Source organism: Crocodylus siamensis, chromosome 14, assembly GCF_052110815.1.
Source record: "Crocodylus siamensis isolate JL-2025a chromosome 14, ASM5211081v1, whole genome shotgun sequence".
Classification (NCBI taxonomy): Eukaryota; Metazoa; Chordata; order Crocodylia; family Crocodylidae; genus Crocodylus; species Crocodylus siamensis.
The window spans coordinates 6,519,809-6,641,704 of NC_143408.1; the positions used below are offsets into that span (position 1 = coordinate 6,519,809).

At 53.9% G+C, this 121,896-nt stretch overlaps 1 protein-coding gene across 9 annotated transcripts; it reads left to right on the forward strand.

The window, feature by feature from the left end:
• Positions 1-17,887: 17,887 nt before the first annotated feature.
• On the forward strand, positions 17,888-121,403 carry LINGO3 (leucine rich repeat and Ig domain containing 3). 9 transcript variants are annotated; one of them, XR_016439120.1, is made up of 5 exons: positions 17,900-18,044; positions 43,372-43,475; positions 98,982-103,027; positions 112,466-112,600; positions 117,878-121,403. XR_016439120.1 is itself a non-coding variant. In XM_090026998.1 (3 exons), the coding sequence occupies exon 3, from the start codon at positions 99,016-99,018 to the stop codon at positions 100,831-100,833; it is 1,818 nt and encodes a 605-aa protein (XP_089883124.1). In that variant the 5' UTR covers positions 17,900-18,044; positions 43,372-43,475; positions 98,982-99,015; the 3' UTR covers positions 100,834-106,689. The 9 variants fall into 9 exon arrangements, 6 of the variants coding, with proteins under 6 accessions (XP_089883128.1, XP_089883124.1, XP_089883125.1 ...); XR_016439119.1 differs by lacking the exon at positions 112,466-112,600; XR_016439118.1 differs by lacking the exons at positions 112,466-112,600; positions 117,878-121,403 and adding an exon at positions 103,746-106,689.
• The last annotated feature ends 493 nt before the right edge of the window (positions 121,404-121,896 follow it).

The following is a 121,896-nucleotide window of genomic DNA, read 5'->3' on the forward strand; positions in this document are numbered from 1 at the left end:
AGTATCTGGTTGGCTTGATCCCTCTGCTCTAGAGGGCGGGGAGCATGCTGTCATCTCAGCTTTGGGGCTGGCTTATGCGCTTATTTGGCCACCGTTGAATACCCCTGAAGCACCTTGCATGACCACGGTGAGGTAGGTAGGACAGTGCTATTATCCCCTTTCTACCACGACAGAACGAAATTGAGATTGAAAGATCCTCAGTGACTTACCCAAGGTCATACAGAAAGTCGGTGGCAGAGCGGGGAACTGAATCTGGGTGTCTAAAGTCCCAAGCTAGGCCACGAATGGCTGGAGCAGCCCCCTCCACCTGTCCTTGGGGCATCCGCAGTATCCTCCACCCCTGGATTTCCCCCGCCAGATTGCACACCTGTCTTTCCAAAATGTTTTGGACTGCCGGGGCTCCGAGTCCCTTGGATTTACCGTTTCAGACTGGCAGGCGCTTGCTTCCACGCGAGGCAGATAGCACGAGGAGCGACATTGGGGCTTAGCTGTGAACCTTGCAAGCTTCACTGATACTCTTTTCTTCCTGCCAGCTGAGGAGTGAGGCTTTGTTTAATAAAACAAAGGACAGGAAATACAAACCGCGAGCTTGGAGAGTCGCCAGGGGAGAGGGAAACAGCAGGCGAGCAGGACGACTGCTCCAGCTAATTTGGTAGGTGCCGATTTCTTTTCAGGCAAGCTGGGCAGAAGGCATTTGTCTGAGAGCCGCGTGCAGCAGGTGTGGGTTTCTGTCTACGCCTGCTCCCTCCCCGCAACTCTGTTTTCCATTTGCCCCACAGCGAGTGGCATGGAGGTGGTGCCACTAACCACCTCCATTGCAAGGACTGAGCATTGCAAGGACTGGGCCAAGCAAGACACCCCCCAGTTGGATGGGTCTGCAGAGCCCAAATCTGGCCCCAGACTCCCACTCGCGCTGAGTCGGATGACGGGGCCGCTACCCTTTGTACTGAGCTTCCCTACGAGAAATGGAAGGGAACAAGAATGGACTCGCTTCCCTGTGAGAGAGCGCAGCAGCGATGTCCTGGCACCCCGAAACACCTCACAGGAAAGCTCCAGGTGACACGCAACCAAGGCTGGGGCAGAGCCCAGCACCTGTTTAACTGCACCACGGCTCACCCGGCTAGGGCAGGCAGGGAGGGCTCCCACGTGCAGCTGAAAGCATGGGTGAGGGTGGAGCGTAGGTAGGCAGATGCAATTATCTGACATGCTGCTCCCCCGGCTCTTATGTAAAATGATCTCTGATGCTCGCCAGCAGTCAAGAGCCTGGCTTTAAGTCTCCTTTGGGGGAGAGGTGGGGGAGGAGGAATGATCCATCTGACCTTTTACATGTTCCACCCCAGTACTAAAGCATTTTAGGGTCTTAAGAATTTTTTTTTCTCTAGAAGGGACCTCTCCTGCAATCACATTCATAACCTCACCAAGCTCCATCCTAACTACTATTTTGTACCCTCTGTCCTTCAATCCCCACCTGTACAATGGCAGTTGCTAAGTGAGCAACCCAAGGCCCCCCAGGAAGTTGGTGTCAGAGCAAGGCACCTTCATCCTAGTGTACAAACCAAGCGGCTGCTCTTCCTCTGCACAGTGCCATGCTGGGGGGGGGTTGCTCTGGAGGCAGTCTCCTGTAACACCCAGGCTTTCTCTGAAAGCCCCACCCTGCTTGGCTTGCAGGATCCCAGGATGGAGAAGAGGCCTGACCACAAAGGAAATGCAACAGGGGACACTATTATGGGGGCGGGGGGGTGGCAGAAGTGATGCCTGGCCATGAAGCAGCAGCTCTCCAGCAAACCCTGCTCCCTTGGGCCCTGACACGGGTGAAGCCGGACAATGGCGTTGCAGCTGCAGGCAGGGAATGTGTTGCTGTTGGACAGAAATAGCCGTGGCAGAGTCAGCAGCATCCACCACGGAAACTGTGGCTGATCTCCGCAAAGCTCTCAATGCTCCAGTCCTAGCACAAACGCGTGGGGCGGCTGGGCTCAAACTCGAGCCCCTGGTGGCGTTGCAGGCCAGCAGCCTGTTGTAAAAAATTGCGGTCTGTTTTTTGGAGGCCGCTAAAATGATAGATACACATACATTTAGCAGCACAAAAGGTGTATTTGCAAATAGGGTCAGAGCAGAGTCAAAGACTCAGATTACTCTGAATTCCCCAAGGAATTTTTGCAGGCTGTATTTATCTTTTTCCTCCTGGGCACGTGTGCAGAAACAGGAACTCTTACAGCTTATTTCCGTTTCATACAAACATGCATGTGGTTACATCACTACATTCATTGCATGTAAATTATAATTAACTACTTAAGTATGCAGGGCGGAGAGGTAAATATGCATCAGCTAATTGAGCATGCTCAGAAAGTTCTATAGGTCACCAAGAGTTTAAACCCCCCCCCTTCAAGGACACAGTTAGTTGAATTCCAGCTTCTGTAATCTGCATGAGAAAGGCTAGGAGAAGCTGGGGGAGAGTCTGTGATTTAGTATAAGAAGAGCTGTGGCAAGGCGGGCAAGGAGAAAAGTCCTTGGCAGTGTTTCTTCCTTATCAGGCGCTGGGGGAGAGTCTGTGATTTAGTATAAGAAGAGCTATGGCAAGGCTGGGCAAGGAGAAAAGTCCTTGGTAGTGTTTCTTTCTTATCAGGCGCAAGATGCAAGCTGTGCATTTCTAACAATACTTCATTTCTAACAATATTCCATTTCTAACAAGCCGACGGCGTAAATCAGCTAGATTTCCAGGAGGCTGCAAAGCCTCAGACCCAAGAGCTGATGATCTAGAGCAGCGTTTTTAAAGTGGGAAAAACAGCAGCTGGTTCAGCAGCATGGCCCTGCCAGTGTGCAGGGCATGGGCTGCTGGGCTGGAGGCTATGGAGCAGCCTTGGGTTTGGATGTGATGGGTGCTCTGGCTGGGAAATGCAAACGGAGGCTGGAGGCACTCAGCACCATTGCTCCCTAGGGGCATGGATGTCAAGGCTGCTGGCTGTGGGATGCAGAGGAGGCCTTGTTCGCTTCGGGAGTTGTGATGAACGAGGGTGCCCTCAGCCCCGGAAGTCAGGCCCTTATCTCGGGTGGGTGCAGCAAGGCAAGCTCCCCCCGACCCTGCTCCATCCTGACTGCATCAGAGCTGGGCAGCCTGGAGTCAGAGGGGAGCTGAGGCTCCAGGGCCAGTTCAGCCCAATCTGCTGAGCCTGCCAGCGAGATCTAAGGGTGATTGGACTGAGACCTGCTGAGTTTCGCAGAGATCATCAGGAGGTAGCTTCCAAAGGCAAAGGGCAACATGCCCATGGTTGGAGGGTGACCGGGAGTCAGGTCAGCTCTGGTTCACCAGCTAAACCAGTGGCCTGATTTCTCAGCGATATGAGCACTACTCGGTCCTATGGGGAAGTCCAGCCAACCCTGCACGCTTGGAGCAAAAGCTTGCTCCGTGTTTTTGCTCGAGCAAACCAACTGCAGTGGGTAATGCTGTACAAAAAGCCCAACAAACCTGGCTTCAGCTTTCGATTGTCCCTGCAATTGCTTGGAGGCACAATTTGCTTTCCCTTCATTGCTTGTTTTAAAAACCTTCAATACCCACTTGAGGTCACGGCCTGCTTCCATCAGCGCCTGGTGGAAGAGATGCTGTTCAGTGACCAAATAGTTATTGAGAGCAAGCAGAATTGTTGACAAGGCAGGTTATTAGTGTTTGCAAAGCCACACAGCTCTTTGTGGGCAAACAAGGACGAGCGGTTTTCCTCGTGGCATTTACCGTCAGCCGGATCAAAACCACAGGCAGAAAGGGGTGGTGAGATGGGTGAAGGGGCAGGGAGGCGACAGCTTTTGAAGGGGAAGGAGAACTCCTTGGGGAGCACGGACTCTGCCGTGAGCAAGCCCACTATGCACGGCTCTCCTCTGGTAACAGCAAGAGGCTTTTCTCGAGGGAGGATCTGTGTCCCCCCCAAATCTCCAAACATTTTATGAAGGAGGGTCACAAGGTCCTGGTGCCGCTGTGAAGTGGCCATCCTCGGAGACCCGGAGTGGAGAAGGCTTGTCCCAAGCATTCAGGATCATGCTGACTTTTTTTGTTCGAGGCCACTCCGGTTGGGGCAGCGGTACTGGGATGCGGTCCACCCCCTGCCCAGGCTCACTCCTGGACTCACTCAGGCAGACACCTGAACCTGCCACCGCTTTCAAACTGCCTTCAGTCTCGTTGTGGGCGGGCGCCCAAGGCGAAGTGTGTTTTTTAAGGAGGAATTTGAATGAGGAGAGTGGGAGACTATTCAGAGCATCGGGAGCAGCGTGGAAAAGACGTCATCGAGAGGGCTGTGGGGGAGCGAGGCGGAGGGAACGCTCTGTCCTGGGCGCGAGTGTGCAAGCCCTCCGGGGACCCCGGGAAGGAGCAGCCTCACCGTCCCCCAGGGGCTCCAGGCTGGCAGGGCCGCGGCTCTGTAGAAACTACGAGCCGAAGGTCAAGCGTGAAAAATTGCCCGCTCGAGGAGCTGCTGTGCTGGTGGGGGCCTGGGGCAGAAACTCTGCTGTGTGTGGCCATGGAGCAGGGTTTTCTTGGGAGCTGCCTTTGACCATGGGGCTGGTGAGGACAGTTTGCGTGTGAAGCTCCGCGCTGGGAAGGGACGGCCCTAGCATTTCCAGAGCCCGCTGTGGCGCGCTAGTGATGTGCAAAGAGCCGATCCGTGCTGGCAGCCTGCGAGAGGGAGCAGTGCTGGAAAGGTCGCTGCAATCTTGTTCACCAGCTGGAGCTGGGGGAGCTGGAGCCCAGGCAGGTATTGATGTGGAGGGGGATGTGCAATGGCTCACGCACACCCTCGCGTGCCACATCACTGCCCAATACTTGTCACCCCTGGATAAGCCAACCTCACGGGGCGTCACTAGGCTACCTGAGCCCAGCATCAAAGGAAGCCCCTGGGTAAGGAGGGCAGACACGCAAGGGCTGAACCCCAGCTGGCCAGTGCTGGGGAAGATGGTAAGGATGCGCAGAGGTAAGAGGGCAGGGTTTGGTGCTTGGAAGCACTGTTCCTGATGAGCTGTGAGAAGGAGCCCCGGTTGCAGGGAGGCAGATGGGAAGATGCACGCACTTGCATGGGATCAAGTTGATTTGCTCGGGAACCGGTAGCACAGTAAATGCTGAGCTCCAGGGGCCATTTTAAGAGAGCATTTTCCAAGCAGCTCGACACATTCTTGAGCTGGAAGAACTTCTCTAGTGCTCTGCCATAAAGGTGCCCAGCCCTGAATGCAGGGTCTCAGACATGACCTCATCTAAACCAGAGAAAAAGAAGAACTGTTGAATCCATAATCCGGGACGTGATGCCTCTGTGAGTGCAGCCAGAAATTTGGCAGGCCTCGTTAGCTGCCATCTTGCCTTGCCGGCTTGTTGCTAATTTGCAGCTCAAGGTCATCTTCAGCATGGTTGACTCCCAGGTATCCTGCTACCTGTATAGCAAGTAGAGCAAAAATCATAATTGCAACCATTGCCCCTCTGCATTTTTGGATTCTTTTTGGCTCTCAGCCTGGAGATAAAGGCTGAATACTTCCTGCCTACATCTCCCCTCCCTGGGTCCTATTGTACCCTGCTGTGCCCTAACTACAGCTTACATTGCCTCTTGTTTTAACAGCACCTGCAAACTGAAATAACTTCAGTCCTGAAGAGGTGCATTGAGACTAAGCTTAATGCAGACTCCTGTATCTGCTCCAGCACATACCTCCCCGCCACTTAACACACTTGAATTCAGATGTGGCCTTCTGAGACAAATGCTTTCCAGACTGAAATCCAGAAGCAGTTTTGCCATTTCCTCTCTCCTGCTGCGCTGGATGAGACCGAAGTGGCCTTCCTCTAGAGCAGCCAGCTCCACGTGCTTCCAGGCGAGGGCTTATAACCCACTTGGGGTCACAGCACTTATAGGTTGGGGTCGTGAGCCCCACAGAAATTCATGCACTGCAGATGGCTGTGGGCCAGAAGCGGAGCTGCGAGTGGTCCTAAGAAGTGGGGGTCACAGCCCAAAAAAGACGGGGAAACTGCTGCTTCAGGGAAGCCTTGGAAGTCCTTCTCTTCTTCAGTGTTTGCCAGAGGGCATCATTGGAAGTTGTCACACATGTCAGGCTGAGTATTAGGGCAGTCCTGACACTTGTGGGACCACAGAGGAAGCCAGCCATGCACCTCCTGTGATGGTCTGGGTAAAAGCATTTCTGTTACCTGAGAACGGAGGTCAGGCATTCACGGAGCACATGAAGGGGAGGGTGATCATTGGAGACCAAGTGTTTCTGCCAAGGATGTTGCTGCCTGAGATGAGTCTGGGTTTGTACCAGCTGCAGCCAAGTCTGCTAAACTGCCCCTGGACAATCATGCCTTGGCTTATATGGGTCTGGGTCGGGAGGGAGGGGGCGGTCATTGACTTCATTAGGGTTGCGTAGGATGGGGAAAATCAGGGCAGATTCAGATCCGGAGAGTCAGCGGTTGGCACGCCTGGTGTGAGCTAATAACGTGACAGCATGTGCAGCACCAGTATGTGCTGCAGCCCGAGCCCAGCCTGGCATGCCGGGTGCTCCCCCCTGGAGCACAGATGGTAGGAGAGGCGGCTGCCTGGTGGTGGGTACCCGCTGAGAAGCACTCGCAGCTCCAGGATCTCATCCAGAATAAACCCACAAGTTCTGTGCCACTCTCCAGTGCCAGGCACTAAAGGGCCTCATCCAGCCAAAAAAAACCCCCAAAACAACCAGGTCCTTGCTGGTCCCCATTAAAAGGTAGCGTCTCTCTCGGGCACCTCTGTTCTCATCTCCTCTTTCCCTAACACTTTAGTAAACCAGTGCTCCTGGATGGACTAACTGTTCGATCAGTGCAGCTGTGTGTGTGGACACTCTTCGTTCAGTTTAAACCTGGGCTCCTTTGGTCTGGTTTGCACCGATCCATGTAGACAGGCTACTCAAACTACTCAACACACACCAACATGTGTGTGCCCACGCAGGCGTTTGAACCCGTCTGGCTAAACGGTTTCTCCACCTAAGTGAAGTTAATGCTTTGCATCTCTTGGGTGCAGACGACCTCTTCCTGGTCTCCAGATCTGCAGGAGGAGAGCAGCATCCCTATAGCCCAGACAAGTCTACTTCCCGTCTCTGGTTATCACACCAGACAACAAAGCTAACCTATTTAACGACTTCTTTGCCTCCATTTTCCTGAGTGGGGACCAGATCAGCCCCCACACCAGGCCCCCCTCAGGTCCCAGGGGAGGTGCACCCAGGCCAAGGGTCAGTGAGGACCTAGTTAGGGAACTTCTGGAGGGACTGGATGTATTCGAATCAGCAGGTCTGGACGATCTCCACCCCCGAGTGCTGAGGGAATTAGCTGCTGTCATACCCTTGCACGGCTGTACGAGCACTCGTGGTGCTCTGGTGTGGTGCCAGAGGACTGGAAGAGGCCAATGTGGTTCCCATCTTCAAAAAGGGGAGGAAGGAGGACCTGGGGAACCATAGGCCCGTGAGTCTTACCTTGATCCTGGGGAAGCTTTTTGAGAAAATTATCCTGGCACATATCCATGAGGGGCCAGCAGGGGAGAGTATGCTCAGGGGCAGCCAACACGGGTTCATCAGTGGCAGGTCCTGTCAGACCAACCTGGTGCCTTCTACAACCAGGTCACCAAATCCGTAGACGCAGGGGTAGCAGTGGACATAGTTTTTCTGGACTTTCAGAAGGCTTCGACACTGTCTCTCACCCCGTTCTCATTAAGAAACTGGGGGACTGTGGCGTCGACACCCACACAGACGTGTCGCCAACTGGCTGGAGGGCTGCACCCAGACAGCGGTGCTGGATGGGTCATTTTTGACCTGGAGGGACATGGGCAGTGGGGTCCCCCAGGGCTCGGTCCTCGGGCCCGCGCTGTTCAACATCTTCATCGGTGACTTGGACGAGGGGGTACAAAGCACCTGTTCAAATTCACTGATGACACTAAGATATGGGGGGATGTGGGTACGCTAGAAGGGAGGAATAGGCTGCAATCGGACCTAGACAGGTTACAGGGGTGGGCGGATGAGAATAGGATGGGATTCAACACCGACAAGTGCAAGGTGCTGCACCTGGGGAGGAAGAACCAGCACCATACCTACAGGCTGGGGAGCTCCCTTCTCATCAGGGCAGAGGCAGAAAAGGATCTTGGAGTCATCGTTGATACCAAGATGAACATGGGCCGGCAGTGTGGGGACGCGGTCAGGAAGGCCGACCGCACCTTGTCCTGCATCCACAGATGCATCTCGAGCAGGTCCAGGGAGGTGATCCTCCCCCTCTGTGCGGCACCGGTCAGGCCGCAGCTGGAGTACTGCGTCCAGTTCAGGGCGCCGCACTTCAGGAGGGACGTGGACAACATGGAGAGGGTCCAGCGGAGGCCACTTGTATGATCAGGGGGCAGCAGGGCAGGCCCTACGAGGAGAGGCGACGGGACCTGAACCTGTTCAGCCTCCACAAGAGAAGGCTGAGGGGGATCTAGTGGCCTGTTACAAACTAGTCAGGGGGGATCAGCAGGCACTGGGGAGTCCCTGTTCCCCCGAGCACCGCCAGGAGTGACCAGGAATAACGGTCACAAGCTGGCAGAGGGTAGATTCAGACTAGATATCAGGAGGCGCGACTTCACGGTCAGGGCAGCTAGGGTCTGGGACCAGCTTCCAAGAGAAGTGGTGCAGGCTCCTACCCTGGGGGTCTTTAAGAGGAGGCTGGATGAACACCTTGGTGGGGTCATTTGACCCCGGTACTCTTTCCTGCCATGGTGAGGGGTCGGACTCGATGATCTGCTCAGATCCCTTCCAACCCAACCAACTATGAAACTATGGAGAGGTTGCCAGCGTGGGACTCTACCCGAGCCCAGCGCTACCAGGATCCCAATGACAGCGGGAGAGAGGGTCAATAGGGGCTGCGTCTGTCCTGTAGTATTAGTAGTAGCATCTAGTGAAGCAGCTCCAGCTCTGCATTCAGCAGCTCAAGGCTTGCTCTTGTTTGGGAAGGGATGAAAGGGAGAGGAACATGCTGTGGCTGCTTCCATCCTTTTGCGCCTTGAATTTGACAGGCCCTGCCATACCCGCCCACTTCTGTTTCATAAGGACCAGTTCAAAGCATCTCTCGGGCGAGCAGTTAGGACCTCATGGAGGGCAGAAATGAATGCTGAAGGAGGAGAGAGCCATCTCCAGGCTTGCAGCCCTTCTTCTCATGTCTCACATGCAGCTTCTTATGGCTCAGCATGGTTCCCTTCCTTCTCCCCAGTCTTTACCCATCTTTTCCAGCCAAGGCCCTGGACTGCCTGTGGCAGTGAAAGAGGCCTGGCAGGGCTGTGATGAGAAGGGGGGTGGCTGTGACAGGAAGGGAAAACTGCTTTGAGCAGGACATTTCCTGCCTTCTGCCCCCATTCCCCAAGGGAAAATTAGTATTAGAGGGCACTTCTGTGGTCCTTCTGCATAGGAGAAACCCCTGCAAATGCAGCCATTGCCAGCTTTTCCCAGGGTCTCCCAGACATGCACCTAGTGTGAAAAGTGTGTGAAAAGCGCACTGGCAAAGTTCATGGATGACACCAAGTTATTGGGGAGTGTGGTCACGCTGGAGGACAGGCTGAGGATGCAGGCTGACCTGGACAGGCTTGTTAGGTGGGCAGATCAAACCCTGATAATGTTTAACACTGAAAGATGTAAAGCGCTCCATCGGGGCAGAAATAATCCACAACATACTTACAGGCTTGGCGGTGCTACATTACCCCGTGCCACAACTGCAAGAGACCTGGGGGTCATAATTGACCACAAAATGAACATGAGCCACCAGTGTGATGCTATAGCCTGCAGAGCAAACAATATACCAGCATGCATCAACTAATGCATTGCAGGCATGACTAAGGATGTCGTCCTCCCGCTCTACTCTGCTCTTGGTGAGGCTGTAGCTGGACTACCGCGTCCAGTTCTGGGCGACGCACTTCAAAAAGGATGTGGAGAAGCTTGAAAGAGCCCAAAGGAGGGCCACGCGCATGATTACAGGGCTGGAGAACAGGCCATAAGAGGAGAGGCTGAAGGACATGGGACCGTTCAGCTTGGAGAAGAGAAGACTTAGGGGGGACTTGGTGGCAGCCTACAGTAAAATGGGGAAATACCTGGTTGGATGGTTGTGTTCGAAGAGTAGTCGTCAATCGCTCGTTGTCTAAGTGGGAGGAAATATCAAGTGGAGGTGCTCAGGGGTCTGCCCTAGGTCTGGTCCTGACCCACAGGATGGATGAAGTGCTTACCTAGTAAATGTGCTGCTGACACCAAGCTGGGTGAGGGAGCAGACATGCTGAAAGACTGGAGCATGTGCATGCGATGCATTCACTCCTGTTTCTCTGTCTATCCTTCCAGCTTGCTACCTGCCCCATGAGTGCCCCATGACCCTCTTCTTTTGTGGGACAGGTGAGCTCTTGTTCTGCTTCCCCCACTCCTAGGTAACATTGCTCTTGGCATCAGGGGATTTCTCTGGCTTGGGGCCTCTGTAAGGATGGGCGGCGCACTCAGCGGTTCCCTCGCTCCTTGGATTTATGATGCTCTTGCCCAGGGGCCCTGCTAATCTCATTTCTGGTTTCCCTCATCCTTCCCAGGCAGGGGCGAGCCCCCAGACTGGAAGCAACTCGGAATCGGGCCTCGGGTGTAAATTGGAAGCTGCTGTAGCAGCATCTTCCCCTGCTCTCTCCCAGAAGAAGCCGAGTCGGGTTTTTGACGTGTATATTTATTGAATCGGTAAAAAAAAAGCCCAGTGCCGCAGGGCAGAGCCAAGGCCTGTCACCCAGTGCTGAATCCCCCCTGGAGCGCTGCCAGAGGTGCTCAGTCCTGACCCAGGGTCCGTGCTGTGCTCCTGGCCTCGTTCGATTTGCAACAACTAGCACACCAGACGCAACTGGCTGTGTCTGCGCAGACCCCGGCGAGGGGAGCTCTTGTCTTCATCCCCATATCTAGCCATGGCAGGGGAAAGAGCAGCATTGGGGTCACATTTTCAACTTCTCTCAGCACTGGTGAGGTAGATGGATTCATTGCTATAATGGAAGCTACAATTCTTCTATAACGTGACTCCGGGAACTGGGGCTTTATAAGAAAATACCCAAGAGCATGAGACCTGGCAAGATTGCTGCACTGCCCACAAGTCAGCTGGGCTGAAGCATCCAGGCGCTCACAAGAAGGGCTCTGCTCCTTTCTCCTTGCCATGCTCCCAAATCAGTGAGCCCAGGGACAGCGCGGGAGCGCTGAACATCCAGCTGCCAAGAGCCCTGCCCCTCCAGGGGGTCCTGTGTTATTCCAAGGGGCATCAATCAAGAAGTTACATGAACTACGAAGGGAAGCTTCACTTCCTTCCTAATGGGATTTTTCGTGTCGCGCTCAGCAGAAATCTGCTCCGAACACTTATCGCTTGCCAGATGAGCTGTGAATATTCAGTGGACGGGTCGATTTTTGCTGAGTCTTGTGTGAAAAGGACCTAAGAAGAAAGAGAACTTGTCAGGATGCTCCTGGGCGTAGAATAACCCCCTCTCCCAGGAGACACGCACCCCCAACACATCCCTTTGATTTTCCTATGAAGTCAGGGCTCCTTGAGTTGAGGAAGCAGCCGATAGCCCGGGCTCAAAGCAGGCAGAGCACAGGCTTTTCACCCACACCACCGTCAACACACAGGGATCCTGACCCCCTGCCGCTCCACTGCTGGGGTTCGCCCATGCTCTGGCACTTGAGGATGTGTGGCTGGAGGCCAGGGGTGGCGGGCTGATATAGTCGGCCTTCACTCTCTTCAACTTCCATGATAAAAGGAGGAGATGGGGCAGCCACACTTGCCTTTGCTTTGTGAGAGCCCACAGCACAGCTGACTCTCACTCATGCTTTCTGCCATGTCAGCAAGCTCCAAGGTTGTGTCCCGATCATGGGAAGATGATGCAGGCTCCTCGGTGCAGCTTTGCGGTGAGACCAGCCTTGCTGCTGCATGGCACAAGAGTGCTGGCGTAGCCCTGAACATGTGGATGGGTCCCAGTTTACAGAGGACAAGCAACGGCCCAAGCCCTACGTTAGAGAGAATCATTTATATTGCAAATGGTTTAATGTAGGTCCAAATTGGGGTGCTGCTTGGGTAAGCTCGTGGCTATGCCCTGTGGGTGCTAACGATGGGGTCCTGGATGCAGAGGAAGCGGGAGGAGAGGATACTCAGAGCAGTTAAACCCCAATCACATAGTCAGAGACCTCCCAAACTGCCAGGCCCCCCACCTCCATGGAGGATGTAGACATCTAAATTCAAAGTTGTGCTCCTGTGCCTTCCCACCCACCCTTCTATGTGCATTTTTCCTATTTCTGGAGGGTCTCAGCTGTCATCAGCCTGCTCCTTGTAGCTGGCTATGACTTCTCTTTGGGTCATGTATAGGCAAGCACGGAGGAAGAGAGCAAGGGTGGCCGCAGCCCCTGAGGTCATGGGCAACAGGAGCTGATGGGAGCCTCAAGGACAAGCCATGTCACTCCAGGCTGCATCAGCCTGTCTAGCATGAGCAGCAGGGAACAGGCCCTATTGTGACACATTAAGGAGGTTTCAGGGGAGCAGGGGTGGAGGAGCAGGCTTCCTCCGGCAGCAGGATTGCAATGCGAGTGCCACATGCGTTCAACTTGGCGCGGCATCCCCGTGTGATTACCAGGGAAGCGGGGAGCTGGCAGCAGGAGGGAAGGGGAGAGTGAGATAGTGATCACACTCCCAGCGGGGAGCAGGCAGCCCTCCTTGATGAATGCTTGGAGCACGGCCAGGCCTGGTCATGCTGAGATCCAGCTCCTCACCCCCCCCTTCACTCTTTAGTCTTTAGGGATATTTGAAAATGAGACCAGACCACCCACCATGTGCACGTACACATGCGCGCGGGCGCGCACACACGCACTCTGTAGCTCCCTCTCTGTTGGGACCGAGAGCTGGCGTAGCGTGTTTTTTATCCCAAGCCCTGAAGGCTTGCTCCCCTAGATTTCGCCCTGGCACTATTCCTAGCTAACGTGGTCAGGGCTTGCCATCAGACAGGGCTTGTGAACTCCTGAGAAGGAAGAGAGCCCAGAAGCCAAGATGGGGAAAGCCTCATCGTTGCAGACCGACCAGTCTACCGTCTTTACAGGGCTTTTTAGCCAATTTTTACTGCCTCTTCCCATGCCCAAAGCATCTCACCATCAGGCTTTTCATCATGTCCACCTCAAACTTCCTCCTTTGCCCTTTCTTCCCTCCACGCCTCATTCCTCCACATACCCTGCACATCTCCCATCTGGGCGTAAATGTTTCTAGGCTGTTGCTCTGTGCATCTCCCCGCTCCCCCACACCACAGAGTCATTCTTTGGCTATATTGCACAGATTTTTTTTTAAAGACATTTTTCGCGTTCCAAGCCAAATCATCCCAATTAAATCCAGATCCATGAGGCAGTCCAGAAGCAGAAGTGACCCTGCAAATGGCAAACATCCTCCACCTCCACCTGGGGCTTTGGATATTTCCATTGTCTTTTGGCAGGCATCCCCTGTGCAGGCCCATCAGAGGGAATTAGTCTTTCCTTGTCAACCAGTTGCCCCAGGCCCTGGATGGGTTTTGCTACTGCTCTGCACACAACTTCCAAGTTGCTGGTCATCTGCTGGTAGCGAGGTGCACCGAACACTGCATTTCAGGTGCGATGTCACTAGCTCTATGACTGCCATTACCCCTCCATCTCCTGGCCTGGTGCCTCTAATTACACAGGCCAAAACCGCATTGTCTGTTTTGCTGCCATTTCACGTTGCAAACTCCTATCTACATTAATTGGTTGTCCACTGCCACCCATTTTCCATTGCTAGCTTTCAGGTTGCTCGCTGCATAATTCATAAATATGCTCCATTTTCATAGACTTTTTCATAGATTTCATAGACTTTAGGGCTGGAAGGGACCTCGGGAGATCATCGAGTCCAGCCCCCTGCCCAAAGGGCAGGAAGTCAGCTGGGGTCATAGGATCCCATTTGCTTTCCTCTCGAGCATTTCCATACCGAGTCTTCAGTTTTTATTTTTCACCTCCCTTTTAATCCCTCTCTGGTGGATGCTTTTATATGAATTCTCTGGCTTCCATGGTATTTGCAATTTCAATTTGGTGTGGTTCATTAATATGCTGTTTATCCACATCATTAGGGAAGGTGTTGGCCTCCAGTCCCAGTCTTAGCCATATCCTACAAGACGCTTCCCTTCTGTGCAAAAAAAAAAAAAAAAAAATGTAAAAGGCTGTTTGGCCTTTATTTAAGGTTTGCAGGCAGCTACTAATCCACATGGCAATGCTCATATGCAAGCCAATCTGAGTTAATTGGAGAGTAAGATTTTATGAGACACTGTGTCACATGCTTCACTACAATCCAAATATAAAACATCCACTTTGTTCCCCTCGCCCACTAATTTTGTAATTCTATCTGAAAAAGCAATCAGATTTGTCTAGCAAGATCTAGTCTTTAGAAAGCTGGGCTTTTTGTTCATGGTTCAGTTACCCCTGGCTATTCTGCAGATTGTTTGATCCATTATTCTGTTAAGGCTCAAAGTGAAACCAATCTGCTCCAAAATGGAAGTGGTGCTGGCTGCACCTGAGAGAAGTGGAGGAACTCAGCTGTACATTAAACCACCGATCTCTGCAGCAAGAGCATGCAGAGTTTCAACATCCTGGCTGTTTCATCATGAATGTCAGGGGGAAAGAAGCCGGCCCTCCTAGCAGGGAGAGAAGTGGGAGGCAGCCCCTCCATCGCAGAGACTTGGGGATCAAGCAACGGCATTAGGAAGGCAGCACGACTCATCGGTCAGAGCAAGTGAGCAGGACTAAGGGTCGGTCATAACACAGTCCCAATCGTCCCAAAGGTTTCTTCAGGATCTCGAGCAAATGTGCTTCTGTGCCTCAGTTTCACCTTATATAAAAGAGGGGTAAGTGAGAAGGAACTCACCGCTTTGTGCAGTTTTGGGGGCACCTCCCATGAAAAGTGTTAGAGGAGTGGAAAGCTGAGTGGTTTCTCCCTGCATGCGGTGCCCTTGGAGGAATTAAACAAGGGGGGAAGGTGCCTCCCCACCCCACAGTGGTAATTAGGAGATGGAAACCAGTGGCGGGGTCTGGAGCAATGGCTGTAGCACTGGAGTTCAGAGCTGAGTCACTACAGCACGTGGGATCAACCTTGCACTGCCAGGGTTATTAGATCTGCCTGTCTGGGACTTAAATATGCCTCTCCTCCCCATCACTGAAATCCATATCGACCTGCAGCTTCCAAAGACTGAATTGCTGCCCGCAGGGTCATCGCCTTACACAGCCCGCTGCTTTCCCAAATAATAGGACCCCCTTAAAGCACACCTGAGTGCTCCAAATGTAGCTGGTGATCTGCCAAGCCCATCAGAGCTGAGCTAAACAGCTCTTCCTTAGGAGACCCTCCAGCTCTTGCATGCATCTCCCAGTCCAGCAGGCACAAGAGCCTCTTCCATCAGAGAAAATCAGATCAGCGATTCCCTCCCAGCACAAAAAGTGCCTGTTTTATGGCAAAAGCAACCCCCACCCCTTGATTAATAACAAGAAAGTGAGGCCCATGGAGTAGGAAGGGAGGAGGACACCGCTTAATTGACTCTGTGTTTTGAAACAGGGTCTTTAATGACTAGATTCAAATTAGTCAACATCCTCTTTTCATCTTAGGGAATTAAAATGAAACATGATTCTCTTTAGCAGCCGCCAGCTCGCCTGGCTCTGTCCTGCCAGAGGCCTTTGGAAACCCTGTCTCACATTAGTTCTCTCTCTCTTTTTCTTTCTCTTTTTTAAGTATAGATTTTTAACCCACCAGCCCAACAAATGCATGCACACATCCCACACTCCTGGGAGAGAAAACACAGCTGGCTGGGAAGGGGAGTGAAAAAAGACCCAAAGAGGGGGCTTTGGACTGTTTCTTTGCAATGCAATGATCCCTCTGTATCCCACCGCGCACAAAGGGATGAGCCAAACATGATTGCCCATCGAGGCTGCCTGAGGCTGAGGGGGGAACTGTGAGTGGAAATACAAAGGCGCCAGGCAACAGTACCAGTGGGCATCGCTCCATGTGTCCTGTGGCAACATTTGGCAGCAAAGGTGCAGTGGCACTCACTGCCGTGAGTCAGGACTCGGCATCAGTCTGGGAATCAGACCCTGGTCCTTGGCACTATGTGAACCCGCTCTGGGTCCCTGTGCCCAGGGGCAGATCCAGAACGGGCGCACTTGTGAACTTGCACCCCACTTGGATTTCTGCTCCACGCAAAGTTCAACATCAACTGCCTAGCAGCAGCAGCAGCAGCATTTCTATTCAGGCAGAGGCAGGAGACTCAGCCCCCTTGATGGGCGATCATCATAACAGCCCTCTCTCCTTTCTAACAGTCTTGATATTCCACTAATCAAGCTAGCCTTTCTTTGGCAAGTCCACTGTCTGTGAGCTGCTCCTAGTCACGTAGCTCCTATTTAACAGTGTTGCGGGCTGGAGCTAAAAACCTTAACTCAGGTGTGGAAATAATGTTCAGCAAAGCACGGGATACCCTGCCAAGGTGCTCAAGAAGTCTAGACTCTGAATCCAGAAAAGAGATGGGCGTTTAACTCTACTGACCACCAGACTAATGAAACAGTTTTGGATTATGGTTTGCCTACGCTTGCTGTGTCTTTTATACAAGAGCAAATAAAGTCATATTTGGTTTTCCTTCAGTGTTGAATGGAACAATACAACCCTAAGCCCCTATTAGTGCAGCGTCTTGTTGTTCTGAGGTGCTCGGGGGTGCCCCCAACCAGCCTCCTGCCTGCTGTCGCTCTTGGTGTCCAGGTGCTTGGGTCGGGGGCTCTCCGTTACCTGCCTCCTGGAGCTCGGGTGTGATGCAGAGAGAGCAACTCAAATTCGTGTTTGGTGGGGAAAGCTTGGGTAGATTTGTGGTCTCTTGGGATGGTAGCCCGAATCAGCAAAACTGCCCAAAGGTGCACGACGCATTATGTGCGCGGACACCCCCTAAGTGGCTACGAAAGGGCAGCTCTCACAATGCCGGTTTGTATAGCCAAGATGCCCGCACTCTGTGCCAACTCTTCTCTCTCTCTCTCTGTCGAGATGTCCCTTTTTATTTGTCTCTTTGCCAAATCCAGACACCTCCAGCTTATTCCCTGCCAACTGTAGCTCCTGCTTCCAAGTATGGGCATCTAAAGCTCATTCCTTGCTGAGTCTGGGCTTTTCTAGCTCACTCCCCTATTGAACTTCAGTATCCTCTTACCCAGGCTCAGTACAGCCCCCTTCTTCTTGCCTCTGCTTTAGCAAGTCCTAACTTTTGACTCCCTGCCTCGTTCAGCTGTCGTTGCTTAATTTTATTGTGCATTTTTGCTCATGACATCTTTTATCCGATCATCCAGTGGTCGGCGAAGCCTGTAACCCCTAAAGCCGGGGTGGGCAAAATGCGGCCCAGGGGCCGGATGCGGCCTGCCAGGTCGGTGCCTACGAATTTTAGAAGATTAATATTTACCTGCCCCTGGCTGCCCTCGATGGCGCGCCGAAACCCAGGCAGCGGCCCTCCGCCCAAAATAATCGCCGGCCCCTGCCCAAGGCCCTTTGCAGCGCCCTCGCTTCACCGTGGTAAGCCTCACTTCTTTTTAACGCCTCACTTCTTTTTAACCGGGGAAAACGACCGGTTGCGGCCCAAGGGGCCACGCGCCACAGCAGCCGCACCTCCCGTTTTTCAAAGCCGGCGCCTCAGTTTCCCCGTCCCTCGGCCAGCTCCGCCCGGCCCCCCGAGACGAGAGGACGCCGCGGGGCTCGTGCTCCAGGCCCACGCAGGCCACAGGGCCGCTGTGCCATCGACGCGAATTCGCTAAATGGTCGGGGGGGTTGGCGAAGGGAGGCCTCCACGCCACTGGGGGTCGCCCCCGGCCCCGCTGGGGCCCCCCGGGCACCCGCGCCTCGCAGGGGCGGGCGCGGGACTCGCACAGGCCGGCCGCGCGCTCGCGTGGGCGCTTTAAACCGGGCGGGCGCGGCTGCGGCTGCGTGCGCGCGCGGCGGGCCCCCGCCACGTGGGGCCGGCGGAGCCATGGCGCGGGCGCGGCGGGGGCCCCACGCGGAGGTGAGCGCGGCGCGGCGGGTCCGGCCCCCTCCCCCTCCCCCCGCCGCCGGGCGCTGCCCCCCCCCCCCCCGCCCCGGCCGCTTGCACGGAGGAGCCGGGTGAGTTGTGTGTGCCCGGCGCTATCCCCACTTCTTTTTTCCGCCCTCTCCCCTTCAAAAACGCCGGCCGTGCTGCGGGGGTGAGTTGCGGCTGCTTGCTTAAATGCCCCGGGTGCGGGTGCGGGTGCGGTGCCCAGCGCGGCCGGTTGCACTGTTGCTGCAGCTTCTCGGGTGCATGCTCTTTTTCCAAAAGAAGGCTTTCAAACGGGAAAAAAAACCAGCCTGGTTTAACTCGGGTCTATTTTAAAAGTGAATTCAGTTCAGCCGGGAAGGGGGTGGGGGGGAGGCAGCCGCCCAAATGAGGGCACCTGCGCTGGAAGCCGTCCCAGCCTCGCTCGGCTTCCCTGTGCAACCGTGGGGCACAACTGCTGGACGAGATACGCCCCGAGGGGGGCCGGGGGGAGCGCGGAGGGGATGAAACGGCCACGGGAAAGTGCAGCTGGGTTGCGGAGAAAAATGCAGCGCTGCCGGCCGCGTGAGCGCGGGGTGGCCGTGGACCGCGCCGCGCTCCCACGGGTACCGGGGCTGAAGCTCGGCGGCTGCTGAAAGCACAAGCCCTCATCCCCCGGGTGAGAAACCTCTGTGCCGCGGTCCAGCCGGCAGGTATAGATCCAGGGGCTTGCCGCTAGAGGGAGACGTGGCCACGTGCACGGCCCCAGGCAGTAGCACCCACTGGGGAGAGGGCTCCTAACTCCCGTGGGTAGCACAGACGTGCAGGCGAGCGCTCGAGGGCTTTGTGTGCGTGCACCACGCGACGTTGCGCGGCGGAGGGCTGTGGCTCGAGGATGCCGCAGAGTCCTTTGAAACTTGTGAGCTGAGAAAACGGCCTCGGAGGCTCGTGCGGTGCGCAGCCCCAGCCCCAGCCCGCACGTCGGGCTGGCGGGGGTCTCTGCCCAGGCCTGAAATGGCGAGGGGGGCGACAGGCCTGGGTGGTGAGGCGCGGAGGGAGGAACCGGAGCCCGAGTTCCCTCTCATCCAGGCCTCCTGCAAGGAAAAGGGGATGGTGGAGGGCCTGCTGCAATAGCAGGGGGAGGTTTTCCCTGCCGTGTGGCTGCGGGGCTGGTGCTGAGCGGACTCCAATGCAGCGCAGCCTTCCCCCTGCTGTGGGTTGCTGAGTCTAAGCCAAGCCCTCGAGCAGTCAGCTGTGCCCCAGACTGGCTCTGGGGAGAGGGCTCAGTTGTTAACAGGCCGGGATGGCTCAACTGGGGACAATCCTGCTGCGACTAGCTGACCTCTGGAGGTCCCGTCCAGCCCTGCTTTCCTATGACGCTCGTATAATCGCCCCGCGCAGCCAGGCTCTTTCCCGGGCTACCAGGTCCCCGGGAAGCGAGACAGATCTAACAAGTCCTGGCCCCAGAGGAGGAGCTGGCAGAGTCCAGGTCTCCATCTGGGGGGCAGTACACTGGTGTTAGGTGAACCTGGCTGGGTTTTTTAGGTGCCCCCCGCACAGGGTCTATGCTGAGCACTTGGCCCCTGCTTTGGGGAATGTGCTCCATAGGTTGCCACGCAGGGCTGGGGCCCGTAGGAGGGGAGGAGGAAGCTGAGGGCTCGGGGGGGAAGTGCTAGACGTCCAGTTGGCCCCCACCTGCGATCCTCTTTGCTAGTGAGCATCAGAGCCGGGTGCAAGAGGGGGGCCCTGGGGACACCTGCACAGTAGAGGGGACGTGAAAGAGCCTTTTGAAGGAGTGGCCCGGCGTGGTGTGCCTGGATGACATCGCCCTTGGCTCTTCTCCACTGCTAAGACGCTGACGGTAATCTTCTCCCGTCTGCGCGTGCTGTCAGCTCTGTGGGGCAGGGACTGGCACTGCAGTGCCCGCCACCCTGCAGCTTTGGTCTGTGTGCTGATCTCCTGCGGCTGCTACAGCGGCAAGAAGGACACTGCTGCTACCTGGAAGAGTTTAGTGAGGGACGGGAAAGGGTGGTGCAAAGAGCTTGTTACCGCGGTCTGGATGACCCTACAACGTGCGCGTTGGGGAGTGGGGCGTGTGGGGAAAACTGCTTTGCAGCTGCATCAGCACGACCCTACGACTGGATGCAGCTCCAGGGTTTTGCCGGCTTTGTTTCTGTCGCTCAAGGAGGCGACTCAGGGGAGGCCGCAGAAACCCCTTTCTGCTCCCATACGTCCCTCTCCTCCGTTAGGAAGCACTGCTCTACCGGCACGGCTGTTGCAGGGCCAGAGTCCCTTCCACTTTGTGCATGAACTCGGGTGCCCAAGTCCAACGCTGTTCCACCGTGTGCAAAGACTGGGCAAGCGCCTGGCTGGGGGTCATCTGACCCCAGCGCTCTTTCCCCCCAAGGAAGGGGGTCGCACTTGCTGATCTACTGAGGCCCCTTCTGACCCTAAAAATCTATGAAAATCCCTGCAAAAGTTAATGTGGGTGGGTCTTCCACTTCTTCGTGCTTTTTGTGACTCGATCATCAGGGTTAGATGATGGCGTGTTACAGAAGGAGATGCATTAATGGGTGTTTTGTTAGCACCTTGAACAGGGTGGAATGGATTGGGTATCTAAGAGGACGTAAGTGGAATAGGATCCGATCACAAGTGCTTTATTTCTTTGGAGCTTTCTGTTGGTTTGGGCTGGAGGTCATCTTGCTGCCTTGGTTTGATTCAGCTTTGAGGAGAAGAATGAGGTGCGCTGGCCCTCGGGACAGAGGAAGGGACTGGCCCTGCGCCTGGCAGTGCATATCTGCGGGATCCTTGGCGCTGACGCTCCTGCTGCAGCTGCCAGCCTAGGGAAGGGGTTACGTGCACTGTGTGGTTCAGTGGATGCACAACCCACGTAGGCATTGGCAAGATTCATGGAGTGAAATCACTGGGCTGAATGCTTTGATTAAGAAGTCGCCACAAATAATTCCTCGGGGCTGGAAAGAGTTGATAGGTTTCAGCAGCCTTCTTTTGCAGTCACCGCTGCTTGGCTGTCTTGAAATTCATGAGGATAAGTGTGGGTTTTTATAGGTTAATGGTCCCGGGATGCACAGGCACCCTTGTAGAGGGGGCTAAACAGTGAGGGGTGCCCTTGGCACAGACCCAAGCATGCTTGGGCTTTGTTAATGCGGATGCAGGGAGGGGGGCGTTACAAAAGCTGGCCCTGTGGGGTAGGCTGCTATTACGATCCAGACTCTTAGAGGTGGGAGGAAGGAAACTGAGGCACGAGAGGATATGTCATGTTCACAAGGACCACGACAGAGCTGGGAGTAGAAACCAGGAAAAATCTCAGGCTTTAACCACTAGGCTGCCTGCTTCCCTTTTCCCCCCTCGACCTGCTGCATTCTGGTTTTTCATGATCTCCTTTTACAGAAGGAGAGGAATGGAAATAGCAGACATGGCAATATCCTAGAGACGGTGATGGGATGATTAGAGATGAGAGGCAGAGGCTTGCGGGCGGGGAGGAAGCCCCTGCAGAAGACGGCCTGGAGAGTTCATGTACATGGCCAAGAGTTTATTGGTCTGAGCGTGCTGCCATAGGGGTATGCAGGTGTCACTAATGCACTAGACTGCTCAGTCTAGGCAGGAAAGGAGTGAGAGATGTAGGGGAATGGTGCAGATGAGGCAGATAGTGACCCCTATTTCCCCTGTGCCCTGTAATGCAGGGCTGGCCACCCTCCAGCACGTGTGCCACAAGTGGCATGCGGCAGATCAGGGATGGGGTCGGTGGGACAGTGGCACGTGAGACGGAGCAGAGCAGCAGCTTGGGCAGGGGAGGGGGCCCCGAGTGACACTCGGCGAGGCGGATTTGTGGCACTTGCCGAAAAGGTTGGCCCCCCGCTGCTGTCACGCGTGAAGGTGGCGCTTAGTGAAACGACACGGGAGCAGTTGTCAAACAGATGCTCTTCTTGCAATGGATCATCTAGCTGCAGAATTTGCTGCTGTATCAATTGCCGTCACGGCAGATAACACCGAGATTCAAAAAAGCAGCATCGCTGGAACGTTTATAGGTTAATTGCCCAGGAGAAACTTTCAAAGGCTGGAGGACTTGGCTTCCGGGCATAAGCTGATCTCCAGCGGGGCAGGAAGAAACCTCCTGGCTGATCATGGCTGTCACTACTATGTGTGAGCAACTAGAGTCAGGAACACCGCGGCATAGTGAGTATTGTGAGGAATGGGCATTGCTGTGGACCCTCACTAAACCGTCTTTGCGAAAGGAGTCCCGATTTTTCCAAAACGTGTGGCTTGGTGGCAGTTGTGAAGATGCGCCTTTTCGGGGGAGAGTCTGGCGTTTTCACGTGCTGGAGAGCAGCAGCTAGGCCGGCGGGGGCATCGGCGTGCTCCAGCTGGGAGAGCCCTTCCCGAGTAAACCAGCGGAGCCATTTGTGCCTCGCCCGGCTCCGATTTCAGCTGGGAGAGAAATAAAACAGCAGGAAAGCTGAAACCCAAGAAAAGGTGCGCCCATTTCATACAACTGTCTCCTTTCATTAAAATCAAAGGTGGGGGGAGGCTAAGAAGAGCAAGGCAGAACAGAGAGCAGCCCGGAGGAGGAAAGCTCTCCCCTTCCCCGTGACACCAACTCGCCTTCGAGGCTGAGGTGTCAGCTCTTGTTGTCAGCCACAAATGAGGTCTGCTGGCCTCTCGCTAACCTCTGGTTTGACACACTATTTTCCTTGTGCTTGTGACTTATTGGGCCCATTTTGAGAGTGCGAAGCCCATGCCTCGGCGGAGCCGGGTGGCTGTTAACCTTGCAGCGCTGCGGTCCGAAGGGCGCTGGGATGCAGAGCTCCTGGGTTCCCTTTCCCTAGCTTGCTACGCGGACTTGGGCCAGTTTAATTAACCTCTGTGCCTCAGTTGCCTCGGTGTAAAACGAGGGCGGTGATACCGGATAAAGTAGATGCTGGAACTGCCAAGCAACCGCCTCCTGCCTGTTGTATTCGCGCAGCTCCAGGAGCCCCTGCTCCGAAGGGCTTGCAAAACTGGCACCCGCTCCGGGCCGCGCTTTGCCCTCCGTCGAGCAGGACTTCGTGAACCTAAACTCCCAGCAATTATGAGCTGTAATGGAAAGGGATGTGTGGTGCAAAACCTGCTCTGATGACTAAAATGCAGGCGCGGGAGGGTCAAATCGATACAAGCAATGTAAGAGATGTCTTTTTAAAGGTGGTAAATTAACCACCTGATTAAAGAGCTGCCAGTTTGACAGCCTGGTGATTTGATCTGGTTTAATTTTAATCTAATTGATTTGGTTTCTGTGGTGCCCGTTAAAACCCGAGGGCACAGGGGGAGGCAAGGACCTGCCTCCTGCCGGTGGTGTGGATAGCTGGATTTTAGATCCAAAGAGTCCACAGGCAGCGGGTGCTGGTGCTCCACGGAGGGCCTGTCTCTGTGTCGGTGCACATGTGTTACTAGCACTCATGATTTTATCCCAAATCTCACAGCATCCAATGCCTTCAGTCCCCAGCTACTGGATTTGTTCGATTCAGTGTGAATCTTTGGTTTCATTTCAACATGTTTCTTGTCCTCCTAGTTGTGCAAAGTATGGAAAATGTGGAGTGGATGAGACCTGAACAGCTGAAAGCCCAGGGAACAAAGTAAAGGAATTTTAAAACTTCAGGATTTGAAGTCAGTCCTGCTGCTTGAGGAGGGGAGGAGATGGGCAGAGTCATTTTATTTTTATTGTTTAGGATTACAGTGCTGAATAAGTCAAGGTCAGTGGACCAAATCCTCCGCAGCATCCGATGAAACAAGCTCAAGTTCACAAAAGCTTCTGCATTTTCTCCATATCTCTTATTTTATTTCATCTACATTACCCTTCAGACTAACACAGCTAACTGCTGCTCTTGCCTCCCCCTCTTCCTTCTTCCGTGCATGCTGGTGCAGCCCAGCTGGCTTTTGTCACCGAAGCAGAATTTGTCCTGAAAATCTGGGAGCAAAATGAAGTGAAAGGCATTTGCTGTGTTGCAGCTTCAGGAATTTCTCTCTGTTTGGGCTTTCCCGTGCACCTTACAGCATCAGAAAGCAATACACTACCCACAATTTCTATCCAAGGACATGAGACCTGGGTGCTCAGCGCCTCTCAGGAGATGCTCAGGACCCGAGATAACTGGAGCCCACATCGCACCAAGAGGGGTGATGTTATACCAGGAACAGGGTGGCACTTGTCTAGCAAAGCACTTGCACCAGTCTTGGTTATGGAAGTGCTGAAATTATGATGGGCAGTCTTCAAGCCTTCTCAGAAATATCTGCTTTTACTAGCTATGTAAATCTTGCATCATCTGTTGCTCCAGGGCCTTATAATTAATGTCTGCAATTTCCCCTCCAACTAAAGATACAGGTCTGAATTTGAAGGGTTTAATTATGGAAGCTGATTGCACAGGACAAGGGCATCTGGATGTGTGTTTTAGTGCTTGGTTTTGAAGACTTCAAATGGATCCTGTTGCAATTGATGTCACCTTTTTTTTTTCCCACCCCCAATCTGTTCATTTGCCTGTACATTGCCCCGGTGCTCCCCAGTCGGTGGTTAAGCGGTGCTGGCACATCCTCCAAGACAGTTTAGCTGCTCAGAGAAGTGTACTCATCTTCTATTGAGGGAGGCTTTTGTTTGAACCAGGCAGGCACCAGATAAAATCAAGAGACCCCGGTGATGAGTCTGGAATAATGCAACAAAGCCGATCTGTTTCCCCACTGCCTTTCTCAGTCTGTATTTGTTTTGTTTTGTTTTTAATATCCTGCCCACTGCTAGGATTTGAGTGTTACTGTAATTTTTGCTCACTTAAAACTTGCACTTTTCTCGGTTCCTCCCCTCCCACCCCCAGCAGGGGTAGTGGTTGTGCGTGCAGATATTATAGGCAGCTCGGCCAGCACCTTGTTAGAGCGGTGAGGACACAAATTGCCCGATGACTTTTCATTATAATTCCGTTTTTTCAACTGCTTCTCATTTTTGCCAAATTATAAGCAGTCAGGCTGAAATTTTCCATGCTGGGTGACTGTTCCAGCCGCAGTATTTTTGGAAAGTTTCACAAAAAAATGCCTCGGCTGTTTCCACAGTTGAGATTTGGTGACAAATATGGCTTTTCCTGCATTAAAATATATATTTTAATGCAGGAAAAGCCACATTTGTGAAATATATATAAATATAATAATAATCCAAATGTTTCACTAGGGAAACTGTACTGCTGCCACACTTTGAATTGGAGCCTCAAAGATTGCAGCGGAGTTAATGTGCCTTTTGCCACCCCTATATAAAAAAAAAAAAAAAAAAAAATTCACCCAAATTTGGCTGAGTAATGACTCTCCTCCTCCCAAAAAAAACCTTTGCCCTCTTACCTCGGTCTCGGTTATTCCATCTTTAAATTGGAGGTGACAACCCCATTCAGTGTCTTAAGCATATTGTGAAAATACATTCATTAAAGTTAGTGAAGCATTTGGGTTGCTATGGCAAGAGAAACACCCAGAATTAAACATGACATGGGGCTGCCCACCATAGAGGGAGGGTAGAAATATTAAACAGCTATTGGCTTACTGAATAAGGCAAGGGGAAAAAATAATATGCAATGATGTAACCGAATGCGTGCTGTATCATCATGCATTCACTCTGCGGTGGCTGCACGGATTATCTTAATTCTCAAGTTCCCAATTTTTGAGTGTTTGGCTATGCAATTTTAACACTGTTGTAATGGAGGTTTGTGATGCAATTATATACCGGTATGTGGCGTGTATGTAACCAAATAGTTAAATGACAGTAAATCTGGAAAAGCTAAATCGAAGGAACAACTTTTTTTTTTCTTGTAGGGGCTTAAGTAGCAACCTTCCCATCTTTTATAGGTAAGATGTATGCCCTGGCCTAGTAGCCCAGCAAGGGTTGACTTTGAGTATCTGAAATGAACCCTTTAACCGTAGCAGTCCTGCCCTCCCTCATCAGGGAGGGTCACTGATTCAGACAAACCCAATGGTGGTCTGGAATGAAAGGGCTCAGGAGAGCAGGGGCAAGGGCTGGGGGTGCTACCCAGCCAGGGCAGTGAATGGGGCCCAGAGCCAGTGTGGGGAGCAGTATGGAGCTGCAGGGGAGGGGGTGGAGGTGGGGGGTGGCTCTCCACTGCTGCATGCACTACCCGGGGAGGCATGGGGGAGCCCCCCAGATGTGCACGGCACAGATGTGGGCTGCCCTTTGTGGACTTGGGCCTCTCTGCCTCACTGCCTTTCCCTTAGGGCCCCACACAGGCCACGTGCCCCCTGCCCGTCTGGCAGCAGTGGGGGCAGTGAGTTGTGTCTCCTGCCGTCAGGTGGGCAGGGGGCACACAGCCAGCACGGGGCCCCAGGGGCAAAGGCAGCAGGGCAGAGGGCCCCAAGCCTGCTGCAAGCAGCCTGCATCCTCCCTCAGCCTGCTTGGTTCTGCTTAAAAGCTTCCCCACACTTAAAAATAGAGGTAGCAGCGCTTGAACTAAAGCTCATTCAATGAACTTTAGTTCAAGCACTCCCACCGCCATTTTTTAAGCACTGGGATGCTGATTCCCTGGACAAACCGGCTACAGCTGTCCCACTCCCCACCCCGGCCCTGGGTCTCATTCACCATCCTGGATGGGCAGTGCCCCCAGCCCCTGCCCGGCTCCCTCCCTCACCATGGGGGGCCTTGATCTGTCCCCCTGTCCCCTTCACCTCCACACACTTACCTGGAGGGAGCTGCCCTCCCAGCTGCCCGGCTCTGTTCCTGTAAATCAGTTATCGGATCAGTAGCAGCCGATATGTCTGGTTAATAATTGGCTAACGGTATCAGCAAAGAAAATCTGTATTGGTCCCTACTCCCTATTGCACAGGGACTTGTGAGTTTTAGTGAATGAATCATTGCAAAGCTCTTCAGTCCTGACTTTCATCTACGTATCTCGAAGTGCAGCGTATTGTTGAGAACAAAATGGCAGATGGGCGAGGTGCAAAGACATCGTATGGTGATGAAGGCTTTGGATTGGTAGTGCCAGAGGGATGGTGAAATGCAGAGGCAAGAGAGAAATGCTTGAAACTGGGGCTTGAGAAGAGATCAAGGGAAGCAATAAACTTACAGCAGCTCTGGGAAAAGAGGACAAAACCGGCTCTGGCTGGCTGTGTTAAGAACATTGATTTGACTTCTTGAGTTTTATCGGAGGTTATTTTTAAAGCGTTTTATATACAGTTTACCTTTGTGGACCAAAGAAGTGCTTCATAATTGCAAGTCTACCCAGAATATCGACACAGTCATTGATGCCAGCTGGCTGGGTCTGCACTTACAGCAAAACCCTGCGTGTGTCTGGTATAACATATATCGGTGTGATGTTACCCACTCCTGGCAGTCCAACAGACCGTTGAAGAGACTTACTACTACCTCTGGAGTTGATCACCCCTAGCTAAGCTGGCAGAAGCTCATGTGCTCTTTGGGAGTGGAAGGCCTGGGATTCTGGTCCTGCTTTATTGCGTTTTTGATCTGTTTGGTAATTGCCTGCCTTGGCAGCCTGTGCATTTGTTTGTGTGTGGCAAAGTCCCTGAGAAAATTGTCTTCCATCTCCTGAGCTGCTTAAGGAAACGGGGATCTGACGAAGCCGAACCTCCTGAAGCATTGCATCAGGTCTCCGTTCTTAGCTGTTGGCAATGACTGTTTAATTGTCTCAGCATCCTAAATGCAAGGTTGCTCTGGGTAATGGAGCAGGGGCTGTATGCACCATGCCTAAGTGTGTCAACCCCTGAACGCACAGCCTGTACCGGCTTTGGGGTCCTCATGCGGGATCCAAGGCAGAATGGGAGAATGGAGCTCCAGAGACCTTGAGCTTCATCCATGGAAGCGGTTCGTGTGGTTTACATGCCTGGTGTGCAAAAGTTTACAATACAGTGTCTTGTGCGAGGAGATCAAAGAGCTTTACAGATGCTGGCAAATCCTCAGGCAGATATTATAATACCTCTCGTTTTTAAGGCTGGAGAAATTTAGGTAGACGGCTTGTTTTGTTGCATTTAGGTAAACGCTGGAGCAACTGGGAATCAAACCCAGGAATCCTTGTGCCATATATGCTGCTGCATTTGCTTACCTGGGATTGTGCTGCCTTCAGATAGGATGGCAGCACACATGGGGGTACCTCCACGAGCTTTCAGCTACCTGGTTTTGGTCCAGGTTGCACTGATGTCTCCGTGGCCCCAAGTCACCGCTCTGAATACCCTGCTGCTCCTGCACCCCTAAAAGTTCCCTGCTCCTCGAACCAGAGCTCCCTCCACTGCAGCTAGCTCAGGTACACCCATCCACACAGCCCTTGCACCTCCCGCTGCTGAGCCAACGCGGGTTGTGCCGTTTCCTCTGCCACTGCTTAGCTTTCCAGGCTGAACAGATCGGGGTCAAATTGTCTGTGTCTGCGTTGATGCAAAGTTGGAGCAAATCCATTAACATTAATGTCTCTGCTCCAGATTTGCACTAACGCTGCTGGAAAAGGAGCCTGACCCAAAACCGGGCTGAGAGAGTCATTGCTGTGTACCGGGAAGGGTTGGGGTTTAGCATCACTCCTACCCATGCTACAGATCCCGGCTGGAGAGTGTGGATGGACGACAGGTAGATACACCGTACCTGGACTGCTGTTCGCTTGCTCGTACCGCACCAGACCAGCTAGTGCAAGAGGGCCAGTTCCAGTTCCTCCGAGCTGGCGCTGGTGCTCCTCTAAGACTGGCAGTTTGGAGGTGAGAGATTTCTCTGTTAATCTAGCCGGTACTTTTCCATGCAGCTAAATAACAATAAGCCCCCATTCCCTTGTGCGGCTAGCCTGCTCCTCGCCTCCGCTGGCTCCCTGCTGCCTGCTCAGACGCAGACCGGTACAATTTCCATATCTGAGGCTGTTTCTCAAGTTCAGCCAGGCCGGCCTCCCTAATTAGACATCTCCACCGCACTCCCTGAAAGAGCTCGTTGCAAGAGCTCTGCCGTTTGATTCAAAGAGTCCCTCACTGCGTTCAAAAGGGGCCATTAGTCTGCAGGAGCATCCAGGGGGCAGCCGTCCCCGTTCGTTCTTCCCAGGCCTTTCTCTGCCCAAGTTCTTCCTTTATTATTTTTCGTGCCTCTGAATTTTTCATGACAGTTGCAGTCTGCAGCAAGCGCCTCTCATCTGCCGCGCAGGCCGAGAGCTCCCCAGCTGTGACTTGCCAGCCGAGAGTCTGGCGCCTGTCACTCCGAGCACTCATCAGCAAATGATTTCGGGCAGCCGCCCACCCCCTCCCAGCGCTCCCCTCCTCCTCACCTTCACTCTAGCTGCCCCGCGTCGGAGCCGTGCACGCTGCGCTGATCTCGGCCCTTCCCAGGGAGAGAAGTCTCCCTCGGCTCTCTTCGGGCCGTGGCTGCTGCGTGCTGTGCCCTGCAGACGTGGGGCCCTGGGATGTTTCTAGTATTGTCGGAAAATAAGAGCGCAATCAGTGTACTGCAGGGTAGACGCCACTTTTGTCCTCCGATGAATGGTGTTGGAGCTCTTGAGCTGTGTGCGCGTCACAGGCCTTCTTCAGCTGTTGCATAGGACTGGGCCCTCTCGGCCTGTCCCCTGCTGTCACGTAGCCCCTTTCATGGGGTCTGATGACCATCCTCCTTTGCCTCTTGTGCTCAGAGCCCTGCAGGAGGATTGGCATTCGGTCGCTGCATGGCCGGTCGGTTTTGAGTGCGGTGGAGGGGTGACTGCAGCCCAGGGGACTCGTGGAAGTCATTGCTCCTGGCTGGTGAGACGCCTGCAGATCAAAGTCCTCTTGCTAGGCGCAGCCCGGTGTGGGCGAAGTGGGCCCTGCCGCTCTCCGAGCCGAACCTGGCATGCTACAATCCTAACTAGGAGTGACAGCTTCCACGAGGACGTCCCCCAGAACCAGAGATGCCCTCGCTGGGGATCTGTCTGGTGGGCGGTAGCTCTAGCTCAGGGGTGTTCAGCTCCTGCAGCTGTCACATCCAGGGTGACAGCAGGAGGGTTGACTGATTCGAGCGGGACGCCTGCGTTCTGAGTCTGCTGCCTTTCCCCTCGCTGGAGAAAGTGGCTCGCGCCATGCCTCGCTTCCGGATTTGCATCCCTTGGCGCTTGCCAGTTATACCCCATGTCAGGTAACGCAGTGAAGACACGAGTATGGACTTACTATCTGGCTTGAAACATGCAGGCAGTATCTGAAGCTGCCTGGGTTGGGCTGCTGGGCATCCAGAGAGGCCAGCAGTCGCATTTCTAACCTGTACGTCTTGGGCTCCTCACTCTTGTTGTGCTAATGAGACCAGATTTGGATTTGGCTGCCTACTGCTGTCTCTTCTCATTAAGTAGCAGAGGTAGGTAGCTGCCTTTTCTTAAAGGGATCACTTGCAGGATGAAAATGAAACCTGCTCTCCCCTTTTTTTAGGTTTTGTCCTCCAGCTAATTCTAGATAGGTTTAAAATGAACGAATGACTTCAAGTGCTCTCTTCTTCAAAAAAAATTGATGCCAGTGTCCAGCATTGGTGAACATCTCTAGTCCTGCGTGCCAGACCTTGGGACCACCCTGGCCCATAAAGCTCTTCTTGGCTGCTCTGCATTAACAAACCAGTTTGAGCATGAGCACCCCAGGACAGGCCAGTGTGGAAGGTATAGGCAGTCTCCAAAAGCCGCCTTAACAGGGGCAGCTACCGGGCCTACAACCCACATGGGAACAACAGGTCTGGCTTTTGGGTGCATCTTTGGGATGAAGGATGATGGCCTGCTCGAGGTGATGTTCTTTGGCCTGATAAAGACAACAGACCGAGAGGCAGGCCACGCTAGAAGTGGCTGGATGCCGTAAGGGAAGAGTGCAGCTGGGAGCAAAACCCACAGGTAGGCTCTAGTCATCATGCTATGAGCCCAGGAAGAAGGAGCATTAGCTTCTTGGGTCTCCATCCAGCAAGGAGATGAATAGCCCAGCTTCCAAAACGCTGTCTGTTTTCATCGTGATATTCAAAACCCAACTCACAGCCCCTCCGAGGTAAGGACCCATCGTCCCTGTTGTACGGACGAAGAAAACGGAGACGCTCAATGGATGCGACCTGGGCATTTATGACTGCTTGACCACCCAGCGCGGGCACGGTAGGGACACAACTGGACCCATGCCTTCACCTGTCACCCCCAGCCCTCCTTCAGAGGAAGGCAGTGCAGGGAGGGAGTAAGTGTGATATAGTCATAGTACCAAGGAGACCTAGTCATGGACTTAATCCCCCTCCTCGGGGAAGGCTCCTACAACAGTTTGCCGAGTGAAGTAGCTCCCTTCTGCCTGCCTTCCAGTATTTTTGGTGGATGGGAGTAGAGCCTGTCCCCTGGGGGCTGTGCCTCTTCTTTCAAAAGAGACCTGAAACCAAGGCCTTGAGCACTGGGCCTCTTTTGCAAAAATAAGGATACCATTCTGGTAGCTCGGCCAGACTCCAGGTTGGGTTATTACTAAGGGCTTCAGCTGCCCTGGGTGGAGGATTTGGACTGAATAGCGAGGCGGTGCTGCTCAACGAGGCATCTACGTGTTGCAGCCGTTTCAAACTTTCCCTGCCCCCAATTCCTAGTCAAAGGTCATTGCTTAAAACTTCATTCCACATGATTGCCACCACCCCCACAACCCCTCCTGGGAGTACACACTACTGAGTGCCCTCAGACAGCTGAGCTTCTGCACCGACTGGTAAAAGGCATGGAAATTCAGCCCACAAAACTCAGAGAAATGCTGGGCCAGTGTGCCGCTTTTGCAGCACCGGCAGCTCTCCACTCTGGATCCAAACTCAGCCCTGGGGTCGAGGGCCAATGGCTATGAGCAGTCGCTCCATTAACTCTGTTTTCTGACCCCCTCCCTTGTGCATACGTGTTGATTTGCACTGTATTCGTGCATGTTCTGGATTTCATGCACGCTTTTTTTCTTTTACGAGCAAGTGAGCCCCGCGGTGCTGCCTCTCTCCCCGCTCTGCCGTGCGACAGGCTGGCGTTTCTGCCAGCAGCCGCCATCAAGCTCTGCATGAAAAATTCAGGAGCGGGACGTGAGGACGAGAGCCTCCTGGGTGGCACCAGGCAGAGATGACGTGGAAAGGAGACGGACAGCCGCAAAACCCCACTTTCCGTGCGCGTCGGTTTTTTTTCCCCTCTGGCCTACCTGAACTTAAAAGCTGTATCAAAGTTCGCTAGCAAATTTAGGGGCACTGGTGATGGCTCTTCCCTGAGAAGCACCTGGCGTCTTACCTTTCCCTGCTGGCCTGCATTGCAGTCTCCCTCGCCGATGTACCGTCAGTACTGAAAGGGGACACACAGCACCGTAGGTGGGTTTTGCCTGAAGCAGCTCATGTGTTGGAGGGCAATGAATCAGCTACACGTTAATTTTTTATAGGCAGCTTCATTATGATGGATTTCTTTTCTTTAATAGATGGCCGGGCAGGCTTGATGTCGTCTTGCTTGATCCTTCAAGACCTTCCTCACCCCTGGAAAACGATGGCGTTTTTAACGAGGCAGGCGGAGAGGATTGTACGTAAAGGAGAGACACGCAGTGAAGGAAGAAATAAAATATTAGTCGTAAACACATGCCGTGTGCCTATTGCACAATGCAGTGTTGGGCTTGTGGATGTTAAGCTGTGGGATCGTGGTGTCTGTGTATGTACACAGGCAGCCCCTTGCTGCCACCAAAACACAGCTGTGTCTGGGGCAGCATGCCTTGATTGTTGAAAAGCTACCAATTTGTAGGACAAAAAGTAAAGAAGAATCCCATACTGCAGTAATTTCTGGGTGAGGGCGCTGACCTGGAGGCAAATTGCAGCTCATCGTAACAGAAATGTGGCTGGAACAGAGATGATTGACCCGGTGCTGGGCGGGGATGAAGTCTCCGTAGGATCCTAAATGCCCACAGATGTGCACGGGAAGTGGGGAAAGGGTATTCGCACCGAAAGACGGCAGCACGGCATCTCTGTGTGATGCAGGGGGATGCAGCACATGGTTAACACCAGCCCACGTAGCAAGGGAAGAGGATCACGTTAATATTTAGCATCCGTGAGCCTCTGAGCAAAATCTTCCCCCCACCCCACCTTCTTTCTCCCAGACTTTGTTCTTTTATTGTCTGTCTTTTTCTTTTTTGTCGTTTGGATTTTCAAAGCAAACGCCAAACCAGCACAATGCAAACAGACCTAGCAAATCCCAGCCCGGCTTTGGAGTCCAGCGAGAAGCCCACGCCAAAGCACACGCGATGCCTCTCTGGTCCCGAGAATCCTGTTGACGGCATATCGATAGCTCGGCATTGTGCTTCTTGCTCGCTTGCTTGGAGCAGGGTGGGTACGGTAGATCTTCTGGGGAGCCCAAGAAATAGCTGTCTCCCCCATTTGCCCAGGAAGCCTTCTTGAAGATGCCAGCTCTCTGCTGCAATCAAGGCCGTTGCAAAGTTAAATGAATTTGCTGTCCTGAAGAATTACCTGGAGGCCCTTGGCCAAGCCCTGGCTGGGTCAGTAGGATGCAGATTAGTGAAGGCCCCCCAGTTGGTATTCCCAAGTGTCCTGCCAGCTCACCTGGGGTTGCCATCTCCTTGCCAAACAGCTGCTTTCCCATCAGTAATCCCAGGCCTTGGGAATCCAACAGTGACCGCAGCCACAAGCCCTGGGGAGGGCAGAGCCAAACCAGGCTAGGTGGGTGACGCAGGGGCACTCTGCACCAGTTTTCCAAAGACTGCCCTGCCTGTCTACTTGCAACTGGGTGCCATTTGCGGTACTGGCACTGGTCTGGAGAGCCCTCTGTGGCTTGATCCCTGGATGCCTGCAAGCCACCTTCACACCACTTGCAATTAAGGTCAGCAGAGGTGCTCAGTCGGACCCTCCCCTGCCTGGTGCAGGAGGGGGCCCAGGCGGTCTGTCACCAGTCGCAGCTCCAAATGTGAAGAAGGCTGTCAATGGCTTTAAAGTGGTCATCAGCTATGCTAACTGGGCCTGTGCCCAGTAGGCCCCTTTTGTCGAACTGTTTCATTGGGACTCTGCGTTGGAGGGTAGGATGCAAGCTGAAATCCAGCTTACAGTACCCCGATGTTGTTTCCCTTCTAACCGTTGATCCGTAGCAATACAGTAAGGGTCCCAGTCCCTACTCGGTGCGTGCCCATCTTTGAAACAAAAACAAAAAAACCCCTACGCCACTTTGCAGACAGTCCCTTGTACCTAGTGGGGAAGGCTCATGGGGAAAGAGAAATTTGCAGAGCTATTGCTCTTTCTTAGAGAATGGCAGAGGTCTGTGGTCCCTGGGCCATTGCTCTGGCATGCTTTTTGGGGTTTGTTTTGTTTTTTTTCTTTTCCAATTCCAGCCCCCCCCATCTCCAAGCACGAACATTTTTACTTGCTGAAAGTGAGTTATAAAGCTTGTTAGCCTGATTCCAATGCACCCTTCTAGAATTTAACACTGGAACTGGGCTGTGGGGCTCTCTGGGACCCTGAGTCACTCACCAGCTTGCCACAGGGGAGCTCCTGCAGAAAGTCTTCAAAGAGCTGCCCCCTTGGGTATAGAGGCCATCAGAGAGGATGCCTATTTTTACTTTTATTTTTTGCTATTGGAATTTTCCATCACCACAATGAAGGCTTTTTGTTGTGAAAATGGGTTTGCATCTCTTGGCATGCCAGCACATCACTCTTCTCCGCTGCGAGCATTCAGAGCTGCTTAATTGTGCGCCATCATCAAGGGAGGGTCTCCCATTTAGGTCCTATTCCTGCTGTCACCGCAGAGTTCAGAGTAGCCGCAGTGTGCCGCGCGGGGACAGCCATGACTTCGGCTAGCTGGGGATTTGAGACTGTGTCTCATTTTAGCCCCCAAACGCCCCGAATTAAAACGTGCATCTGAAATCTAGTTGACAGCCTAAACCGGAGCCGGGCAGACAAGGCAACAAATTCATGGGCTGAAATAATTTAGTGCAGAGGCTAATAGACTGTAAGCTGGCAGGCCAGGGACCCATATCCAATGGTCGCTTGTAAAAAGAATATGTTTCAGTGTAAAATGGGGCTCTAGGGCTGCTCAAAAGTGCTGTAACATAAATTGAAGCAGAACTAAGGTTTTGTGCAGTGAGCGGGCAAATAAATCCAAGACCGTGACGCGAGAAAGCTCTGAGTTGGTTCAGCGTACTATAGTAAAGCGAGGGCGCGGCTAATGCATCAAAAGTGGGCACGTCCCCCAGCAAAGAGGCGCAAAGTTCATCGGCCTGGACAGCAGACACACAAAAGAGCATCATGGACTCATAAGATCAGAGCTGTTCAGGGAGGGGCTGGACACCCCCGTGAGATTCAGCAGAGACGTGAAATGCAAGGGGAGTCAGGTTGCCTTGCTTGCTGCTGCGTGGCCACTTGTGGGAGCAGAAAGGACTCGAATCTCTGGTGTTTGCCCAGTGCTCTTCATTCCCAAAGGGCCATGGTGCCTCCTTTGCTGAAAACGCCCCAGCCACCTGCAGCTCCGAGCATAGTGGCTCTCCAGCAGCATGTGGCAACGTCGCAGCGATCTGGGAATGGATACGAAATATTCTGCATCCACATGAAAGAGCACGTACATTTACCCAGGCTGTGGTTGAGCTGGGGCCTGCGCACTGATGCTCCAGATGAGGTCTCAACCGTCTGGGCATCTTGGGAAGTTTGGACCTCTGGGTCAGTCCCGTGGCTACTAATCATCCCTTCTCATACAGAAAATGCCTTGGGGACTTTAACAGTCACCAAAAGTCCATGCGGCGAGCATAGCGATGTACCCACTGTGCCGTGTCTTTTCCTGTGCTGGGCTTTTAGCTCTATAGAGCTGTCATTTCATGACCAGTACTCAAAAAGCATGTCGCGTGCATAGTAGGGGCTGTGTGGGGATGAGGGACTTTGCACAAACACGCACACGCGTGCTTCTCATGAAACAAAAGGTGCGTCCGATGGCAGGAAGCCCTGGCCCGGTGGCTAAGAGTCTGACTTTGCGTGTGTGGCATGAGAGCAATGGTACTTCTTTGCCTTGGAAAAGGGCTCTCAGCGCTGGAGGATACTTAGCATTTTTTTGTTCCCACTCAGCTGCCTCGGGGAAGGCACGGGGGACAATGTCTGGGTAAGGCAGGGGAAAAGATTTTCCCACCACATTTGAGTGCACTTCAGCCTGCTCAGTGCTGCACCTGAGCAAGAGCACTCGATGCAGATTTCCCTGTTTTCAGTCCCACTCCTACTTTCAACATTTCTCTAGCTCTTCACATCTTCAGAGTGCTTTTTGAGCCTTAGATTAATCCCACCGGATCCCCCGCTGAGTCGGTAAATAGTGCAGGTGTCTGGGAAGCTAAGTTCTTGAGCGGTGTGCTGCGCAGGAAGGCTAAGACTTGCTCTGGACTGAGAATCACGTTGGCAGTGAAACCAGCCTGGGCTTGCAGCATGTCCTCACAGGGACATAATTAGAAAATACAGATAATACCCATAGGTGGAGCAATTATTGCCCTCAGTTTTCTGACTGGAGAGGGAGGCAGGTGAGGGGGAGCCGAGATGCAGAGCTGATGGGATTAGGCCATTGCCCTGCAACAAGTCAGCATGAGAGGCTGGTTTGGGCCCCGTTGCTCGTGGCTCCCCGGCCTCTGCTCAGACCCATAGGTCATCTGCAGAAGGACGCGCATTACCCTTCTGTTGCTCCTTGGGGAGTTTGGGTCATCCTGATGGAGCTTTTATTTCTCTGACCAGACAATATGCCAGTTAGTCTGGGAGATAATATGCCAGTTAGTTTCACATGTGGTTCTTGCATCTCCACCCAAAGGGGCAGCAGTTCATCGTTTCTTCAAATGCTTTGGGCAGCCCATCACTGGACCTCATAGTAGGAGCAAAGCTGTCTCTTGGATCTCGGCTCAGTTCTCGTCTTGGTTGGAAATGAAGTCCATTGGCTCCACTCGTTTCTTTTTGTCTACTTTTGAGTCAGGTTGGTTTGGCATGATAGGTCTTGCAATTGGTGACCCAGGGGGAAACTGCCTAATGGGGAGGAAGAAAGCATCAACCTGCCTGTTGCATCTTCCTGCAGCCGTCTTCCTACACCCAAGGCTGGACCTCCCTGCCTGGCTTCTCCGTGAGACAGTTGCTGATAGACCCATTCTGCACCAAACCTATAACTACCCACCAAGTCTTGACCCTGAAAACTATTGACTCACGATGACTCCAGAAGGCATTTTGGCCAGTGACCTTTGCACAAAAATTAGCAGCTATTCAAGCTGGAGGGGAAAGGCCAGTAATCAAATACTGATTAGGGAAGAGAAGGGAGAGCAGGGCCGCACATTAGCGAGCTGGCGATTTTACGTGACATAAACACAATCTAAACAATGACCTTTCTTCATGAGCAGGAATATTAATGATATGTGACAAATGGCAGGGGCGGGGGGCAGAAAAGCCCTCTGCCTTCATTAATTTTCCTGCTCATGCATGCTGTGGACATTTCGGATGTAGCTTTTGGTTCCCCCCCCCCATTCCCAGAAAAGCACGGAGCTCTCTGTTTAGTCCCTGCATGGTAGACAGGCTCGTACATTAATCAGATAAGGTAATTTATGGGGCACATGTTAGGCTAGGCAGGGAGACGTATCACTGCATCCTTATTTACAAGGAAAAAATTAATTCCTTTCCTCCAAGGGGATCCGAGTTGCCGGATCTTTGAGCTGCGGTACGTGGGAGGGAGCATGCTGGTGAAAGCACTCCTCTGCTGCTTGCCCAATTATTGCATCTTTGCTCACAAATCAGGCTTGACACTGGACCATTGTTTGCAAGGCCTGCTGGGAGACTGGCCAAACAACAGATAAGTCGATGAGAGCTGGATGGATTGCAGCACGCTTGGGGTGCTTTCAAGAAACCGTTGACAACCTGCGTCACCGGAGATCCTAGGTCAGGGTGGGCAAAATGCGGCCCGCGGGCCGGATGCGGCCTGCCAGGCCATTCTATCCAGCCCACGGAGCCCCTAAAAAATTTAAAAAATTAATATTTAGCTGCCCCTGGTTACCTGTCATGCAGCCCTCGATGGCTTGCCAAAACTCAGTGGCACTCGGTTGGAAAACTCAGGTTGACCAAGGAACCTTTAGCCCGGAAACTTTCTTTAGGGGAGGATGCAAAAGCAAGGGGAGATAATTAATTCTCGGCCTCTGCAGCAACACGGGATTGTGGGAGAGGCCCAGGCTGGCGGCTTACCTGCGTCCGCTCGCGTTCACCGCCAACGTGGCCCTGCATGTGCTCTGTCCTCCTTCATCTGACTTGAGCTTTGCAGAGCTCCGGGCATCTAAGAAGACAAACGTAGGCCCCAGGCTGTTAAGAGGTGGCCAGTGCATGGTTGCAATGTCTCAACAGATGGCTTGGCCCCTGCGCTGGTCCATGTTTCATGGGCGGATCCCAAAATCCTGATTTAGCCCTTTTGGCTTCTTCCCAGCCTACTCTGTTCTGCACTGGCCTTCTTGTCCCAGTCGTCTGCTCCAGACATGGTGCTTCCTTGTGCCGCCTCCTCCCCATCTCCCCCACCCAGCTGGTCCCGGCGGCTATCCTTTGCAGAGGCAAATAGGGCATTAGCGTAAAAGATAGTTCTTACCACATTTCCTACCTCCTCCCAGTCTCCCTTAGATGAGCGAAATGGTAAATGGGAGTGGGATTTGTCGGGAAGGTCAGGGCAGAGGAGTTTTTGCTGCTCGGCGGGGAGGATCGCTTGTGCCTTCTGTTCGGGGGCCCGTTGTTGCAGCTTCCCATAGCAGGTCCCCTGTGCGTTAACATCCACGCGCACACCGCTGGTTTCTCAAAGAGGTCAGCCGGACCAAGCTAGTAAGCGTGAGGCTAATTTACACGCTCAAAAACACTAGCGTTTCAGCTGTCTGACCTGCGCTGCATGCACTGTTGTACTGGCTCCCGGGGATGTGTCACCGCGGCTCCCTGCTGGCCTCGACCAAAGCAGCCCCACGACGCATCAATGGCCCTGAACGGCTGGCAGCTAGCAGGTTTTCCTTTTGCTTCGTAAAGGGCCGGTGGTTTGGAGAAAGTTATGTTTGCTACATGCAGCCGCACCGGGCAGGTAGAGAGCCTTGAGCTTGTCGCAGTGTATTTTAGCTCCAGGACAGCTGTTTTTCCTGCGTCTCAGCTGTGGCTGTAGGACCCGTTGAAAGATTTTCCCACGCTCAAGGACACGTGAACAAGTGGCGTAGATGGGACTGAAGCACAGGGGTCTGGGACAGGCATTGCATAAACCGGATTGAATCGGGTTTATCTTGGACCGGTTTCAGCCATTCTGCGACTGGTTTCCGTGCGCTGAACAGCTGTTCTGGTACAGGTTTCGACCAGTTTCTGATCACTTAAACCAGTTGATGTGTAATGCCTGGCCCTAGCCCCGGGGTTCGGCTCCGTTCTTGGGAACAAGGAGCGGGGCTCTGCGTCCTGCTTCGGAGACCGGACGCCCGAAAGGGTCGACTTTGCAGTCCCATCGGGTCCCTTTCCAATGGCAGCTGAAAGGATAATAGATTTCCAGACAATGAACTTCGTTCATGTGAAGTTGAGGTTGCTAGGTGACATAAGAGTTACCAAAAATACATACCAAGAGCATTGCAGGGACCCTAATCATTCAAATGTATGGAAATGATCTGCTGAAGTAACAGATGAGACTCTAAATACCCTTATACTCTGCTTATAAAACTTGCAATTGTGGTGTTAGCATCACCTCGACAATGTGTGTGCTGCCATGCAGGTGGAAAGCCAGACCTGCCCAAAACCTGCAATCCAGAAAGAGAACATGTACATGCAGGCAGGAGAGGGGGATGCTGTGGAGGATGAGCGGGTTTTGACAGTCTCCTGGGTTTTGTTCCATTTTTCAGGAGGGGAACGGTTAAAAAAAAAAAAAAAAAAAAATGCCCGTGTCCAATTTGCTAATGCTTCCCGTTAAAATCGGCACCCGGTGTCTTCAAAACGGCCGTAATTCTGACTCGCTCAGTCGACGCTTCTCCAGATTGACTTAGTTTTTAAATCAAAGAGGCTCGGCCCGCTGTTGGCGGATCCACCCCGCACATCCCTGACTAGGATGGTGCGCCAAAGCACGCCGTCGCTGGACTGTGGGGTGTCTGCCACAACCGCGCGCTCATCAAGCAGTGCTAACGTTTCACTTATCATAGTATTTAGACACTGTGCAAACCACACCTGCTTTGTATCCACCAATGATGTGTAACTGAAACATGTATTCTCACACCTACACTGTAAAGTGTGTGACACCTCAAATTAAGCAACACTTGATTTATCCGTTCTCCACAGAAAAGCCTTGCAATCATTTCACATCGTCTTATTGTTCTAATTATAGCGTGTTCCTCTTGTACATCACCCAACAACCAAGCATGAAGTCGAAAGGATCAGAGTTCAGGTTGCTTGTGGAAGATCAAGTGTCGCTTTTTTTCAGCGTCTTTTCTTTCTTGTTAAGCGACTGCACAAACGTGAAGGCTCGGGATCGGTTCTGAATTGTCAAAACTAGTCGTCACGCAGTTGAATGCTTCGCCTTCCTTACCCAAAAATACGCTCGGTGTGCATTTTTGATTCTGGATGTCGGTGAAAATGCTGAACCTGAAGTTAAAAGTGTTTTTGTTGAAGAAGTTAAAAGTCGTTCTGTATTGTCTGGGTGAAGGCCTTTAGTTTTTACTCGTTTTAAATTGGAGCTGCCACCCGCAGTCTCTGTTCCTTGTTCCTTCAGGGCAATGAGTAGGGAGAGACCACTGGGGGAGAAGCTCTCTTGTCCTTATCCCTAAGCTGGGGAGCCTTGAGTATATCCGTTGTGCAAGATTGACTTGGCAAGGTGGCCGACTGTGTGGACCTGTAAACCGGGCTCTGTTTTTTTGCTAGCTGCTCTCAGGGATAGTCTGTTGCTCAAAAACTTTGTAGTGCAGCTTTGGGGGGGAGAATGAAACCCCAGTTCAGCAGGGCTGTTATCTTTTGACCTGAGCATCCAGCCCCTCAACTTCAATGGAGTTGGCACCAGGAGAGGATGTGATCCCTTCCCATAATGGTGGACTAAAAAAAAAGTTGGGGTGATACTGGGGCAGGTGAGATGGCACCTGCTAGGAGTGGTGGAGAGAGCAGATGGGCGGTCTGCCTGGGGGCTTTTCCAGTCCCCTAGAAGTATGAGCACAGCATTTCCCCAAGAGGTAAGATCCTGCAGTTACTTTGCTAGGATCAGGGCAGGGACTGACTCTACTGATATCTTGCATGGTGTTGAGCCCTGTCGTGCTTAACAGATTGCATATGGTGACTCTGGGTTTGGTAGAAACACTTTGGGAGCTCTCTCGGGACCCTTGAAAAACAGGGATGAGGTGGTGGATGCACTTTGCTCCCCTCTCTCTTCTCCTGCCCCCGCTATTTTCCTTCCCTCTAGCCAAGCACGAAGGCCATTCTTTTCTTTTTGAGTCAGCCGATGGGATGCAGGGAAGCAAGTTTCCCAGGCGGTGGCTGAAAGTGCAGCCCACAAAGGGGAGAAAAAGGGGAGAAAGTGGAAGTCACGACTCTGGGAGCATAATGCAGCTGGCTGCGGCTCTGATTACAGGTGGGGACCGGCTTCCACCTCCGGATCATTGTTCCAGGAGAAAGTGAGATGAGAGAGACAGTTTTCAGGTGGGTAGCTGATGCAGGAAATAGGCGGTTGGCATAGGCCGCTTCATACCACCTTGTGCTGGAGGAGGAAGCTGATTGCCGGACAGGAGACTCGGACAGGAACAGAGCCCAGGACTTGCTGGCTGCATGGCCTTCGTTCACCATATGACGGCTCCAAATCAGCCGTCAGCATGCAGGTCAAACCAGTGTGGCAGCTCTTCTGGATCGAGTGGCTGTCTATGGGCCCCGAGGCCGGCGCTGCTGAGGGCAGTCACGAGCAGGACTGGGAAAGCCAGTGGATCTCCATGTGATCTCTTCTAAGCCTCCGGTGTAGCTGGGGTTGCTTGGGGGTGGTCTCCACCAAGGTGGGAAGGCCTGAGTGGGTTATGGAGGGTGAACTCCCAGCCTTCCCTTGGATTCTCCAAGTTCGTGGGAAGTTGTGCAGGAGGCTTGTCGTGCCCATCGCTGCCTGGGATACCCGCCTCCCAAGGGTGCACCAAGGCTTTGGGTCCAAGGCAGCTAGTCTGGCAGTAGCATTAAACATGTTCATAGCAAGAGGCAAAGAGTATGGGTGGGTTCAGATGGCATCTTCTGCTCTTGGCACTCCGCGTCTCCCGTCCTGCTCATAATCCCTGGGTGAACGAGCTCCACTAAAAGAGGATGCTCAGATGAAGCAGCTGTGGTATCGCCAGGATGGGAATGATCCCAGAGCGGGCTTGCCTTTCTATCTGCCCTGCACATTTCTGTCCTCCTTGACGTTCCTCGTGGTGATGCTCTGAATCAGGATGGAGGGATGGCGGGGAGAGGGACCTCGCTTCTCTGGTCTGCCCAGGGAGGGCCGTGCGAGTCCGGCTCCCCAGCCCTGAACGGAGAGCCCTGCTTTCTCATTCTGGGCCAGATAAGCCATTGCAAATTCAGAGCAGCTGCCTATTTATAGATATAATCTCCTCATCCAGATGCAGTCTAGGCCAAGCCTTAGTTTGGGGACAGTTTGCAATATATACAGTCCCTCTGGCTGGGCTCCCTATCCAGAGAGGGGCGATATCCAAAGCCTCTTGTTAGAAACCAATTAAACTGGAGTTTGGATCACACCTCAGAAGAGCTGCTCCAAAAGGTTTGCCTGTGTGGTACATGAAGAGTCTTGGCTGCCTGCAGCCTCAAGCTTGCACTTCGAATGCAGAAGTAATCTAATCTCTTTCCCATACGAAAAGCAAGGTTACGCTACATCCTTTACAGAAGCGGTGAGCTGATTTGGCACGTGGCGGTTTTCCTTGCAAGTCAGTATTGAGCCCAAGCGGTAGCATGGTGCTAGCAGACGGCACCATCCTTCAGGCAGGAAGGGAAAAGTGAAGTTGTGCTAGAGCAGGGGTTAATTGCATCCCTCAGATCAGGAGTCCAATGTGGCCGTTTACAGCCCCGCTCTGCAGACTCTGTGGATTCAGTTTTCTCCTTTGCTTCACATCCTTCATTTTTGCATAGCATTGCTGTATGCTGCTAAGCACCTGCTGCATTCCCCGAGACCTGGTAGCCTTTCCATGAGGGCCCCAGGGCCTCCGATGCTTGTACAGGGATCCTGCAGGGTACACATGCCAGAAATTAGGATCATTAGTAAATCTGGGATGTTCAGATCACAAGTCAGGGCCAATGTGCCAGATACTTGAGATGTCCCCTCCCCTGGTTGCATGCAGTAGCCTTGCTGCCAGTAATCCCGAGCGGGTCTTCAAAACGCTTGCCGTGGACATGCTGGTACGTGATACTTCTTTTGTCTTTTTCTGTTTTATGCAGAAGGCTGCTGACTGGCTGTGCAGAAATCTTTGCCGTTTAAAGCTACCCAGCCTCTCACGCCACAACGAACCCAAATGTTGATACGGACTCTGACCTGCAGAGCAGTAAGTGATTGCTCGGGGCGGCGTTGTCCTGACGGTACCTGCAGAGCGACGGCGCCTCTCCCCGTGATTACTCCGGTTTTCTGTACGGCATCATGATGCTGCTGAGTTCATTGGTGCGCCAGCACTCGTGTCGGGTGGAGGTTGTCCTGTCGGCGTGGTCTTGTCGGCTCAAAAACGCGACGGAGGTTTAGGGGCACTGGTTATGGGGAGCCTGACCTCTGTAGAGCTGGTTTGTTCTGCGATTGATTGGATGCCCATTTTCAACCTAAAGTTGGATTTCCCTGGGGTTTTGTTAGTTTGTAAATGCTGCAGCGTGCTATGTGCATGTACAACATGTGTCAATGGGCGAAGTAAGACCGAGCAGTACACGTCCTCCATCTGATGGGCCTGTGGGTACTAGGGGACTGTGCCGTGCTACGTAGGTGCTCTGGAGGCTTGGAGTAACCGTCCATCCATGAGGATGCTGGAGTCTCTTCCTGCAGGTCGTCTGGTGGATGTTGTGACACAAGGTCCTCCTGATACCAGTTGTTGGAGCTGCCCTTGGCCCTCAGAAGGCTTTTACAGGGTGGAGGAGGGGAAGAGAGGAACGTGCATTAGCAGAACAGAGAGGGAATGTGGAGCGGATGAGAACGGTAGATCTGTTTTCCGCCCAGCAGACCTGGAGCTTTGTGCAAGCGAAGAGCCTGGGTTGAAATGCGGAGGGAGCTGCTCATTCATTCGGGGAGCTTGACGAGCCCATTCCAGGAGCAGGAAAGGCTTTTTGGAGGCTCGAATAAATCTCTTTCTGCTGGGCGCAACTGGAAAGGTTTCTACTCCCAGGCAGGCTCCACTGCCCAGGCAGTCCTCTGCAAGGACTCGATATCACTAGCCTCTTCTATACAGTTGGGCACAATAGAGCCCAGTTGTGCCCAGCAGGCTCTGGAGAGTCCTGGACGAAACACCTATCTTGATTGATTTTTTTAAATGTGGGGAGGATCTTGCTGCCCAGTATGCTGTAACTGTTCTGTCTGTACTCTATCCTATAGGAATAGGAAACGAAACTATGGTCATTTATCCCCAAATGAAACAACTGGTAAAAAATTACTATAGTGTACTTAGTTTCTATTACAGGATAGAGCAAACAAATGTGCTATATGTCTTTCCCTCCCCGACGCACACCTTTAATGCTGTCCACGTGCCGCTTCTGCATCTTTTTAGTGTAGCCCCCATGGGTGGTAGGCAACATCTCCATACCACCAGGCAACAGGCATCCAGCATGGTATTGTCGGCCCCTAATGTCTTGCCTTCTGCAGGTGATGGCTGTCACCGGCAGATGTGAGGGTTTCGGGTAGGAAACCTCCAGACCTGGGTCTCGGGCAGAATTTCTCATCTGTGTCTCTTTCCCTCCAGGTATCAAAACCAAAACCTTGGATCCTAACAGCTCAACATGTTCAGCTCAGGGCCGTCTCAGCCGCCTGGCGTCCTTTCCTCTTGACTCTTTCCTCTCTCCTATAGGCAGCTTTAATCCTGCAGTGCTTGAGAGTCTGGGACCTCAAGTTTTATTCTGCTTAATAGCTCAGAAACCTCTTACCCACTGGCTTGTCTCTGATATGAAAGAAGGAGAGGTGATTTGACTGAAGAAATGACACTGAGCTCACAGCTATCAGACATTTTAAGCCTGGTAATCTCAGGCGCGTCGCTGGAGAGAACAGGACTAGTACTCCCTCTTGGGTCCACCTAAGAGGAGCTCAAACGAGGGATCGTTTTAAAGAGCAGCAAATAGGATCCCAGCATGGAGCTGGAGCTGAGTAACATTAATAGATTCAGCAAAACGGGCAGGCCCCACGGGATTTGGTCATTTCAGAGGCCCCGTCACACATCAGGAGGGAGCAACATGTTGGTCCTCTCCCCCCACCCACCTCTTCCCTTGCTGGGGTGGACAGGGGGTTGTCCACCTCTGCTTTGACATTGTTGAGATAGCAGGTGCCCCAAAACTTCATAGGCCAAAGCTCCTGCCATATCATTCAGGCACCGGGGTCCAGTGGCCTTCCTGAGTCGACCCTGTTTTGTGACTGAGATACTGATGGTACTAAAGGGGCTCACAAATCCTTACTCTTAGAGGCACATGAGGCTACTCAAACCAAGTTCGCTCCCCCACCTACGCTGCCTGGCCCCAGGGCCTGCAAGGAGGCAAGTCCTGTAATGTATAAATCAATATTTGAAGTGGCGTGCCACTCAGTTCACAACCGTTATAGAGGAGGGTCTTGAGTCTGAGGGATGTCTTGAGGTTAAAAAGGTTGAGAACGAGACCTGCTGGTGCAGACAGACCCCTAGGTGCTCCTAGCAAAATGTGTAAAATGAGGACAGACCCTCCCCAAGCCTGCAGCTGTCAGCTGGTGCCCTGATGCTGGAGAATTGATGGTGGTCCTCCCTCGTTTCCTTGTGAATACTGTTGCACACACAAGTCCGTGGTCCCCAGGGGAAATGCAGCCTCTGAACAGGTGGAGGTAGAACAGGGATGCAGAGAGCAAGAGGCTGCCATTCATGTAAAAGCTTGACCACGGCAATGGGTCGAACACCCACAGTAACCCTCCCTATTTTGTGAAACACGTTTGCAGTCTTAAATAGCTGGAAATTAAATATTTTGTCAGATAGCTGTCACAAGATGCCGCACTCTGCAGAACTCGCTTTGTTGGCAAAGCCCAGGGTCTCTGCACGGCCCCTCTCAATTCCCCGGGAAGTGAACCAGCAGGGTCTGAGACGTCAAACATCCCAATGCTGTCCGCTTTTCTTCCCACCCATACGCCGTGTTCCCCATAGCTGCCGGGAGTGCGATAGAGCGCTGAGCCATTCTCCGTGCCCCTGGGAGATGGTCTGTGAAGATGTCTTCTACTTTCCCCGCCTCTGAATGACCAAAATGATCCAGATTTAGTCTGGGTCCTGACTGGGGGAGGGAAGGTTTATCAGGCACTGTCGAGCTTTATTTCACCTGTAACAGCACTTTCCTGTCCTCGCTATCTGCTGCCACCGTCGTAATTGGGACGGCCATAAGATTTTAGCTGCAACAGCTGTAGACGGGTATTTAAAAATGCATTTCTGCCCTGGATTGATGCTAACTGGAGCTGAAATGCATCGAGAAGTGAACCATCCTGGGAACTCTGTCGTTCCAGGCTCCCTCCGTCAAGGATGATCGCTCCGATCATTTTGTTCCAGGAGATTTCAGTCCCGAAGCCACCGGCACCCACTGCACATTCGGTAGGAGAAAAGCCAGCCAGCATCCAAAAGCATCTGACTCCTCTCCCACCCTAGTTCCCCAGGGAGGGTCAGCTCCGTAGCTACAGGGCTGTCCTTGCAAACAGAGGCTCGATAAGCAGACTTTCCCCTGAAGTATTCTGTGGGATACTTCACAAACAGGGGCACCCCAGTCACTGCCCAGGAGGAAACTTCCTTCATCTGCACCTAGCCAAATCCAAAAGAGGAATTCATGGAGTGATAAACTGCACCCTGCAGTCGTGCTGAATAGGGGCAGTGCTGGGGGCACAGGAGGGAGTGCGGGAGCCATGTGCTCAGCTCAGCATGTCCGAACCAGCATCTTCCCCAGCAGAGCTGGCGGGCTGCAGCCGTGCTGGGGTAGCACGAGCGTGCTGCGATTCACTGCTGCCTTCCCCAATCTGTCCCTGAAATGGGCATCTGTCCTGCAGTCTGGCCTGTCAATCTGTTCTTCTCTCCCATAAATCCCGCCATCCAGCTAAATCAAACCCTCTGAAAGGACGGCCGTCTCCTGACTCGTGCTTCTCGGCAACGTGACATTTGTGAGCCGTCGGTGTTTAGACAGGAGGGCAGCCGGCTTCCCCCCGGCCCCTCCTCGGGGTGCCCCATCGCTCTCCCGGGCTCTGCCTGCTGTTCCTTTCCTCTTCCCCCTTCCCTCCTTGCCTGCGCTCCTGCCATGCTCTGCCTGTTCCTTCTCCCCCCGGCTCTCTCTCATCTTTTCCTGCCCCTAATTTCTCCTCTCTCCCTGCCTCTCGTGTCCCTTCGTTAAATCTAGTGTGAGGGGCAACCCATCATCCAGGAGGGATATTAGCTCCTCTGTGTCCGGCAGCCCCTCCTTCCATCGCTGGCACCCGGGAGCATGAAGGAGGAAGGGCCTGGTCGCAGGGTGAGGGGACATCACCGTTCATTATTCCTTTACCCCTGCCGCTGGGTCGAAATACAGTAACTCGGAGGAAGATTTAACTGGGTTGGTAGCTTTGATGTATTTTGTGTCAAGTAATAGGTGCGTTGTACCCCCAGACCTCTGCACCTCTGGGACGATGGAGATACTGTGAGCTCTTTGGAGCAGGTGTAGCTTCTACCACCGTGGCCTGACAACCGTCTGGGCACTCCTGCAGTACAAAGAAGCATTAGCATTAATATACAGCAGCTGTATTATTAACCGCACGGCCCAGGCAGCCGGAGAAATGCAGGAGGGATTGATCCCGTGCATTTCCGCACGGGTCTTTTAAGGGGTCCTGGCCCAGCATGCACTGAGCCACGGGTAAAATCCAGTCGAGATAAACTCTTGACTCAATGAGCCAGTGGACCAGTCTAATTCAGCAGGAGACGAAACACTGGCCTGGATATCCAAGTAGCCTAATTAGTGCAGCAAATCCTGTGGACTTTGAATGGATTCCTTGGGAAACGCCTTCTAATTAGGTTGTTGCAGCATCCAGATCAGAGGCTCCTAGGGGGGCTGCCCCGGACACGGCGAGCAGGATCTGCCCCACCGTGTGCCGGGCGGGTGGGCATCCAGCCGCAGCAGAACAGGGCCCGTCTGGCCCAAGTCAAGAAGGGATGAGTTGTTTCGTGTGACAGGCCAGGCTCCTCCGCATGCTAGTGGGTGGTGTCATTAATCAGCCTGCTGAAGGCTGGATAATTAGTGTGTGTTTTCCTGGTGTGGTCGCGGGATGCTTCATAATCAGCGGCGCTCCCTTGGCTGTGTGAGTGGAGGGGCAGGGCCCACCTCGTGCCAACACAGGGGAACTGCATGCGGCAAGAGGCCTTTCCACGGACGCAAATGGTATTTGCCGCGATATGAGGTCCGGCGCTCGCCTGGAAACCTCTAAAGCACGCTGCTGGGTTAAATTAGGGCTTCCCAGGTGAGGGCTGTAATGGCAGCGTGAGGCTTCACCTAATAAGCCTGATGCGCAGCCAACGGTACAGAAGCTGCAGGGCCTGGCAGGCAGCAGTCCGTTTTGATCCCAATCCTCTTCTTCTCGTGTCAGCACATGCTGGGGTAGATGGCTGCTCCCCAAGGTGCACCTCTGTTGGGCTCCTGGGCCACACGTTGGCTACCCCGGCAGCAAAGGGTGGTCACGTACTGCCACCCACCCCCTGGAGCGCACTGGGCCATTTCCAAGAGCAAGAAGCCAGGAGCCAGGCTGCCCTCTTTTCTGGCATGGCCATGTGCACTTGCCGGGACTTGTACTATAACCTGCCATGGCCCTCTAGGACCTTGGGACAAGCGTAACCCATGGAGGCAGGCAGGAGCCTTGTCTGGAAGCCCAAGAGGAGCTAAGGGAGCTTGGTAAGAAGAGGGCATGCATGCTGCAAGGGGGGAAGGCAGCGGCATACTGGGGTGGCTGGAGAAGACCACTGGTGCCAGTGCAGGGGATGGAGGGAAACAGGGAGGTAAGTCAGCAAAAGGGAAGCAGCAGGCAGAAAGCAGGAATTACATCTCCAGCGGTGGAAGCCAGCGCCCAGACTGTGGCTGCGATTTCTTGTCTTCGTCCTGGCTGGAATAAAAGCTCTGGCCTTTTTATCACGCGCATGCTTGTTCTTTCTTTGGGGTCACAGCCCAGGCAGTTGCTGGCTGTTTCCCTGTAAATCTCTCAGCATTGTAACGGGGGGGGCTTGGAAAAAGGAGAGCGGGAGATCAGTGCCGGAGCGTATTCTCCGGGTAGCTCGCCCGCGCCTCCGCTGCACAAGGGCAACATGCTGCAGAGGCTCGAGGAGCGGATTAATATGAAGAGTGGTCTGCCCTGGGGGGGCCCTGAACATGGGGTAACATTTGGTGATGGAGAAGGGGGCAAGGTGAAGGGTGTGTGAATCTGAGGGGTCCTGCTAGGTTCATTTGTACATTGAGGGAAGAGGAAGAAAGCGTGCTTTAAAAAAGTAATTGTTTCCTGGGCTTTGACTGTCCTCTGTGTTCATCCCTCTCTCTCTAGCACAGCACTTTGTTTCCTCCTCCAAGTCACTAATGTGTGCTAGACAAGGCCAGTGACAGATACCATCAAAAGACGGCGCCTGTGACGGAGATCTGATAAGTATAGCCTGTTGGCAAACAAGTCCACAGGAGAACTGTGCTGGCAGGTTCAGCGAGATTTCTTGTCCGGCGTGCATTTGTCCCTGGACGTGGCTTTAGCAGATAACGTGGCTCCGGGAGACTGAAAGCTCACGCAAGGCTGAGCAGATGTGCCAGGAGTCTTAGAAAATTGGACTCTAGCTATGGTGTTTTTTTGGTGCTACCTTGATGGCTCTCAGTGTCTTGTCTTCAATTTTAACCAGAGGCCCAAGTGCAGCAAGAGCAATGACAGCGCAGGCATCCCCCTTCCCATGCAGGGCAAGCATCTGACCTGGGCAGGGAGGAGCTACTTCTAGAGCGGAGCTAGGCATGGCTTTCCCATAATCTAGTGGTTATTCTTCAGCAATGCAAGTTGAAACCAGTTGTCCATTTTGCATCCTTATGTCGGTTCCCCTGAGTGACCGGGTCCCCCGAGCAACTGGCTTTGGATGAATTATGCACTGGGTAAAAGTAGACATGCCGGTGGAATATTAAGTAATCCTTCACGAGTCCTTCTTGCCAGTAAATGGGTTCTGCGCTTCATTCTCTATTACAAGCCATGACCTTTTGGAAATGTTGTAAGCTGTGGTCGTATCTAAATGTCTCCGCTCTGGGGAGCATTTTTCTGCAGGTAGAGATTGAGATACAGCCTCTCTCACGAGGAGAAGCAGATTGCACCTAGCTGGGAGCTACCGACACTGCGCTGCCAGCCCCCGGCACTCCAAACTTATGAACGAGGCCTCAAAAATCAGGTGGCAAGCTTAAAAAAATAAGGCTTTAAAATCAAAAGGGGGCTTCTCATTCTTTACCTGGTAGCTTTGCAGGTTTGGGGATCACATTTGCACTTTCTGAGGACTAGAAATGTACTCTTCCTTTGGAAGGAAAGCCGCGTTTCCCATATAATCCAGGAGTTGAGGCATTAAGGACACAGAATAAATCATGGGTAGACAACACTGTTACAGCAGGCAGTGATAACACAAGTTATGCCGGCTGAAAAGCTTAAAACCCTGGCCTCACTGGAGTTTAAGGGAGCCATACTGAGTTTGGTGGGATCAGTGTTTCACCCTGTGGGCCCTAGGAAATGTAAAGAAGTAATTGGGAAGACCTTCCATGAGATGCAGAGTAAAGAAGTGGCATAAACCAGTACAAGGAATGATATTCACTTGCGTATCTGGAAGTAACTGCTGACGTACGCATCGACACCAATGGAAGCGTCTTGTATGCCAACTTGAGAGTGATGCCGCCTGACGGCTGTGTATTGCGTTCACAAGACCTCTCCTCTCTGTATCAGCAGAAAGATCTCTTCTTCCAGGCTTTCTCCCAACATTGTGGTAGGGGGGACGTATGAAACCAAGCACCTTCTTGAGATGCATAAGCCTCCCTTTTCCGTCCTGACCCACCTACTCGCAGTGCGGGGACATGCAGGGAGAACCAAGGTGGTCTTACTCCAGTGCTGGCATGTAACTATATTGTACAGCTGTTGAGTTCCTTGTGTTAGAGCAGCCTTAAGGCTGCTCTAACTCGCGCTCCACTGCAGTAGCGGCCAAGGACTCAGTCGGCTGAGCAACCGGAGTGCAGAAAACATCGCCTGTGGATTTTTTACTCCCTAGGCATATAACAGGGCAATATAGCAGCAGTATGGATCACTTGCTATCCCTTGCTTCCTTTATGACCGTTGAAGAAGCACCAAGATCAGGGTTATCTTGTAGTGAGGATTCACTGCCGCCTCTGTTAACTGCTAACATCCTGAAAGGCTGTGGTCGAATGCAGAATTGGCCCCACGGTCTTTGGGACCTGAAAATAGGAGCGAGCAATAGGGCAGTGCAGCTTTGAGCCACCAGAATAACTTGCTGCTATATATGGTTTCTGTGTTTCTTCAGTGAGTCCTCTAACTAAGCTGTGGGCATGCTCGGGGATGTTCCCTGCAGTGACCCGCTACGAGCATGTCAGCTCTCATTTCATGCTTTCCTCGCCGTTTCTGTAACTTGCCACGCAAATCTGCTTCTATTTAAGCAATTTGAGTCAAGTCACGATCCTGCTGGTTTGGGGCAGCTCAGGGTTGTATGTTAAATGCTACTTGATCGTCAAAAGCATAATTTATCCAGGGTTCCCACCTTGCCAGCAAGGTGACAAGGCATCAGTATTACAGCACAAGAGGTGGGATTTTAATCACCAGGGTGCATTTACCAGACGGCAGTGCCCTTTTGAACCCAAGGAGGAAAACCTTGCTTGCAGCATTAGCTGAACAATTCATCCAAGATTCAGCAATTTTTAAACTCAATTGACTGCTTGTGAGTGAAAGAAGGTAATTGTTAGGACTCTAGCTAAAGGCAGGTGTGGAAGGTATTTCGGAAAACCGGTTAATGAGTTGCTCTCTTGAGCTTTTAGGCTGCCAGGGTAGCAGCGAGTAAGACTGCAACTGAGTGCAGTCTAGTGCAGAAGGCGGTTCAGCGCTGAGCTGGAAATGTTCAATATTGATGGTCGGAGGGGGGAATGAATGAATTTGGTCCAGGAGGGTCCCGCACAATGGACTGGAGATGGGAAGGAGGGGTTCTCATGCTGAAATAGGCACCAGAGGATAGAAAGGTGTCTACTGCGTGACCAGGTTCCTGTTTAAGAATAAGGATCATGGACAGTATTAGTTGGGTGCTGGCTACCTCCAGGAGTGCCATTAAAAGCCTCATGGAGCCAGGCTGCCAGTCTCCAGCTTCTCAGGAGACGGGGGTAATTCTCAAAACCTTTCAAGACTGACATAAGGGCTAAGAAGAAACTGTGTGGAGTTTGCATGGATTGAGCTGACCGGTGCTGTGGAGTGAAAAGGCTCGGGAGGGTGGATGCTAGGTGCGAAGGCAGTCGGATCTGAACGCGCAGGTATTTTCAGGACCCTGAATGAGACAAGGCTGCCAGCAGGATCTAGGAAGAGGACAGAAAAGCACAAGGTCAGGGAGGATTGAAAACTCGATGAAGGGCAGAACTGAAAGAGCAGGGTCTTCTGACCATGGTCCGGTAGCAGCCACGCTACCCTCCGACGCGGTGTCTTGTTTTCCAGGGGCTTGCTCCATCCAGCACTCTCGGGGACCTTCACAACCACTCAAATTTCATCTCCCAGCGTCCCTGGGAGGACCGGAAGTGTCCTTATCTCTGGTTGTGGCTAAATCCAGATCGTGCAGGGGATCTCTGGCACAATCAGGAGGAGAACCCAAGAATCCCAGCTCCCATCCTGCGCCTGGATCTTGAGGGGGAGAGAGAGAGGAAAATGGCAAAAAAGCCAATGTTGGCTTGTCAAAGATATTAAGGACTGGAAGGGACCTTACCCGATCTCTGGGTCCAGCCCCCCCTGCCCTTGGGCAGGGAAGGCTGCTGGGGTCAGATGACCCCAGCAAGGTGGGCATCAGGATACTTTTTTCACCAGTCACCTCCGTGCCCAGCATGAAGCCGACTCTGCAGCTGTTCCAAGATAAGGGGCGTCCCTGTTAAGGGATAAGGGGCATCCCTGTTAATGGGCACGAGGCCTTGGGCCAGAGCGGCCCGGCTTGCCGCTGTTCCCAGCAGCTCTCTGCTTTTTGACCCTTGCTTCTAGGAAACACAGCCCACCAACAGCTCTCCTGGCATGGGCCTCCAGGGTCTGGGGGCATCCTGTAAGTTGGTTATAAAAAACAGGTTAAACAGTTGGAGAGTTACTGTCCCCTTCCCTGGCCGATCTCCTCACTTGTATCCTTTGAATTCAGCTTGCCTCTCTGCAGAGACAACTGAGGCATGCATTTCTTTGATGCTGTGCGTGGATTTATGTAAATACATACACGCGTTCAAGTGATTGTTTTTGGTTAGTGGGTGGTGGCAGGTTTGCTGTACACAAAGGAAAGGAGCCGAGAAAACATGAACAAAGCGGCGGAACTGCGATCAAACGCGACCGAGTGGGTGTTAGCGAACCTCGCTGCAATTACGGCAGTCCCTCGAAAGTCAAGGTAGCGGGATGTATCCTTCCTGAGACGGGGAGAGGGAGGAGGAGGAAGGGGCAGGTGGAGGGGTGAGGCAGCGCTGGCCCGGGCGCTGATGATGCTGGATACGGGGAGGCAGTTTGATTTCGAAGGATTTGCAGAGGAGCGAGTGGGACTCGGCTGCAGAGAACCGGCACGGCCCCTGAGCCGTCACTGCGGTGTGCTGGATCGCCGGATAGCAACCACGGAGAAATCAAAATACTCCCAGCTCTGCTGGAAGACAGGCCAAGCATCATGTTGGTTTGGGCAGAGCAACTACGGTGGAAGAGGCTCCTAAATGTATTTGTGTGTAAAATGAACACCACGATAGGCTGAAAATGGGAGACTCCGGCTAGCGGAAGAGCCACCCTGGCTCCGCTCCTTTCCGGCACAGAGGACGTGCCTGAGGATGTGAAGAAGAAGAGGGGAACTTGCAGCAATAGCTTGCAGGAGCAGCGGCAGAGACCACCTCTAAACAGCAGTGCACGGTGGCACGGAAAGGCTGGCTCTCCCCAGTGCAGCTGCAGCTGGCATCTAGCATTGGGTGTTGGAGCCACATAGTGGGAAAGATGGCCTGGAAGGAAATCAAGGAAGAAGCAGGAAAAATGGCCAGCGGGCTGGGGGAGAAGTCATGCAGCAAGGGTAAATATCCCTATTCGGCGCACCGCAGCGCAGCGACGGGGAAGGAACGAGCCCGGTTCACAAATGGGCAGAGGGATCCAGCACGGGGCAGACACGCGTGAGGCAGTTCCCCGGGACTAGCTCAGAGACGCTGGTAACGAGAGCTGAGCACTTGTCTAGCCACATGGGTGCAAGGCTAAAAATGAAGAAAAGGAAAACAGAGGTAGCGTATGAGCCAATGCTTCCCAGCTCCAAGATGGGCATGGCACAGTCTGCCCAAGGAAACCTTCCTTCCTCTCCCACTAGGTGCGGGCAGTATTCAGACACCTGCAGTGAGGAGCCACCTAGCATTGACCTGCCGCAGAAGGCCTTTTCCTTCTCTGCCTTAGTGATTTGGAGAGTTTAGAGCATCTTGGGTTGCCTTTCTAATGACCCTCCCTTGGTAGCGTGGTGGGCTTGAAGGGGAACCTCACGTGTGCCATGTCCTAAACAGGCCCTGAAGGAGCTGTCTGGGTGTAAACGCCAGCACGTGTGTCGGCAATCACTCCATTGCACCCATCAGCCTTAATTACAGCACCAAGGAGGCTCAGTCCCACAGTCGGACCTCCCGTGCACGGTGCTGTACACAAACACAACAAAGCTAAAGCTGCTTGTGCGGCAAGCCTTCCACGCGCTCAGTTGTGTTTTCCCCCCCATCTCCCTCTCTCCCTCCCTTTGACTTCCCCCCTGCCCTGAGCCCATTAGCATTTTTCAGGAAAAGGGGTCTGGAAATAAAATGACCTAGAAAAATCATTTCCAGAAACAGGATTGTTGCCCAGCCAGAGATGCCGATGGGATTAGGAATCATTTCTCCGCTAGATGTTGTGTGTCGTTTTTGCTTTTCCCCAGCCTCGGGTCCCCTCTGTGTGTGTCAGTTGGATTATTCCCATGCTTGGATTGCTAATTGCCTGATAGGCGTTCTCTTGTTGGGGAATGACACGCAGGGAAACTGTGGGCCTTTGCTGCCCCTCTGAGTTTCCCCATCTCTCTGCTCCTGTTTAAGAGCAGATTTAATCTCTTCTCCGGCTCTCCAGCATAAGCCCTAGTGTCTTTGCTGTCCTAATCAAGCAGAGAAATCTGTTCCGACTCAGAGCTCTGCCGGTTGCACAGCACAGAGGGAAACGATGTCTTGTTGTCAGGGGAAAAGCCTCAGCCTTCGCCTAGACTGGGAAAAGGAGGTACGTGTAATAAATACGTTAGCTGAAACAACGCATTGAAGCTGGGTTAGCCCAAGGCAGCAGAGGCCTTCATCCACGTGCATGCAGGAATTTTAGCTCGGCCTAAGACTTTGGGAGAGTCCCAGTGAAGACTCAAATGATGGTAAATAGTTTGCACTACACAAAAGTCAACATTTCTGCTCCTGATGGTTAAACAGCCCATCCATGCACTGGAGAGACAAGCCCACCGCAAAATCTGGGTCCCTTGTTGCTCGGGTGTCCTGCGCCAGGTCTGAGCCAACCCCAGTGGGCAAGGGCTGGGGCCGCTCCACTGGTTATAAAGGGGAAAAGGCTGGATTTGAAGAAGTGGCAGGGACCTTGGGCATTGGGGAGGGACAGCAGCCACTGTGATGCAGCTCCTACAGTCCCCTTGCCCCCACTCCCATTCTCAGGTAGCAACTTTAAAGGTTTGTCACAGCCACCCTCACCTACCTGGGCTGGGCACAGGCCTGGAGCCCTCCCCAGGACAGAAGCCACCATCTTTCGGGCGTGCTAACACAGTGGCAAAAGCAAGCTGGGGCTCACAGGAGGGGAAGGGTGCTGTGTGGCGATCCACGGGGGAGCTTCATCATGTTGCCACAATACAGCAGTAGTGGCAGCACTTGCAGAAGCAGCAGTGAAGCCTTTTAATCCATTTAATCGGTGTCCATCCCATTCCCGCTCCCAGGCAGGTTTAATCTGAGCATAGAGAACGTCAGTGAGTACAAGAGCCACGAAGAGAGAAGAAAAAAACCCCTGGGTGCAGAGCCCCGGCCTTCGGCCAGCTCCTTTGTGCTCACCCCAGAGGCTGGAGATGCTTGTCTGGCCAGAGACTAGTTATATGGCAGGCTGGTCCTTTAACGGACTTGGACTTTGCACCTTGAGTGCCAACTGGTGCTAAGTTTCCTTAATTGATGGTTGCATCACCAATATCATAAAAGCACCAACAGCATCTGCAAGGTGCCCTACAACCGGGCAGGAGAGAAGGGAACTCTGGCCCACCAGAGCTCAAAGCCATCCCAAGCCCTCTTACATGCAAGGACAGCCATAGCGTATAGGCCAGCATCAGCCCCACCACCGCTAGTGCTGCATCTGCCTCTGCTGTCTCTGGCTGAGCCGGCCCTGGAAGGCAGGCAGGGGCCCAAGGGAGACTCCCTTTCCAAGTCTCATTTTGGTTTTGAGACCTAGAGCACAAAGTAAAGGTCTGAGATTCTGCTGCTGTTGGAAGCTGTATTCGATGCATTAGCCAGTCACGTGGCCTGCTGGCTTCCCTGGCCGTTAGCCGGCCCCCGCGGCATGCTGCCAGCAGATCTCAGCTTGTGCGCACAGCTGGATGTGGGTGATGACAGAGCTGCTGGCTCCGACACTGGACCTCACAAGGGAAAAGGATTATGGTCTTCCTCCTCCTCTGCTCGGGCCTGTAGGGGGGCTGTCAGGAAAGCTAAGGCAGACATAGAGCTAGGACTAGCATCCAAGATCAAGGATAATAAAAAAAAGTCCTTTTTCAAATACATAGGGAGGATGAAGAAGGCACCAGGTAACATGGGGCCCCTGCAAGGTATGCTGGGCAGTCTGGTGGTTGCGCCAGAGGAGAAAGCAGACATCTTTAACCAATTCTTCATGTCCGTTTTCTTGTGCAGGGACCGGGACTTCCCCACTGGGATGCCAGACGGACTCGAGGGGAAGGCCTCCAGACCTCAGGTTGGGGAGGACCGGGTTAGAGAGCTTCTGGAGGGGCTGGACGTGTTCAAGTCAGCGGGTCCAGATGCTCTCCTCCCCAGGGTGCTGAGGGAGCTAGCTGAGGTTACTGCAGGGCCCTTGGCACGGCTTTATGAGCGCTCGTGGTGCTCGGGCCAAGTGCCAGATGGCTGGAAGATAGCCAACGTGATCCCCATCTTCAAAAAAGGGAGGAGGGAGGACCCGGGCAACTATAGGCCTGTCAGTCTTACCTCTATCTTTGGGAAACTCTTTGAGAAGATCCTCAAGGAGCACATCTGTGATGGGCCAGCTTCAGGGATGATGCTCAAGGGCAACCAGCACGGCTTCATTAGGGGCAGGTCTTGTCAGACCAACCTGATTGCCTTTTATGATCAGGTCACAAAGGCAATGGATGCAGGTGTCGCTGTGGACGTAGTCTTTCTAGTCTCCCACCCCATCCTCATTAAAAACCTAGGCGACTGTGGCATTGATGCCTACACAGTCAGATGGGTTGCAGCTTGGCTGAAGGGTCGTACTCAGAGGGTGGTGGTGGATGGGTCATATTCGACCTGGGGGGAAGTGGGCAGCGGAGTCCCCCAGGGCTCAGTCCTGGGGCCTGCACTGTTCAACATCTTCATCAGCGATTTGGACGACGGGGTGAAATGCAACCTGTTTAAATTCGCTGATGACACCAAAATTTGGGGTGAGGTGAGCCCGCTAGTAGGGAGGGAAGGACTGCAGCAAGACCTGGGTAGGTTATAGGAGTGGGCTCACATAAACAAGATGCGTTTCAATAGTGGCAAGTGCAGGGTGCTGCACTTAGGCAGTAGAAACCAGCAGCACTTATAGACTGGGAAACGCCCTTCTTGAGAGCACGGAGGCAGAAAGGGATCTCGGAGTCGTTCTTGACTCCAAGATGAACCTGGGCCGACAATGCGAGGTCACGGTTGGCAGGGCTAACTGGGCCTTGTCGTGCATCCACAGGTGCATCTCAGGTAGAGCCAGGGAGGTGATCCTCCCCCTCTATGCGGCGCTGGTCAGGCCACAGCTGAAGGACTGCGTCCAGTTCTGGGCGCCGCATTTCAGGAGGGGTGTGGACAACAGTGAAAGGGTCCAGAGGGCCACACGCATGACCCTACATTGAAAGACTGTGGGACCTAAACCTGTTCAGCCTTCACTCGCTAGGGGGGTGGGGAATGTGGCAGGACTGGCCTTGGGGTGCCATGACCTCCCCTTAGCGCCCCTGCCTACTGTGCCAAGTCTGGGTCCTTAACGCATCCTCTGTCTCGCCCGCCACGTCTTTGATCTTATGGGTTCAGTTAGGGAGGCTGCCTTCTCTTTCCCCCTTGCCACGGAGCTGGTCTTACTCTACCCCGATTCCAGGCCACTTCCCGTGCCGGTCCTCGCTGGCCTGCCCCTGAGGGTGTCCCAAGCAGCCCGCTGTCTCTCTCTGGGCTTGCTTCGATATACACGCCCTCTCCCGGGGCGAACTCCACTACACCCTCTGCCCGCACTGGGGCCTCCTACGCTCGCGCTCCTCGTGCGCCCGCCCGCACTGGGGCCTGTGGTTACGCTCCCCACCCACACTTTGGGCTCTTCCCAGTTGGGATTTCCAATTGGGGCCTGTCCCCATAATGCCCACGCTGGGCTGGGGTTGGGACCCCCCCGCTTAGACCCACCTTCCTGGGCCTGCGCCCTACTGGGTTTCCGCTTCTACTGGACTCTTCCCAAAGTCACCCCAATGGGCTGGGGTTGGGACAACCCCACAATGCAGCACCCTCCATGGTGCCAGGAACTCCCCCACCTTACTGGGGAGCTCCTGCTGAGGCCTCCTCTGCCCCTACAGCCTCACCCGGTCCTCCAGTGTAATAATCACAACTCACCAAAACTATAAGCCAGCCGGCTATAACACATCATAAGCTCCCTGAGCTTATAATACCAACTCTGCTCCATGCCAGCTCTCTCATACCTCCGTCAGGGTTGCCCCTGCCCCTGCCCCTGCCCCTGCCAGAGGGGAACTGTCTCGCTACCCTTGCATCATTGCAGCCGCTCAGGCTGCCCCTGCCCCTGCCCCTGCCCCTGCCCCTGCCCCTGCCCCTGCCCCTGCCCCTGCCCCTGCCCCTGCCCCTGCCCCTGCCCCTGCCAGAGGGGAACTGTCTCTGGCCTCAGCCTTCCCTCCTTATGAAGGCCAAGCCCCGCCCCCTGGCAGTCAGCTGATCTAATCAGCTCCCAAAACAACTGGCACCTGCTGCCTTAGTAAGTAGCAGCTAAGCCATTTTCTGTCTTCAGTAGCAGGCACCCTAGTGCCCTGCTACAGGGGACCAGAAGGGTTTAGGGGAGATGCTGTTTCCCCTAGTGCCCCCTGGCATGACAAGGAACAATAGACACAAGTTACTAGAGAGCAGATTTAGATTAGACATCCTCAAGACCTACTTCATGGTCAGGGCGGCTAGGAGCTGGAACCAACTTCCTAGGGAAGTGGTGCTGGCTCCTACCCTGGGGGTCTTTAAGAGGAGGCTTGATGCCCACCTGGCTGGACTTATCTGAGTCCAGTCTTTTTCTCCCACCCAAGCCGGGGGTCGGACTTGAAGATCTACACGGTCCCTCCCGACCCGACTTCTATGATTCCCCTGTGTTAAACAGCAAGAGACAAAACTCTCCCATGCACTAGGCTGGTGGTCTCCAAACTTTTTTGATCGCGCACCCCTATCAGTAAAAAATTTTTGAGCACGCCCCCCCAATATATGTATATTTATATTCGCATACCCCATCAGTAAAAAACTTTGAGCACGCACCCCCAATATATGTATATTTATATAAATAGAAATAGACGTTCTATTATTTTCTTCCTGCACCGCAGTGGATCGTCTTACGCACCCCACTTTGGAGACCACTGCACTAGGCGATGTGGTTTAACACAGATGACGGAGTCAGGGGATCGTAGAGAAGTCAGGCCGGATGGGACCTCCGGAGGTCATCTAGTCGAGGACCGTTGCACCCGTGCAAAGGGCTTCCAAAGGGGAGCTGCACACTCGCCTTGATGGGGACATTTCACACACGGGCATGTCCACGGGAAGCTGCAGGCAGAGCAGACCTAGGCAGACACAGGGCCGGAAGGGTCCTGGCTGCGTGTTCCCACTTTCTATTGTGTTTCTTACCTGCAGTCAGTTTGCTGAGCAGCCCCTGCCCCCACAGCTACACCCTTGTCCCAGGCTGCTGCCCCGTCACGGGGGTCCAGAGAGTATGAGGCTTGCCACAGGCCTGCCTTGGCAGCTCACCAGATCCATGTTGCCCGTGGCCTAGTTTGAATCCCTCCTGCTTTTCCAGCTGTTGCATTTAATAATGAAAGATGCAGTGAAAAGGCCGGTCCTTGGTTTATTTTCTGCCTGCCCTGTAAATAGGAAGGCTAAAGCCCTACTAATGATGTGGGCTGCGGTTCAGGTGACAGCTGCTCTGCTGATGCCCAGTTTGACTGGGAGGTGGCTGCCTCGTCCTGCTCTCAGCCCCAGTGCTTGAGCTGTTCCTTTGGAGCCAGAAGGCAAAACCCTAGATAGGTATGGCGTGCTTTATCTGAACCACCTGCAGCCCTTAGAAACCATGTCTCAGATGAGTCAAGGCCTCAGCTTGTATTACAGGGTGGCCGTTTTGCTCAGAGGGGCCATGGGGAAATGACTGCCTGAGGATTTTCCCAGTAGGGGGGTGTCCCCGGGGTGCGATGGCTGTCTGGGTGTGTTGGGACAGAGTGGATAGGTGCACTGGCTCTTCCTGGCTAATCTGTGGTCCTGTCAATGGAGAATCGGGGTTGTAAGAAAATCGTTGGTTCTTAGCATTTACTAGTCGTTCTCTTCTAGTCTGGCTTGGTGGATGTTGGGGGGCCGATGGAGAAGGCAGGGTAGATTGCACCTTTTTGATGAACTAAGCCAGAGAGATTTATTATCTGATTTAGTGAGTCTGTAAGGTGCAGATCTGCCCTGCCTTCTGCCTGATTTCCGACTAACACAGCTACCGACCTCTCTGCTCAGGGAGAGACGACCCATCTGGAGCAGACTTAGCTAATCGGGCACCTCGCCTGGGGTCCCAAAGGCCATCCGGGAAGCCCAGGAACGGACTGGTGCTCTCTGCCTTCCCCTGCAATGCACCAGCATCCGTGGGGAGCTGCTGAGCAGCAGGGCAGGCTCGCTGGCTGCTGCAAGTGCCCTCCCTCCCGGAAGAAGCAGCCAGTGATGGAGGCAGCCCCCCCGCCCCCCCTTCTGTCCTGCCAGCTGTTGGCTAGATCCAAGCAGGACGTGGTTTGGGAAATAGAGTTCAGCTAATAATTGGGTATAGGTCTGCCTCTTACCTTGGTTGTTCTCAAGAATTATAGGTAGGTGCCAGGCCAGTGGCACAAAGTCCCCACCCTGCGGAGTTTATAAAGCCCTTGGGGTGAAAGGAGCTGATGAAACGCATTATTTTCTGCACTGCCCCTCCTGAGCTGTGCCCTGCCTGCCCAGCCGGTGGTTCATGTCAGCATGCTTTGTCCCCTTTCTGAAGCCATGTGCTCTGCTTGCTGGTTTCCATTAGTTCTCACTAAAATTGCTCTGAGTTTCTGTAGCGAGGACTGTCAGGGAGGAACAAACCTTCCCTCCTATCAACTACCCCTTGAGACCCCCTTTGCATGTCAGCCCTTGCCTCCCAGCCGCTGGGAGCTGAGTGAGATGCTGCTGGTTGGGGTGACGTGCAAAGCTGCTGCCATCCACAAAGAAACAGCGTGGTTATGCCTGCAGGCAGGCTGCTCAGGCATCCCGAACCATCTGGGGAGCCCTGCGTTTGAGCCTCTCTAATGCTGCACAAGCTGCTGTGCACTCCCCAGCCTGGCTTCACTCATCCCAGTCACTTCACAGGCGTGGGCTCCCACCCCCCACCTGAAATGAATACCTGGGTGTGATCAAGCCTCTTGCCAGAACATCTGCTCCACTGTGGCTTATGGGAGCACCTTAGGATTCAACATTTGCCTCTCAAAAGGAGACCCACAAATAATACCTCTCCCATCTGCATGACGTTGCAGTGCATTAGAGTCTGTAGCCCTGGCTAAACCAGTTGCTGCTTAATGGGAGAGAGACTAGGAGGAGGGCAAGGGACTGGTAAAGAGTGTGGAGGTTGGGAGAGAGAGAGAAACGTGTTACTGAATAGGATCAGAGCAATCATTTTATGCAGAGAGAAAACCAAATTCGCTCCGGATTCAGGGAACGGCCAAGTATCCTTCTCTTCAGCGGTCCAAAATAAGGGAGCAGCCTGTAGGACTTAATGTGACCACTCAATTTCTTTAATGGAGCAGATTTAAAACCTCTATTTCTGAGGGGTGAAGACTCTTGGATCCAGACATAGGGGCAAGGCCAGCATGACCTAGGATCTGGATGGCAAAGGGGTGACCCCCCATCTGTTGACGTGGTGCATGCTTGGCAGGGTGGTGGCACAAGGAAACGCTAGGGGAACAAGGCATGGGAGAGCCAAGCCTCGCGCGTGCCCGATGGGCTGACTGTCTGCGGGAAGAGAAACAAGTCAGGGGATAACTTATTAGAAACTGTCTTTTCACATCAAGTGCTAAGTGGATCTTTTCACAGCAAATTCGGGCATTTTGCCTTTTCCCGTTTGGGGATTTTTTCTCCTTGGCAGGAGATGCCAAAGTCTCCTGCTTCTCTTCCAGCCCCTTTGCCTGAGGATTCGGTAGCGTGATTCTGGTTTTCCTTTTGCAGCACTAGCTGTAGGGCTTTGCTGACCAGAAAATGTCTCTACCCCTTTCAGCCCCACGGATGCTGGGCAGCTGCCAACCTATCCTGTCCCAGGGAGGCAGAGTTAGTCCAGCTGTCTGGCTCCGGGCTGGGCTTTGCTACTGCCAGCTGCCCACTTCCACTACACCAGCACACACAGCGGGAAAGCAGAGCTGTAGTAGGATATGGCCAGGGACAGCCAACCCTACTCCCAAGAGCAGACCGAGACCCTGAAAGCATCCCAGGAGATGCACTATCAAAGTGACAGCGCAGCATTTATTCAGCAAAGGACGGGTCCGGAGCAGGAGTTTTCTGCAGTGGTCGTGGGATCCGCGTGGTAGCAGTATAGACATGCCCTAAAAGTGGCTTGCAACAGGTATGGAGCATCTTTCAGCAGGAGCTCCCCATGCCCTATTAGGGGAGTGTTGTTTTCGCCCATTTTAGAGGTGGGGAAATTGAGGCAGCAGCCAGGCAGGTCTTCTGCCAAGGTGTCTGGACTAGAAGCCAGGTCTCTTGATTCTCCAGCTGCAATCCTTTGATGAACGAAGCTGCCTGCCTGGCGCACGATGGCAGAGGCTGTTCCCTTTCACGAGTTGCAAGACCTTGTGAAACCCCTTCCTTGTGTGAAGCAGGCGCAGAGGGCAGGAGAAACAATATTTTGGTTGATCCTTGAATTTCCTCTGTCCGCTCAGGAGCATTTCCACCCCTGGGACGCAGCGCCAGGACCCCTTTGAAATTCCCCCAAAGTGCCGGGGCTGAGCATGCCTCTTTGCTCTGTACTGCCGCTCAGCACAGCACCGGTGCCCCCCCCGTCTCTGCTGTGGGGTCCGGCTGGCATCCAGCAAGAAGAACTTCTCAGACTTTCTTCCTAACAATTTCTCTGTGCAATGCTCTGGTGCAAACACAGGGATTTGGGGCTCATAACACTGGAGCTGATGGAGCTTCTGGTGGTCGAGGGCCTCGCGTCCTGGAGCAAAATGCCGCCTCCAAGGCTGCGTGTGTTTTCAAGAAGCTGGTCCCGGAAGCCAATGCCTGCAAGCTCCTGTGTTTCCAAATGCCGTGTGCGCCGATCGTCACCCCCAGGCTCCTCGAGGGGTCGGCCCTGGGATCAGGCCACTGCCTGCTGCTCCGTCACCCTTGCAGAAGAGATGGAGCGTTCCCCAGACAGGGCCTGGGGCACGTTCCCGTTGCCCCCCCAAGCTGCAAAAGGGAGCTAGCAGTACAGCGTGCTAAACCCAGCCGTGCAGGCTCCTGGCGGGTTGCTAGGCAACCTGCACCGCATTGGTGCAGTTAGAGCTTCGTTGCCACCATAATTGAATTTCCTTTCTGCCTTTGTTTCTTCCCCGAGCGAGAGCTGGGAGCTGCAGATCGGAAGAGGGGAGCCGGGGGCTGGGATAGAGCCGACGCTCTGGCAGGCGCACCCCTGGGATACCAGCTGCTCCCAGTCTGCCCAGCAGCCACGATCCCCTGAGCTCAGCTCTGCCGGTCCCTGCTGAGCACCAGACCGCCGCCAGCCCTGTGCTCAGCCGGCTCTGGAGGGACTCGGCCTGGCCCAACATGCAGGGGTCTAACACGCTTGAGATATGGTTGCAATTCCCAGTTCACTATCACAGAGGTTGGGTGGGGGGGAGTGCACTTCCAGTTTTGCAGCTGGAGCTTCCCCGGGGGTGCACGTGCACCCGCGTGCACCCCCTACGCGTCGCCAGTGCAGCTTGGGGGCTTTGCCTTCCTCTATAGTGGGGGGATCATTGCCTGTCTTCCTTGGATCTCTCGAGCATTTTAACAGCGTGTGGGACACGGGCAGTCCTCGTCCCTCTGTTTTACCTGCTTTTGGTGTCTTGCAGTTGTGCAACAGAGCCGACGGTATAGTTTTAGGAACAGGTTGGACGAGGGCTTGCATGGGGTGATGTGGATGGGGGTGATCCTGCTTTGAGCAGAGCAGGCTGGATGACCTCTGGAGGCCCCTTCCAGCCCTACGTTTCTATAAGGCAGGCTGGGAGAATGAATGTGTATGGCAGCCTCTGCGTGGTCAGGTGTCACGCCGTGGCCAGGGGCATGCAGCCAAAGGAAAGAAGAGTCCCCAGAAGGAGACGTTTGTTCTGTCTTAAGGCCAAATTTCCATGAAGCGACCCCTGCCGGCAGAGCTGGCAGAAGAGGGTCCCCACTGCCAAGTCACCGGGGTGGCCATACCTGAGCGCTTCTAGCAGCTCCGAAGCAGGATGGACTGTGCTGCCAGAGCGGGCAGAGGGTACAGGGGCATCTCTTTGTGCCTGGGCTTGCTTTCTCAGCAGTGAGCCGGCTGTTTTAAATAAAGCATCCAGAGTCACGAGTTTATTCCTGCGTGGTGGCACGAGAGCCTCCAAAACGGCAAGTTAATCACAGACCACCTTCGGCCTCCGCTTTAATATTCCAGGCATATCCATTAGCGTTATGCAGTGTTTATGATCATTCATGCTCGGTTGTGACTCTTCAGGGACAAGAAACAACCCACAAAGCCGTTCGTGGTTTCAGCCTTAAAAACCATCTTTCAAATCCCTGCTTCCGTGTTCAGGCTCAGACGCTTGCTTTGCCAGCTCTGGAAAAGTGCTGTAAAGCTCCCACTGATAGATATGTAACTATCCATATACCTTAGGCCTTTACACCAAAGCTCGTCTCTAACCCCTCTGAGCCTCTCCGATATAAAATCAGTAGCAACAGGAAAGTAGACCTCATGGGCTGTCTGGCTCTTCTCCTGTTGCGGGGTAAAATGTATTTGCGGTTGTGTTTTGCAAGGTGGTCAATCTCTTTGTTTCGGGGCTCTTCCCCTTGTTCCTTTTTGGGGGTGGGATCTGTTTATGTGGGGTTGTCAGAGCCAAGCCTCCTCGCGACTGCAATGGATACTAAAGCAACCGTTTTGTGCGGTTATTGGCTGTCTTTGTGCTTTGCTGTATGGGGTTTATAGCATCCTTCGTACCCGCTCTTCTGGCGCCACAAGGTTGCTCAAAGGTTTACCTCTTACTTTCCAAAAAAACCTAGTTTGTTGCTATGGAGAACCTACAGCATTAGGCACCCATAGAGCGCAGAGATCATTGATGAAGCTGGGGGGCAGAGGAAGGAAGGACGAGGGCGAGGATAAATGGAAATATGAGTCATACGGCAGAGCGACGGCTTTAAATAGGGTCTGATGCACAGCGACAGAGGAGCCCAGGAATGGTATGTTTTAAGCCCTGCTGCTGTTGGCCCCATATATTGTCCCCAGTCCCTGGCAGAAGACTGCTAGTCCAGGGTTGCCGCGGCTTGAATCCCTCCACGGATGCCAGTCACGAACCTTTTGGGAACACGAGGGAAGTTTCCTCCAGTTTGGGAGGTGCAAACGTGCAATGCCCGGGCTCTCAGGTGTTGTGCATGGAGCCGATTCTTCTCCCGCTGAGCTCCTGCCGCTAGGGCTGCGACTCGGCTCCCTGCAAGAGACCCAGAGCTCCTGAGGAGGGATGGAGGAGGAGAGACGTTGCAGAGCTTCATCTCCCTAACTCCATCGCAGCCCTCCCGCCAAGGGTAAAAGCACCGGTCCTGGGTCCTTCCTGGAAGTGGCACTGTTAGAGGAGCATCTGCCTGACGTGTGCATTTAAAGCACCTGCGTCCCTTCCATGCAGAGTCTATAATGTACCTGCAAGCTGCAGTGATGATCTAAATACACCTCCGCACCCGCAGCACCCATCGCCAGACTGCAGTCAGTCCCCCTGCTCAAAAGAATGACAGCCAGCCAAGAGGCTCTCGACCGCTGTGCTTAGGAGACGGAAAAAGCCAGAACAGCAAACAACTTCTTTCCAAAGGGAAAGACAGACCAATTTGTATTCCTTTCCCCGACCATTCCCCACAGACTTTGCCATGCAAAAAGATCACTTTCCCCCTGGGATGGACAAGCATGGAAGCTGAGCATTACAGAAAGACATTAGCTTTACTCTTAGCTAGAAATCAGTGGCAAATGCCACGATGCAATGTATTTACCAGTGACCGGGCAGAGTGTTTGAGAGTTGCCCGTGAACTAATCTGGGACAGAACCCAGGAGTCCTGACTCCTCATCCGCTGCAGTACCCACCAGAGAAGGGCCCAGCAGCTGGGAAACAAAAAGGCTCTGCCAGAGGTTGCCTTGCCCTGCGACTCACAGCTTGAACACACTTTGATCTAAGGAGCACGGCTTGCTCCCCAGCGAAGGGATGTTTACATGCAGATTGTGCCTGAACCAATTTGTTAAACACGACAGATGGAAATGGAAACCTGAAGGTCTCTCTCTGCTCACCTCCTGCCTAGGGGCAAATCAGGGATTATTCTGCAGCAAATGAGGCAATGAAACCCAAGAAAATGAGCTTCCTGACAGACCCATGTGTGCTCTTGTGCATGCATGTGGCAGAAACATAGCTGCATGTTCTGCATAAGGTTAGATCCAGTTCTGTGTTAGCTTTGGGATCAGGGGTTCATGCAAGACACCCAGATCCAATGTTTTTCTCCCTGCACCACCTAGCTCAGGGCTGGGCAATTATTTCGGGCAAAGGGCCGCTTACCAAGTTTTGGCAAACTGTTGAGGGCCACATTTCCCTTTCTGGCACAGGGAAACAGGAACAGACCCATGGTCTCAAGCCAGAAGCCTCTGCTAGGCAGAGGTTTCTGGTTGTGGGGCCAGGGCTGGGCAGACCTTGCTGCTGGGTCCTGCCACTAGCTTCCTCTGGGTCCTACTGCCCCCAGGTCCTGTCATCTTTGAGCAAATAAATATGAATTTTCTAACTTTTTCAGGGGCCCCACAGGCCAGATAGAATGGCCTGGCGGGCTGAATCTGTCCCCCGGGACATATTTTGCCCGCCCCTGACCTAGCTGGAAGGGGCAGCAAGAATGGAGCTTGTCTCTTAAGAAGAAAGAACCCTAAAAATCACGTGAATTGGTTCCCCAAAGGCTCAGGATCACTCCTAGCAGTGGTTTTCTGGCTTGTGTGTTAGGGAGAATGCAAGAGAGGGGCTGGAAGCCAGACCCACAGTTTTGGGGCACGGGGTGGGAACACGGATGGGTGGTCATGAGCAACATGGATGCTTGGTACCAAACCTCCAAGGTTCTCACTCGGGTTAGGTCTGAAATTTGGGCAAATGTTTGCGGTAGGGAGGCAGTTTGGGGAGAGAATTCATGATCTTGGAGAGAACTGGGGAATTTGGTAACGCTTGCAGGATTTGGCGAGACGGGGCGGCAGAGGTTGCATCCCAGTCAGCATCTTCATCATGTGCTCATCCTCTGCCAGTCTCAGGAAGCCAGAGTCCCAGAGGAGTCCTTGGATTCCTATGATGCAGGCATCTTCCTGTTCTTATTAATCAGAAGCTCATCTAGCTGTTACCCTGGAGCTGGGTAATGCGAAGAGCCTCTGGTGACAGATTATTACACAGATTTCCCATTAGTGCTGTTGCCAACTTACAAATGGGCTGCACCGAGCAAATGCTGTTTCCCTCATCACTTGGGCAGAGCAATTCATTTTACTCGCCTGCTCCCTCCATCCTGGATCCCTGGCCAAGTGTGCGCCATGCAAGATGTTTGAGAATTGTCATTTGCAATGGTAATATTTGATTACAGCGCTAGTCCTAACTGCCAGAGTGAGGAGGAAAGAGGCTGGTCCCTGTGTGCTCGCAGCATGGGCTAAAGGGCAGTTCATGGTTTAAGACGCTGTCCTTCAGCCAAGGAGCCAATGGAAAAACAAGCGTGCAAGTTGGGAAGCACCAGCACTGGGTGCAGAGTGGGAGAGACGTAAAGCCAGAGGTGCGAGTGCAAGTATCACCTGAACCTCCACTGAAGGTTGCCCCCAGTTATAACTGGGTACCTGTGGAGTCAGAGCGTTGGAGCTGTGGAGTCAGAGGGGCCTGAACATGATGCTGGCCACATCAGTCCCTTGTATGCCAAATGAAGCATCACCTCATGCACCATCCAGGCTTGGAGCAGACGTCTGACTCCGTGCTAATGCACCCCCGCATCGTAACCCTGTTCACTTCACCAGAGGCCCTAGCCCAAGACATGAACTTGGCCCCGATGCTGTTGTCTCGGTGCCACCGCCCTCTCCTCCTCTGCCAGCTGAGTGCCCTTCCCCGTTGCCCAGTTTGGTGATGAGGAGCAGCAGGGACAGAGCTGTGCAGCACGTGTTCCTCCTCCAGACGCCTGTGGCCAGGTAAGCAGTGTGGTACAAGGAGCACTGGCACTCACAGGAGGTGGGAAGGACTTGTCGGCTGTCGCAGACCCTGTCCACGGGGCAGTGACGAATTGTTCCCTAGAGAGCGTGTTTTAGTGCTCTGCAAACCTTGTAAATGATCTGTCTGCCCTGGAGCCTGAGATCTTCATCCGCAAATGTTGTTCCTCTGCCTAAAGCTGCCCCGCTCTTTATTAAGTCCAGCTGCAGCATTTGACTCCCTGACCCCCCACATCTCCACTGAAGCTTGCTCCCTCCTGTGTGACAACGGACGTCTGCCACCCCAAGCAATTCTGCCAGTGACCCTCTATGTTCTCATGCAGCCTGAGAGCAGGGCAGGGCTGGAGCCCAGCATGTGCGGGAAGCTGGATACTCCAGGCTGGCACCCTTGCCTCGTGGCACGAGGCCAGAGCGGGGACAAGCTCCAGTGCAAGCTTTCCCTCCAGGCTGCACCAGCAACATGCCTCAGCCTTCTCCTGAAAGCTGGGCCAAGAGAGAGCGGAGAGGAGTTGGGTCTTCCCCGCCTGTTATCACCTTTGGCTCTGCTGTGAGCCCAGCAGGGAACCCAGCTAGCTCTGGTTGTCATACGGACACTTGTCTGCTAGGAAATGGAGCAGCACCCACCTGCCCAGTTTGCATTGGCAGCACTCCCCAGGGAACGGGCCATCTGCCAACCCCCTGCCCTGGGGCAGGAAAGAGCCAAGTGTTGCACTTGTGTTAGACCAGGGCAGGTGAGAAGGGATCCCTTCTCCAGTGGGAACCCAACACATCACACAGCACTGTGCCCTTCTAGGGCACCACGTACTCCATGCCACCGCCTTGCAGTCAGTAAAGCCTCGCGGTGGCCCTGAGGTCTCTTTAGGACATATTAAGCCCATTATACAGATACACAGAGGCAGAGAGGTAACTCCAACAGCGTGACTAAAGTGGCAAAGAAAGACAAAGCCCGAATCCCGGCATCCTGGCTCCCAGCCTCCCAGACTCTAGTAGACCCGAGGAGTTTGGGGTGGAGTTTCCCTGCCTCGCATGAGGACACCCCCCCAGTGCCAAGCAGGCTTAGATTGCTTCCAGAGCAGAAAATAACTTGATGATATGCTGGGTCAGGGGTGGTTGGGCCTCGGTACCCAGACCTCTCTAGCTCTAGCGAGCTTCCCATCACTTATTTCCAGCTGAGAGCCTTTGGTAAGGCATTCGTTGTAGGTCACTTCCTTGCTGAGCTCCTTGAGATGCGCAGTCAGGATAGTCACCTCCCTGGCTCCAGTGCTGCAGGGAAGGGGTCATCCAGGAGAAGATGGAGCCCTAGCAGCTAGAGGGTAGGGGGAGTCCTAACGGCACCCGAGCACGTAGAGCTGAGCTAACTAGTCCGGCTAGGAAGCAGGGCGTTTGACTGCCTTCAGGGAGGCAGCCGAGCAGAAGAGGAGCCTGACAGCTGTCGCTTAGTGTCTGCTAAGCGCGCTGCCCCCCCACACAGTGCCGCAGCCCGTTGAGCTGCATGGGAGGAGAAGCAGGGATGGGAGGGCTGCGTGCATCTCAGGGGCAGGCCACAACCCGAGTTGGTCTGCGCCCTTCTACTTTGCTGGCACTCAAAGGCCCTGAGCAAAGAGCCTAGGCTGCAGCCAAGGGTTGGCATAGGTGTTATTGCACCCTGCTGTGCCACGACGAGCAAGATCACAGCTGATAGACCTGCTGCCTGGCACCTGGGGGCTCATCTCAGCTAAAGTGAAGGCTTGGGGGGCTCGTGTGAGCCAGGAGAAGTGCCAAATTGAGGCATCTCCTTGGTGGGTGGCTTCCAACTGGGAAATGCTGCTTTGGTGTTACTGGTCCCACTGCAAGGGCAGGCTGGTGCTCCCCTTTGCAGTGCTGGGGGGAGAGGGCAGAGCCTGGTCCCTGCTGGGAGTCCTGCAGAGCGAGCATACCTGGTCACTGCGAGTGGGGAAGGGGTCACGGGGTGGCGTGGTGTTTGCACACCACTGTGCCCCACCCCCGGGACTCAGAGCCACCATGCATCATCGTTGCAGCATTGCAGGGTAGAAAAGCAGCCGTGCGTTGTGTCAGAGCGGAGGCATCCCCATCCTTTCCACATGGCCTTGCCTATTCTCAGGCTGTTGTGACTGGAGCAGAAGCGTGAGAATCGGGCAGGGATGCTCCCGTGTCCATCTCTGGCAACACTTCCTAGTAGAGGCAGGAGACACAGGAACAGCCTGCGCAGCCTGCTGTCCCTTCACCTGCTAGGAGGAGGTCGTCTTGCTTAGGGCATTGAAGGACAAGAAACGGTGGGACTCCAGTAAGCTGGGAGCAGTGGCCACACGCAGCCCTGGAGATCAGGGTTTGCTCCCAGCTCTGCTCATGGCTCATGGGGTGCCACTTCTCTCTGCGCTCCAGGATGAAGTGCACTGGGGATGATGCTACTTTGTACACGCAGAAAAGTGCCCGGTAAGCACTAAGCAAGGCCACTTTTCAAGCCAGGCTTGGGTGAGAGGAGGATAGTCATACCAGCCCAGCCAGCCCAGTATGAGCCATTCCTCCAGGCCCTCTGTACTTGAACCGGGCCTGCATACTGGGTACCTGGCCCAGAGGTTCAGCAGGGGTGAGGCGTTGCCCAGAACATCCCAACTTTGTTCCCTCCGGTGGCAACATGGGATGGTTAAAACTAATGCCCTGACTGCGCACCTGTTCCTGGGGGAAAGGGATCGGCTGGATACCAGCTGGAGCAGGGAGAGCAGCCCCTCTGCTTGCGAGAGGGCTGGAGACAGCCATGGAGTCTGCCTGAGCAGGGAGGAGATGGCTTTCCCCTGTCTTCTCTTTAACAGCTTGTCCGCATGTCCCCTGAGGTGTCCTCACCTCCCACGCAGCAGTTGGCACCTGTCTCCGTTGGAGCTTGGCGCTCGGCTTCCTCGAGAGGAGGGGAGCATGACAGCGAGCGGTAGCTCGTTTATAGATTGAACTGTGGGCTCTCGCAAGGTCCAGGAGAGTCTGGCTTCCTGGGCAGCTGGGTGCAAAGCACAGAGGGGAATAGTGGCTTGGGGGCTCCAGAGCGGTCCCTGGGCTTACACAGCGTGCGTGATAATGCGCAGCACCCCCGGGTTAGCGGGGCTCAGACTAGAGCCCGAGAGAGCCACAGGTCTGTCTCTTGTTTAGCATTTGCAACCGAGGATCCGCTCTGTGCTCCTCCCAGCCATGTCCTGTCCCTGCTTTCCTGCAAGCTTCGTTCCAAATAGCCCTTTACTGGAGGTAGGGAGCGTGCAAAAGGCAGCCCCCCCCATATCCTTGCAAGCCCCCCATTCAGCCACAGTCTGTGTGACCTGCTGCAGCATAGCAAGGCACCTCCTCCCTGGAGGGCCTCGGCTGCCTCGCATCACCGTCACTCCCTGCTGTCGACTGCGTCCTGGAGAGCTCCCCCCGGGGCGAGATGTCAAAGCAGCAGTGCAGCCATTAACAACAGGTACAGAGCCGTGTTCCCCACAGCGCCGCGTGCCACGTCCAGCCGCGAGTGCCATTATTCAACGGCACAAGGAGGGCAGCGGGGCCGCTCGCTCTCGCTGCCTTCCCCGCCTCTGCCTGTGGGCGCCAGGCCTGGCAGGGGGACAAGGCCAGCACGAGACCCACCCCTGCCAGTGCCTTCACCCTCCCAGCGGAGCAGCGAACCTGTCGTAGGACGGGGTGGTGGGATGTCTACGAAGTGGTGGCAGCAGCAGTGAATTAAAGCCTGGGGGAAGCTAGTGGCAGAGCGGCTAAGGTCTCTCCCCACGAGTCGGACTTGCTGGCTCAGCCAGCTGCGTCTCTGCGAGCACTTGGTCGTTCTGGCGGGGAAGTCAAAGGCGGCCAAATGGGATGGGGATCGCATCACTCCCTTGAGTGCTGCGGGCCGCAGAAACGGATGCGTCTTAACCAAGAGGCCACGTTGACTCTGGTTGGAGCCTCGAGCTTGGCACCACTCCACGTGCCCAGAAAGCAGCCAGGCCTGTCGCGTGCGATGCACGCTCACTGGTACTTAATGGAGGAGCCTGCCCGTGGTTATGGCAAGCATCGGGATTCGTGGGTTCTTCTCCGCTGCCCCGCCGCAAACTCACTGCGAGGCCCCGAACGGCGTCTCCGCGGTTCAGTTCATCCCTCTGTACAAAAGGAACGACGGCTGTGTAATTACTGACGTCCCAGGGGAGCCGCCAGGCTGGCTCAGACTAATGGTCCATAGCCTTCTTTCAGATACTGGCCAGTATCAGATGCTCCAGAGGAGCTGCTTGTAACTTCATCATAGATAATTACTTTGCTGTCAATGAAGCCTCTTCCAAATCCATAAATCCTAGGAGTTTGCAACTTTCCTGGCCAAATTTGGTGGATGTTCCCATTATCTACAATATAAATGTCCGGTCCTCTCCTCTACACAGCCATGCTCCTTATCCCAGACTATTCATGGCAATGAGTTCCCCAAATCTCCTGTGTCCTTGTGTTATTGGCAGGGGAAAGCAGTAAGGTTTCTCTACGCCTCTTGCTTTGTTACACTTCTAGCATGCGTCCCCTTATTCATCTCATCAGAGTCTGCCTTCAGCAGTGTCCAAGAGGTTTAGAAACCCATTCCTAGCCTACTTTCGTCTCCGTTCTCCAATTACTTCCGTTTCCCATAGACCTTACTTATTTCATCTGAAGCCTTTCTCCAGCGCTCAACCCATGAGGACGTGACCCATTCGTGTCGGTAGGAGGCACCGATAAGCTCCAATTAAAGAAACTCGCCCTTTTTTGGGGGTGTTCAAAACTTTGTCAATGCCCTTCAAGGGTGAAAGGATCTGTGTTTGCCTCAGCCCCCCCCAAAAGCATGTTTTTACACGGAAATTTAGGCGGCACCATCCTGAATCCTGTGAGCAAAAGGGAAGAGAAAGCATTGTTTGATTGAAATATTTGTAGCTGCGCTGTCAAAACAACAGCGCGGAGAAATGTCAAACTTGGCTTGGTTTCAAGCTGTGATTCAGGAAGGAAGAGAAATTAAAGGCGAAGAGACCTGTCTCTTGGAGGGGTTTAAATGCTGGGCCTGTACAGCTAAGGCATTCCTCCGCTGTGGACATTATTCACATGTAGGCTGCGTCCCAAACTAGAAGTGGTATAATTGCATTCACCTGGCACCAGACAGGGATATGTAGCCATCTTTGAACAGACAGTGCAGAGTGCTGCTTGATGCTAGCTTGGGAGCAATTTCCTCTAATTTGGGGACAGGGAACCTGTAGGGATCTTGGGACACAGCTGCAAAATCAGAACCGTCCCAGAAAAGCCAGAACGGCTGGTTACTCCACTTCGGCAGTGCTGGCCAAGGGGAAGCAGAGAAATGGTCCCCTGATCTTGTGCCTAAGGTGCATAGTAAAGAGGAAAGCTCTGTCCTGCAGCAGACCTGAGCCTGATGCTGAGCCCTCCCGGCTGAAGGAGCCAGCCAGGTGCATTATACATGGGCAAGCAGTATGCTGCAAGGACATGTCGATTGAAGTAGCTCTAATTTGCAGGGTGCCAATAGAGGGCAACAAAGGCACAATGAGTTAGCAGTGCAAGGCTAACTTGACGCCTCCAGCAATACTGAAAGGACCTCTGTAGCACTTGCAGCGGCACGAAGGCAGCTTAAAAGCAATGTAGCCATCCCTTTATCTTTTGTGTGTATGTAGAGAGAGGATTTAAACCCACCTGAAGCTGATGTTAACTCCTTCTGAGTGAGTCAAGAAACTCCCAAAGTGATGGCATGTCCTGCAACATTAAGTGAGCCCATGGCACACCTTGTACAGCTGGTGGCTCAAAGAAAACAATGGCATGGGGGTGCACTGAGGTTTGTGTTTAAGAAGGGGAGCAAAGGGCTCTGATAGACAGATCTAGTGCTTCCCATCAGGTGTGGCAATGAAATGGCCAAGCTGAATTCCCTTTGCTTCGTTGCCGGCAGGGAAGTGGAGCTTTTGGAAAAGAATCTGGGCTTCACCGTGGCGCGCCGCCCGGTTTGTGCCTTGCCAGAGCCCTCCCGCCTGGGAGGTGCCCAGTTCTGTTCCTCATCCTTCAGCACAGCAAGGAAGTGAGTTTTAAAAATAAATGCAAAGGGGGGGGAAAAAAGCTTCATCTAGGCCTGCAAGTAGAGTCTTAATTAGCATCCATCTCCAGAGACCAGCAAGCCATAGGGAATGCCGTAGTATGAGAGTAATGAGCTAATAATAAATCGGCCTGCTCTCATGCCTCTAGATCTGCATGTGCCCAGCTTGAAAGCCCTTCCAGTCTGCACCCCCCTCCACACACACACACACACACACACACACACCCCTCTTCATGACAGTGAAGGGGCCTGGGGTCTCTGCAGCTCAGAGAAACCTCAGGAGATATTCAGCTGCTTCACCCCGTCTGCATGCCCCAATCTGAATCCTCAAGCTGGACTCAGGGAAGATGCCCCTGGCAGTAGAGTAGCTCTACAAAGACTGTTAGAGGAGAAAACAGCAGTGGGGACTTAATGCCCAGCCTGGCAAGCAGGCTTGGAGGGGGTTGCAGTTGGGTTACAGTCATGATCTGACCCCATCTAAGAGAGACCAGGAGTATGTGAGAACGGCAGAGGGATGGGGAGCCTGTCCCTCCCATACCCCTCTAATACTGAAAGGGGCATAGGGTTTGGTCCTGGGAGAATTAAAGCCATTTCAGTAGCACCTCTCACTCAGAAGGCCTCTTTCTGCACAGAGGTCATTTGCTCTGTCCTTGCATTGTGCGTCTTATCCAGAGCTGTCAAAGGCAGCCGAGCGCCATTATCCTCAGTCAGCAGATGAGGAGAGCGAGGCCTAGAATGAGTAGCCTGAGGTCAGACATGCCACCAACAGCAGTTAGGTTGGGATCCTGGGCTAGGATCCCCAGCACCCTACTCACGACTGCAAAGGGTGGGACACAGCAGCTTCTGAAGGCAGTGGGTTGAGTTGGGGGAGAGCAGAAGCCAATCCTATATCTGCTAAAAGTGCTGGGGGAAGCCTAGACCAGTAGACCGTAGTCTAAAATTCACCAAAACACCAGGGTTAATGCCCAGCGCTTGCTGGCAGGTGCTTGTGGTCAGCACTTGGGCTTAGCATCTCCTCCTTCAGGGCACTGCTGAAGCAGGAGAAGATTCCCAGGCACCATGTGGGCCTGTGGCCCCTGCTCTTCATCCTTCCTGTAGCCCGGTAAAATCATCCCCAGTGTTGATTCCTTTATCAAGGAGATCACCTGGTTGGAGCGGTAACCAAAAGTGGAGTGCGGTTACCACATGCTCATTCATTATGCACACGACAGAGAGATGGACAGGTCCCGCAGGACAGCAGAAAGCAAAGGCCTCTTGCCCGCTGCCCTTTGGAAGGGACACAGTGACACGAGCCAGGTGACTCTGCACCCCCAGCGGAGCAAGGTCAGGCTACCTGCGCTGGCCGCTGCTGTTCTCCACGGGATGAGCGCTCCTCTCACAAGGGGCATCTTGCAAGCTGTACACCTTGCTGGGGTCGCTTGACCCCAGTGCTCTTTCCTGCCATGGCAGGGGGCCGGACTAGATGATCTGCTCAGGTCCCTCCCAACCCGACCAACTACGAAACTATGAAGCCGGGTGGTGAATTTACAGCTGCTCTGCACCGGCTGCCTCCCCGAGAGGACGCTCGGTGAGCTCCACACGAGAGTGCTTGAGCAGTGCAATTGCCTTGCACTTGTTTGTGCGCAGTGTCCACACCGGTAATTAGTGCCAAGCTGCCAGTGCCCTGCCGATGCACCCGCTGGCTTACTGCATGCTAGCAGCCTCCTCTAGACAAGCCCTAGTGGTGGTATAAAGCAGGAGGAAATCCACTAAAAGCAGGGAGTCGCCATGTACCTGTTGGAAAGGACTGAGGCACGCTAGGTGCTGACTCTGAGGGTGGTCAAGCACTGGAACAGGATGCTTAGAGGACCTGTGAAGTCTCCATCCTGGGAAGTTTTCAAGAGAAGATTGGACAGACATTTGGCTGGAATTCAAGCCTGCCTTGAGCAGGGGGCTGGACTAGGTAACCTTGTGAGGTCCTACCAAGTCTTGCTTTCCTAGGATCCTATTTGTCTCCCCCCAGCCTGTGATGCTGATGAAGCCCCCTCCAGCCCAGCCCAGCCCAGGCTTCTGCCCTTTGGTATTGGACCTATGAGCAGTGAGTGCAAATGGGTTGCAATAATTACTGCAAGCACGAACATGGAGATCAGGGATTTGAGGCTGAATGAGCCAGGGATCAAAGTGTTTTTTGCCAGGCCACGAGCAGATGCCCTCAAGGGACAAGGCTTCCGTCACTGAGGTTACTAGCGGCAGGACCATCCTGAGGAGCAGTGTGATGACGGCTGCACAAGCTCTGCTAACAGCACAGCAGAGAGCACAAACAGGGAGTGAGAAACCACATGGCATCCTCAGCCTGTCCCTAATTTCTGATCCTTGCAGGTTCTTGCATTGGCCCCTGCCCCATGCAGCCAAAGCCAGGAGATATTTTGGGTGGCAATTGGGAAAATGCCACCCAGCCGTGGGAAGCTGATACAGCTCAGAGCGCAAACTTTGCCAACTTCATTTATCAGCTCTTAAAGCATTTCTATCTATCTGTCCATCTATCTATCTCAGCCTTTTCTCTCTAAATTTATGCCTGCCCATCCATCATTTCTATCAAAAACCATCTGTCCATCTGCCCGTCTATGTACACTTCGAGCTAGTTGGAAAATTGTCATGAAAACAGTTGTGTACTGGAAAAAGCTGCTTTGCAAAAGATCGGCTCATATCTGTTTCGATTAAAGTGCCCTGGAGAAAAAAATGTAAATGAAATATTTTTCAAACATGATTTGGGGGGGGGGAAATTTTGAAAATACTCACTTCCTTTGCCAAATAAGAATGGAAGCAAATTTCTTAACATTGCCATGTCCCATTAAAGGGCCAGCTTGAGTATCGACTAGATGTACACTGAACCCTCTGTCTCTTCCCGCACAAACCCATCCGTCTGTGATATATACACCAGGGAAGGAGTGTGCACCTTGGTGTGTGCAAGGGGCTGTCTAGCTATTCCAGTTGTATTTATGGAGAACAGCACAGCCCAAAAAACCCTCAGCCCCTTCTTACTAACCCTTAGCACGCTCCCCTCTGTCCCTGCATTTCTTATGCAGCCTCTCTGCCTCTATCAGACCCCAGGCCATGCTTGCCCCTAACCCTGACACCACCACAAAGTGGAGCCACCTCACATTGCCCTCCTCTTGTTGGAGTACAACCAGTCCCACTCCACATCAGCTGGCAGCTCACACCTCTGCCCAGTCCTTCGAAGACCCTGGCCTGAGCCGCTTTCCTTTCCCTGGAGAAAGGTTTCAATTCACAACCAAAAGCAGGGGCAGTGGGTTGGGTGGAGATTATGGGGTTAGAGAGAAAGAAGGGTTGTATGATACTGAGGCTTCCCAGGCACCACCTGGCTAACTCGCCCTTTGGAGGATGATCCAAGGGGCTGTCTTCCCACCTGGCTGGCCACATGGAAGGACGCTCGCTTGGACACCAAGCCTGACAGCTAACCCATCCCCTGTCGGCTCCAGCTGCATGAACAATGATAATACCTTCCTTCTCAGTTTGAGTCGTTAACAGAAAGGGAAACGTAGCAAAATTAAGACACATAAAAAAGTCTTTAAAAGATAATCTCCTGCGGCTCCCAAATTGCAATGAGCAAAGAGTTTATTGCAAGAGAATCACTCGGCTTTTATAATAGGCTCAGACATGGAAAATACCCACTGAGACTGCATTCTTCCACACAGATTGTCTTCACAAGGATGGCTGTGTGTAGCACTGCCTCTAAAGGCATTCCCTTTATCAGCCTAGACAAAATAGGATGACACGAGTGAGCGAGCTGGGCCACTGGGCCTTCCGGCAGAAGGATGCTGCATGGGGAATGGGACGCGGGGGTGGGGGGGAAGGTGTACACATGCATGCACACGCATTTGCTGTATGTATCTGCCAGCACAAGGGAAGCCATGGGTTCAGATCCTGCATCGGCAGTGTAGCTTTGCTTTGGCCCCCGACTTGCTCCCTGACCACTCCCCTGCGCCCCTTAACTTTTTTGGTGCCCCTGCTCCCCATCTATATAGGCAGATAACTCTTGCCAGCCTCCTAAGGAACCACTTAAAGATCCTCAGGGAGAGACAGAAGAGTGTGGCTTAAATTATTGCAGTGCCTGGAGCTCATCTCCAGTGCCTGGTATGGCAAAGCTGTGTTTAGGATTTGGGTGCCACCATTAGAAGTAGCGTCCTGAGCCAGGAGCAGTAACGCCTGGTGTCCGACTCACAGCACGTGACAGCGTCTAGTGATGGAGTGTCCCTAGCACAGTTTTTGAACCCGAAAGCTTGCTTAAAAATGGTTTTCCAGCTAGTTGAGTTGGTCTAATAAAAGATATCAGATTCACCCAAAGAACCTTGTCTGCCTGTGTCCCTAGACCAACACGGCTACAGCCTGCACCCCTGTAGCACAGGCCTGACACTTGCAGGCTCCACATTAGCTATTATTCCCAGACACGCCGTGGGCAGACATGGCTAGCACTGCTGCCCTTTCGCTCACAGCTTTGCAAAGCCCTGTGGGGGACTGCCTGTGAATGGAGCTATAGAAAACCCAACTCTTTGTTTCTTGTCTGGGACCTGAGCGCTGGCCTGGGGCTGCAGGACGGGGTTGCTAACAGGCACCTTTTATTCCTCCTAATAAACATTTCGACAGCGCCGACACGCAGGGGACTCTCCTCAGAGGCTCAGCAGCCTGGGGAACGACTCATTTATAGGTCCAGCGAAAGCCAGCACACTTTCTGCCAGAGCTGCTTTCCCCCGCAAGGACAGAGGCAGCCACAAACATTTGTTTTCATCGGCCCGCTGCTCAGTCATTCATTTCTGGCCCTTCGGGGCTCGAAGCCACAACAGATGCTCACGTGCGGCTCTTGCCGGGCTCGGGAGCGCCGTGCGCCGTCGTTCAAAGGCAAGGCCGGGCTGGAGTCTCTCTCCTACGTTCATATGCACACATTCGCTCCCAGGTTTCAAAGGAGCCCATTGTTCGCTGGGGTTGCTTCCACTGGAACAGGCCAGGGTTTGAAACCATTAGCATGCATCTGCCTGTCTGGCCGTCCTCTTATTCTCTTGCCCTCATCGTCCCCGGCCTCTTCTGCCTTCCTGTCTCGTTTAGCAGCACGAGCTCGTCCATAGCTATGGGCCCACTTCGTAGACCATAGCTCTGGGGCTGGACTCCCGCCAGACCCACACCCGGAGGGGTTCGGAGCAGGAGTTGGGGCTGGTCCCCATTCAGGGACCAGAAACAGCCACTGGGCTTCGTGGTGCTGCGAGTCGGTGTCCTGGGCAGCCGCGGAGCCTCCCTCGCCCCAGCACCCCGGCAGCATTTCCATCACCATCATTTCTGATGGGAACAGGGAGAAGCATTAAGCCAGTTATTCTGGGAATAATACTGTCATTGAGCAACGAGGACAGGACGCCTTCCTGCTACGAGGGAGCAGCCTTGCAAGCCAGGGCATGGGGGGCTAGAGGAGGAAACTGCTTCTCGGTCCACCCCCGTGTCCATGGAGGGTGGCTGTGGCACTGGGGGACACACAGCTCTTCCCCTAGTCACTCAACTTGCCGCCCTCCCCACCCATCCCTAGGCTTGAAATGCCTTCCCAGGGCTCTTCCGTCTACCTCCTGCCCCGGCTCTGTGCGGCACCACCATGCTGCGAGCAGCATCAGCCAGGCGGGACGGGGAGCGAGCCATTGGCTGGGCTTGGTTTAATGGGGATAATTAGCCACATGTTTGCTGAGCACTATGGAAACAGAAAGGGCCGGAGAGGACTCTCGCCGGTGGCCCAGAAGAGAGGAGCAGAGACGAGCGAGCGAGAGGTGCAGGAAAGGAAGGGGCCCGAGAAGCAGAAACAGAAGAGGACAAGACGTGCAGCCGGAGGGGCTGGAACCAGGGCATGGAGCAGGCACATGGAGCGGGAAAGGAAGAGACGCAGGAAAATGGGACAGAAGTGGCCAAGAGCCCTGGGCAGGGACGAGCAGGACAAGGCACGGGGAAATGGAGCTAGTGAAAAGCCCACACCTGACCTGCCACTCTGCGGGAGCATTAGCCAACATCGCGGGATACCCCAGAGCATTCCCTCCCTGAAGCGTGTAGAGAAGTAAGAGGAGAGTGGCTCCTGCCTGGTTACGCTGGGAAAGTCAGTCTCCTCCTCAGCCGGATGCAAGCAGCTGCGCTGGCACCCTGCAGCCAGCTCCCCTTGCAAACAGAGCAGCCTGAAATCCCCTCCGTGGCAGTGCCGCTGCAGAGTTGGTGTGGTAGCAAGAGGCTGCGTGACCGGCAGCACGTTAGGTGCCCAAGGCATGACATTTTGGGAACCTCGCAGCTGCATCAGAGCTGCCAGGCAGGATCAGACCAAAGGCCCATCGCATCCCTTGCCCTGCTGTGACAGCGGCCAATGCCTGGTGCCTCCCAGGGAAGATTACTCTATGGACCACAGAGCTCTCATAGGGGACATGGGGGAAGGTCTTGCTGATCCCACTGGGGATCCCGTTCAGTGGGAAGGCCTTGTTGTTTGACTTCAGCTGCAAAGTCTTTTGTGGGTCGGATTCAGGTGCAAAACTTGCCCCCTGTAGGCCTGATCCCTGCTGTTCCCCGTGCAAAGGGAGCATCGTCCTTTTCCTGGGGATGCTGGGCAGCGGAGACATAAGCTGGAGCCAGAGTCTCTGACAGCAGGACGCTGCCCTCCACGTCTCTTCAGGGCAGCAGGTGCTTTGCGCGGGGCAGCTCTGCACAGATTGTCATTCACTCAGCGAAGACCTCAGTCGAGACGCACCCATGCTAGACATAAGTCAGGAGTCAGATCAAGAGCCAGTCCACACCTGACTTCAGGAGCCTGGAAGCAGGGGCTTGTCTCAGACCCGCTGCTGCAAAATGCATCGCTCCCTCCCCCAGCACCTGCTTCTTCAGTTCAGATCCAGCATCTCAGTGGGGCTGAGCGTCTCACAGAGGGGCAGCCAGGAGTCTCATGGGCCGACGAACTGGAGGGGGCTTGGCCCTTTCTGGCTGTGCTGGGGTGGAAATGCAAAGCCCAGAGGGGCGGCAGCAGCAGTGAGTCCTGGAACGGACAGGAGGGAGAGGGGGATGCCGCCGGCCCCAGACAAGGGGCTTGGTTTGGGCCCAGCCTCGCGTTCGCGGGTGGGGGGTGTTTTAGCAGAAAGGTTATGGCAGCTCACTGGGCAGAGGGGGGGGTCGGGCCACCCCAGTCAGTTCAGCTGTGAATGAGTCTCCAGTCATGTGGGGTGGGCCGTGGTGGGCAGCTGGGCATGACGCTGCCACGTCACTCCTGTGTGCCACTACCTGTGGCTGACGCAGGCTGGCAGCCCTGAGCGTGCTTGGCCGAGATGGGCAGCGCGACGTCGGGGCAAGGGCTCGAGGCTCCTCTGAGCATGGGGGAGAAGCTCAGGCGATTGATTAAAAGAGGTGCCAAGGCTCAGGGGGGGTTGGGTGCCACTTGGGGGCTGAGTATGGAGCTCGGGGCAGCTTGTGCCACGGTCAGGACAGAGCGAGGTGACAGCAACAGCGTGTCCACAAAGCACCACCCACCCTCTGCTCAGGAGGTGTCCATCAGCGGTAGGAGCTTCTCCCCTGGGTCTCCCTCCCCACACGTCAGCATGTGGCATCTTTGCTAATCCCCCCACTTGCACAGCTCCCCCCTCCTGGATGTTGATTTAATCTGGTGGCACGAGTGAGCGCGGGGCCCTGACAGCAGCCGCTGCAGCCTGCTGGGTATTAGCTGGAACAAAGTAGGGCAGGACCGCAATCCGTGCGGGTGGGATGGGACCGGCATACGTAATGATGGGCGGGGGGGCTCTGCACTGGCTCCGTTCCCCAGCTGCCGGCGCGCTGCGTTTGTGGCCAGGATTTCGGGAGATGTGGGAAGATTAAACCGCGCAGACAGATGCATTTTATCTTTCCCTTTTGGAAAAGAAGGGAAGGGGAGGGAATGCACTCGCTGAGGCTAACGTGCTGGTAGCCAATGAGGCAGCTGCCTGCCGCGCTGCTAAAGCCTGGGATAGGGAGCGATCAGGCAGGTATTAGGCAGAGGAAGGCTCCCGCTTCAAAATGCCTTGGTGGGTGAGCGGCACCTTCTAGCCTCCCCCGGCCCCGCGCCCCAGCAGCTCAGGGGCAGCGTGACCTCGCGGCTTGGGGCCTGGGTGCAGGCACTGATGGGCAGCAGGAGTGGGATGCCGGTGTCACCTGGGAGCCTCTGGCGCTCCAGGAGATAAGGTGAGGAGCAGAGAGGAGGGGGGCAGGCTTCTGGGGGTCTGCCAGTGTCTCGCTGGGTGGTGAAGGGAGCATCAGCCACAAAGGGCCCATGCCAGTGCCTCTCATCCTTTAAATACCCCTTTCTGCGTGGCGCTGTGCTCCCTCCAGGAGCCCTGTCCCAGAGCAGCAAGATGCCTCCGCCCCTGGACTCAGCAAGGGCCCTGGGGCTCCCGTTGGGGTGGCCTTGTGGGGGCTCGTGTAGCTCCATCAGTTTGCGAAGCATTTCTGTGATGTGGCTCTCTGATACCGGAGACCAGGCTCAGGACCGTCTGGTCCCGTGAGGGTCAGCACCTGACCTGGGGCCGCCCCGTGAGTTCGAGCGAAGTTTGGCTGCGTTGTCGGTTCAGGAGCAGGATTGTCCCCTGATTTGGACTGGACCCAAAACCTTGTTCACAAAGAGAGGAGGGTTCGTGCTCCGAGGCTGGATTGCTCTCCCCGGCTCTGGGCATGTCAGGAGCTTGCTGCCACCACCACATCCAGGCCCTGCTGGGCTTTGGGAGCAGGGAGGCAGGAGAGCGAGTCAGGGGAAGGCCAGGCTGGGGCTGGGCTGCGTGCTTCGTGCTTGCATGAGCAATTGGGAGCCTGTTGGCTGCTCACTTGAGGCCAAGGATCGGCAATTGCCTACTTCTGCTCTAGCGAGGACTCAGGGCATTGGTTGGGGCTGAGGCAGTAGGGGTGCTGTCTGCACCAGCATCACCGTTCCTGGTAAACAGGCAGCAAAGGGAGTTGCTGTGAGATTCAGAGCCAGCGTCTCCCCCGTGCCCCGTGCCAGACATGCACAGAGGGCCTCGCTCTCGCAGCTTGAGCTCAGTTCAGGAGCTCCCTTCGGCTGAGCGTAATTGGTCTTCCAGTCCACCCACCCACTTCACCCAGGCTGCTGGGGAGGCAGCACCGAGCCGGTACCCGGGACCCTGCATCGCAGGTATCCCCAGGAAAGCCAGTGCACCCTGCCCCACGGCCTCTTGTTACCAGCCCGGTGCAACAGCCCTTAACTTGAGAGCAATTCCCAGCACGTTCCTGGGTGCCCTGTGACGTGCCACTGGGACCCCAGGTCTGTAGCCAGGGCTCGGTGCTGGCATCTCACCTCCAAAGAGGACACAGCCTGTGCTGAGAGTTGGGCTGAACGGGAACCTACCTCTGAGCCCCGTGGGCATGTGGCGGCAGATGCCAGCCTTGCTGGTGGGGCCCAGCTCTCCCCAGCCTGCGCATGAGAGCAGAGGCAGCGCGCACATCAGGCCTGCGGAGAAGTTTGCCCAGCCAGTGTCGCCGAGGGAGCACAGGGAGGGAGGGCAGGCCAGGGAGCGAGTTTGGAAGGAGAAATGGAATTTTCCACCATTTTAGGTTTTTAATTAAGGGAGATGCATTCTCCGCTAACAGGGACTTAATGACGCCCCCCGGGGACTCCGAGTCCCCGTCCCAGGGTGGCGGCATCCCAGCAGCGCTCGGTCTCCTGCCCCATTTAGCCCCTGAGTAACATGAGCCGTGGAACGTTTTGTCCCAGACGGGGGAAAACGGTTCCTCTCTCCATTGCAGATCTAACCTAAAAGGGCCCCGGGGGAGTGTTTTAGGGACTGGGTGGCTCAAGGGATTGAGGAAGAGCCTTTCGCCTCCGTGTCGGGCAGCTGGGTGGAATCCTGCCCGGAGCAGAAATAGCTACAAATGCTTGTTGTATTGTGCGAGATGAATTGGTGGGTCTTTGGTCTGTACCGACGCCAACACAGTTGCCCCCCTCCTCCCTCCTTACTGGTGGCCATCACAGATAAGTCAAAAACTAAATGGTTAAGAGAGGGAGACCTGCCGTCCCACCCCTGAGTGGTTGTTCCAGGGCAATATATGCACCCCCCACCACCCCTTTGCATGGTCCTCTCCCTTCAGGAGGCCTTCGTGCCTTGGCGAGCCCCAGACACGTGCATGAGTGATGCCAAAGGGCCCGATTCTCCCTTCTCGGCCTTTGCAAGGCAGAAGCAGCTCCACCAAAACCAGGTGCCCGGCTGCGTCGATGGAGAGCTTGGCGCCGTCCACCCACAAGCAGGAGGAAGGCCAGCCAAACCACAGCGAAGCTAAGGAGAGGAAAGGCCCAGCTGGCCTCTACTCCTGCCAAGACTTTTGAAAGACTTTAATGTTTGAATTTCAATGTTTCCAGAAATCTCTGCTACTGGAGGGACACAGACAGCAACTGGCTCCTTCCTGGAGAGGGTGGCAGGATCGTGGCACAATCATTTTGCTGCACACAATGGGCACTTCTGCCTGACTTCTGCCTAGCTACCTCTCTTCACTTAGATTAAATGCAAAGCCTCCTCGGAGCCAGAAGTACAGGGGCCTGACACACAGCAGCTGTGCTTCTACCCAATGCAGCACGGTACCATGCGCGAGGGTGCACATGTGCACATGCACACACAGGGCATTGTCACACGGGACACTTAGCACGTGTTAAAACTGTGCCCTATCAAAGTTAGGACATGCTCTGAGCCATCGCACAGCAATTTTTACTACCATCTCTAACATGCACAGCTCTGATTGCAAGTCCCAGCCCCGGCACCACACCAGCGTCTTGAACCAGCTCTAGTGCAGCACCAAGGCTGGAACTGGCAATCAGCCCTGGGACCCTCGGGGGCTGCAGACACCCGGCCTTCGACTTGGTCCCGGAGGAACCTGACCCAGGATCTTTCCTCCTGGCACGCACGGCTTTCCCACCTGGACCCTTGTTACAGCAGAGGGGGGCCCCTGGCTGATGTCACGGCCGGGGGAGGACTGCATATTTCTCATATTAGCTCCACAGAGCAGTCCAACAATGAACACGGGTTACTTAATGTGATCTGGAGATACTCCTCATGCAACAGCTTGTCACATTGCTACGACAGAGGCACTCAGCTCGTTTCACTGCTTGAATGTGCGGTCACTCGCGTTGTCGCTGCATTTAACACATTAAAGTGTAACGTTCAGCGTGACCCACACACGCCGTCGCCACATCCCTTCCAAGAGCCAGACCCGCTGGGCCCATTGACAGGAGAGTTGCAATAACTTTGCTAAGTCTCAGCTCCTTGGAGAGCGTTGTCCTCGGTACCGAAGCCACCCTCGTTCAGGGCTGGGTTGACAGTTTTACTGGAGGAACCAGAGCTTAAATGAGCCTCCCTGCTCGCCCCTCAAGGGCGAGTGTAAGTGGCTTACACTAGGTCCGGGTGTAATGCAGGGTGTAAGCAGTGTGGGGCAGCTGGCAGTGCCACTCTCTGTGCTGAGCCCAGCCTGGGCACAGACAGAGAGCTCTCCAGGGCGAAGCAATATTCAGGGCTGGATTAATCATGTGCTTGGATACCCACCATGGGGGTCAGGAGTTCACCGATTGCAGGACTAAAAGCTCAGAGCACTTCACAGACACTGTGTACACCTGTCACTGAAATGCAGCCACATCTGGGGTGCAACATCTCCCCTTTTGACCTCCCCAGCAACAGTACAGACGTTCCAGGCAGGAAATGGAGAGGGACTACGGTGCCCAAATCTGCTTTACATTATGCATCGTGCAGGGTGACTCTGGGGCCAGGGTGCAATTACCTGGGCTGCAATTTGGCCAGGACACTGAAGTTTTTAGCTGTAGGGGGTCACCGAGGAGAGGTGCCTCGAGCACCCGTATGCCACTGCAGGGCATCCCATTAGACCCAGAAGGATGCGCAGTGCCTCCCTACCTGCTCCCTCCCTCTTCCTGTCTCCCCATAGATTACAAATTGGGTTTCAGGGTGGGGGGGCACAGGCTGAGTCACAGGACACCTCATCTCCTAGGGGCACAGTCTCCAGGGAGTCCTCATCGCAGCACCAGTACTCTGCCCCTGATACAGTGGCACAGAATCGGCCCCACGGGGCCGAGAAGCAGCCATTCCCACAGGTCCCTGCCAGCACTGAGAGTCTCCATTGGAGGCGAGAAGCAGTCACACACGCACGCACACGGCTCCCAGTAATGAAGCAATCTGGGAACAAACGCGAATGGCAAACAGCTCTTTTTTTCTCCCTTCATTACCCTTTTAACCAAGCACAAAGAGGCTGTAAATTCCATCTTTTCAGAAGCTTTTCGGAGGCAGATGCAGCGCGCCGAGAGGGGGGCAAGCGCACGTAACCGAGAACAAAGCAGCCACAACAACGCCGACCCGGGGGTAATGGACTCGCAAATATTCTTAAGCTCTGAATGCAGCTCCGAAATCGAGGACGGGGGCGTGCGAGCACGGGCGGGGGCCGGGAGCAGGCGTCCGGGGGTCCTGCAGGGGTGGGGAGCGTATAAGTTAGCGCTGTGCTTAGGCGTGCGTGTGTGGATGGTGAGGGAGGGAGTACATGAGTGAGGACCTGTGCGTTTGTGCGAGTGCCTGTGACTGCGGTGTGGAAATATTTGGGGAGGATGTGATGGAGTGAAGCGGGGGGTGGGAGGGGGTGCAAGCAAACACCTGTACACACCGAGTTGATACTTCAAATGTGGGGAAGGAAGCGGAGCTGTATGTGTGTGCATGTGTATGTGTGTGCACAGAGGTAGGGAAGGTGACTGAGCAAGGGTGTGCGAGGGAGGAGTGTTAATGTGTGTGCATGTAACAGCAAACCTCCCGGTGTGTGCGAGCAAGAGATTGAGAGGTAGTGAGTGTGTATGTAAGAGAGGGACAACTGAGTGTACGTGTTGTACCCGGAGAGCATTGGGTGCATCCGTGACGGTGCGTGTGTCCGGGTGGGCTGTGTGTCCTACCTGTGGCAGTGGGCAGGTGGAGGAGATGGCCCCTGCCAGGGCCTGCTTGTGGCCAGTGAGCTAAGCCGCTGTCCCCTTCCCTTAGAGTACAGCCACAGGATGGCATGGCCGTGGCTTTGCAATGGTTGGGGTCAATGCAGCGGTCTCTTTGGCCAGGGCCTGAAGCTGTTGGCCTGTCGGCTCCTAGAAGGTTTAATGCCTGGCGTTGTTCAGCGGTCTTCTGAGACACCTGGAAATCCCAGCACAGCTCGAAGGCAGTGTGCTTTAGGGGCTAGAGGGGTATCCAGGGCAAGCTCATGGTCTTGGCAGTGTGTTAGCGGATCTGCACACCAGAGTAGGTGCCTGAGTGTGCAGACACCTTGACGGCCTGGGTTTGTCCTGGCATGCGTTGGCCTCCGCGTCACGCTCAGCAGTAGGGCTGGTCGTGACACAATAACACGTAGGGGGGACAAGCCCAGTGACGGGGTCAGGGCATGGGGGGGCGGGTGTGGGGGGGAAGAGACAGTGAAGTTGTAGACACGGAGGGCCAGAGAGGAACCCACGGCAAGAGCTTTCCAAAGGGTGTCCAAGGAGTCAAGATAAACCAACCTAAAGCTAGCTCTGAAATGCACACCAGTCCCAAGACCGGAGCAAGTGCAGTTGGACAGTGGAGGGCCACGTGGGAGCTGGACAGCCCTGAAAGCAGAGAACAGGTCCTTTATCCTCCAAACAAGCACGCTTAGGGCAGCAGGAGGACATGTGTGCCTTGTTCCCTCCCGAGACGGAGAAGGACATTCAGATATGTCCCCATGACCCATTCAACCCTTGGTCTCTCTGTTGCTATCTGGCCTCTGAGAACTAGACCAAGGACCCTCAGACTCATCTCACCAAAGGCACAACACCCACAGAGCTGGCTGATAGGATTTCCTTTTAGTTTTATGAACAATTAGGAGATTTTGAAGTTGTTTCCTTTCCGTGTTGTCTGTGCGGGAACTAGAAAGCCTAGAGCTGAAAGACGCCATGCCTCATCACCACTTCCCAGCTTGTCTCTAACGAATGACTATTGTCCCCTGAAAACTACTCCAATAACAAGCAAGCTGCTGTAAAGAGCTCATAGGTTGTAGAGGACTACCTAGCGTTTATGCGCCTGTGTGTGTCATGAGCCCCGTTGTGCTAACAGGAGATTCTCCTTTAGCCCCTGCAGGGCAGAAGGCTCTGAAGTCCTTTCCCCATTGCCATCGCAAAGTGCCCCCATGAAGTCCCATGTGCCCAGGGATTTGTTACGAGGCTGAGCAGATAGAGATGTACAATAGACAGTCTGCTGAGAAACTAATCTGGCACAGAGAGAGAACAGCGGAGGGAAAGATGCTCAGCTAAATATTGCAGATAGACAGCAGATAGGGACAGAGATGCTGGTGCCTGATAGGGACTGATAGGCACCCAAAGAGAGGCATGACCAAGAAAGAGCAAGGCAGATAAATACTGCATGGATGAGAAGGCCACGGATGGAGATCGCTTTGCTGGAGGCAGCAGATAAGCAGGTATATGGCAGCGGGGGGTTGTTGAGGGAACATCCCCTTCCACTGCCCACCACTGGCAGAAGTGGGGTTTGAAGGGTCCATGGATGAGACAAACGGATGCTACTTTCCCAAGCCTGTGCAGGCTGCTGCTCTGTTCGTGGACCTCTGCGCTGCACAGAGAGGCCCGGAGTCCCAGGCGGGGCTCATCTCTCTAGGGGAGCTGCCTTTCGGGGAGCCCACCTGAGCTCAGGACCTGTCTGGCCATATCTGGGGGGGTCCCTGCAGAGTCAGTCATCTGCAGAGGGTGCTGAACAGCCAGCGTGTGGCCCCTAGTCCAACTTGAGCACGGGCCAGGTGAATAGGAGGGTAAAGAGCAAATGGGAGGAAGGGCAGGGTCCCACTCAGCATCCCAGTGGCAACAATACACTAACCTTGCCAGTCTCCGTGAGAGGGAAGTGATGGCTGGAGATGGCTGTGGCCACAGAGACCTCCCCACTGCCTCTGTGCTGCACAGCCTGGACGCCGCAGGCTTCCCGGGGGCAGGAGGGAAGACCTCAGATCCTTCTGCTCCAGTAACTGAGACCCTGCCATGCGAGCCAGAGGAGACCGTCTGGTGACGCACCAGGGGGTTGGCTCTGCCCCAAGCCAGAGGTGTGATTGCAGCTCAGGCAGGCGTCCTGAGATGCTCGTGAGCTTGCTTCAACCCTGGGTGCTGGGAGCACTGGTGGTGTGGTGGCAGGCAGGCTCCAGTGCAGGCTGGACAAGCCCTTCTGGACCCAGGTGGGTGTCGAAGGCCCTGCCGCAGCGTGAGCATGTCTGCACACGGTAAAAGCAATCAGGACTCATGGCAGAGGTGATACCTTTCATTAGACCAACTAGATTTTTGCAAAAAACTAGTTGGTCTAATCAAAGATACCACCTCTACCATGAGTCCTGATTGCTTTTGCCTCTAGACCAATACGGCTACAACCTGGATACTCTGCACAAGTGGAGGTCAGTGCGGACAGAGCGCAACGCACGCTGGAGCTGCTCCGGTTCACGTCAGCAGAGAGCAGGAGTTACGCTCCCCCCAGATGAATATAGCAGCGGCCCCTATGCTGTGGTCTGTGGACCGTGGGTGCTCCTCGGAGCCATGAAAATGGTCTTTAGCACCAGAGCTGATCCAGAGGGCACCATTAAGAGTTTGATGTTGAGAGCAGATTGTGGGCCACTGGCCCACACCATTTGGGAGTGACAGGATTAGTTTGAGCGGGTGGAGTGAGGCACAAAGAGCGGAAAGGACTTACCTAGCCAGTGCCAAGGCTGGGAATGGAGCCCAGGAGTCCTGGCCCATCACCTCTCCCACAGTGCCATGCGCTAATCCCTAGACTGCACTCATGGGAGGGGGAGTTACATGGAAAAGAGACCCTGTGTATGAAGAAGCTGAGCAGGAAAAATATTGTCACTTCCCCCCTGGGCAGTTTGGCATTGGAGACGTAAACCCTTCTGACTCACCATGGCACAGTGACTGGAGCTGCAGAAAACAGCATGCTTTGGAGAGCTGGAGATCCCTGTTTCTAAGTCTTGAGCTACATACAGATGAGAAACCAGCTTTGCCAGGAAGCGGAGGTTCCCAAACCAGCCCCACTCCTCTCCCTCCTGGTCCAAACCCCCTGGGAAGTTTGACTGGGCTCCGCGGCAGGACAGCAGGGCGTTCTCCTGCTCCGGGCCGAGGGTATCACACAGTGCCTCTGCACTGGAGGTTTTGTCCCAAGATGCTGTTTGTCCTGGGGGTTTGGGGGCTGTGATGTGTAGGAGGGACTGGAGTGCGCGCGCTGATGGACCGGGCGGACAAGGCATCCGTTACGTGGCTGCCTGCACTGCGGGGGACTGACCGTTGTGAGCCCCGTGTGCCTAGGTGGTGGGAGGCCCAGGCGCGGAGTAGCTGTGCGGGCAGGGAAGCAGCAGGGCGTGGAAGTCACTCCTTTTTCTCTTCAGTCTCCTCGCAGACAGGCATTGTCCTCTGGAAACTTTGCCCGCAGCGCACACCTCAGCCAGCTCTGGCATGTTGGGTAAAGTCAGTCCGGAGCTGGTTCCTTGACCTGCGTTCATGTTAAATCATTCACCGGTCCCATCAGCGCCTCTGAAGGGTAACAAGAAAGAACAGATGTTTCTGCCATTTCCCATCCTTGTTACGGCCTCCACGTGGTCAGCGAATTCCTTGGGTGGCATTTTCGGCTCTTGTTACCGGCCGGTGATTCTGCTATCTACGGATTTGTCTCCTGCCATTTTCTCTTCTTGTTAAAATCCTTGTCACAGCAGAGAGGGGAACAGATGTGATGGGCTGGAGACCTGGGGGTGTCTGCAGGGCTCCCCAGGGCAGGGGGAGGACCAGGGAAGATGCAGGGAGGAGAGAAAAATTTCTCCCCCCAAAGGCAGTTCAAGGATGAGGAGAGAAACTCCACGAGGGAAGGAACTAGGAGCCTGGGATCAGGAGCAAGATCACAACCGGAGCCCCGGGATTTAGCCCAGCCCTGCCGAAACCCAAGCGCCTGCACCTGCACCAGGCCCTCAAGCCAGCTCCCCCTAAACGCCAGCCCATATCCCAGCCCCAGAAACTGCCCCCTGCCGCTAGGTGCGCTCAGCCCCGGCAGGAGGAGCGCTGTCTGCCGTGTCCTCAGCACCGCTCGCGCCGGGGCGCAGAGACACTGCTCCCCTCGGCAGAGGACAGGCGCCGTCCAAGCCCGCCGACGGCTCCGGTTGTCTTCAGTAGCAGCCCCGCGCTTGACCCTTTGCCCAGCCGGTCCAGGTGTGGAGGAACAGATGAGAGCGCGAATCCTGCGGCAGCAGTGGGTGTGAAAGGGCCAAGAGACAGGAGAGGAAGGGGGCCAACACCAGCTCTGTCGCTCACTGGTGTCGTCGGCTCCATGTGCGCCAACGCCGGGGCCAGAGCGGGTGGCCCCTAGTCCAACTTGCGCATGGGCCAGACGAATAGGAGGGTAAAGAGCAAATGGGAGGAAGGGCAGGGTCCCCCGCACCGAGCCCCAGAGCAGTTGAGCACTGGGGTAGACAGACCCCTGCTCGCCCTGCCTGCAGGGAGGCAACAGTCCTGGCAGATAATATTCCTCTTGGAGAGATTATTGCAGCCATAATCTCCTCGCGTCCTAACTGTCATTGCCAGCAGGATCCGGGGTGGGAGCACACGCCTGCTGGCACGGCCTGGCAGTCACTGACCCGAGATCATTTGTGGCTGGGTTGGGGAGTTGCCCTCAAGGAAGCGTGTCCTTCAGAGCCAGAGGCAGCTGAGCCTCTTGTATTAGCTTATTGCCTTCCAGTGCATTAGTTCAGCCTGGTCTCATGATCACTTCACAGCCCCACGTGCCCTTGCTGAGTGGTCTAGGCCTGGCTCTCTCGGACACCTCCCCAGCGGTCATCACCCACTGGCTGCTGTGCAAGGTGGCAGGCAGGCACTGCTTCTTCTGCAAGCCTGCTGCTAAATTTCCTTGCCCCGTTGGGGAGATACCACAGTGTTAAACACCTCCTTAGAGACACCAGGCAGCTCCAGGCAGGAGGCAGTAAGGTTTAACTGGAGCCTAAAGCCCTCTCTTCTTACTTCTCTCCCTCCCTGGGGGTTTGCCTGGGCTCTGGGGTGCCGGAAGTGCCACCTAGCAGGGTGTAACGCTCCTGCTGTCCAAACCTGCCTCTTGCCACTTCCCGGTAATTCCAGCAACAAGGAGCTGGAGAGCCCTCCAGGGTGGACATGCGATCCTGGATGTTTAGATCAACCCCACCCCTCCCCAGATCATTCAAATCCCACCACTCCCTACCCCAAAGCCTGCCTGCCAGCCAGAGGGAGCCCCGCCAAGTGCAAGTCCCATCGCACCACCCCCGCCAGGGCCAGCATCCCCCAGGGGCGGTCTATGTGGGTGCAACACCAGTTAGCCCCTTTCCCTCTGGAAACAGCTCCTACCTGTTGGGAGAAAAGTCTCCAACAGAGCACCCATCCCGACTCCCACCCAGAAAGCTCAGATCCAAGCACAGCAGTCATTGGGCCCCTGGCCTGGCTCTTTGCACTTGCATGGTTGGCACCATGCACGGCGTCATCTTCCAGGGCAGGCAGGGGCCTGGTGTTTTATACCTTCCCTGACTTAGAGGCAGGTTCTTGGCTTGTGCTTTGGTGCTGCCTCTTCTCCCTGGTTCCCAGTGCTGAAAGGGACCTGTTCTGCCCCAAAGGAGCTGAGCCTTTGCACGTGGCATCCCTCATTCTCCTGGAGCAAGAAGCATTTCTCGGCTGTGTCTACAGAAGGGGTCGGTCTCTGGCCTGACACACTTGCATCCCCAAAGATGTTATGGACACGCATGTGCCAGAGGGCATGTTTGAACATGAACCGTGTGCATACTCACACATGGGCATGTTCATACCTGTGCACGGATGGGCAAGCACACACACGTGCCTGCGGGCCTCCAGGGAGTGTGGCCAGCAGCATCTGCAAGGCAGTGGAGGAGCCTTTTGCCAGCTCGTGGCTCAGCGAGTCAGGCTCCCTGAGTGCATATTAGGCCCAATTTCCTCAGCTCCAGTGGGTTTCTGACCCCAGGCAGGATGGTGCACTCAGCTCGTGCTACCGCCACCGCAGCTGCCTGCTTCCGCCTCCTGTTTGTCTGCAGCAGGGGGGCAGCTCCTGGGGCCTTTCTCTCTCCACCTAGCTTCCTTTCCTCTCCCGCCCACGCCACTCGACAGCTCCAGAAGACCAGCGTGGCCTGCATCCCCATAAGTTCGCTGAAGGCCTATAGAGATGTCTTACAGCATATGACCAAGTGAAGGCGCCTTGAGCTCAGGCCATGAGCAGCCAGGAGGCACTGTGGCTTGGTGACCCCGGCAGGCATCAGCTCCACTTACCGTCCCCAGTGCCTGCTGCCCCACGTTGCCCCACTGGTAGTGATGAAGACCCACCTGTTGCGCCACTGGCCAAGCAGGGCCCTTTTCTGATTGCCCCCCTCTGCAGGCGAACCTGCAAGCACGCACATACCCAGCGTTTCTTCGCCCCTTCTTTGACTGTCCTGATCCCAGGCAATGAAGAGAAGCAAAGAGGTTTAACTATAAAGCTTCTGAATAACCAGATGGGGTTGGATGGAGCTTCTCCAAGGGCATTGGACTGATCTCCCCAGAGACTCACCTTCCTTCTGCATCTAGGTGAGGGAAAGCAATGTTTATGCGACTCCCCAGTACTTTAGAGTAGCTACCTCCCAGGTGGATGGGGAGTCAGGCCCCTAAAGCTCGTGCCCACCATGGCCCCTCTGCTGCGCTGGCCAGTGGCAGTGACAGAGATGGTTTTAATAAGGGGGAAGATCATCAAGGCACCAGAGTGTTTCAGAAGCCAAAGTCCAGGGTTTTTTTTAAAGGGATTTGGAAGCCTAGAGTTGCGGATAAGTAATGGCACCGGCTTCATATTTTCAAAAGCTCCCGAGCTGAACATGGCCCATCCTCAGCTGTTGTTGTCACCAGCACTGCTGAGTGGGTAGGAGGATTGTAGAGGAGCGCCAGGCCACTTCAAGCTCCCTCCTCTGCTGTCTGCTGTTGCTTGTCAGGCATTTCAGAGCTCATGTCCCTGATTTGTCCATCACCAGCTGAGACCAACTGTGATACAGGGGCATGGAGGAGGTGAGCTTGGATGTCAGGCCAGTTGGGCACTGCATGCTCTCAGCTGTGACACCGTGCAATCCTGGCAAATGAATACCTTCCTTCACTGCACCTCATTTTTCCCCTCCTGCAGGATGGGTATGTAGAGAACCCCATCCCCCAGGAGGGGTGGAGCAGGTGTGAGGTTTAATGGTTCATATCCATAAAGTTCTCAAAGTGCTTAGATGTAAGGTTGCAAGGCAGATTTTGCCATTACAAGTGAATGCTGCTGAAGGCAGTGAGTATTCTGGGCTGGAGGGTGTCTCATATCAATGCCACCACCAGGGGCGTGGAAACCTGCCAGGTTTGCTTCTTCACCGACCTTCATTACCCAAGAGTAACAGCACCTGTGAGAACGAGGGGATGCCTACCACCCTGCAGCAGAATCCGTGCCGAGTGCCACTGCCATCAGAGGACACCCTACAGGTGCAGCAGGTCATGATGTGGGGGGTCATGATGTGATGCCTGGCTGAGGGATTGATAGTTACCTGTCAGACACCTACAGTCTGACAAATCAGGAGGACCCAAGACACCTTGATTACATTTTACTGTAGCAAAGTCACATCCTGAAGGCTCCCTGATACCAGCTCACATTTCTCTAGTGTCTCCAATCTGCAGATCCCACAGGCCACTTGCAAGTAATCAGCGTCTACCCAGAGCAGTTATAGACTCTTCATCACTGGAGGGTTTAAGAGCAGATTAGGCAAACACTTGGAGGTTAGATGAACATCTTGCCGGGGTCGTTTGACCCCAGTACTCTTTCCTGCCATGGCAGGGGGTCAGACTAGATTATCTGCTCAGGTCCCTTCCGACCCTAGAAACTATGAAACTAGACAGTTTAGACAGGGCTGATCCTGCCTCAAGCAGAGGGCTGGACCGGGGTGGCCTCCTGAGGGCCCTGCCAGCCCAATTCTTCTGAGTCTGTGATGACCTGCATCCCCCACAGTGGTGGCTAGCAGAGTGGGCAGAAGTCAGCACAGCTGCTGACCCCCAGCCAGGTATATACTGCTGTTCAAGAACATCAACCGCAGGAGCTACCCACCACCCAAGCAGCAATGGGGCAGGCAACAGCCATGCAGCTCCAGCGGATACAAACATTGTGGTGCCATGAGCTAGCAAGGAGCAGCAATAGCCAGTTGCAGAAGGAGGGTCTGGTAATAGGAAATGACTGGAAGAGATAGGAGGAATAAGCAAGGCAGGCAGGCTCATAAGATGGATCCTGGCAGAATACTGTGACGGGAGCCATCAGGCATCCCCAGAGAAGGTAGTGGACAAGGTTTGAATTAAGATTATCTCTGATCCGGGGAACTGGGAGGCTTTTGCACAGCCCCTCAGGCCCTGGACAGCTGGGCACTCCTGAAGGTGTTTGCTATGGGCGGAGAACTGACTTGAGCCCTGTTTTGGCTGCCTTGCTTTGGTTTCCATTTATCTATTTATTCTGACATCCACAGCCTTGGGCTCCCAGCAGTGCTGAAACAAATAATACTTAGATGGTCAAGCATTGAATCACAAGCTCCTGAGAGAAAGGACTGTCTTTACTTCTATGTTTGTACAGCACCTAACAATGGGATCATTTTTTGGGACGGGGGCTGCTAAATGTTACCACAATCCTATTACTGCTACTAAAAATAAGAACAGTGATTTCTCCATTGATGTGAAATAACACTCGTTGGCACCAAATTCCTTGTGCAACTTCATTCACGAGCATCTCACCACCAGACAAACTCATTTTTCTCAGTAGTTTGATGATGCTACACATCAGATCCCTACAGCCGAATCACTGGTGCCCCACCAGTGCCCCCTGTACCTCCCCAGGTGCTCAAGGTCATAACAAAGATGGAACATTGCAGGCTGCCCAGAAAAGGTCAGAGAGCAAAGCGGCATGGGCCGGAAGAAAGGGAAGAGAAGCATGTGTGGCACTGGGGGTTCCCAGAGAAAAGCTGCGGTGATGGAAGGATACTAATCCCTCCAGAACAAGGAAAGTGTTTCATCAGCTGGAGGACACACCTGGTCAAGGCCTGTGTGTTTTCAGCCACAGTGAGGAGAGTGTTAGTAATCCTGATCTACAAAGGAAGCATTGTGCAAGCTGCAGCAGACTTTTTAGGATCTCTCTGATCTGCCCTGTACAAACAGCCTGTGCCCTGGATGGAGACAGCACAAATGCAGCGACAGGCATCCTGCACAATATTACACCGGCCCCAGAAAAACCCCATGGGACTGGGCCATGGCAAAAAGGGGTCACATAGGGCCATGAGGGGATGAGAGAATATAGTGGCTGGGGCTATATGAGATGTCCCTGTGATACAGGCAGGCATACCCACCTTGGTCTCAATCTGCCCAACCCAGATTAGGAGCAATGCTGATGTAATGATGTAGGCTAGCAACCAGAGTACCAGCCTGCTGGAGATCCATGCGGCAGTCACCCCTTCCTTTTGCAGTACAGCCACAGCCCTAGTACACCAGTCCCACACATGTTCTCTCCCTGTGCATGCATCTGTCACAATACACTTAAGCCTGGTCTGCACAAATCAACTGCACCAGGCTCACCAAAGGCCAGTCTGCACTACAGTCATGCCAAGCAGAGTTGCTGTAACTAAACTGGCTGAACATCCCGCCTGTAGATACAGCACCTTGATGTTCAAATGGATGTCCCAGGAACAGGGACTTGAAAGCTAATGTACCCTGAGAAAGATCATGCATAGCTAGTGTTTTGCTAAGGCAGGGATGGGCACTATTTGGCCCAGGGGCCAGATTTGGCCCACCAGGCCTTTCTATCCAGCCCCTCAAAAATTTAGAAAATGAATATTTAGTTACTCCTGGCTGCCTGTCAAAGATGACAGGAGCCAGGGGCAGTAGGACCCAGGAGAAGCCAGCAGCAGGACCCAGCAGCAAGGCCTGCCCAGCCCCACCCTCCCCCCAAACCAGAAGCTCCTGCCTAGCAGAGGCTTCTGGCCTGGGACCGTGGGTGGGGCTGTTCCTGCTTTCCTGCACCAGAGAGAAAAATGCAGCCCTCGATGGCTGGCCAAAACTCAGTAAGTGGCCCTCCGCCCAAAATAATTGCCCATCCTTGTTAAGGGCTCAACTCTGCCTTCAGTGTGAAACTAGCTTAGTTCTATTAAATCACTAGAGTTATTCTAACTTGCACTCCAGCATCCCTGAGTGTAAGAGGCCTCTGAAGTGCTAGCATGGTCTGAAACCTAGGTTTGAGTCAGGCAGTCTGGAGCTCTGATTTAGCCTTTGCTGTGGGACAGCTGTCCCCTGGTTGTGCCTCAGTATCTCTATCTTTAAAGTGGTGCTGGTATCTCATATGAGGATTGTAAAACTTAGCTTGTACACGGCTCTGGAGTTGGAGAGGGCTACGAATTCTTATTTCCTATGTACCCCTCACTAGGCTAATAATGAAGCATGAGATAGCCTGCAGCAAAGTTGTTGGGCTGAGCAGAGCAGTGTGAAAACGTGATGGCGGGACCAGCTTTCCATCATCTGGGCTTGCAGCTTTGTAGAAACTTGCTAGTATCACATGGGTTTGGCCAACTAACATTGCTCCTGTCTTGCTCTTGCAGGTGCATGGGAGAATGGTAGCGGGACCGTAAGATCATGCTCTACACAATGACATGTTGGCTTCCAGTCCTGGGCCTCCATTTGATTCTCCTAAGCACAGCCCGGGTGGCCGCCTGCCCAGCACGCTGTGAGTGTGCCCCTCAGATCAAGTCCGTGGTGTGTCATCGCAAGCGTCTCACCTCCATCCCTGAAGGGATCCCCACCGAGACTAAGATCCTGGAGCTCAACAAGAACCGGATCCGCTGCCTGAACCCCGGGGACCTGTCCCCTTACCCTTTGCTGGAGGAGCTCGATTTCAGCGAGAACATCATCACCAATGTGGAGCCAGGAGCCTTCAGCAACCTCTTCAACCTACAGACCTTGCGGCTGCGAGGCAACCAGCTCAAGCTGATCCCGCCTGGGGTCTTCACCAAGCTGGCCAACCTCACCCTCTTGGATATCAGTGAAAACAAAATCGTCATCCTGCTGGACTACATGTTCCAAGACCTGAGGAACCTGAAGAACCTGGAGGTGGGAGACAATGACTTGGTGTACATCTCCCAAAGGGCTTTCTCTGGCCTACTGGGACTGGAGCAGCTGACCATAGAGAAATGCAACCTGACAGCCATCTCTGCAGAATCCCTCTCCTACCTCCAAAACCTGGAGGTCCTTCGGCTCCGACACCTCAGCATTGCTTCGCTGGAGGACCAGAACTTCAAGAAGCTCTACAATCTTTTGCGGCTGGAGATTGACAACTGGCCACTGCTGGAGGACATCTCACCCACCAGCTTCCAAGGACTGAATCTCACATCTCTGTCCATCACGTACACCAACATCACAGCCGTGCCCACAGCTGCGTTGAGGAACCTTGTGTACCTCAGGTACCTGAACTTGTCGTACAACCCCATCAACACGGTGCTGAAGGGCTCCTTCAAGGACCTCATTAGGCTTCAAGAGCTTCACATCGTGGGCGCTCTCTTGGTCTTGGTGGAGCCTCAAGCGTTCTCTGGCTTGAGGCAAATCCGCCTCCTCAACCTCTCCAACAATTTCCTCACAACCCTGGAGGAGAGCACCTTCCACTCTGTGAACACCCTGGAGACCCTGCGTGTGGACAGGAACCCATTGGCCTGCGATTGCCGCCTCCTCTGGATACTACAGCGCCGAAAGACACTCAACTTCGATGGGCAGCAGCCCATGTGCTCCTCGCCGCCAGAGATCCAGGGCAATGCCCTGCGTGACTTCCCAGACTCCATACTGTTTGAGTACTTCACCTGCCAAAAGCCCAAAATAAGGGACCGAAAGCTGCAGCACATAACGGCCCGCGAGGGGCAGCCCGTCTCCTTCCTCTGCCGAGCCGACGGCGAGCCCGTCCCCTCCATTGTCTGGGTCTCGCCTCAGCACAGGATGATCACGACCAAAAGCACAGGGCGAGCAACAGTCCTCCCTGGGGGCACACTAGAAATCCGATTTGCCCAAGTCCAAGACAGCGGCACGTACATATGCATCGCTAGCAACGCGGGGGGCAACGACACCTACTTCGCCACCCTGACGGTGAAGGGGCACCCAGCTGACAGCTCTTTGTATGCAAACCGGACTTTGTACCTCAGCGAGTTCAACGACACCTTCCACAACGACACGCAGGTCTTCTTAAAGTTTACACTGGACCTCAAAACCATCTTGGTGTCCACTGCCATGGGCTGCATCACCTTCCTGGGCGTGGTGCTCTTCTGCTTCCTGCTCCTCTTTGTCTGGAGCCGGGGTCGGGGGCAACACAAGAACAACTTCTCCGTGGAGTACTCCTTCCGCAAAGTGGATGGTCCCACCACCACCACCGGGCAGGGAGGAGCCAGGAAGTTCAACATGAAGATGATCTGAGTGCCTCTGGGAGAGGGTAATTGCTTGTCCACCGCTGCCAGCCACCAACGTGGCCAGCCCAGGATGGGGAGGGGGGAGGGAGGCATCAGAGCATCCTTTGTTTTCCAGCGACGGCTTCATTTCCTCAGGCGGGTCCTTCTCCCGAGGACCGAGGCAGCAGGACTCGCAGAGGGACCCGCTTCTGCTGGGACACTGGCTCAGGTCCACACAAGGGCTCAGAAGCAAATGGGAAGAAGTGAGTCACTTCCCCGGCCTTGCCACAAACCTGGACTGAGCACCGCCGGAGGTCCAGGTGCCTGCTCCTGCAACTTAGCTCCTTTTCTGAGCGCACCCCATTCTCCGTGAGCTCATGGACCCCCACACCTCCTCGCCGGAGAGGGCAGAAGGGGCTTGAGGAGGTGCCCCCCCACCAGCCCCACGGCTGTGGAGGCCTCCTGATGTAGCTGACATTTTTTTGTATCAACTATGCATTTCTCCGACGGCAAGGCGAGCAGCGTTGGGGCCTGGAGAACCTGCTTCCCTTTTTTTTAAGAGACAATCTTGGACCCTTTCTCAGTTGTTGTTTTATGGCTCATTTTTAAATGTTTTTTTTTAACGAATTTCCAACTGAAGTCTTCCTGTGCAACCATGGACATGGGCACAGCGGGGAGAGGGCTGCTGCCATGCCAGCCCACGCACTGGCCTGGGAAGCTAGAGCAGGCGCGGGGCCGCACCGGGGAGTTGCTGTGCCTTGGAAGAGTTCTTTCTAGCATTTTTAAAAAGGGGCATCTGTGAATACAAGCAATAATAGCCCGACTCTGCAGTTCCTCCCAGGCGCACGGTTCTGTGCAAATGTCAGCACCATGACGTGGCTCTGTCCTGCATTACATGAGAGGGTTCAGGTGCCAGAAGCGAAAAGAAATGAGGCAACAGCCACGGGGTCTAGAGTCAGTAGGAAGAGATGTAGCTGGGGGAGAGGGACAGGCCAGGTCTCCAAGCCCCCACCATGTGCTGACCCAGCGCTCGTGTATTGTCAAGAGGGGCCTGGCAGTCCGTCCCCCAAGCTACATCCGGCTCACCCATGCCCTTGCAGGGGCCACCAGCTGCTGGGCCCCTGACAGGTACCGGCACAGCGGAGGCAGATTAAGGAGGGTTGGATCAAACCTGCGTCTCAGGGGGGTGAAGGAAATCCCTGCTTCCAACAACCGCTGGGTAGTGAGAGGGTCTCATGGCCGCTGGCCTCTCTGCTCTCCCCACTCTCATCATTCCCCCTCCTTCCCCAGAAGGGCTTTCTCAGCAACAGCAGCTCAAAGCCTCGTGCTAAGCAGAGCGGACCCTGCCTGGCCCGAGTTGGATCTCGTGATGTGAAGCGAGAGGCTGGAGCTGGTTCAGTAAATCTCACGCTGCCTATAGCCAAGCGCTGCTCTGCTCCAGGAGAGCAGAGCCCACTAGGCTGGGCCTGGAAGGGAGCAACGGAGCAGGGTGGAGCTGCAGCTCTTCTCCCCATCAGCGGCTGAAGTTTGCCCTACCGGCGAGGGAAGAGTTATGGGATCCCCATTCCTGCTCCTTGCAGCGAAGCAGGGAGAGATGCGGGGTGGAGCCAAGCCTACAGCCCCCCATCCCGAGATGACGGGGAATGTTCTGTCCGGCAGTGAATCAAACTGGCCGTCTGATTGCACGTGTATTGTCATGGCAAGCATGTGTGTAAATTAGGCGAGCATTTACACTTGCACTAACGTGCGTGCAGAGTTGGGGGGCAGTCCGGAGAGCTGGGCCAGCGTAGAGGGAACCCTTGTGAACCAAAAGAGTGGTGCAGGTCGCAAAAGCAAGGATGACCCTGGGCAGGACAGAGAGCCCGACCCCTAAAGAAAGGGGTCCCTTCCCCCTGACTCGGCATCTCCGATTCCTTTGCATGAAGGCAGTCTCTGCTTCGCCCAGCCAGCACCGTGCTTGCTTTTCAAGGTCTGCAGGGCCCGTGGAGACCCTCTAGACAGTGGAAAAACAGGGCCAGATGGTCTTGTGCCTCTGGGGCAGTAATAAGGTTGGAAAATAAACAGATACTTCACCAAATGTCAAAGCAAAGGCTCCCGCCCTCCTCTCGCCCAAGGCCCCCACAGAGGAACAAGAAGAGAGCCCTCCAGCACAGCAAGTTCACCCCGCTTTGGCCATCTCCATCAGCCCTGCTGCCCGCTGTCACCGAGGGAACAGAGGTCTGGTACGTGCGTGTGCGTGTGCGTGTGTGTGCGAGACCATGCGTGCGTGTGCACTTATGCATGTGTGTGCATATGCTCGCTCATGTGTGCCTGTGCATGCATGTGTGTGTGCGTGCATGCGCGCGCGCACTTGTACATCCCCAGCAACTAATAATAGCTCTTGTTGATGATACATTTGTGCCACAACATTTTCTGTTAACAAATTAAGCAGCTGTCTGGTGGAGCTGAAGTGAAAACATTGATCGTGTCAGACCAAGACAGTCCATATGGCAGGAGATTATTTTTCTAAGAGGAAGACGGGGCAGGGCAGGCAGGGAAGCAAGCGAACCTCCTGCGTGGGAGCGACTGGGCTCGCTGGTTCTGGCCAGACAGTGTGGTGGAGGTGGAGGTTGGCACTCCAGGTTGGCACGCATGCATTTAGTCACGACTGCACCGGCTCCCTCCTGCCCCGGGACGGTGTTTCTGTACGGTGCAGCTGGCTCGTCGGGTCCCTCCCATCAGGAGCAGTCTTCGGCCACCTGCCTTCTCATTAGCCTCCCCGTTCCTTGTGGTAAGCAGAGCTGGCAGGCTCTCCATCACTGCAGCACACTGATCCCATACCCCGCACCCAGAATTGGACGCTAGTTGGGTGCTTCTCGTTAAGTAGGATTGGCATGTTGTTTGTTGTAGCCACGATGAGCCACGACATATGCAAGCAGCAAACGGGGCATTTTTTTTCAGGGGGCGATATCTTTAATTGGGCCAGCTGATGAGGTGGGAGAGATGTTAGACAAGGATTCGGGCCCAAGCTACCCTTCCTCCGTTCTGCTGTCTGCTTCCTTTCCGGGCCTGCAGAAAGATGCTGGAAGCTTCAATAATAACAGTTCTCCCAGCTTTTACTGGACCAATTGACTAGCCATCACTGCTATGAAGAGGGTTGAGAAGGCAATGCCATCTAGCGGTGAAGAACTTGCTGCGAGCATCACCTTTAACTTGAGCGGCAGGATGCAGGGATGAATGGGGTCTCTCTGCCACTGCCCGGACTCAGTGGCCACAACAGGCAGCGCAGAGTACATGGAAACAGGGTCTTTGCTTAACCAGTTTTGGGAAAGTACAGGCCTCCTCTGCCTGTGGCACCACGATCTGCACAGTGAGGGATAGCGCATGTGGATCTGAGGCTTCCCCAGGGCACAGGGCAGCAGGGGCAGGAGGCAAAGGGCCCATTTCTATGCACAGCAAATGCCATTAGCAACAAGGAGCACGGGGGTAGCCACTGGAGTCAAGAGGAGGCCACTTTGTGCCCAGAGTCCAGGTCAGAAAGACACTTGCCCATGTAACACTTGGCAGTGCCTCCCTGCAGAACAGCCACTATCCACAGTCCCCGTCCAGACCAGATCTGGCCCCCAGGCTTCTGCCCTGCACAGCCAACGTTGCCTCGCTGTTCGGAGGAGCTGCAGCACTGGCTCTTTGCCTGTTTCTAAAAGCCTAGTATTTTCCCCCCCCCTTATTTATCTTGCCCTTAGAGGCCACATTTCCAACCTGGGCTGTTCTCCCTGAGGCCATGCTGCAGCCCCAGGACCACAGAGACTGTGGATAGCAATGGAGCTGGAAGTTTACTATACCTAGCAGCAGCACCCTCAAAGACACTGCACTGCCCTGGGCAGGCCATGTCCTAAACCCAGTACTCCAGGCAAACTAATTAGAACAGCTCAGTGACCAGGCCGATTAGCCTGCCCTGTGCTAATTAGCCTGCTGCAGGGCTATCCTGTGCCCGGAGTAGCACAGCGTGAGAAGGCACCATGGCTGGACACGACAGGTTTACTGCATGGATGCCCTCAGTTCCCCTGGCTGCTGCACTTGCAGCTTGCCAATGCATCTGGCCTACATGCCGACCACATGGAAAGGTATGGCCCTGCAGTACGAGCGTGCACAGCCGAGTCAGGAGCCCTACGGTCTTGCTGGCAGCCTTGACCCCTTCCCTCTCTCTGTATCCACACAACTGCAGCACCTCTTGAGATGACCACAGGCAGAAGCATCTCTTGCCCAATTCCTGATACATTTCTTCTTTGAGGCTGTGGGAGAGGAGCAAAGGCCTTGGCTGCTCAGTGGCAAAGCAGAGCGGGTCTCCTTGAGGCAGGACCTGAGCTGATACTTGTCATTGTGATGAGGATGCTGATGCTTGGCCCCACAAATGGTGTTAGAAAAGCCCATGAGAAATTGGAAGCATAAATATCAGTGCAAATTAACCCGCGTGCTTGGAACGCTGGATCCCAAGCATTGCCCTCTCCCCGGCGACTCTCCTGCACCCAAGTTCATTGCCAGGCGCAGCACATCCTCCATTCCCCTCCCAGTGTCTCCTGCATGCCGCCACCCTAAGCTGTGGGCTTCCTCTCTTCCTTCCTGAATAGCCCTGTGGTCACTTCTGCCCCAGCAAGGGACTGGAGGTCAGGAAGGGAGCCAGTCCTCAAGCAAATATCTGGACAAAGAATTGGATGCACAGGCTGCTTATGCAGATAGCAGCAGGGGGGTCTGTGGGGCTGCATCCTTCCCCCGTGCCTGCCTCAGGGACTGGTGCAGGGGCATCATGCTCCTAAAGGAGCAAAAAAACAACTGTCACCCCCTCCTGCCTGCTGCACAGCCCTGGGAGGCCACAGATCCCAGCTCCATCAGACATGAAATGCACTGGCACATGGGCATCTTCCCTTCAGGGGCTGCCCCTGGCATCAGCCACTGTACTGGGCTGTTCCCACAGCTCTGCTCAGCATGAGCATTAGCCCAAGTGGCCTGGTGCCTCTTAGCATGTGGAGCATGGAGGGGTCATACTTGGCTGTCAGCACTGTGATGTGGTACCTGATGAAGTGGGCTCTTCCTGACTTGATAGAGCCTTGAGACCTGCCCAAACCATGGGCTAGTGTTTTAGCCAGGTGCAGAGATCACCTGGGACAGTGAAGGGACTCCTGGACCAGTTCCCCCTGCCTGCACCTCTGAACGTGGCTCTACACATATAGCCCCAACGGCCCAATCTCGGACAGCAGCATCCAGGCCCCAGCATCTCTCTAAGGCCCATGTCCTCGAGACATGGGCCCTAGAAGCTAACAGACATGGGTCTGACTCCCGCTTGTACGTTAACCTTCAGATCCACATAGGCCAGATGCTGTACGAAGAGACAAGCACCGAGAATGGCAGAGTGAAACACGCCTGTGCTCGGGGCTGTGATCGTGGTCCACATCCCTGCTGCATATCTTCAGCTGGTCACTGATATCACACCATCCCTCTCCTCTCCCTTGCCATGTGGCAAGAAGCAGGGCTAATTGCTATCCATTGCTGAAGATGCCAACATTTCTGCCCTCGGACTTCCAGCCTGGGAGCTTCTTCCTTTGTTTTCACCCTGTCCCATCACTGCCTCTGCCTTGGACCCATGCCCCTGAGCACACTGAGTTGATCCTGCCCCCACCCTTCTTCCGAGCTATGCATGCCATTGTCTCCAGAGTCCCTACAGTGTCATCTCTACAGCAAGTCCTTGTTCAGTGTCTGGTTTTGTCTTTAATTCTCGGGGGGAGGGGGGAGGCATGAAAATGGAGGAGCTGGGAGTTTCCCGCCAGCTCCTGCAGAAGGGTTTCTCAGCCCAGAACATGCGCATTTTTATATGTAAGAAGCATGTGAAATATAGCTGGGGGAAAAACCAGCGCTGGCTCCTGTGTCATTTCCTTCCCCCCAACAAGAGGGACGGGGCAGCATGGGGTTTACAATCCCCAGAGGATGGAGGGAGCCCCTTTCTGGTGAGGCTGCTCTGCAGTGAGGGCTGCACTCTACCCCAGCTCTGCTCGCATGACCCGGGGTGATGGAGGAGGGCTGGGCCCGGCCTGCTTAATCAGGAGCAATGTCATGAGCTTTGCCCCAGGCCACAAGGGAAGAGGGCAACAGCCGCAAGGACTCTGCGGAGACCCTTAATCTGCACCACCTTGGGCCTGCCCCCAGGGAGGCGTTCGCCCGCCAGCAGCAGGCGAGGTCACACAGCCCCTCGCTGGGGCAGAGAAGAGAGCCTGGGGATGGGCCTGGTGCTTGGGGGCTCTCCACGGTAGTCTCAACCTCATACCCCGGGGGGCTTCTTGGACCATTAGGATTGAGGACAAGGCGAGGCACTATCTATCTGCTGTAGCCTCTGCTGTCAGCCTGGCGTCCCTGCATTCACCCAGTAAAACAAAACAGCAGTCCCACCCCCGCAACAGGCTAGGCTAAGGATTGAGTTACTCGGCGGGCGGCGGCAGCGTTAGGTAGCAAAGGCTCCTGCAGACCTTCCCCACGCTCCCCCGTCTGTCTGCAGCCACCTGCTGCCTCATCTCATACACAGCCAGCTCTCTGCAGCGGTGTCCGTACAGCACCTTGCACACTGTCCCAGGACCAGCGCTCCTTAGTGAAACATAATAAGGAATGCTAAGAAATGAAAGCGAGTTCAAACCCAGCGTGATGCTGCACGCACCCTGCACCTACAGACAGCCCCGGCCCCAAAGAGCAGGCAGCCTAAGAGCCTGCCAACATGGGACACAGGGAGCAGTCCAGGCGAAGAGAGAGATTTTAATGTGGATTCATCAGCCCCGTGTAGACACGCTTATTCAGAAGTCAAGCAGCCTTAATTCAATTGAGGCTAATTCTCCTTGGAGATGAAGGAACAGAAATTGAATCAAGATTGTTTTAATGGCGAATAAAAGTGTCTGCACAGGGGCTTAATAACGGTTAGCTAATCTACTTTCAAAGTTACTTCAGATGCACGTTCCCGAGGACCCCCTGCAGACCAGCCCTGAGCAGAGCTCTTGACTTTGCCCCTCGCTGATGGGAAAGGGACAAGAAATAACGAGCACTCAGAACTTAGCCCGTTGGTCATTACGTGGGGCGTGCAAGTCTTTTAGCGAGAGCACGAGGACAAGTTAATAGGCATAATTTACATTAGGGTTGCAGCTCTGCTCCCTTCCCAACGTGAATTGATGGGCTACTGAATCGCTATTGATTGCGGTGGCGGGGGGGTTGCTTGCCGGCGATTTTAAAATTCTTAATAGAGTCTGCTACAAAACACCCACTGAAGAGGAATCAATTGCTGATTAATAACTAATAAATGATTAATGCATGTGTGTTAACACACCGCCACTGCTATTAATCTATTATTAATTATTAATGCCGCATTTATAAATATTGCCTTATAAATAGCACCATGCTTAGGCTTTTCCTCAGCCCCAGGGAAAGTGGGAGGTCAATAAAGAGCTAGCCACATACACAGTCCTACCCTTCTCTTCTCAGCTCTTGCTTTTCAGTGCTGCCTCTGCTGTCAGCTGTAGCCCAGGTAGCGGGAGAGTCAGGCTGGCAGGCAGGCCCCTACTTAGCATGCCTGCCCTGCGGCCACCTCCCTTTCACCTGTTTCAAGACCTCAGGCCCCATCCAGCCCAAGTACAGAGATGCTGCCTGGGCTCAGATCTTAAGGTGCCTCCCAAGTCTCACCGCAGAAGCAGATCTCCCTCTTCCGGAAGCCGATCGGAGCTAGGAACCATCCGACAAGTTCCCCATTGAAGAGAAACTCCCACAACAGCACCCGAGCTCCTGGTCCGTGGGCCTGTCACCCAATCTGCCTTGACCGGTGGAGCAGAGTCCCAGCTCCTTGGCTGCAGCGTGCATGGCGCACTTCATGCCAGCACGTTGCCAATGCAATAGCCCACCTGCCTGGGGTACACTGCAGGGTCCAAACCAGCGGCAGCCAGTCCGCACAATGCATTCTGGGATGCAAGTGTTCGCTTAAGCTGGTCCGTGCTTGTGCTTACCAGCTGTACCTCCCCGCGGCAGGCCGTAGCATCCAGTCCCTCTGCGCAGGCTCCAGTGCGTGCATCAGACTCCAGCCCGCTGAATTCACGCCCCGAGTCCCCATTCCCAGTCATGGCAGTGTGTGAACCCAGGCAGGCTGCGGGAGTGCAGGGTGGCCATGCTGATGGGCAGCTGAAGAAAGCATTTCCCAATTGCGGTCCCCACAGCGGGGCTGCACAAGTCTCCTGGGTTCCCAGGTGCCAGAGAGGTAGCAGAGGGCAGATACTGTGGACCCACGTCCGTGCGTTCACATGTGGGCAGCGCTCGACGGCTGCTGTAACCCACTGTGGTGGATGTATGCTTTTCACCAAACCTATTTTAGCTCCCGGACATCGTGGGAACCATCTCGTTGCCTGGGTGCATCCAGCCTCTGGCAGTTCACGTCCTAACCAACCCCAACCTCCAGCAGCACAACTCGGAGCCAAGACACAGCCACGGCTGGCTAGGAAAGCGGGCATCAGGCTCTATCAGCATTAGACCCGGCTCTACCAGATGCTCCACAAACTCAGCTGAGCGCCATGCTGGGACTGCCTCACTCCGTCCCCGCCAGAAGAAAACCAGGCCCAGCAGCACCCAGCACTACAGCTGACAAGGGGTGGGGGAAGGCCAAGAGGGCAGCAGGAACAACTGGGAGAGGAGAGGCAGATCCTGCAGCACCATGGCATGGGAAACAGGGTTCTGGCTCCCCACTGCATCCCTTGCCCCTCTCACAACATCACCAAGGTGGACAGGGAAGGGTTTATTGAAGAGCTGTCAGCACCTTGCCACTCGCTCCATGGATTTCAAGTGGATGGGCCATGGCATATGGTCACCTGAGCCTGGGCTTGCACCCATGGGCCCTCTGCATCCTCCTTCCTCCTCATCCCCCCGCTTCTGCCCTCAAAGCCTCATATGCAAACGAAGCCAAGAATCCCCTATGCCATGCTACAGGTCCAAAGCCAGTAAGACAAGGGTGCTACCAACACACCACTGCTTGCAATGGCAGAGTTATTCAATTGGTATTTGCCCAGATGATCCTCAGAAGAGAACTATACCCTGTGGGTGGCAGGGGGACTTCAAGGCCGGTGCAACCGGCGCCCTGCCCACCTGTCTAGGGCAGTTTGCCCACCTGACTCTCCTGCCATGTCTTTGATGCAACTGAGAAGTAGTTGTTCCTAGACAGGAGGCTGCCCATTTAATGCCCTGATGCCAAGGGCATAATGCACAGCACTGTATTGCCCCAACACCATGTCCCACGCCTTGCAGATGGCATTATGATGCGGCTCCAGCCCTACTATATTACCAACTGAACATTTGGACCCCGACCTGGATCCCTCCTACTCAAGTGGCCTAACCTCTGCCATCATCCTGGCCTGCAAACTCCCTAGAGCCCTTTCCCTCTCAGCAGTGGCCACCTCCAGGACCTTTGGCTCGCAAGTCCAGGCCTCCTGTCGAAGCCAGTCGGGACTCCAGGCCTCTAGCTTCTGGCCATCCCTTGTGGTTGGCATCCTTGCCTTTTGACCGTTCTGGTCCTGGCCCCAGCGTGGGCCGGTCAAGGTTATCGAGCAGCTAGTGCTGTCTCCCATACGGGTCCACCTTCTCGGGCCTCTCCAAATGCTGTCCCCGCTCTCTGAGCTCGTGGACCGCACAGTGACTCTGGACCCCTCCTGGACCCGCTCTTCCACCCCCGCTGGGCTCACTCTTTCTCTGCCCTTCACTGGGCCTCTACTCCAGCCCCCCCCTATGCACAGTCCCTCAGGCCCACCACCAGCAGCCCCATCACACCATCCAACCCCAGCAAGGTGTAGTTTTAGGTCATGCCCTGGGACCGGGAACCTCCTCCATCCCCATAGTCCCTACCTTTGATCTCCAGGCTGCTCTGAGAGCAGCAGTACTCTAGCCTGGAGATGTTCACCCTTCAGCTCCCCAGTTGCAACTGGCAGCCCTGCTCCTTAGGTCTGGTCTTGTACCCTGGCTGCCTAGCCCTACACCAATCAGGCTACCATGTGACCGCCTGATTGGGTCTGCTACCAGTAAGGCCCCTGCACCACCCACTCAGCAGTCACCATCCCACCTTTCCCCACCCTGAGCTTCCTCCAATGACCCATCCTCATCCCAGCCCTCCCCAGCGGTCCCCAGTATGTGGCAGGGCACCAGATGACAAGGACAACTGCTTCCCAAGTCGGTGTCCTTGGCAGAGCTCTGACCCACTGATGCCTCCCAGCGGAGCTGAGCTCCCTGGGTCCCTGGCCACCCAGTGGGTAGATCTCCCTAGTGATCCCACCGCCTCATCAGCCTGCAATGGTGTGTGAGGAGGTTGCTGGAGTAGCTCAGGGCAGCCAACTCCCATTAAGCCCTATTGATCCTGCAGACTGGAAAAAAACAGCCTTTTCACCCTTCCCTATTGATCCTGGGATCACAGGCTCCTCTTCTCCTCTCATCTGCATATTCATGAAGCCAGGCTGGAGGTTTGCCGGATTCAGAGGCGCAGGTGGGTCCTTGCCGAGTGTCCCGAAGGACGGCACAGAGGCCACATCGAGCGCCAAGCGTTATCGCTCTGGCCAAGTCCCCGTTTGGGAATGCAGCAGTAGCTGTCGAGACCCGTTGCGGCGTTCGCTGCAGGGAGCCGTCGCTGCCCCGTCTGAAGGAACTAGCCCCGTCGCCACATTAGAGATGGGGGAGCTGAGGCAAAACCAGGGGGACCCAAGCCACACAGTGAGGCAATGGCAGAAGAGAAGGACTCGGCAGGGGTCCCGTCTCCCTGTGCCTGGTTCTCACTGCCTTGCCTCACCCTTGGAGCTAGCGTGGCCTGCTCCCTTGCTTGAGCACGTCTTTAGAAAAGCCTCAGACTGGGATGAGTTAACACACAGGGACCCCCAAGGCCCAGGGAAGGTGGACCTGGTTAAGGGGCAGGACGGCCTAGGATAGGAGAGATGGGCCTGGGAAATGCACAGGGAGCCCCTGTGGTCTATCTGCCCTCTGCTTAGCAAAGCACGTCCTCCCTTGAATCTCCCATTGCACAGTTTGCAGGATTTCGAGCATCTCCAATGCCAAAGCAAGCCAAGGGTGTGATGTTAATTGGATCTCTCCCCTGCCCTGCTCCAGGCGCCAGCTTCTGTCCCACCCCACTTGCACAGCTGCCTGCTGCTGGGCCTCTAGGCCTGGTTTGCCAAGCAGTTCTTGGCTCGTGTTGTTCTTTCCCTCCACTCCCATCTCGTTGCCCTCCCCCAAGGGGCAGGTGCAGGCAGCTGCAGAACCGACTGTCCCTTGCTTTGAGCTCCTGGTTAGATCTCTTGGCTGCCAGACTCCCTTATTCCCCCAGCCTCCGAGAGGAAACCATACAGGTTCCCCCATTATATGGCGTCATAGGAGACTTCCTGGCTGCTCAAAAGTAAGGGCTGATGGGGTGACCTGATTCCCCAAATAGATGCACCTGGGAACTGACCCCTTCCCCAAGCTCCCAGGGATCCAGGGAGTCAGAAACAACAGGCTGCTCTTCCCCGCTTTGTCAAGAGAAACTGCCCATCCAAGCACTGGAGGACAAAGCATCGCCCACCCACGTACCCCGGGGCTCTAAAATCTTTTTGGGACCCTTAATATTTCACCCTGACATGGGCTTTCTCCATATTCCCCAGCCTCCGGTATCCTCCTCGGCCCCAACCCAGTAGATGTGGGAGATGAACAAGGAGTCACTTCTGCTGTCCCGGATTCCTCCATCCCAGCCCACACATCTCCTCTCCATGCGGCACCAGGTCATATCAAGCGCTGGGGTAAGCAGGAGGGTAAAGCAGAGCGCAGCCAGCTGAGTAAGAGAAGATGGGAAGGGCAAAGCCCCCTCAGCCTCCTGCATATTTGGGAGGTTCACGCAGAGGCAGGCATCTGCAGAGGCTTCAGGTAGGGAATAAAGGCAAAACGAGTGGTTAATGCTGCCCTCTGCCGGAAAGAAGAGGCACCCATGAGAGCAAAAGTACAAAGGTTTTTTTACTATTCCCCCTGTGCTGCCCCCATACATCTCTGGTCTGAAGCCCAGCCCGGGCAATACTCAGTCCTGGAGCTGTGCTAGGGACAGGGTCATATACCCCACAGTGCCAAGAAGGTGATTGATACCACTGGAAAGGGCAGATGCCTCATTAGACACACACACACACACACTTCTGGCCTTGGAAAGGCCTCTGGATTTCAAGCCAGTGCATAGCAAAGCCCCATTGTAGCAGCCTGAATATCCCCCCGTGCTGACGTTATTCTCAGAGCCTGGCGACCTCACCCAGGGCACCGAACAAGACAGGCAGAGTCCAAACTGCAAATGCCTTCACAAGCTCTTTCATCGTGGGTTGACAAGCTGCACAGCCAGCTGCACAGCCCAGCAAACGGGGAGAGGTGGGAGGGTCGAGGAGAGCGGGGGAGCAGCTGTTGGCTGAAAAAGAGGGGGCAGCTTCATTACCCTCCGCTTGGTCATTTCCTGCATCCTCCTATCGTCACACCATGACAGCACGGTGAATCAGTGATGTGTCACTTAGCCCCATGGGGTCAGCCCACCTCATCCGGGAGGCGCCTGGGACTCCTGGGATAGGACCGGCTCTAACTCCACTCCCTTGAGAGCTCTCAGCCAGGGGGCAAAGGGCAGCAGTGGGGCAAATGTACCCGATGCCTAATGTTCACATCTAAAACCTTCCAGACCCGAATGTCTACAAAGCTAGGAGAGGCTCTGAGCTCCTGAGCGTCTAGCTGAGCTCATCACTAAGCGTTGCTAAAAATGTACCAATGTCTCATAAAGCTCCAGTGACAACACTGCCACGGCTTCTGCAAACAGCGCACCCTCTCTGCTCAACATCTTCTCTCCCCCCACACCCAGGCCTCACTACCGCCGTGTTGCAACAGAAAGCTAATCACCATTGCAGTCTACATGTAGATCCTGGATGGCACCACCCCGGTGAGTGGGGTTTTAGTAGGAGCTAGGTCACAACCACCATCTCCTCCTGCTCAAAGAGGCTGGAGCAGCCGTTGCAAGACGCTGACCCACATAAGCGAGCATCAAGGGTGCTTTGAATCGTGGAGACCCACAGACCTTCTGAACGGCCCTTCAGTTCCAGCACTGCACTTTTCTCAGCCGCTCAAAGCAATGAGGTCACTCAGAGAAACAGCAATAACGGGCCTCGATGCTATAGATAACCCGCCATTCTGCGCAGAGCGAGGTGATGAAGAGGCTTCCCAGCAGCACAGTATTAAAATAATAGCCAAAAAAATACGACAATTAGAAAATGCAATTTTCCAGCGGGTGCCTTTAAAGATCTTATCTCCCACCGGGAGGCAAACCAATTTCCTTATAAATTAAAAATAATTCAGCTCGCTGGAAGTTTACTGCTTCAGTTCCCCAAATCCCCAGCTTGGATGGGTTAGGGAAGCCGCAAAAGCCTGCATGCACCTCTGGTCTGGTCTGATCACTGGTCAGAGCCCAGCCCCGCTCAGCAGCGGCTATGAGCGGTTATTACTATAGGATAGCTGGTGCAAAATAAGCTGGTGGTTCTCAAGCCTGTCCTTTCTGGGCTGCTGTCGGCATCTCAAAATGTGAAAATCCATTGCTGTGGCAATCCCCAGTTGCCCAGCAAAGGGTACGGCTCCTGCCCGTATGTCACAAAGCCGGTGTGTAGGTTTCCATTTCAATCATGGGTGAACTTGAACTTCAATTAATGGCTGAGAAAGCTCCCAGCCTACACCCGAGTCACCTGCACAGTTCTTTTGACAAAGCCAGGGAAAATATATTATGACAGCCCTGATATTTGAGGCAAAAAAAGGCCAGAAAAATCCCTCAGGCCGTCTTCATATAAACCCACCAAGGAATTCATCACTGGTTCAGGTATGCAGGTTGCAGCTGTATCGGTCTAGAGGAAAAGGCAGTCAGGACTCATAGCAGAGATGGTATCTTTTATTAAACCAACCATATTTTTGCAACAACAATAAAATTATTTAATTGCAACCTTTTGGGCACAAACACCCTTCCTCAGGCACTGGAGAAAAGACTAAGAGTTCTCCTGGGTAGAAATGAAGGTTCATATTTCATAGGATTTCACAGAGGAGTTGAGAGATGGAAAACTCCTCCGGGCAGGCAGCTCATAGCTGGTCTGGAGCCTCTCACCTCCTGTGAGGATCTGCGATGATGCAGATTACCTTGAAACAAAGGCAGGAGCAGGATCTCAGGTTTCCGGTGGTCACTGGTTGAAGTGGCTTGTGCTCCCTTCCCCAGGCCTCTTGGGCCCAGCTCAGCTCCAGTACAGCCCTGCCCATAACGAGACGCTGGCTCCTATTTCCCCCTCTTCGATATGCTCCCCAGCTGGCCCTGCCTGGCCAGTACGCCCCGCTCAGGGGCTCCCATTGAGCAGGTGGCTCCACGTTGCAAAGCTCCCAGGAGGGAGCCCAGGCAGCTGCACAGGGTGGGGGCTGGGGGGCAACCCTAAATCCAGCCTCTAATTTCCCCCTGCAATTTCCTTGGGAACAGACCATAGTTGGGGGTTTTTAAGGAACTTTCTTTAGAGCCCTTTTCTCCCCAGTAGGACGCCTCCTCCCAAAAGGGGATGGGAACAAAACCACCGCTGCTTCAGATAAGGAACAAAGAGAGAAACCTGAGCGGTTTCCCCGCTAACGAGTCCCCATCTGGGAAAGCTCTGGCATCGTTGTCCCCTGGGGAGTTTCTGGTGCCTTCATCTGATACCAGTGGCCACTGTCAATATGTTCTGGACCAGATGGCACCCGGATCTGAGCTCCAAAGGTCTTCCCTGATCCCTGGGTGAGTAGAGAGATGAGAGTTGTAACCCTCCCTGCAGCCCTGTACCTGCCTCCATTGAACCAAGAGCCTCAGGACACTTCTCTAGCCTTTTCCCTGCATGGAAGCCAAAACCAATGCTCAACCCCTTTCCCTTGCTCATCTGGGAGAGCCGACATCCACGCCCCTCGGAAAGGGGAATCCTTTAGGAAGGGCGCTGCTAGGCATCAGACCAGAGAAAGGGAAAATGAAGAGTTAAAAGGAGCATGGCAGAGGTAGAGAATGCATCACAGCCCAGCCCAGCATCAGCTATGAGCTCTAGGCAGCCCTTTTCTTATTTTCCTGCTAATGTTTAATCCAGCGAGGGCCATCAACCTCCCAAAGCCCCTTTGGAAAGGCAGCTGAGTGTCACCTCGTGGCAATATGCACTGGATTGGGACTCCAGAGACCTGCTCCAGGCTCAGCTCTGATGTTAAAAATTAGTCCAAGGCTCTAATCTTCCCTTTCGGGAAAAAAGAAGTAATAATGCTCTTGCGTACGGGAGGCTGCAAGGGTGACAGCATTACTGTCTACAGGGCTTTTGGGAATAGCTTAGTTTTTATAGCCAGGGAATATGAGGCCAGCAACTCGTTCACACTCGTGGGGAACAGCTGGGATGGGAGCACAGGCTGCCCCCACAACACGCTGCCTTTGGAGGGTGCCTGTAGCATGCAGCAACAGGTTACCAGTGCTGGAACAGGCTGCCCAAGACCCAGCTAGACAAAGCCTTGGCTGGGATGAGCTAGATGGGGTGGTCCTGCTTCAAGTAGGTGGTTGGACTAGATGTGACCTCCAACCCTCATTTTCTGTGACTCTGCGCTTGCCGTAAATCCCTGCCCGAGGGAACGGGAGAGGCTGCTTGGCTTGCCAGGAGTCCCAGGTTGTTCTAAAGAAGAGGGGGAGGCAGCTCAACCCGAGCACAACTAACTTGAGCTGGCAGGTGTGTGGGAAGGGAGTGAGAGGGAGCCATGTCTGAAAGGTCACTGTCAAACCCATTAATAAGCTAGAGCTTGGGGAGCTGGAGCCCAGGCAGGCACGGATGTGAAGGGACGTGCGACTGCTGTCTCACACCGGCGCTCGCTCAATCCACCTCCCACGACACCCCTCTGCTCATTATTCATCACCTCCTGGTGAGCAAAGCTGATGAGACACCACTATGCTTTGCAGGCCCTGGCTCACAGGGAGAAACTAGCTGGACCACAAGTCACCAAAGGGGTGACAGGGCCAGGGGAGAGCCAGGCAAGGAGGGGAAATATTTTGGAAGAGACCTGAGCCCATCCGAGTGGATGTCCTCGCCCCCCTTGGATTGCTGTGGCAAATCAAAAGATACGAGTAAAAGGAGAGATCCTATTTCACTGCGATTATGCAGAATAATCCATCATTTGAAGATTTATCACGTAGTAATCTCCTAGTGCTTCCCTCTAAACAAACTACCTTTTTACAACCGTGACGTGCTATTTTACAGATGCATTTCAAAAAGGTAATTTGAACAAAATAAATGTGTTTCTTCATTGTGCTCCTTTTTCTTTTTTTTTTTTTTTTTTTTTAAAGCAATTCCAAAATATGAATTTGAAGAAGTGGTGGGTGCCCCCCTTTCACTTTTGTAATCAGAACAGTTGATCTATCGTATTTAATATTCGGTTTACATTTAGCAACCATGCTATTATGGAGTTTCCGTTTGGAGGGTTAATTCTGCAAAATGCTTTAAATTGGACCAATTTAGAAAGAAATTTAGCTATTATCTGAAGTGCTAGTGTACACCGTCTTTGCTTTCAGATAATGGTACAGTTTGTTTAAACATGAAGCCACTATTGCAAAACATTTTAGACAGCTATTTTCTGTTCAAGATGCAGATGTGAAAACCTCGCATCTATTAAAAAAAACAAAAAAACACCACGCTTTCAGGTATAAAATCATAACATTTCTAATCCCGAACAATGGGCAAACAAACAACACCAATGTGATACCTCTCTTGCCATATTTTATCATCTCAAGGGTTTGGAAAAATAGCCAGCTTTAATCTTTTGTGGGCCATGTAATATCTCTAAAGCCTCTTAAATTACTATTCCATGAATGAAGTCCCACCTGAACGACTTTGTAACATCAATAATTGAATGGTCATCTGATTAAATTAAGCTTCTTCATTGCTCTGTAATATCTTGGATTACTAATTGCAGGATGTCACACAAGTGCTCTAAACTAATATATTACTTACACTGGCGTTCCTTGATTTTTGTGCTTTTGTTCCCAGGCATACAGAGATATCTGAATGTCACCATCACAACTACAGCCAAGCAGCCAAGAGGGGACACACCATTCTCCATAAATACATCAGGGAAATGCACAGGAGGAAGGGAGGGAGCAGAGGCTCTTTAAGCAAAGGGAACTGCTGGCACAAGAATAAGTAGTTTCATCTGGCCATGAATACATAGAGCCGGGATATGTAGAGACGGTCTTTATGCTTCAGAGCAACGAGGTCCTGGGACAACCTTCCACTAGGAACAGCTGGGCAGACAGATGAAGATGGAGATAAATATGAATATACTAGTGAACCCACACTTTGCTGCAGAAGATTAATTTGATTGTTTTATAACCTTTTGTCATAATCATCATCATCTTCACTTTATGGTTTATGCATCATTGCCTGTTCCAACGTCAAAAGCTTTCAGACCGTCATTTCCACCGGCTTTCTTCCCTTGTAGACTGATACTGAAATTTTTGACATAGGTGAGCTGCCAGCCCCACCCCCCCTGCAGTACCATTAATCTGTAAGACCAGACCAGTGCCCCTTTTGCCGATGTTTTCACAGGTCCCTGGAGACCTCATGGCACTTTAACAATGTCATGAACGTTAATAGATGCACTGTACCTGGGATCCAGACAACAGTGAATCTTGAGCAAAGCATTGACTGAACGGCCCTTCATCGTTATATCACCATGAATTGCACGCAGGCCGACAGATCTGGCCTCTGGAATAAGAGATGTAATTTATATAGACGCTATGGGGCCTGCAATAGGTGGGGCCTGGACTTGATGCCCCAGTCCCTCTGCTCCATGCTCCTGAAGAAGCATAATTCAGGAGGCTGCTAGTCGGCACCTCTTTGACCTCTGGGCAATCTTAAACATCACTGAAGCCAATGAGCATCCCAGACACATTTCATAACAAAATGATTAAGTGGTCCCGAGTTAAGGAGTAATGAAACAATGGAAGCTAGTGCTCAGGAAGGGCACGAGGTTAAAGCTAAGCCGCGTGATAGAAAGGGTTGCTTTGGCATTAACTGCAAACGCAGGGGTTGGACCACCGATCGGTGGAGCTGTAAGGGCTCTCCCAAGCCCAAGTGAAAGGTCCCTGCTTCCACTGACGTCAAGGGCAAAAGTTGCACCCAAGACTGTGTCTATGTTTGGCGAAAAGCCTTTCTAGGCAGCTAGCATAGAGATCTCTCTCTTACAAGTCCCCTTAGTGCACATGGCATCTCTTCTGGCCGAGCAAAGGCCTCTGGAGCTCTTTTATTAGGAAAGCCTTGGAGTACCGCACAAGTTTGAAGACTCACGGTGGCTTCCCTGTGAGCTCATGGCAGCAGCTTCACACAACGGCAGTCCCCAGGGGCTCATCTTGAAAACTGGTTCCAGTTTCTCCATGCATTGTAGCTTGTCACTGGCAGGGACACAACTTCACCTTGCTTCTTCGGCAAAGCTATTAGATAGGAAGACAGGCTATGGGGGGGGGTGGAAAAGAGGGCACGGAGGGAGATTATCCTGCAAGTTGCTGAATAATTTCACCAGCCAGGCTTTATTCTGCCTGCGTTCACCCATGCCTCCTGTGTGCAATGACTCGGTTGCAAACTTAATAAAGAAAGAGCTGGGAGTAGCATCAACATATTTCCAGTCTGCTGTGTTTTGTTGCCTCCTCGGTGGCAGACAGCTATTATCTTGCTGCTTATCTATCAGTCTGACTTCTTATTTAATACAGTCTTGAGCAGATTCAGGCTGCTTTCTTACTTGAAACTGCACAGCAGATTTAGGAATCAATCAACGGGTAGCTAGCACAGGACTCAGAAAAGGGAAAAACAATAAATCAGCTGAGACACTTCCATATATTCTTCACCAACACTCAGCAGTTACTACCACAAACCTGTCCTAAAGCAAGTCGTTATTGTGATCCATTTCTGGGCACCATTTATTTCCCTCTGGCCTCACAGAAGCTCTCCCCATAATAGCCTCCCTAATATTTCCCTTTTTTCCCTTGTTATGAACCCCCTCTGCAGAGGTGCATCTACCACGGCTCCATTTGCCTTTATCATGCAACTTTAATTCTTACATTTCCAGGGACCTTACCATGTTCCTTCCCATCTCACAATGGTGACCTGCCCCAGATGATCTCCAGAGGCCCCTTCAAGCCCTTCTTTTCTATGATTATCATTAAACACTCTCTCATATCCCATCTCTTTGTTAGCAGCTGATGATGGACTCCAACTTCACTTTTAGTCCCTGGTACACGTGGCTTCTCGAATATCACATGGAATGACACGGGTATTTTTCTTTGTCAGACCAATAGGAATCACTGTGGCCATAACGCTCTGAGGATCCTCAATACAGCTCAATCTAGAAAGGCATATGAGACTCTAGGAAAGTTCCTGGAAACAATGCAGAGATATGGGGAAATGCTCAGGAGAACAGGTGCTTCCAGTGGAAGCTCTTCCACAGGTGTCCAGCAACACAAGAACATCCCATCTTTTGGAGAAAATCCCATCTTTAGAAAAATCTCATCTTTTGCTACTGTCCTCTCTCGCCACCAGTCACACACCACCCCTCTGGAGAAGATGCAAGAGAAACACGTACCACACCACGCACTTAGGGAAGAGTTTCAACACTGCCGTCATCCTCGTGTGAATGTTCCCTTTCCTGTCACTGTTGCAACTAGCCTGCAAGCTATTAAAGTCTATGGGTTGGGGGGGGTTTTAATGAAGGGCACACATTTCAGCTGGTGCAACGGAGCTATGACGGTTGACATCAGCTAAGCCTCTGCCCCAAGGCGCTGTGCATTTTGTAGGTCAGTTAGATTATTCTTCAGCTTCAGCACAGCATTTCACTGCTCCTTCACTCTCGCATCATTCAACCACCATAAAAATAGCCAGAGTACTACCCCACCCCCTGAAAGACCTGAATTCGTCTTACGCACATGCCTGTGCAGAAGTGCTCCACGGGAATCAGAGCCTCCATTGTCAGCAGGGACACTGGAACTGAATGGGACATTATTGAAGAATGCTGGTCCTAAATTTAGGTTGTCGAGAGGGGAGAAAAGAAGCAAAGTACAAAACCTCCTAGGAATAGAAGTGTTTCCTTAAAGTCTTCATCTTACATTTCTAAAATCAAATCCAACCAAATGCATTAAAAATAGCTCACTGCAATACCAAAAAACCTAAACTATAGCAGGATCAAGCTAGCACAGAACCAGAGAAGCTAAAACTAACTAGCATTAACCACATTATTTCTGTTGCCTAAACGGTGAAGCGCAAATAGGGGGGGAAAAGTGCTTTTCTGTTTAAATGCCTACATTATTTCTAATCATGGCATTATTTCTTATCATCGTAAAAGAAACGATAGCAATATTTGGCATCAGTATTTCTTCAAAAGTCCATCTTTTTCATTTTCTTCTGCATCTCGAAGCTCCCCCCAAATCCATCTTCGTGGTCCCACATTCCCCTTCCCTGCTAGTCTTGTAATTTTTTTTTTTAATGGGCCCCACTTTACCTTGACGGTAACATTATTCGTTAAGAAATATGACGCACGTAATAAATGTACTGTTGTTTAAAACAGTTTGCTGTACAGCCATTAATATAAATAACTTACCTGAATGAGGGAAATTTACTGACCCTGTAGCTGAACACCATCAATAAGATCAGGATCCTGCTGAATCTTAAAGACTACCCATTTATATTCTTTATTTTTACAACATTATAGCCCCAGATTAGGTGTCCAAGGAGAAATATAAAAGGCACGCTCCACTGCTCTACAGTGATGATTAATTACAATACCGTCCTGAGTCAAACCCACAGCTAAGACCCAAGTACAGCTGGGGAGGAATGCTTCAAAAAGCAAACAGGAAACAGCATTCAAAACGGCTTGCAAAGCTACTCTGTAGGTGACCCATCCAATTGCTATTAGTATTAAGGGCAAGGGAAATCGGCTCCAGTCACACCACTGGGAGCAGGATCAAACTCTTACATGGGCTGGGGAGTCCGACTAGCCAGACATAGTCCATACCCAAAAT

Excerpts from the sequence above, each read along its gene's own strand:
- LINGO3 (XM_090027002.1), top strand. The coding sequence starts at position 99,016 with ATGCTCTACACAATGACATGTTGGCTTCCAGTCCTGGGCCTCCATTTG.